Consider the following 140917-nt stretch of genomic DNA (forward strand, 5'->3'; position numbering starts at 1 on the left):
ATAGTTCTCTTAGACTGGACCCACTAAGATTTCTTCTTCGTTGATCGATAATGTATGAAATATCTTTTTATAAAAAATCCTACCGATATCTGCCCTCAAATATTTGGCTATCTGGAGGGTTGTCAGACCCTCCAGATAGATTGGCAGAAGGCTGAGTAGAGAGGAAAGTTTGAGAAGAGATCTGGTTTGAGTTAAATTGAAGTAATCTTCTCCCCATCTGAACGTGGGTTGGGCATCCGGATACTTATTGCAAGACAACGTCAGCAGAACAAGATGGGCCAGGTGACTTGGTGCAGCATTGGCAAGTTCGCCTATTCTTTTCAGTGAAATTTTTGTGAGAATGTTAAGACCTTGATATCAAATGGCAGCTATGTCTGATCCCTTTTCTGACCTTTTGTTTGCATTTAAAATAGGTCTGGATAACCTTGGGAGATTTGTCAGGTAAATTTCTGCCGAGAGGAAAAGGGAATCAAGATACTTTTTTTTTGTGTTTTTGACTTGCTGACCTCAAAAATTTAACAGTAACAGTGAACATTGGTGTTAAGGTGGACCAGTGTGGGGATGGGAAGGTTGTTGAAGTAATGTATTACCTCCAAGAACTTAAAATCCGCTGATGAAGAGTTGCTTGTGGCTTTGAGGTAGAACTTCTCCACTCAGCCAATTTCCTCGTGAAGATACGGGGGCATTGCAGATCGAATATCTTGTGATAATGACTCTTTTCAAGAATATCGGATTTTATTAACAGTTCTATGATAAATAAAATAATTAATTTCAAAGTTGGAGCCTTTATCAAGGATTTTGCTTTGTTCATTATTTTATCCGATGCTAATAACATCCGGACAACCTGTTTGGTTATAATCCTTGTTAATAAGTACTTTATTTGGCAAAAAAAAAAATAACCAACCCAGTCGTAAATATAATCGGCTTATGTTATTTAATTGATAAATGGAAAGGGATTTTTTTTTCCCTTTTTTGAAAGATTGAATCCATGGATTCGAATATTATGAGAGAAGTCACTGTAAAGCGGACCTCTAATTTGGCGAACTTCTTTAGCTCCTCAGATGACCAATTGTTCACGCATTTAATTTTTTTATTTAGGCGATCTAGACAAGGTTTAATATAATTTTAATTAACCTATTACAGCCAATAATGATGAAGAACAGTCACAACAATACAAAAGTTTAGTTTATCTATTTAAGGTTCAAATATGAGTCCGTATGAGATTGTGGAGCAAGAGACAAATTATAAATAAATAAATATGAACAAATTGGAAACAACTCTGTCCACACAATCTTTCTTGGCTCTTGTTGCATAATATATAACTTCCGTATAAATAACTACATGCAGGGTGACCCATAAATCTTTGGACGACTTCAACAGCCAAGAAAGTAAACAAATATTATTTCTCGAAACATCTTTATACACCATTCCAATAGTTTGAAATTTCCAGCAAAATGAGTGACAGTTAATTCGATTAGGCCAGCATTGGCGGCAACTACAGTTCTCAGACATGCTGTAACGAATATTTGTCTCATGTAGAGACTATGACGCTCTTGAAGTGGTCGACGCTGTGGTATGAAGTCACACTAACCTCGCTCCATTACGTTGTTATCTGTGGAAGAAGAATCCACATGTCTTTGTTTCAAAAGTGCACTCTTGCACATACTTTGCAGTATGTGAAAGTACTTCGTCCTGCAGGATGCAGTAAGACCGTGCTATTTCTGGATCAAGGGAAGCACTTAAGACTGTAACAAGTCTAGATAAATGAGTTGATTGTCCAAGTTCAACAGGTTGCTTCTCCAGTGGAACTGTTGGTTGGACAGTTCTGAGGAGCCTGCGGAGGTTGGTGGTTGAACCAACTCTTTATAAAATTTTAGTCTTGCATGGAATGTACTTTGCTTTGGAGCCATCAATATTATAGGGTGATGGAAAAGGGCAAGGAGAATTAAAACACTGTGCTCTGTTTGAGTGTTGGTGAAGAATTGATTTTATTTTCTCTTGTAGATCTTGAAGCAGAAGATCTACAAGGTAGTATATATAAGTAAATTATATAATATCTTAATAATATGTATAAGAGAGATATTAATTGGGAAGGAGAATTTTTAACATACACTACAAAACGATAGTAGCCTTGACTTTATGGAGACAACCAATTCCCTTCATAAAGTCCTCAGGTGTCCACAATCCTCAGGTTTCCCCGTGAGTAATAAGTTGATTTTTTCCTGTTAAAATTGATTTACTTAACCCGGATTTTTAAATGCTACCTTTTTATTAATACGAATTATGTATATATATATATTAAATGAAATAGTAACACAATACAAATTCTGAAGTAAATAAATATATATATTTCATACGTTCATGGATCCTCTCTTCCCAGTCGTGAACTCTATAGGCGTATAGTATCATGAAGAACAAAAGCTGTGGGGTCTTCTAGGAGAGGAGGGTCACGATATTGTGAAGGAAGAGGTACTAAATCAATTATATTGAGTTAATCGTTGTGGAAGGACATTATGAGTATATTATATACGAGTGTTTTTGTGCTTATAATTACACAATTATTTCAACAGCTAAACTGGTTATGGGTTATTTATCCATAAAATCATTTTAAAATCATAAAGTATCTTTCCTTTTGAGTAACTATTGTCCAAAAACGAGTCATGGACCGAGATAATATTTTTCTCTTACGTCAACTATAATAAATATTAAATATCCCATTCAAACGGGAAGGACACAGAAAAGATTGATATGTAGTATGACTTCTGCCCAATTATGATTTGAAAAAACTGTTAATTGTTTTAATATTTAAAAATTTATAAATAGTTATTGCAATATCTATAGTTAGCATCACCAATGCCCAATAACACAAAGGAATGAAACCCCTTAAAATTAAAATATTTGGATCCACAATTAATGGGCGCTTGTATCCGTGTATGCTTTCCATGTTTTGCACCTTATTAGTACCATTAGGAAAGTTCAACTGCTCAATACATTGTTTACTAATTTATAGGCAATCATCTTTTCTAGAAGGAACTTTAACATATTCATCCATACAAATAAAAATTACGTCAAGAGCTTCACAGATTGCGTTGGATGCATCATGTAAAATTTCATTAATAGATATTTTAAATTGTTTTCATAGCACAAACTCTACTATTCACACAATACATATATACCGGGTGTCCGGAAAGTCCTGACTGATTTCTAACTTCCAATTTCATTAAGATCTACAAGGACTAAAAGTAGAGATACTGTTGCGTCTTGACGAGAGTAGAGACACAAACTTATTTATAAAAGGAGAGATCCAGGATGACCGAGAGACAAATGAGAAGAAGAAATGGCTTGGAGGAATAAGACTACACTGTTTATAAGATCATATATATTCTTTATAATACAAAACCATACTCTATTTTATTTACACAATACGAAACTATTTATACTACGTAAAACACAGTACTTTAATACACTAAAGAACATACAAGAAAATAAGAACAAGAAAGGAAATATGAAATACATAACACCACTCCCCAAGCACCAAATCCATGACGGTGCTTACACAGGTTCCTCTCCATGAACAGCAGCCTATAGATCCACTCCATCCATGTTCAGGCGCCAAACCATTCTTTTTCTCTCAGCACGCGCACTGGAGATAGGAGGAAAATACTCCTCATAGAGGTTTTAAGGACCCGAGCACCCTGCTCGTCCCTGGGAGAAATAACCTTCACCCTTAACGAAGTTTTAGAGACACGAGCACCCCGCTCGTCCTTGAAAGAGATATTGCTCGATGTACCCTCATCCATAGGAGAGACTGTTGCACATCCATTAACCAATGATGTGAACGGGAGAGTAGGAACAGCAGAGAACCAAAATTGCGTATGACTAAATCCACTTTTAATTTTGTGTTCCCTGATCCGGACACACACTTCACTTCTTGAAAGTGACAAAGGTTATCTTCCTTCCTCCACGAGGCCCAAACTGAGGCACAGTCCATATTGATCCGCCTTCTGCAGACGAACGAGCGTTCTCCCTATCGACGAAAAAGGGCTACCCAAATCCAACAGGGCTAGCTTCGCCGACGGTCCCACAGCAGGGAGGTCACGTGATCCTGATCCCATCCTCGTCGCCAATGTTGCGTCTTGACGAACGAGAGAGTCAAACTTATTATAGTAGGAGAGATCCAGGATGACCGAGAGACAAATGAGAAGAGGAAATGGCGTGGAGGAATAAGACTACACTGTTTATATGTCATATGTATTCTTTATAATACAAAACCATACTCTATTTTATTTACACAATACGAGACTATTTATACTACGTAAAACACAGTATTTTAATACACTAAAAACATACAAGAAAATAAGAACAAGAAAGGAAATATGAAATACATAACAGATACAGAGAAATGTTTTTTAATAAAATAACTTCGCTTGGTTATAATCTATAATATGTTTTTAACAATTTGGCCTTTAGCTTCCATAACAGCCCTAACCCGGGGACGGAAGGAGGAGTAGGTGTTCTTGATGTAGGTGGGGTCCATCTTGGCCCAGGCCTTTGTGATACTGGCTTTGAGAGCTTTGGTACTGCTATGGCGTTTTTTGCAAGACTGCCTCTCAATGTGCGACCAGATGTTGAAATCCAAGGGGTTCAGGTAGGAGGATGACTTCTGGGTGTTCTTGGCTGTGTGTGCGGGTGCCCCATCCTGCTGGAAACACACCCTCTTGCCAGGATACTCCTTCCTGATACATGGGACCACCGTGGTCTTGAGCACCTTGATGTAGTTCTCCGAGGTGAGCCTGTAGCCCTCTCGGAAGAAGACTGGAGGCATGGCTTTACCATCTGAGCCAACAACTCCAGGCATCATGATGCTGGCTGGGTGCTTTGTCATGGACACATATTTCTCAGATCCCACATAACCATTAAGGCTAATGTAGCGATCATTTTTGCGGTTGAAGATTGGATCCACTTAAAAGTTTTCTCATCGGAAAAAATGAGAATTCTGTCCCCATTGCTATTCATGTTTTTCAAAATTTTCTTGCATCGGATGTTTCTGGCCTCCATATTGACCATGGACAACATGGGACGGGTGGTGCAGACCAAGGACTTGCCCCCAATGTCCTTGACAATGTTGGCAGCAGTAGTCTTACCCATGCTGTTCTTCTTGGAAATTGTTCTGATGCTCAGAAGAGGGTTTATCTTGATCTGGGCCCTGATCTTCTTCTTAGTAGCCTTGGTGGTCTTTAAGACAGGTCTCCTAATTCGAAGCTTGTCTTTAAGGCCTTCCCTGTGTCCAATCTCTGAATTAGCTGAAACTGCAGCAATTTAGCTTTGAATATTTATTCTGAGCTTTTTAACGTAACCAAGTCGTTTTTTTCGATTTGTAAATTGAATTTCCAGATTTCTATTTGATTGAGGACTGGCTCCTTTTTTATTTGGGGTCTTTCCTGGAAATATAAGTGCACTTGCAACTTTGGTTATAAATGTATGAAGATCATCTTGTCGATTGGAAGGAGTACTAAGCTTATCACAACCTCTTCTGTCTAGGAGCAAGCAGCTTATAATAGTCATGTCCATCAAATGAAAAACAATTTTAAAAATTTCTTCTTTGTTCTGTACAGACCTATAAGAGAATCCATCAAATCGACTTCCCCCATAAATGAATTGGAAGAGTTCGCAACTGTGCCAAGGATGGAGGGGCTTGGCGCAGTTGCAAACTTTTTGCGTTTTCTGATGTACCGGTTGACTTAGCTAATTGGTTGAGCTTAAGCTAGGGGGGAAATTATGTTCTCCCATCTATTGTTAAACTATTTTACATGCCTTGGTTCTGTTTTGCCTTAAAATTGAAGATAATTCCACATGGGATCATCTTTCTTTTTTCATTAGCTCTTTGTCAGATGGTAGAATTTCTGCTACACCTGGAACTCGATTGATTCTCATAGTTCCAAGAGAATATATATTTTTTTTTTGCTTGTTCTAAATAAAGGGGAACACATGTAAACCAATTATGGAAATACAAAAGGTGATTTAGTCCCCTTGGTATAGACTTGGGAAGCCAAAAGACAATCCTGGAGCTTGCTTCTAAGTCAGGTTCATCCTTAACCTTAAAGGATCCATCAAAATTTCAAAGTCGCATTGGATACCATCAGTTCTGCCTACAGGCAATTGAAATGTAAATCCCATTTATGCAGCTTTTACTTGGAAAGTACAGTCTTCATGACGTGTCTTCCTTTGAACGGAACCATTTCCTCATCCACAGAGAGGACGTTTGATTCATTTCAATATTTCAAAAAAACTGATCCGTTTTTGAACTACTTTGGATCTTGAATTGCACGTAGTTTATTAAGGTCTTATGAGAAAGAAATGGTTCTAATTTTAGTAAATCCTGTTGTAATCTAGGTGATTGTTTATTTCTCTTCATTATTCACTAGATAGAGACATCTCATTATTTATTTTCCAACTATCTGTAGAAAAAGTTTCTACTATCTTTTCCATCAGAGAAATCTGAGCTCCAATAGTTTCTTATTCTACATAGCTTTTGAAGACTCATGATCAGGAAGTATTGCAATCGAATTGGTTAGACTTATTTGTCGTTTATGAATAAGACCTTTTAACTCATTATTGTTTTTAATGAAAACGGGAGGAACGTCTTTACATATCTAGAGTTCTCAACCAATTTTTCTAATCTCCACTAAATGATCCTCTGCCCCAGTTGATGTATTAGCTGTCCTTCTCAAGATCCGTATTTTTAATTCCATTCATTGAACAAAGTGCAGGAGATGATTAAACACAAGTAAATTTTCATGATTGATTAGGAAAGAAGAAATATTTTGACCCTTTGAAGGCGAGCTTGCCTTTTTATGAATAATACAATATTAAATCCTATCATCAAATCATTTAAATCTTGGCTTCTAGGGCCCTGAATATTTTTGGATGCATAGTAAAAATTAACGTTCTTATATCCAATGATGTTTCCTTTTTTGGTTGAGCGGTTCTATAGGTCTTGTGAGCACTTGTGAAAGAGGATGTATCATTACATTGATGTATTTATTTTTTATATAGCTCCTTAGCACCACTTTTGCACAGACTTTGCAGTATGTGAAAATACTCTTCCGGCTGGATGCATTAATACCCTTTCCTGTGATGTTTCTGGATCCTGGGAAGAACTAAAGACTAAAAGCCTGTCTAGATAGATGAGTTGATTGACCTACAGACCCTCATGAATGAAGATTATATTGAGAATGTCTTCGATTCTCCAACCCAGAACCTGGTCATTGTGGCTGCTATAAGCCACCTCTACTGGACAGTCCAAATGGTTTTCTGTCATTGAAGGCCATATTTTGAATTGTGGATCAGGAATGTTGTTGTCCGATAGAACAGTGTTATATTCGATTCCATAACAGGTAGGGTATACATGACTGTTTCCATTAACTTCAGAATCCTTTTTGTGCATATGAAAGGTGAAATTCTAACATGTCACACAATCTTGTTGTATCTTCAGCTCAGAAAACACATTTGCTATCGTGCTGATTTGAGCCTGTGTGTGGCTGTTGTGCTCATGTGAAATAATTCCATTATTGCCTTGACTTTGTCCACAGTAGGTTTCATCAGCTTCAGAGTGTCTCTTACAATAAGGTTAATTGTCTGTGCAAGACATGGGTAGTGGATCCTTTCAGGGTTTTAACTTCTTTGGTTATGTTTGTTGTATTGTAAGTAACACAACCAAACACTTTGTTTTACTCATTCCACTCTTTTGTTACTCTTAGGAGGTCCTCTGTTAAGGTCTTAGATGCGTATCTGCCACTGAACTCAAAACAATCCAGAAGACATGATACCATTTTGTAGTCTTCAATAAAGTGACATGTAACTGACAAGAAGGATGTAGTGGGTCTGGATGTCCAGCTGTCTGTTGTTAGACATACTTATTAAACCTCCCTTATAGTGAATAGTGAAGCAAGTTCTGGGTGATACAGATGTGTGATTATTTTCTGAGAGAGGAATTTCCTGCTAAAAATGCCATACAATTGATTGAGTGCATGTATAAACTTTATGAAACCATTGTCATCCTCAACTGTAAATGGCTGAAAATCTGTTGCAATCATTTTATCCAGCTTTTCCTGCTTTTTTTTTTTTTTGGGGTTTGCAGGGTCAAAGACTACTCAAAAATTGTGTAATTGAGCTCTGGGATGATGTTTTAAGCAGTTGTGGTGGTGTGTTGCTGAATGATGCTGTTGACACTGCACCGTAGGAGGAGGGACAGCAACAATTACAGATGGCACATTGGTACCTTCATTAATTCCAAGTTCAACTTTTTTCTTCTCTAGGAGAACTTTTGGGTGGACAGTTCTCAGGTTGTTGATTGAGCCGACTCTATATAAAATTTTGGTCATGCAGGTAATGCACTCTGCTTTTGAGCTTGGAGAAAAAAGATCTACAAGTTGGTATATATTTCTATACCACGTGCACGTTTTACGAAGTCCAATCGTTGAACCCAATTTTTGACTACTTTTCCGCATAAATTAGCTGAAACTGCAGCAATTTAGCGTTGAATATTTATTCTGAGCTCTTCTAACGTGGACAAATTATTTGTGTAGACCAGAGCTTTCACGTAACCCCAAAGAAAATAGTTTAGAGTCGTAAAATCACACAAGCTAGGAGTGGTCCATTTCTGGAGATCAGACGCTGACCAAACTTACTCTTCAGTAAATCATTGTAACATTTACTGTGTGAAGTGTTGAAACCACATATCGTCCAAGTCCATATCTGCCAATTTAGGCCACAAAAAAAAATCGGTTATCATGGCGAGGTAACTATTTTCATTCAAAGTAACGTGGCGATTGTACTTTCTAAGTACATTATATCATATTAAACTGTTGCGTCTCACACGAGGTTGAGAACCATAATATATTTAATACCATGAGTTCAGGATGACCGTGAGAAACAAAGGGAAGACGTGGATGAATAATGCAAGGATTATGGTAATAGGAACACTAATACTACTCCGATACAAACATTCAACTCACGGCTATTTATACTTAAAATGACAAATGCAGTACTTTACATATGTGTGGCGATAACATAAAAGCAAGCTACTATACTTTTTTTTCAATATTGCGACAGTATGATAAACGTATTCGTTGATATAAGAACTATAATTCTATATTAATTCAAAAAGTGCATAAAAGTCCTAAGGAGCTGTGGTTTTTAAGGTTAATTGAACCTGGTAAGAATGGATTATATGTTAACACTGATAATAAAAGATACTTAGATGTCATGACGATTTTGTTCAATTTTGGTTACATACTATAAGCCCCATTCAAGAAATATTTATTTGAAAATATATTTTGATCTTCATATGAAGGATTTTCATTGGTGTCCTTTTAAAAGTACAATTCGATTGTAAAGAACATTTGTTGCTATTTCATTATATTTTGTAGGTGTTTTTATTGATTTGTGACACGGTACATTGTCTTGGTGAAAGAGCACCTTTTTCTTCTTCAAATGAGGTCTTTTCTGGGTAATTTCGTTTTTAGAACGATCCAACAAACCGATATAATAGTCCCTGTTGATTATTTTGCTATGTTCCAAGTAGTCAATGAATAAAATTCCTTCGGAATCTTAAAATATAGAGGCCATGACCTTCCCAGCAGATGTTTGAGTCTTAGGACGCTTTTGACGGCTTCCCCCCGTTTGCACACCACTCAGCAGACTGCCGTTTTGATTTTGGACTGAAGTGGTGACTCCATGTTTTTCCCATTATGATGTACTGGCTTGAAACCAATTTTTAAATATATAGCTACTCATTCAGCCTTTTTTGTTTGGTGCCAATTAACTAGAGGTTTATTTTTAATTTATCTTACTCATACGGGATTTGATAGCAAAACGTGGTCTGTTGTGTTATGTTAATTTTCTCAATAATATAAGAAGTTTTGGTTATTATTTTTGACATTCTGGTTCATCCATCCTTTGTGCATAAACAAACTATAATAGACATTTCGTCATCTTGTCATCATGAGTGAGGAAGAATCCAAAAGGCATCACATTTCAGATCTTCAAGATGCTGAAGTTGATGTGGTGAAGGTTATTGGGATTGTCAAGTTTTCAAGAAGCCTTGTTGTTTTCAAGATTGAGTCCTTCTACTATGACGGTTCCATCGGCATATTACTTCAAAAACTTTGAGAAATTGGGGTATTCCACTTTGAAAATTGATATAGTACAGGAAGCTAGCATCGTTAAGAGGTCGTTGTTTAAGTCGTCAGAATCATCATGAGTCAAATGTTGTTCATATACATTCATTTTCTTCATGAGGAACGAGGACATTAAGTGTCGTTTGACATTGAAGGGGAGGGGGGCTTTCAGAATACTTTTATCGGCATATTCGACGAAAATTTTTTGGTCGTACGGTACGTAGTTCCAAAGTTCATGTTCTCCATTAATTTCAATCCAGGTGTAGGGAGAGTTTTCTTTGTGGCATTTAACTAATTTTATTGTACATACTCAAATGTACTCGGCAAATAATAAATTATTTGTTAGAGACGTGAGCACATCAATAATTCGAGAAATAATAAATAAATAAGAAAAAAAGGAACTTTTTTTAACTTCATAACAGTTATTTTATTTTACCAAACAGCCCATCTTTAGTCATGGGTCAAGGCTGCCATGTACGTAACAATATTTTTTGAGGATATAAATAAAATTGTATGCGAATTTAATCAAAATGATGCCCTTGTCATTGAGAATTTCCAGCAAGCACTTGAAGATCCAGCCCTTAGAAGCAATTTGTCTTTCATCAAAGCTAATCATTCATTTTTACCTGAAGCTATTAATGAACTTGAAATAGATGGAATGTCCATTTAGGATTTTCTGACCATACTTTTTGATTCTGATACTAAGATTAAAACCATCCCTGGAAAAAAGGGAAATACTTCAGAGAAAAATAATCTCCGTCATTAACTGAAATCCGGATCTTTCATTTATAAAAAAGGTTGGACTTATAATCAGTGGTCATGGTAATGACTCTTGGAGATATTGCCTACTTTTAATATGCTCCAATTACTAATGTGGACCTTGAAGGGTCTTTTAGTATGTTTAAAACTACAAATACGGATAGATGACAAAAATTTAAGGAAGAAAATCTTTCAAAAATCTTAATTTGTCGTTATAATAGTGCAAAATTTATGAATAAATATAAAACAACACCGAAAGCCAAAAAAATCGCTTAAAAATTATAAGTCTAATAATGAGTTATCGATGTGCGAGTCAATTATTCCAAGGTAGTCCAACCAAATCTAACCCAGCATCTTATGAAGGCTCTGTGAGTCGCTTTAACTCATCACCTTGGTAAGTTATCAACATTTCGTGTGGAAGCATAAATAACTATTTTGGAACTCCTAACAATTTTTCATTCGAATATATTAAGTATGATTGGATGACATCGCGTTTTCGATGTTCACTTGACCAGATCCCAATTGTGTGTCAACTTAGTGGAAGAAGTGGTGATTATTATTACGCAAAAAATACTGAAGATACCAAAAGACTGTCTAATTTGTTGTGTTTGCATTTCAATATGCCGGCTCATTTTGATCTGATCAGCGATGATAAAATTGGCGCATATATAAAAGATGTGTCTGCATTATATGCTAAGTTTATTATCTTATTCTTCACCACTTATACCATGGATAAGCGAGAACGTCAATTTCCTTTGACTCCAAACAATGTATTAACGCACAGGAATGTCCAAACACCAGGCGATGCTCCTCAAATCACGATTGATTTCATGATGGATGCTCTAGAAGGCCTTCTAACTATGCCAACTACATGAATTACAAACTGATAAATTCTGTTTTTTTTTTGTTTTTTTTTGTGACGTCATAAATAACGTTTTACCTTTCTTAAATACTCAGATGCTAGCCAATATTCAGAGGGTAAGGACGTGCATATTTTTTATATTACAATATTTATTATGTATAATTATTACTGGTCTTAGGAAGCTTATAAGTTACAATATTATTCTAAAAGTGGACTAATTTCTAAGGGCGTGGAAGCTATATTAAGTGGTGAAGAGTCTTCTAGTGGATTAGAAGATCCTGTTGATGATGATGCAATGAATCTCTGGAAAACTATCTCCTATACAAGAGCTAGAACCGAAAATTCTTCTTTATTTTTGCCAATGGAAATATGAAAAATTAATTTTATTTATTGCCGATATATTAGTCGTTACTTTTAGTGTTTAAATTTTATAATGTTATATGAATAAATATAAAAATTTGTCGCCGTGTAATTGTTATTCACTATAAATAAGAGTAAAATATTCGATAATTTATAATTTATAAAAATGGTAGATATTTTATTAGACCGTTTCATGAGTCCACTAACACCATCAGGTGCTAAAAATATTCCACCTACATTCTTGCCTTAATGAAATGTTGTGTAGTGTCAACATATCTAAATACTATGAAAAGGCGAATTTCATAAAGGGAAAAAAGTAATGAGCTGATGAAAAATTTAACCTTTTCTTATTGAACACTTTTTGCTTACTTAAAAAAGTATTAGTGTATGTTGAAACAAAAGGGTAATGAATGAATTATTTTAGAGAAACATGTAATAACCGATGACCGTATACTGTATAGGGAAAGCCTATATTGTGCAAAAAAAATGTTTCCACATTATATAATATTAATATTTTTAAACCCTTTATTTGCTATTGAATTATCGCCAAGTTATAATAAAGTATATACATATAATAATATAATATTAGAAAGTATGAAATAAATACTATTTCAATATTTTATGGAAAGTTAGAGGACTGACAAAAGTCAATCTCAAGAACAGACAGTCCTAAGGAACGATCCACAGGACCGACCCCAAAGATTGACAGTCCTAAGGACCCATGGTCCTAAGAGTGGACCGGCCCCAATAAATTGTGACCGGCACAACACTAATCCAGTTGCACAACCAAGTATGAAATTGATTTATGGTACTGCTCTGGAATTAGCAATGCAAAGACATGAAGAATCGAGTTGGGTGTCAGGGTATTACATGTAAATAATGCTGATGTAGTATACAATACAATATCCCTGCGGATTATTACACAGCAAGTTACCAAATCATGACTTGCAGATGGCCTAAACAGGGGTCTACTAATTTACTTTTTATATTTGATGACGTAGTTACCGGAGTTATGGCGATCTAATGTTTCTTTGTCAAATTCAAAAACTTGTCGATACTCAATTCCGAGGAACTATGGAATGTTCTGTTTGTTGTAAGGACACTCTACAGTTTGAACGTAACGGGAGTAGATTTAATGTAACGCTTTTTGAACTCTCTTGCCCAACGTTAAGCCCTCCTTCTATATTCAATTTGATCTTCTACATCCGTCCCAGCTCAAGTTTGTGTGTTCCGTGGTTGTATGGTATAGTAGTTAAACAGATAGGCAAGATCTCAGAATTTCAACTGCGTGTCTTTAATTACGAAAATTGGTCACTGGCTATTCGTGGATGCAAGATTAGATCCGATAGAAAGATACTTATTCATTGTCTGGTGTCCACTAACTACCTTAACTGCCTGAATTCGGAGTAGCTCCTCTTTTGATGAAGTGACCGTGTGCTCGGGCCGTAACAGAACCAAGTTCAGCGATACCAAGTGTCAACAATTGCATAAGTGAAAAGGATAGCTGCAGGCTTGGATGGTTTGCAATACAGGTACCCAGTATGGTTGAAACGTATATTAAACACAGCTTTCCTAGCGTTATTAGATTGATGTTCTTGGACCACTTTTTGCTACTGGATTCAAGGCAATATCCCATCTTATGTAGCTCCAACGTTTCAATTGTTTTCAATCGATAATATGGAAGAACACTTTGCAAACTTGGGCCATCGTATACTTTGTATTTAGATGGGATATAGAAATACAATTACCCTAAGTTGGCACATATCTATCCTACAATTATGTCATATTGAAAGTACAAGTTCCGCTTATAAATGCTGGTGCATCAGCGAACAATCAGCGCATCATACATATGATCGATAGCACTTAAGGTAAACTACTGAAAAGCGGAGGATTGGCATAACCTACTTTTGAAAGAGCATCCATCGCAATAAGTCAAGAATTTGACGCCGATTTATTTATGGCAGATGACGATGCTTTTAAAATAAATTCATTTTTTTTATTCGAATGAAAGTTCTTATCCTTGCATATTTAAGTATGACTTCGGCTGGAAGCTTGTAGGTATTTTGTTTTGCATTTGAAGATTGTAAAATATCATTTAGTCTTTTAATTATATTTTTTCCCCTTCTTATGCCATCTCCGTAAAATAATTGAAATAATTTTTCACTATTTTTACAAGAATCCATTAATAGGTCGGAAGGATGCCTTGACCCGCCTTTGGAAACAACTTGTAGCCAAGGAGATACTTGAAACATTTCTAAATTAGCTGTTTTTTCCCCTAACTCCGGATACTTATCTTGAAATTTATGAGCAATCCATCCACAAACATAAATAAAACACTGACTTGCCATGTAATTTTGTTCCAAGTCTGAATCTAATACTTCCACACCTATTTCTTCAAGTTCTATTAAGGACTCATCTGGTCGAGTTGAAGGAAAAGATTCAGTATAGGATTCCCTTTCAAAAGTTAGAGCCATTGACAAAGAAATGCAATCCTCCGAGTTATGACGTTCATTTTCCTCTTCTTTTGAGATAGATGTATGTTCTAATTGATTCAAGGGAGGCATACCTTGAGTTTCTTCGATTGTGCTTCTACATTTAACAGGAGCATTGGGAACAGCGAATTCTGTTGCTTATCCAGCATTAAAAGTCGAATACGATTAAGAGCATCTACTGGACTAGGGTGCTCATTAGAACCACTTATTTGACCAAGCGAGGAAACAAATTTTCTAGCGAATCCTGATTGCATCGAGACGTTATTATAAATTCTACCTCATATTTATCTTTTAAGTTGGGAAACATACGAAGTAGAGCTTTAGAAGTAATGATCATCCCTCTCTGAAAGGGCCAACTATGCTTTTCAGTGGCACATTTTTTTACTTTCTTCATTACTTTTATTAATATTTTTGCTCAATGTAATGATATCCACCATAAGCGCACTTTAGTTTATCTGCATCATACTTTTTTCTCGATGTGAAAACACTGTACCAACTGGACATCAATTTGATAAAAACCTGTTGTTCATCAAGGTCTGCCCATTTAAGTCTTATGAAGCTGGAAACTTCATGACTTAGTAATTGAGTGTCCAAGTACACCCGCTGACGATCGTGACCTTTGCAATGAATATGTATAGGCTTAAGGAAATGTTATGGAGTCAAATTACATTGTGATTGATCTTTTAAAACATTTTGAAAAAGTTATTTCGTTAGGGTTCTATCTTTTGGAAGATCAAATCCACTTGTTAATAAATTATTCCTTACAAGTTTAATTAGATGCGGTGGATCAGCCATCAAAAATATTCTTCTTTCGAAGTCATCTGTAACATTAAAAAATATAGGTTAAGTCTGTCGTTTAAAAAAAAAAAAAAAAAATACCTGGATGAATAATAAAAGGTTTGTCTTTCGATATGCCCAATTCTTTCCATAGTTTTTAGTTTGAAGGACCCATGTCACTAACTGTCTGGATTACTTTGCTACCTCTGATATGCATTGAAATAAAATTTCTTTTTCCATGGGCTCATCAAATGCCAAGACAATGGGTTGCTTCCATTGATGCAAAAGACCACAAGCGAATACTACGTGCATTTGCTTAAATGGGCCGATGGATTGGTCCAAAGAATGACTATATTCAATTGTTTAAGCATTGTTAACCTCATCAAAAGATAACACGGTTAAATCGAAATTATTCATGCATTTATTCGCAGAAAAGTTTTTTCTCATTACATCAAGGCTGTTCCATAGGAATCTAATATCTACTTTCAAATAAAGAGTTTTTTTCTGTCGCAGAAACTTATAAGCCCACAGAGAAATCGTTCTAAGTAGAAGGCTGTCAATGATTTCATCTTGAGAAAAATTTCCTGACCGATTTGTCTTCCCCATCAAGAAATTAACTTGAGATCTACTATGGCCTTTTCCCATAAGGAAATCTTTTACCAATTTGTTTTGCTTATTTTTTCCCTCCGCATCAAAATTCTTTGAAGATTTCGAAGTTTTACTTTGTATCTTAGAATTTCCATCCGGTATTCATAATTTTCACAACTCTTTTTTTTTAGAAGTAGTCCTTGATAAACAAATAGATTTCTCAATTATAGATTCAATATTTTTTTTCTCCATTGGTTCATCAATTAACTCTATGATTGTCTCCGGTTCTTCCATGAATTCTATGTTTGGATAAGATTCCATCTCTTTGATGTTAATTGATTCTTCCACAGTGGGTAGTTTGGTATTGGAATATGGTACAGAGTCTTGAACAAATTATAATGGATCATTTTTAATAGATTTTTTAAGAAAATTAATTGATGGTACAGCATCTGGTTTTAGCCTCCTTTTCAATGATTTTTGTCAAATCAATTTATCTCTTAAACTTGAATAAGTAAAATTATCATCAATAAAATGCTTGCCACAAATTCTTGATGTCTTTGGTTTAAACGACTTTTTCAATTCGCACAAATCAATCAAAGTCTGTCTAAGGTGATGATTGGATGGGAACAAATGGTAGGAAGTATTAATTGGATTTAGACAATTAAGGATGGCACAAGATTTTGTCGAGTATTTAAGTCTTTCCGTAAATGGGTCAGATTTAGAATCATGAATAATATATTCAGTCTCCAGGACATTTTTTGATAAGTTTGAGGAACTCATTATCACAGTGTATACTTTACTATTTATTATGTTCGTATATTTAATATTATAAACAAAGAGTGAAATTTGCCACTATAAATTATATAAGTAAAGATGATTGTTTATGTTAATAGGATTTAAATATTTTATCTATATGACGTCACAGAATTGGGCGTGTGTATCAATAAAATTTTTATGAAAATAGCGTCTCTGACCTACCTTGTATCTAAGTATCTTGCGTGTTTCATGTCAAACGGTCACTTTGTTTTGATTGGCGCAACTGTTCACTCTCAGGGCCACTTGACAACTGAACGGATTACTCACTTTATCTGACCTAGAAAGGAAAAAAAAGAGACATAATACTTTGGTATCAACCGGTTTATGCTATAACAATTGTGTCCTACTTATTTTGGCAAATGACACATCAAAATGATGTGAAGCCTAAAACAATTGACTTAACCACTCGCCCCGTTAACCCTTTACATCACAAACACGCTTATTCATTTCAGTAACTCACATGGGGATCACAGCTCAAGAAAGAAACCAAGAAATTATATAGCATTTATAATCAAATTCGAGGTTGCGTTATACTACGATGCATCAAACAACTACCCACTTATTTCAGCAATTCGAATCCCTTTTCAAATTCAAAAAAAGGTTGACAAACCAGGGAGTTGAAGGACATTCCCCCAATTCGAAGTAGAGTGATACAAAAATGATCACACAGCTGCCTACTTATTTTAGTAATCCTATAACATTCCCTTAATCCTTTCATTGAAGTCTATTCAGCTTAAAATAGATATGCGTTTGGGGTAGATCCTACTCCCCACTTTTTTATATAGTAAAATTGACTAGAGAATTACACTTCTTTCGAACCCATGTGAAGGTCCAATTTCCAGCCTTCAGTTCCGGTCTTTTTTGCCAAAAAGGATATAAAAACGTCTTCATAGCATGAATAAAGTAATCCGAGACAACAGTTTGGCCTTTTGGTACAGAATGAGTGTATATCTAGCCATAGTAATCAAAGAATGGAATAATCATTACTTTTTTTGGTTGAATTAATGACCTTGGCTTTTTGGATAGGTACCCATTATTTTGATTGTTCTTTTGTTTCGGGTGTAGTGAAGGATGCCCAAGACTCGTCAGTTGTCAGAATTAATTTAATATAATCCGGACAAGCCCTCAAAAGTTCCTTTGCACATTGTATATCATTTTGTGCTCCTCTGTGAGAATTCGAAGTCCCCATCTTTCACAACGTTTTGAGAGAACAAGATCTTTGGTGGGGATTTGGTTGACGGTCCACAATGAAATATCATACTCCAAGGAAAGCTCCTTGGATACGTCGATTTTTCTAACAGCTAGTCGCACTGACTCAATCATTTTTTTTTTTTTTTTTTTCCACCACGGGTATCTGATGGGTCCTCTCCTGCTCGAACTTTGGTAATAATCCGATAAATTTGGGAATCTGAGATGGCAGAGACTCTATAGCAGTCATTCACCAACTTTTGGATCTCGAAAAACATTTTATTTCCACGAGCGATGTCGGAAACAAAATTATGAACTCTCGTCATTGTTATTATTTGGGAGAAGATAAGCCAACAAGGGATTTTGATTGTCAGTTTGGAAAAGTTATGCATATCCAGTTTATCTATATCAAAAGGATGAAGTGGTATGAATTATATTTTCATCTGCTTTTTAAATTTTTACAATATCTTTAAAAATGAAGAAGCTGTGAAGACATTCGCATATTCAACCAAACAGCCCTCGTAATTAGGGATGTGAAAATTGTCAAAATCAACGTCAGCATACATTTAAAAAATGTACCTAAACTGGAAATATGTTTTTATTAAGTAATTCTCCTTATTTTGAAAATTCAAATGTATTTGCGAGCTAGGGCCACTAGATTTTTGTATCTACTGATCAGTGGTCTATAAATCAGTGGTCTAGTAGAAAATTTTCACATCTGTACAAATACCGGTTGGTCCATTGAAATCTGAACACTTACTAAATTTAATAGTTAATGAAGGTTGAGTGATTGAAATTAATTCATATTTCGATATATTAAAGCATAAAAATTAATTAGAATATGAAACAAAACTGAGCTCTCTAACTTACGTACAATTGCAGAAAATGACACTTGAATGTGATCGATAAATTTTCATTCTCTCACTAATGGATTTTGGTGTCTACGGGACCACCGTCTACGCCATCAATAAGTCCGAAAAGTTGAAGAGGAAGGAGGGCTCTGTTAAAAAGTCCAAACTGGATCCGGATGAGTTTAAGAGCACAGCCCAGGCTATGCAAGAGATCTCAGGGTTTCCGATCAGACTTTCCGGAGAGCTATAAAAAAAGTGTATGTAAAGAGCCTTGTGAGGGTGGAAAGTTTACTTTTGATACCAGCAATGAAAGAACCCCATCTCCTCCTTTGCAAGACTCTTGATTTATTTTCAACTCTTTTTTGACACTTTGGGCTCCCTACGGCCCTGATGCCAACCCCCTTGACTACACCTTTTAGGTACATGTCGAGGAGAAGCCTGCAGTGCCTGTCATCGAAACACTCAAAGCCACTGTCAGTCAGCACTGGTACGCGTTGACAGAGGACTACATCTACAGGGGGCCAGGCCGCCTGGTAGCCATCATTGCCGCTAAGGGCGTCTACATTAATGATTGAGAGAGCTGCGACATACATCTATTTATTGTATTAATTTTGTTGAAATTCTATTGTTAATTAATAAATTATATCTTGTTCAAGTTTAAAAATGAAAGTCTTCAGATTTTAATGGACCACTCGGTTATACAAGCACAATCAAAATGTATTTTATTGGTCACCTATAGATTTTTTTTGTAATTTAAATAAGCTCTGCCTCTTGATCAAGCCAATTAACCTTTATGTCTCTGGATATACTACAATTTTTATCTATTTAAGATCAGTTATTGATTTTATATTGTATTGGTTGATGAACTCTAGTTTCTAGTCTTACATTTGAATTTTTCCTTCTGTTTTGAGCCATGGATAAAACGGTTGTCGTTGGACTTTTTATTGTCCTCTCCCTTTGGTATGTAACAATGGTGTAGTTGCTTTTTTTTAAATTCTTCATTTTAATGTGTCCTTACTCCATTGCGGCTTTGTTTCACAGTCTGATGATAAAAAATGTAGAGCTAACCAATCACTTAATAAAACGTTGATTTTCCTTCTGTAAATATAAAGTTGCTACGAGGTATAAAAATATACATATTAATATAATCTTTCAAATAAATATATACTATTAATTTTATTTTGATTTAACATGCCAAAAAAGTATGTAAATATTTGTATACAAATACAGGGTGTCCCCGCATAACGCAGTTTCAAACAACCTAGATTTCACGTAACGAGGTGTTTGTGATTATTCTGACTCCCCGTATCCTATATTGCGTTTTTTATATAATGATAATAAATTATAAAAAATATATATATACTGAGGGAATAGGATTGTTGTCTAAGTATTCATTGATTGAGGTAAAAAAAAATTGTAACTGTATATAAATCCCTGTACAACACGAATTTCATAAAGGGTTTTTTTTTTGTTCTCAAAAACCGCGATATGCGGGTATCCCCTGTAAATGTCTTAATAAAATAAAATAAATATGTATATTAGAGAGGGTATCACGGGAGCCCAAAATTGAGGCATCACGTATTCTGACCCCTCAAAAGTTGAGAATGGTAAATTACTATGAAAAATATCCCGATTAAAAAAATTTACCCCCCCCACCCCACTTTTTGTCCAGAATGGGGTCTGCATCAAGTAAAAAAAAAAATCATGAAATAAACTTTTTTTTTCTTATTTATAAAAAAGCTTTATGTGCTTAAAAAAATGATATTGGAGGATATGTAATTTTTTGTTTAAGTTAAATCCCTTACTTCTACAGCGAGAAAAACGTTGTGCGCCCCAGGATTTAGTGCGAAAATAGACGAAAAAGATAAAAATTACTTATGAAAAAGAGAAAATTCTTTCAATATCTATTTTTTTTAATTCTATATAAATTAGTATATAAGAATGTGGATGGCTCAATTGCTAAATGTTTGTAAAGTAAATTTACTTTGTCTATTGGGAACAAAGAAATCAAAATTTAACATTCTTTACTATTATTACCTCTTTGTATTTTGAAAAATATACTTATTTGTTTTATACAACCACTTCAAATCGAACCATTGTTCAAGAGTACTTAATTATAAATGCGATGCAAGTGATTTTTCACAATGTACATAGTATTCAATCAGAAACAACAATGTCTACAAGAAGTTTAGGGTGGGGAATTGTATCTTTCATGATTTGAAACTAAAAATTTAAAAAAATATATATTTCCACCGGATATATATTCCTTCGGGAGAGCAGCCTTCTAAATTCTTGAACGTCCGGATTTTAAGAAACTATGTGAAGAAGAATACAAAAAAAAAAAGACTACAGACTATAGGGAGTTAAATAAAGCTGAGATACTTTAATTTCTAATAATTTATGCATTATATTTGTGAATTTAAAAAATGAGCATCAATATAAAGAGGGATTTCTGAAAATGATTGGAATTAGTTGAAACATTAAATGAACATAAAACTTAAGTTCAGTAATCTCGGAAAAGTTTCTCAAATCCTCATTTCCAAAGTCACAACCAATTTCATCGGAATAATCGTATACTTCTATCAGAACTAATGAGTTCCATGCAAAGACAGAATGATCGACGGAAAGCCCAAGTGAGGAACAGGAAGAATTTTCATCCTCCATCCACTGCTCCTTCATTAAACTTCTGAAGTCATTTTCTTCTTATGTCAACTCCTCTGACATAAGAGTCCTTCAGCTTCAGTGATGTATAAATCGTATAAATAACTTATCTCAATCCTATTGATATTTATTCCATTTGTAAGGTGGAGTTTGTGATGTATAATCTATATGGATAATTATATAACCTGGACCGTTTGTTTCTTTATTACTTTTGTGCCTCTTTTTGTCATGGGGAAATAAGTGGTAGAGGATTCTATACTCAAGATAAATTATTTTTAGTTTGTCTGCAAAGCATATTATATTCTGCTAATTAATATATTTGTTCCTGTATAAAAATATCTTAGTTCATTTTGTATATCTATAAAAACTAACATTTGTCGCCAATATTTGGTTGAATCTTTTTTGTTTTATTTTATATTCATAACTTCTATATCGTTTCATTTGTCATTTTAAATTTGTTTGATTCTCTGGATATAACTTCTATTAAAGTTAATATATTTGTTTTTTAGTTGTATTTTTTTAATTTACACATACCAATAATATTCATTGCCCATACTTATAAAGTATGTTTGTAATAGTAAGTTAAATAATATTTTAATATATTATCTTAATAATGTTTACTATTTCAATCTAACCATTCAGACGTAAATAAAATTATATATTTATATATAAATTATAATATTATATATAATCAATTATTATCATTAATATCACATTATAATAACGTGCTTCGTACAAATTTAAATAAAGTAGATACTAATTATATTTGAAATATTGAAATTCTCTTTTCATCGTTAATGAATCTTTCCAATATTGTAATCTTGGAATCTCCTTTGCAAGGAAAGAGTCGACTCTGCTCTCTTGAGATGGATAATCTACAATAATATGGACAGGAACAATGAATTGTATCAAAGCTTTAAATGGTGTGCGAGGTGTTTGTCCAACATCAGATTCTTTGGGTAACGACTTGGGTATGTTCCATGGATTCGAACATGTTGATGTGGAATTTATTTAAGATAGGTATAAGTCGTTTTAAATATTGAACACAATAATTCACTTTTCTTTTATAGCTTTACAAATGACTATAAGGAAAAGAATGAGTATTCTACATGGAATTTGAAGTATGATAGTATAAAGACGGATTATTTATTTCTACTCATAAATAGTATATTTATTTCTGTATAGAAATGTCTTAATTAAATTTGGATATACAATATTTACATTTGTCGTTAATAATTTGTTAATCCATTTGTAATATTAATAACTTCTATATCCTATTATGTGTCATCAATAGTTTGTTTGAACTTCTAATAAAATTTATAATTAATATTTTTTATGTAAAAATATCTGTAGATTATGATTTTTTAAGTTTCAATCCTAAATATATGTTGTTTAGCCAAGAAATTTGAATTTGTGAGCAATTTCCCCCAAAAATGACAGTTTTTGCGTGACACAAACTTTGAAATCCCAATTTTGTAGACCTATAGAACCTACAATGTACATTAAAAACCATTATTTATGTTCATATGATAGAACTTATAATAAAACTGTTTGTTTAGTTATTTCTTCGATAAGTTTAGTGCAATGGTCGTTTAAAAAATATGTCTCGAGTGACAAACGGAACCGAAAATTTATACTTTAAGATAAATTCCTGGCTTTAGGCAGCCATATCTACTGATAGGAATGGAGTACAGGCTTGATTTACAAATCATTTTACTGGAAATTCAATCAGTTTTAAATTGATACCTAATTGATACTATTTCTTGTACGGGAAAATTATAAAAATGTTATATTTTTACGATTTACGCATTTAAAATTTTATGGAAAATTTTGCATTACAAGAGGCCAAAATACGGACTGAGCGAGATTTGTGAAAACTTACTCGATTATGCCCAGAATATACTTCTTTATGAAAAAGATATCCAATATGAGTAAAACTACGATTAATACTTCTGGATTTTTTTATGAAGCAACAGAAACTAGTTTTTGAGCAAAATATCCATATTTCGAACATATGATATTGCGCAATCATAAAAACAGTAGCTACTTGATATTTTATAAATCAAGGTCCAATTGGTTACGAAACAACTACAGGTTCTCAAAAACTACAGGTATTTGACTAATAGATTCATTTGTAGAACTTGAAAATGCTGAAGAGATATTTAAATTTCTGTCAGATTAGACATATCTTTATAAAAATGAGTATATCTAAAAAAATTTTTTGAACACATTTGGTAGTGAAACCAGGGTCAAATCTTCAACCATGTCATATTCATTTGATTAAAATTTTCATTTATTTCTTTGTTTAAACGAGGTCGATCAAGCTTTATGTAAATTTATTATAAGGAAGATACTGTGCCAAATATCTCCAAGTTTGTAATGTCATTTAAAAAAAAAAAATCTCGAGATGTAGAGCTGGGATCTTAGTGTTGGAATTGATTTAGAGTAATATTTCAAAACTGGGATGGAATTTCATCTTTTTTCAAATATGAGAAATAAAGTTGAGTGACGTCATCAAGCACCGAACTTAATTAACTTTAGGACTGAACTGGACCGACAAAAGCCACAACACCACTAGAAGACCACTGATATACTTCATATTGTTTTGTTGATCAGTTCTCAATGTAGTGGACTCCGAAATATCCCCTACACCCTCCCCCCTTCCTAAAAAATCTTTAAATCGACAACTTTTTATTAATGAAAATAGTAGACATTAACTTAGTCTACCGTATTAATGTTATATTTTATTAAAAGCGTAGCTATATACTTGTCTCATTTTATGATGTCTAGCTTAAGTTATTATTTATATTAAATACGAGACTTGGGTAGATAATTTATTAAGCATTTTTATGCAGTCGCTGAACTGAATTTCAGCTATTGAACGCAGAACAAAAGTAGGCCGGGATGGAGTTCCTCTCAACTCGGTGCGTTGTCCTTTTAGTTCTTCATTTAATTATATAATATTTTCCTTGGCTCTTTCATTTAAGGAATAGAAGCAGAAACATCGACAGTTGACATGAAAATACAGTGTATATTTTGGTTGTAGTTAAAGCTTTAATGGTAGTAGTGAGGTAAGACCGTGAGCTAATTAGAGAGAGAAAAAGAGAAGAAAGAAAGAAGAAGAAGAGAGAGAAAGAGAAAGAAGGGAAAAGAAGAAGAAGAAGAAGTAGAAGTAGAATTAAGAAGGTGAATTTGAGGATTGACTTGGATGTGAAGTAAGTAAAATACAGAGAAATATTCAGAAATAGAGCAAGTTTAACTTTAAAAAAGTGGAATTAAATTCCGTGAAAACAGTGTTCTTCTATTCACTTTTAAGAAAATTGATTTGGTTATTACGTGACTCTGTTTCCAGCCTTCGAATCAAGGTCATTCGACATAAGAGTCTCGTAGTGTAAGACTAAGAGAGGGGGATGATGGCATCTGGAATCTGGACCAAGAAAGTTCTTTGCAGGTAATCTCTTGCATCTCAGGATTCAGAGTCATTCCTCATGAGTATTTCTCGCCTTTCAGATATTTCATGAACGGGAACTGTGCCAATTCTCAAGATTGCACTTATTCACATGATCCAAACTTGTCCTTAAAAAAGACGGTTCCTTGTTCCTTTTATGGTCGTGGGACTTGTGCGTACGGAGACAATTGCAGGTTATTTTATTTTCATTCATTCACTTGGGGAAAGGTTACTTTAGTGCAGGTCCATGGTTTGAGGTTTACTTGAAGAGCTGTTGTTGAGTACATATTAAAAGGTGGAAGAGTACGAGGGTGTCAAAGCAGCAGTCCACACTTTCTCGTCTCATTTACGCTCAAATCTATTTCATAAATGTGAATAAGAAGGAAGTCAAATGAATTATGTATTTAGGCATTATAATCATTATTTGTAACATTTAAACTGATGCTATATTTCTTCTAGGTTTTTTTATTTCTCATGATGACTTGTAACAAAAAGTGCATGATATATCCATATGTTCATCTTCTTTTCTACTTATTCCTAGATTTAGTCATGGTGAAGAGCTTCCACTTCCAAATGAAACAAATACAAGAAGACGCACTCAAGACAAGCAAAAACATTGGGCAGAAGCACCGGAATTTGTACCCTCGTTCTTAACTCAGCGACCTAAATCTGATGAAGAAACGAGTGAGTTCTAGCCCATTAATTGAATATCATACTATTTATTGTAATTATGGTTGTCATAATTAAATTTTTGTATTCGTCAATGTAGCTAGTAACATTGAATCATCATCCTGGGCGGAAGCACCCGAGTTCAAGCCATCAAAGCCTCATGAAGACTCAACTAGTAATAATATATATTAGAAATAACAAATGTTTGTTCCATTGAAACATTTGAAACTTTTTTGTAGGGGATCCAAAAAGTTACGCGGATGCTTTGGGTCAAACTAGTACATCATCATCTGGATTATCTATAGAAGACGCGGAATTTCAAATATGCCCTTATGGTATGATTGGAGAGTGTCGTTATGGAGAACATTGCGCTTATATTCATGGTCACTTATGTGATTATTGCCAAAAATGTCAATTGCATCCTACTCATGAAGAACAGCGTCGACATCACAGGGAAAAATGCATCCAGAAACATGAGGCTGAAATGGAAATAGCCTTTGCAGTTGCAAGATCTAAAGAAAAGACATGTGGTATATGTATGGAAGTTGTTCTAGAAAAAGAAGAGGGAGATGCACGTTTTGGTATAATGCCAAACTGTAATCATTGTTTCTGCCTTCCTTGTCTTAGAACTTGGAGACAAGCTAAACAATTTGATAACAAGATTGTGAGGTAGGCATCAATTTTAAAATTTTAATTAGTTAGTAATGCTATTGATTTTGTACTTTCATTTCCAGGTCTTGTCCAGAATGCCGTCAAAAGTCAGACTATATTTGTCCTTCGCGTCTCTGGGTGGAGTCTAAAGAAGATAAAGATAAACTTTTTTCGAAATATAAAACTGCTTTAAACAAAAAAGAATGTAAATATTTCAAAAAAGGACAAGGAGAATGTCCATTTGGAAATAAGTGCTTTTATAAACATGCCTCCGCTGATGGTAAATCGGTGGATGTTGGGCCACCCCAAAGGCGCCAGAGGAGATTCAATGTTGAAGGTGATCTTAACTTCATTAGGAGATTCTTACTCTATGACTTTTTAGAACAAAATGGAAGGATTATCCTCCCTGTTGATTACTTTGATTTTATTGAGCTCCTGGGAAATAATGATGAAGATTATGACGGTATTTTTATTCATGAAGATTCAGATACAGATACTCTTAGTTAAGTGTGCGCTGCAGTGTTTTCCTACATGAAAAAAAAATATCACTCATTGTAGATTCTGTGTCCTCTTAAATTTCCTTTTCTGTTAAGCCCTAGTCATTACTCGAAGTGGGCCTCTTTTTATGCCTATGCTTTGAAGAAAGTATATTCTGCATTTAAACTATAGGGGAAAATGCTTCAAAACCGTTCTCTAAAAATTGTCATACCCCCTCTCAATTATTTTAAATGTCTTTTCAAAAATGTATTCATAAGTTATGGTTCATTAGATTGATTGCTCTTACACTTGACACTAAACTGCATGCAAGATATAACTAACTTAAAAAAGACTGAGGGATCTTGTTTTAATTTAAGTAACGTATTTTTTTCCTGAAAAACAAACCTAATTAAGTTAGGTTTATCATACTTTAGATTAGATAAAGGATTGGTGTGTATATATACGTAGATATATGTACATATAAATATATTCATAATGAATTAATTTTTTGGTTTGCGTTCGTCCCAACCTAATGAACCAATGAATATGTGTACTTCTTTGTGATAAAAATGTTATTATATTATCTCTTTATAATTTGTCTCAAAAGAGACACTTCTTCCTCGTTTGGAATTTATATTGGCCCTGTGAAAGAAACCAATCGATTTTTTTTTCTACTTCATAAATTCATTATTTTGTTTTCACGATATAACCTGTGATTCGTCAATTATTCGTCTAATTTTTTTGTTCCATATATCTCAAAAAAATTCATAAGTTAAAAAGCTAACATTTTTTATTGAATTGAATAGCAATTAAATTAAATTTAGTTATCAAATAAATGCAGCTTTTTATATTTCTACGTAATTTAATTGTTACTATATTGTGCTTAGCTATTAAATTAAGGTATTAAGAAAATGATGTTTTTAAACCTCTATGTGAAAATAAATTTAGCAATATATATATATATATATATAATGAGATTAATAGTTGTACTGATTGCCAATTAGTGTTATTTTTGATGGAGTTTTGTTGATTAGGTATTATTATTTAGTCAGTATATTTAAAATAGTATTGCTTTTTGCACTAAACCTATCTTAATGATCTGGATGCTATTAGTGAATCTTAACAAAATTAAATGTCCATTATCTTTATTTCAGGTTCCTATATCTATAAATATATAAGAGTTATCCCACAACAGAGTCTCGATTGATTTTAATTTTTTGATCAATTCTCAAACACCTAAGATTTCTCAAATATATATTGATGATTGAATTGTGATCTTATTACAAAATAAATCTGCATGAATATTATTTTTTTTAAATGACGTGGCACCTCATTTCATTGGGTGGGTGTATTAATAATATTGATAAGTTATGTATGTGGTGGGAGATTGTAACAAAATAGTAATGAAATCTACTGTAGTTCTTCATATTACCTACATATAAAAAATGAAATATACGTAAAATAATGTGTTGAATGTCTTAAATGAAGTAGATACAACAGTACGGTCGATCATCATCTTCTTTGTGAAGGGCAAACATATATTATGTATTGAGTTTTACTACATATAACGTAAAAGCTTAGGAATTTATTGTAAAAAAGAAAAGAAAGAAATTATCATGTTCGATTTTGGATTTGAGCCAATAGAAAGAAGCGTCATGTCTGTATATTTTTCATGAAATTATTCCCTCAAAATTTGTAAAGTACACTCAAATCCTTCTAGAATTATAATAAATTTAAATATTTGATCGATAAGTGACTTCACCTAATTAGACGACTACCCTTATCTTTATCACGAGCTCAAATGTATAATATACTCACATTAAAGTCGTGCTCTAAATTCTCTATAATATATACATTTATTAAGAAGTTACATGTTTCATGACGTTAGCAATCATCATCAGATGCAATTTTTAAAATGGAGGGGGACAACTATTTTAATGACTTTATAAAATAAACTAAAAATAGATTTGAATGACAAATAATTTTTATATTTAAAAAAATCCGAAATTCTTGAAGAGCAATATCACAAGTTATGTGAATCAATAAATAATATTGTTTTATACCCGTAAAAATACATTTGTAGACTATTGCAAATAGCTTTAAAGGTCAAAGACCCACAAATTGGAGATTATCGATTTAAAATTAATGTAATATGATTTATCAAAGGCGTCTGTAGGTGGTGGGGTTTTTCCAAGTTAAGGAACTTTTGCTTTTTACCAGAAATTTTTTGGTCAGGATGAAAAAATTTTAGGCGAAAATAGGAGTAATTTTTTTATCGATATATTTTCTTAAAAAAAGGTCATTCGGGCGAATTATGCAGCAAAGCAAAAAAATTTGTATTTTTTGTGAAAAACTATAGATTTTTGAAATTTTTTTCAAAAAAATTTCATATTTGTAATTTTTTCCAAAAAAAATTTAATTTTCTATTAATAGCTATGTTTTTTTGAAATGTCTTTTCAAAAAATTTAAATTTTTGGATTTTTTTTTCAAAAAAAAAAAAAAAACCCTCCCCACCCCAAATGTAATAGCACGGATGTCTCAGTTTACGCATCTATTAAGCGCTTTTTATGGAAGAATCCTTAAACATTTTCATTTTTTACTTTAAATCCAAGACACAAATATTACTTTAAAAGTGACATTGTGGGTTCTGGACATAGATATTATGTGTAAAGTTTCTTAAATTCAGTAAATCTGGGGTACAAATGAATAGGGAATAGAGAAAATCTGAGATGGGAATGCCTTCTTCGTGCCTACGACGCTCATACTCTAAATATATGTAAAGGGTTCCTACTTCTAATTGTCGCCTAACCAATAAAAATCACAAAAACTAACATATGTACCTTGGCAAAAAATCAATAAATTTCCATAGTTCAAAAACTGGCAACAATATATTATAGTGCAAATTACAATTCATTCGATGATGTAAGCGAGCAGTGGTGGCCTTCAACATTCTCCAGTCCAGCCGTACTCCCCCTTGATGGTGTTGATTAGGGTGGTCTTTATGTTGAGGGGAAATCTATTGGTACTTGATTCAATAACGCTCCAGAAAAAATGATCAATTGGATTTAAATTAGGGGGGGGGGGCATGTATCTTTAAAGTTTGAAGTCTTTTTCTCTCTGACAGCAACTGGCCAGTCTACAGCCTGTATGACCTGCAGCGTAAATCCTCTTTGATACACCTAGCCATTGTTTTCCATGACCAAGCTGGGGATTTACCTGCCGGGATCATTCAAAATGACAGCCTCCGTCGGAACTATGTCGTCCCCGGACTTCCTCTTTTACTTCTTCTTGATGATTGAGTCAGGGTGCTCCTTATCCTTCTCTAACCTCTTCCTGGTCCTTTGGATGAATCGTAATTGTAATCCAATTGTGTTAGCAATCTCCTTGTTTGTTATATTACCCTTTGAGTTTACCAAAGCCATCATAACAGCGCAACGTCTCTGCTCTACAAAAAATTCAAAATTATCTCATTGTCCGTATGCTAACACCATCGATTTTATACAAATAATTTGCTCTTGTTTTGAATATCAAACGAGATCAAACATATAAAAGAAATCTCAATTCCATCATTCTTTGTACGACGCTTTTCTATGACGACACTTGCAAGTAGGAGCTATAAGATGACATCTGGAAAAGGAATTAATATCATCGTTTGGATTATCCATTTCAATACTTGTAGCTTGTAAAGGTAAAAATGAAATCTGTGTTTTTTTTTATCAATTTCAAAATAATATTTAACTTTTGCAGGTGGGCTGAAGGGACGGTTGCCCCCCCCCAAAAAAAAAAAAAGTAAGTAATTTTTTTCTTTTTACAAGAAAATGTAATATTTGAAATTTTTTTAAAATATAGTCTTTGTAATTTTTTTTTCAAAAAGTGTAATACTTGAAATTTAATTTTTTAATTTTTTTGCCAAAAAATTAATTTTCTGTAGATAGCTATGGATTTTGGAATTATTCTCTCAAAAATGAAATATTTGAATTGTTTTTTGTTAACAGCTGTGGATTTTTGAAATTTTTTTTAGAAAAAATTAAATATTTGAACTTTTTAAAAAATTTAATTTTTTTTTGTGAACAGACGTGTATTTTTCAATTATTTTCCCATCAAATTTAAATGTTTGTGAAGAGATGTTGGTTTTTAAAATATTTTTCCAAAAAATAAATATCTGAAATTGAATTTTAAATTTTTTTTCCATATTTTTTTATTTTTAAGGGACAAGTAGTGATTAACTATTGATTAATAATAGTATTTATCAGTATAAATGAAACAAAATTTGATTCAACTATACATATACTTTTCAAATAATTTAATAAAACGATTTAATATATAGGTATATGTGGAAATTATAAAAAAATAACCTAATATATTTACAATTACGTACGCAGGATGGAAAGAGAGGGGGTTAAATAAATGCTCATCATAAATTGTGTACATACCTAGAACATGACCCTCTAATATAATTAAAGTGATATTACAAATTAGTAATTAGAATTATGGGAATTTTAAATATTTAAAGGCTCATGTTGTTTTGGGTATGTACCCAATTTATGATGAACATTAATATCCCACTGAATAATTAAACGTTTAGCTGCATTTAGCTATAATTATTAGTATATTTATACAAGTTTGTATATAGTAAAAACTAATGAAAAAATGTAATATAAATTCAGAAGATGAGTCACAGCTCAGAATTTGGGGTACTCAGCCCTTCAAAAAGTCGTATTTAATTCAACACTAATACGTGGTTATTCCAACTTCAAAAGTTCGTAGAAACTTTCAAGAAAATAAATAGCTTAAACCCTCGTACTCCAGGGTCGTCCGCAGGATTATATATATATATATTATTGAGTTGTTTTTTTTGGGAGGGGGGGTTTAGTTTTTTGAAAAAATTTAAAAAAATAAAATTTTTGGAAAAAAAAATTCAAAAATCCACAGCTTTTAATAATAAGTTAAATATTTAGGATAACAATTTGAAAATTTAGTTTAAAACTTTTTCAAAAATCCAAAGTTATTCTGAAAAAACAATTTTTTGGAAAAATATCACAAAAAAAATTTAATTATTTGGAAAAAAATTTTAAAAATTAAATTCAAATATTACATTGGCTCGTAAAAAATTTCAAAAAATTAAATTTTTGGTAAATAAATTCAGAGATTAAATTTTAAATATTTAGTTTTTTGGATAACAATTTCAAAAATAAATTTAAAATATGAATTTTTTTGAAAGGAATGTCAAAGTTTAATTTAATATTTTTTCATAAATCCGAGGCTATTCTTAAAAATTAAATTTTTTGAAAAAATTTTTCAAAAATCTACATCTGTTCCTTAGAAATTAATTTTTTTGAAAGTAAATTTAAAATATTAAATTTTCTAGTAAAAAGCAAATTATCCTTAATTTTGGGGGGAGGAGCGAGCTACATTCCCTCTAGCCCACGCCCTGCGCACACTTCTGAACTCTCGCCTATTGCATGTTCCTCGTATAACGTTAAATGTATATGTTTTTGCATTTTTAATAGGAAAGATAAAATTTTTAATGGAAAAGATAAATTTAATTCCTTATGGAATTTCAATCTTTGCATTATACTTTTAGAACAAAACAAAAAATTGCAATAACTCACTAGCCATTACATCAATTACTTTAATCTTACATATATAATTTTTCATCTCATTTTTGGGTTGCAGCTTGTACAATCTGTTTGTACAAATTACGACATATTAAGTAAATCATTTTCACTGACGTCATTAATTGCATCATACTTGAAGGAAAGATCATTTTGGGGATTAAAGTTGAAATTATTACTACATAAATCGACAAATTTCCAAAATTCATAGCTATTCATAGAGAATTACATTTTTGTGCAAAAAATTTGAAAAATGAAATTTTTTGGAAAATAAATTAAATTTCAAATTTTAAATTTTCTCGTGAAAAGCAAAAATTCCTTAATTTGGCGAGGGGCTCTCCAGCCCCTCTAGCCCCCCTCTGTGGACGCCCCTGTGATGTCTATAATAAACAGTGATACTTGAATTAAATTAATTTAATATGTTCTGAGAATCCCCAAAAATGGCTAGATTTGTACAATTAATTTTTGTTTGGATCGATTAGGGAAGATAACAGTTGGATTATTATCGAAAAATATTTTATTCTTTTAAGTTATAATAGTTAATTTTTGTCTACCACTGGAAATAAGATTGTATAAGGATGTAATAATGTATTTATAATACAGTTTAGGATCATATATTAAGTAAAACAAGGCAATAGATTGTTTATAACGAGTAAGATTTAAGTCCTTCAATTTGTTGACCCCCTTTTGACATCCAATTATTGGCTATTTTCCTTAATATTTTTGTGATACTATCATTTTCAGGATATCTTATTTTAAAATTAATGAGGCCCCCTCACTCCTTGTTTTAATGAACTATCATATTGAGAAAGTTGGAAAATAAAATGAATCATTTCGATAATTTTATTGCCTTTATCAGATAATGAATATCATAATTAATCGATGAACTTCTCGAAACAACTAACTAAAATCTTTGACCTACAAGAAGAAATTCCAAATCATTTCGAGACCTTAAAAATATTTGTAATAAACTTCGGCTTTTTCTTTCTAGAAAGCTGCCAAAAAGTACTACACACCTATAACACGCTTACCCTGATTAACTTGGAAAATAAATGAATTTGGGTGTGTAAGTTAGTTTTTATTTTTTTCATTATCACTATATAACTCGAGTTCTAAGGGTGTGTTAATTATACTCAATTAAAGTTGTAGTTGGATCTTCATACACAATAATACGAATTCTGTCATTGTATATCCCTTGTGTTGTCAAAATAATATTTATAATAGTTTAAAATGAGTGGAGAAATGAACAATATGCTTGTGTCTACAACAGTCAAAGACTCATTTTTCGACGATCCTTTTTTCAAGGACTGGTGGAACGACTTTGATGTACCCATGCAATCCTATAACAAAACATTCAATAGACAAATATCAGGTAAGGATTTGTATGTAAGTCTGGTACATAATAAGATAGATCTGTTAAAGCCCTTTTATAATTTCAAATAATACAATGATTGATCAATAATATCTTTAATATATCTGGAAAGTTGAAACGTTGCTACTTTTTCAAAGCGTAAAATATCAAAGCAAGGATTATGTATTAATGAAGTATTTGATTTGATAATTTATTTTCTGAATCTTTGTTTTCAACTAACAAACCTTAGTGTCAAAAACGTTTATTAAGGTGACATCTAAAATATGTAGCAACAATTTAATTAATTCTTAAATTTTTACAATGAGCCAAGTAATTTTATCAATGTGAAATAGCAATCCTTTAATGTATAATATAAGGTATGAATAGTCATGTTTCTTTTTTTCAAATTTTTGGCAATGAATAAAAAAAGAATGATTGATTTCCATTTTTGTCTGTAGAAACACCTCGTCGGTCGCTTTTAGATTCGTTTTTTGATCTTAAATCTGGAAAGAGTATCGGTACTGCTAGCTCATCAACTTCGACCAAAGCATCTGCACTTTCATTACAAAATGGAAAATTTACTATCCGTATTGATATTGGGGATTTTGATCCAGAGGACCTTGATATCAAAGTTGAGGAGGATGTTCTCTTTGTTATTGGTGAACGGGAAATAAAGAGAGGGAACTTTGTAGTTGCTAAAAGTTCCTTTAATCAAAAGTTTAATCTTCCGAAAGGGATTGATGTTGATAACATAACGTCAGAGTTACATTTTGGAGGAAAATTGGTCATAACTGCCCCTCAGCTTGTCCCACAAAAAGTTGACCCAGGAGAGGATCCAGATCAGGAAGTTTCAAAACAAGGAGAAAAGAAAACGACAGTCTCTGAAGCTGAAATCTTACTTGGAAAAGGTGGAAAAGGCAAGTCAAAGTCATCAGAAACTGAGGACAAACAGTCCAAAGTATCCACCGTGACTCGTACTTTACCTGATGGGTCAACTGTTGAAGAAACAATTGAAGAAGAAGAAGTGTTATACGAAACAAGCACTTCCACAGAAATGTCACTCTCTGGTGTTGGAGGGAAAAGGCCAAGCTTAATGGAGCTCCAAAACATGCTAAAGTCAGGTGCTGCATCTGGTGTGACGAGTACTACCATTGCAAACACCAATGAGAAACTCAAAGCACAGGGTGGAAATATAATCGAAATGACCAAGGAAGAAAATACAACAGATGACATAAAGGAAATGATTATTCCTATTTCCATTCAAGGATCAGGCAAAGCTGCAATTACTGGACCCAAAAGTCCAAAAATACCCAAACCTAGATTCATGCCCTTCTCGTTCCCTTCATCAATGAATATTCCTGATCCTAATGAAATGATGGCTAAGATGCATCAACAAGTACAATTGCAAATGGAGCAGATGCAAAAGGCCACAATGCAAAAACTTCAAGTTCCTAAACAAGGCTCAGGTCAAGTCTCTCAATCTACACCACAAAATGTAACAGAAGAGCTTGCAGATCAAGACTTTTTTGTTCCATTGAAAGATATTGGTAAAGTACAGAGGAATGCATTGGCCAATGCTGCTGCCATGGCCAAAATGAAGGATGAACATTTTGAACTGGTTGTCAATATTCAGAAGTTCACTCCTGAGGAAGTTCGTGTATATGTTGACACTCCTCAAAAGTTTGTGCTTGTCAAAGCAGTTCGAAAGACCTCAGATGGATTAATCACCGACTCTTTCGAAAGACAATTTGATTTGCCAGAAGATGTAGACCCAGAAAAATTAACTTCAGGGATTTCTAGGGACGGTATTCTCATGATTCGTGTTCCAAGACGTAAATCAATTAGTCAAGAAAGAGTCATACCCATCCAGTATGATGCTAAGTTAGATGCTGTACAACAAGGCGTTCTAAAAGCTGTCGAGAATTCTCAAACAGAAATGACCTCGGCTCAAGTTCAGGAAGAATTAGTTCGAGAAAAGATCACTCCATTAAAAATCGAAAAAGAAGAAGATAAGGTCAAAGCTGCCTCTGCTGAGGTTATTGAGGCATTAACTGTTGGTGTGGCTGAAGCGAGTGGAGCAGATGCTGGTGAGGAAGCAGGAACAAAGGCATCTTCTCTGGCTGCTCAAAAAGCTGTGGCAGAGATCGTGGCTAAGGCTGTTCATGAAGTTGCTGTTAGGTACGTCGTATATAAATATGTACATTGAATACAAATACGTATAATATTACACTTACTTAAAGTTTTTTTAAAGTTAAAATGTATTTTTAAATATGCTTTCTACTTTTTGTTTCTCAATTCTTTCTGATTAAACTAGAGCAAAACCCATCTTTTGATTCTAATTTTTCTTGAAATTTATCCATATATACTATACACATTGCAAATGCAATTTTTCGATATAATTTGTTTCATTATTTGTCTATTTACATTTGCATTCAAACATATACAAATGTATAACACATAATAGCTTTCAATTTATAAATGTACACATTTAATTTTTAATGATTTTAAGAAAGTTTTGCCAACTTTTCGGTCCTTTTTATTTTTTTTAACTGTCATAAATACAGAAAAATATCATATGTACGTAGAATGTTCAATATATAACTAAGTATATAAACATAGTAAAAAATAATTTCCATTAAAATACAAATATAAGAGATTTGCTACATAATTTTAAATTCTTAAGCCTCTCTTAAATCAAGTTTAATGATCTTTTACTGACATACATACATATGTCTATGTAACCTATGTTAAAATATATATACAGTATACTCAAGGCATCTGTAAAATTATATATATATATTTTTGAAAAGGCTTGGTTTTTGGAATTTTTTTTTTTTGGAAAAAATTTAAAAAACCATAGTTATTTAGAAAAAAATATTTTTTTTGGAAAAAAAATTTTAAAAATCATTTTTTTTTTTTCAAAAATCCATAGCTACTATTAGATAATTAAATTTTATTGAAATTCAAAAATGCACAAAAAATTTAATTTAGCAAAAAAAAATTCAGAAATTAGATTTCAAATATTAATTTTTTTCTATAAAAATTTTCAAAAATCTACAGCTATTGATGAAAAATTATATTTTTTGTAATCAAAATTAAAAGATTACGTTTCGAATATTATATTTTTGCTCTGGTACATAATATGCCCAAATGACAAAAAAAATTACATTAAACGGCAAAATTCCTTAAGTGGGGGGAGGAGGGGCGATATCCCCCTCTAGCCCACCCCCTTCGAACGCCCCTGATACATGGGTACATACTAATTAGATATGCATGCTCTTAATTCTTATTGATTTTTTTAATATTCTAGTGTTGGTACAGAGATTGCTGGAGAACTAGGAGCCAAGGCAGCTATTGAGGCTGCTATAACTATTGGCAAACATGTTGGTGAGCGCTCAGCAACTTATATCGGTGCTAATGTTGGTCGCGAAGTAGGTAGAATTTCTGGAGCTCAAGCAGCCTCAATTGCTGCTGCAGAAGAGCTTGCAAAAATGAACCTAGCTGAACTGACAGAAGAGAAAGCCATTACACTTAAATCAAAATTTGCAGAACTTGGTACAAAGATTGGAGCTGATGCTGGCACAAAGGCTGGAACCGAAGCTGGTAAGAACATCGATCCTGAAATCCCAGTTAAAGAAGCGAAAGAAGCTGCAGCAAAGGCCGCTGAAGATGCTGCAATGAGAGTCAAAGCTCTCATTGATTTGGCTAATGAGGAAGCAACCGCTATTGGAGAGGAGGCTGGTAAAATTGCTGGTAAAGCTGCAGGGGAAATTGCGGGTGAAAAGGTGGCTGTTGAAAGCATTGTATCAGTTGCTGTTGCTTCAGCAATTGAGGTAGCTAAAGCAATCATTGGGGAAACAGGGATCACCATAGGTCAATCTGTGGGCAAAAAGATTGGACAAGAAATTGCTGCAAAACTTGGAAAAGAGCTTGGTGCAGAAGTTGGTCAAATTGCTGGTAAAAATGTTGGAATTGATGAAGCAATTAAAATTGCAAAAGCATCAGTAATAGAACATGGAAGTACATCTTTGGACGAGTCTCAAATAAATGCACTAAAAATTAAGTTAGCAGAAACCGTGAAGGCTGCTGCCACTAAATCTGGTACCATTGCTGGAGAAAAAGCGGGAAAGAACATCAATCTGGAAGTTATTCTTGCTGAGGCTGTCGCTGCTGCTTCAAAAGCAGCTGAAGAGCAAGCATTAGAAGTCAAGGCATTTGAAGCCATGGGCTCTGAAATAGCTGAAGAGTCAGGGAAAAAAATCTGGAGAAGACGCGGGTGCCGTATCAGGATCAATTGCTGGAGAGAAAGTTGCTATCGAAGCTGTAATGAAACAATCTATTGAAGCAGCTACAAAAGCAGGAACACAAATTTTTGGAGAGGTTGGTGGAAAGATTGGAAGAGAAGCTGGAGAGATTGCTGCTAAAGAAGTGGCATCACGGCTTGGAAAAGAGCTAGGGGCAATTGCTGGAGCAGAAGCTGGAAAATTAGCAGGTGGTGAAGCTGCTTCGATTGCTGGGAAGGCAGAAGTTTTGAAATATAATGTACTGGATATGAAAAGCAAACAAATTGAAAAACTGAAGGTGACACTCCAGGAATTAGGAACTCAAACCGGTAAATCAGCGGGTGAAGCGGCTGGAACTGATGCTGGATCAAAAATTGATATCCCAAAAATATTAAAAGAGGCTTTAGCTTCAGCAATTAAAGGAGCTCAAGACGCAGCCACTATAGCTAAGGCTTCTAAAGAAGAAAGTGAAGCAAGTCAACTAATGAATATGATTGTGGTTGGTGCCAAAGAAGCTGGTGAGATCGCTGGAATTGCAGCAGCCAAGGAAAATATTGTTATAAAGGAAGAATTATTTAACGAAATTGTTATAGCGTGTGAAAAGGTAGGCAAAGAGAAAGGAATTGAAGTCTTTGGTGGAGAATTTGGAGGAACCATCGGAGCTCAGGCAGCTATTAAAGCTGCAAAAAAAAGCAGCAATTGAAAAGGCTCGTGAACTGGTTTTAGCTAAATCTGCTGAACTTGGGAAAAAGATTGGTGGAGAAGCAGGAGAAAAAGCAGGATTAGATGAGATTAAGAAAATATCCACTGAGTTAAAAAGTCCAATGTCACAGGAGATGGTGGCCAACTTGAGAGCCAAATTTGCTGAAATTGGCAAAAAAAGCTGGCCATTCTGCTGGTTTTGAGCTGGGAAATTCTGGTAGCATTATTTCTCAAATCGATTTTACTCAAGTCAAGGGATTCGCCATTGCAAGTGCTATAGCTGCTTCTGAGAAATATGCAATTAAAGCTAGAGAATTCCAAAAAATGGGGAGGAAAATAGCTGAAGAAGCAGGTGCCAAATTAGGATCTGAAAACGGCAAAGACTTTGGTGGTGAAGCAGGAGAAGATGCAGGTGGTAAAGCTGGAGAAAGAGTTGGCAAAGAAGCCGGTGAAAAAGCTGGTTTGGATATTGCTGGAGAGGAGGGTGCTAAAATTGGAGGAAAGGCTGGTGCGTTGGCTGGAAGGAAATTTGGGTTGAAAGTGGGTTTCGAGGCTGGACAAGAGGTTGGAGAAGAATCAGGAAGGGCTGCTGGAAAAGTAGCTGGTGGGGATGCAGGTGCTGCTGAGGCACTCAAGGCATTTGAAATAGGAATAACAAAGGAGCGAGTTGCGGCTCTAAAGAAATTATTTTACCAAGTGGGTGCAAAGGTTGGCGGAGATGTTGGTCGAGAGGTGAGTGGGCTTCATTGATATAATACTTGCAAACTGACTTTTCTCCTTCAAACTACATTTTTTTTGAGTTTTTGCCAGCTCCCCTAACAAGCTCAAAGTCTACTTTGTAACAGTAAAATTATATAATTACGTACCTACAACTCCAACACATTTAACAAATATCTTTCAGTATGCTGATGAGAGTTACATATACTTATTGATTTTGACAGGAAAATGTATATGTAGATATTTGAAAGGCTTAAAGAGACTGTAAATAACAAGGCTTATTGACAATTATCTAAATAGAGTAACTATCTAAAATTACTAATGCATTACTCCAATTAGTTATTTTCACATATGCATTGTTAACCTTTAAAAAAAAAAGTTATGTAAAACTATTCGTATTTGATGCGTTTCTCGTTAGACAGTATGAATAGTAGGTAGGTATGTGTTATTTTACCTATTATTACTACTGGTAATAAGTAATGATTAATACATATACTATACGTATGTGTATTCATATACCTAACTAAATGTACTTTTATGTACATATGAGGTATACAATGAAAAATTTAACATTTAGCATTCTTGTAAACCTATGTATGAGCTCAGCATTTTGAATATTTCTATTAGTTGCATTCTACACTTTTTTTACAATGAGATAGAATGATTGTATGCACGTCACCTAGTTTTAATTGGTATTATTGTAAATATGATGGAATATTCATAAATATCTCCCAATTTCTGTCGATAAACATAAAATATATTATTACAATTTTGTGATTACAGATTGGAAGAAAGGAAGGAGGAAGGGCTGGAGAAGAAGAGGGATCTAAATTTGCTTACGATGAAGGTATTAAAGCAGGAGCAGCTGCCGCAAGAAAATTTAGGGCCAAGGAATCCAAGGAATTGAAAGAAGAAGGAGCTTCCATTGGTGAACAAGAGGGTGCACTTGCTGGAGAGTCTGCTGGAGCAGAGGCTGGCGAATTGGCCGGTGCAGATGAAGCTGAAAGAATCGGTGCTGAGGAAGGTGAACGCATGGGTCGAGAAATTGCTGGAGAAGAAGGAGCTAAGATCGGTCGTGAAATTGGTGCTGAAATGGCACGTATAGCTGGAGGCAAATTGGGTAAAAAGGTTGGTAAAACTGCTGGAGCAAATTCTGGGCGCAAGGCTGGTAAGGCAGCTGGAGCCAAGGCTGGTGAAGAAGCTGCTAAAGAAATCTCGCGTGACAATGTCAATGCTCTGAGAAAACTATTTGGGAAAATTGCTGCAGAAGCTGCTAAGGAAGCTGGCTCCATTGCTGCGAGAAGAGAGGCAATTCGATCTGTTTCACAAATAGCATTGGAAACTGCAGCCAAGGCAGCTAAAGAGAAAATACTTGCTCTTGCCGCAAAGGGGAAAATTACTCTTTCTGCCACATGGAGACCAACTGCTCTCATTGCTATTATTGCCAACAGAACAGACCTAAGCGACATGGACAAAATCAAGCTTGCTGCCAAAGCTAAAATGGAAGGAAACCTTGGAGACTTATTACCTAAGAAATTTAGTAATAAATGGAATATAGGTGAAGATCCTCTAGCTGGTAAACTCAAATTCCAAGCCTCTGAGTCCACCAATCTTGAAGCATCGGAGGACGTAGACCTAAACAAGAAGTGGAAAACGGTCGTTTTCTCAGATCTATCTGACGAAAGAAAGAAGAGAGAACATTCTTCCACAAAAGAAAATGTAAATTCTCTTCGAGCAAAGTTTGAAACGAAGAACATGAAAAATAATGAGGCCTACGTCATTATGTAAAATTCAATTCCGCCAAATAGTTATAGAGAGACTCTTATATTTATCTGAGCATGTAGAATTTACTTATTTGTATTTATATATATAAATCCATAACACAATATAAATACCTATTTATTATTGTGGCTCGTACTTTTTGAGGCATTGATAATATCTCTATTTTTGTAATAAAAAATTCAACAACAAAAATAAACTTGGATGATAAATTAACAAAGTTTAATATACTCATATATACAATATATCTAATAATGTATTCTGTTGAAAATAAAAATAATTTGTAATCCTAACTAAGTAAATATATAATATAAATATCCATAGTTTGTAGACATTGAGTTCCAATTACTATATCTTAGTTTTTCAGAGTACATTACGTATTCCCTAATAAGTTATACAATCCTGCTAAATTAACTTTATATATAATACAATTATATGTAAGGTTGCGATATATTGTTTTTGAACTCTGGTTGCGTCGACACTAGATAAAAAAAAGAGTTTTGAATAATATAACAGTTCTGTTAAACATAATGGAAGTCAGGTGAGAGGCTATAATCAAGGAGTACCTGAAGGGCAAATCTCGACCAGCGCTCTTGAGAAACCTGAAGAGCCTTGACGACAACACCATGCTCATCAAGACAGCCCTGGAGAGGTACGAGGAGACTCAATTTGTCAAGGACAGACACAAATCAGTGTTTGGTTATATTAGAATTGTTCTAAAACTACGAACAATTATCAACAGTGATAGAATAATAATTCAATATTTGGGAAGAATTGCCTAACTGCTGCCAAAGGATTTTTTTTTTTTTGTTTCTTTTCTCCAGAAAAGTTAAGAAATTCAAAAAAGGGATACACTAAGAAAGGATGGAACATAAAAAAAAAGAAACAAATACATTAGTCGTCATATTAAACAGAGCTTCGTGTAATAAATAAATCATAGAATTTCCCCCAAATTAATGTATTTGGAAATTATCAATAATTTTGTCGATAATTATTAGTAACAAATAAACAAATAGAAATGACTGAAAAAAACTGGGAAAACAGCATATATAGAAAATATTTTATTTAATAACATCTGACTTATATTTAATATACAAAAATATTTATAATGTACCTTAACCATTGAATTTTGATATATTTCTTTAATCAGTAGAACAGTCTTTCTTATCAACGTTTTTCCGCTTATTAGTTTCCCGAACATGATCCCCATTTTCTGTAACAAAGTTGATCATGAATAAAGAGAACACCTTCCCAGCAATTATGTGTGATTTGTTTCTTTAACTATGATTAAGTCTTACACCTCCATTTCTTGAGCAGCAGCAAATAAAGATTGATTACTTTTGGAATTGAAAATTAATTTTCCGAGGATGTGGTTTTTCCAAATGTTTTTTTAAGAAATTGCATACAAATATAACTAATTCAGGGTTAATTTTATCTATTGGTACGCATTTTATTATTTTCAAGAGTAAAATTTAAACAAGTGGTTTTGTAAGGTCATTTATTTAACAAAATCATCTTAAATAGTGCTTGGTACACCATTTATTCAATATGTTAGCCTTTAGGTATAATAATTGCTTTAATACGAGGCCTAAATCCCTTGCAGACCTTGGTTATGTAGTCAGACTCGAACTTGGTCCACTCCTTCTTAATGGAAGCCTCTACAAACTGGACATTCCTGTTAGGAGTAGCACCCACCCCTCTCCTCCAGATACACCCGGCTAGAGTAGCCCAAGAGGGCTGCATCTTGAGAGAAGGAAGCCAACCTAATGAGGTCCCAAAATTCCGGAAAGTTGTCTCTAAGGAAGGCCTGGGTCTTAGCAACGCAACGACACAGAACTCTGTCTTGTGTTAAAACAAAGTCGTCCCCGAACTTTAGTCTGGTCCAGGATAACACTTTCTTATCCAGGGGTTCGATGTAAGCATCTACGTTGAGCCGCTCCTTCCTTTCCACAAAAATGGGAGGGCAGACTCCACAACGTCCAAGACCATGGTTCCGGCTGGATTTTTGTACTGAAGGTCTCACTGAAGCTGAGACATTGTCTGAAAGCTCTGTTATGATCTAGCAGCTGTTCTGCTTATTCACAGTGGCATCAACGGGGATATATGTTTAATCAGAAAAGAGAAAAAAATAATTCTTAATTTTTGTTCGCCTTGGGAAAATTTGCAAACTTCGTTGCTCTTTTCAACCGTCTCAGCTTGCTATGTTCAGAGATGAGATGTATTGTTATCCTCCTCCGTAATTTTGCACCAATATCATTACGGATTGAAAATAATATAATGTGTACCATCTACAATATATTAAATAAAATTTATGATGGTATAAAGAAGCCACTTTTATTATAAATTTGAAGGGATTCATGACAAGATTTTTCTTAGTATTTGATGGATAAGTTTAATTGTCCCTACCTTCTTTAATGCCTTTATCCATTTCATTATCGGTTCGAACTTTATTGTTGTATTTCGATCATATTAGTTATATAGCTAATAGGAGAAAATGACAATATTGATGAAATAATTAATAAATAATAATTAAAAGAAGAACTAGTCGATGAGTTCTAATACTATCTGGAGGAGTACAAGCTCCAATTGCACTACCTGTTGCGATAAAAAAATCATTTTTGAAAAGAAGTTTCTGTTGGTAAACTCATATCAACTTTCCACCATTATTATTTTATTTTTTTGCCTCAAGGTAGTACAACAATAAAGTTCAAAGCGATAATATAAGAGCACAAAAAGTCAGCGCATATACCATGCAGAAAAAGCTTCTCGAGGGAAAATTACCAGTGGCAAAGTTACCTAGAACCCAAGGTTAATAGTGACGTCTATTACTATTAATCATATAATTTTCTAGTATTACTATTTTATGCTGTTAATATACCGTTGTTATTCTCTATTACGTCAAAATCGGTCTGTCTTGCGCATCAGTCGGTACGATACATCAAATTGAAAATTGAAGCAAGCCCGATTACATGATGGTCTAACCTACAGAACTCTAGGGAAAGAGCGCTTACGGGAAAAATAAACAATAAAATCAAAAGACAAGGAAGACCAAGTTCCTAACACCGACCTATAATATCGTGTTATTGTTGTGATGTAGTCGTCCTTATTCTTCTCTTTTCACTAGGGGGGAGACGGCCTATTCAAACTGGCTGCATGTCTGGAAGAACATGTAGCAGATTCTAATTTCTAGCTAATAAGAATTGGAAACTACTGAATCCTACTATCCTTGCCTTGAGTGTCCACTCTTTGCCTAGAGTCCTTTAGTCTAACTAGTATTATTATTAACCTTGTTATAGCACGTCATTACTCTTATTATAAATTACAACCTTTCCATAGAAAGGAAACAGTAAAAAGTCTCAAAATGAGTTGATCCAATTATTATTTAATAATTATTGAGAATTGTTAACGGCTTAACAAGAGCTAACTCGAATTCAATCAATTCAAGTTCATTCGAGAACCCTGATAAGGTAAAATAAGCAGAAAGATCCACAGCTGACTACTAAATGTAGGGTAAATTTTCATAGGCATCGTCGTCTTATATTGTATTATTAATATTATACTCTGCTTATAACCAATTACACTCATGGAAATGTGATACTAAGTTCCTACTCACTTTATATAATTCAAGTTTATGTACAAGAAATTGCTCCATCAGACAACTTGTTTTTATTTAAGATTAAAAAAGAAAAAGAAGCTTCTCGGTATATTTGTTGTTGGACATGATTTTCACATGTGCTTATTTACTTTGAATGTATATATTATAATATATATGTGCATACCACATGTGAAATGTAAGGAAATGTTTCTTTCGACTTATTCTTCATTTTTTGTATAATTTTGTATCAATTCAAGTTCATGTAATTCAATTTTGATAACTGATACATTACACTGGGGAACACAAATTTTGTACAAATGAATTCAAGCCAAAAAATGAATTTATTTCTGAGCGCAGAATGCAAAACTAATCTCAGTTTTTCTCTCAATCATCTGAATTCTGAAATATTAGGAATGATAGTAATTAGGAACTATTATCGTTCAGAGTTATTTATACCCTTAAATAAATCACCAGATTAAAAATAACGTTAATAAAACTTATGTAAGTGTTTTTATTGATTCTGTATATTGTTCTGAGCTTGATATATTTATTTTTTTATGATGATTTTTTTTATTACTAATAAGTTATTTTTTATTATTTGTGTTGGATCAGTCCTAGGAATAATCCCCTTATCGGTCCAATCTTTTTTTACCATTCAACGGTCCTAAAGACTGATACATCGGCCTTTCAGTCCAACAGTCCCAGCTATCTGTATACTTTCTTCACTCATAGCTAGGATTAAAGAATATAAGAACTAAGAAAATAATGAATGTGTAACTAGAACGTATAATAATACACATTCTACAGGTATCTTGTCCCTTTGCAAAAGATTCTGAATTATGATGAAACTTCAGCGACTCAAATGACGTAGTTAGTAGTAACTACGTAATTTCAGCTGTTGTATTTTCTACAAAAGACCGATAAGGACCGGTCCTAGGACTGACAAATTTTATTATGCCCGGATTGATAGGACTACAGTCCTTTTAGACCGATCCAACAATAGTTATTATTATTTATTACGGGGCATGACGTCATGGAATTGACATGGAAATCGTAAACAATGTTATGGCAATGTTTGCTAGTACACATCCCTAAAAAATGGGATGACTTAAAAAATACAAAACCAAACAAAAATCCTTGGAGATATGTGTTTATTAAATAGATATGTTTGTAATTTAAAAGTTTAATATTTTTATATAGTATAAACTTTGATATTTCTTATCACTATGAATCATAATAAGTTATAAGAATCTAAAGGTGTCGTCTTTCATCATTTTTCACCATAAAAAAAAGGAAATTTATCAAGTTCAAAACAGAATACAGAATCAATAAAAACACTTTTATATCAGTTTTATTAATCCTACTTATAATTTGATGCTTTACTTAGGGGTATAAAGTACTCTGAAAGATAATAGTCCCAAATTACTATAATACCGGATATTTCAGAATTCAGACGACAGAAAAAAAAACTAAAATCAGTCTGTACACAAAAATAAATTAATTTTTTGGCTTGAATTTATTAGAGCAAAACTTCCTGCTCTAATTGTTCCCGTGTGAGTTATTCATTTAACTTCGTTTTTTATCATCTTAAATTGAAAATGAGTGACTCCAAAAATAATCCTAACTTAGTTTGTCGTTCAACTAATACATATAAAAAATTAAGATATTTGAAAGAAAAGAGTATTGATTGAACCATTAACACTTGTTATATTATATAATTAATTGTCAAACGATTTCAAGCTTCTAAATAATCAGAGCATATGTATGATAGATTATGTAAATATTTTAATTTTCTGTACATTGCTCATATTTCTATTTCAACAGCATGGAACGCCTTTGCCTCTAGCTTCCTTGGCTATCCTTCCCTGACCCTTAGCTAATATTTTCCTTCTTTCTTTTTATTGAGTATATTCCTCCTCCTCCTCGCCTGCCATACACATTGAAAAAACAAGAAATTCAATAAAGAATCAATTCACATTGAGTTTAAAAGTTTCTAATTTTACACTAAGACATTCATCTTCTAAATCACGAGCCATGAACAGGAATTTTATTTTTTTCTCCCTTGCTGTTTTGGCAATTTCCTTCATTGACTCTGGGTCTTCAATCCAATGTCATCAATGTTCAACATATGATGAAAAAGAGTGTGGGGATCCTTTTGTAAATGATGATGGATCTTTAAAATCAGACAAATTTCTGAGTGAGTGTCCAGAAGAGAAATATACTCTCTGTCGAAAAACCTATCAAAACGTACGTGGTGAAGTCTCCGTTATCCGTTCTTGTGGCTATGAAGAGTATAAAAACGAATGCTACAAGACAGTTTTAGAAGAATACAACACTCTGGTTTGTACTTGTAAGGAAGATGGATGCAACCCTGCCTCCGTAGCCTCTACCTCGACCTTTCTCTTAGGAAGTTCTCTTTTGTTAGCATTTATTATGCGCCAATAAACAGTTTAGACAAATATAATATATTCTTATATAACTCAATTTTCATTCATGACAAATAAAATGAATATTTATTTTAAAGTAAAATTTAGTTGCTACTAATAATAGCCAGGAAAAAACTGGGTGTTTATTTATTTTCTTCTCTATTCGCTAAGATAACTTGGATATAAGTGTATTGATGTAATACTTCTTTAAGTAATAACTTCTGTTTCTGTGAATGTACTCGGCACTTGTTCAAAAATAAGCAAATGTGATTTCTTAAGAAAATATCACTAAAAATTTAAACATTTTTTTCTGAAGATAAAATTATAATAGAGCATTGATAAAGAACATCATGGACTGCATTGTCTTCTATAATATTTTTATTCTAGTGTGTAAGCATCAAATACCATCTTCAAAACTTCCTTTGGTAATTATAATTGAACATTGATCATAAAATATATCAATGTAGAACACACTGTTTTTCTTTGAACATATCACTTTTCAAACTTTATTTTATGCATTTCAATGATTCATTATTCATCATTGGAATAAACTATCGACTACTCTGTTGGTATTTAATAGGTACTCAAATATAATTGAATCATCTTAAGAGATGCAAACTTTAAGGGAAACATGTAAGGCTCTTAGTACATGAACACTGTACAACCTTCTAAACTTCATATTATAATCTTAAAACCAATGAAGAAATGCTATTCTGAAAGTTAAATTATTATAAAACACCTCAAGTTATATAAAAGCTTAGTTATTAAATTTGATATAATTCATACAATAATGGTAGAAAATGACATATGAGTGATTTGACTTATCGATGTATGATGAACCTAGTAGCTCTTGTTGCCGTAATAGATGATTAAATTAAATGATTATTATTATTTACAAATTCACTCTTTAAATATTTTTAAAACGTATAAACAAGGAAATTAAGATATATGTATATTGTATATACAGTACAAAATCTGACAAAAGGGAGGACAGCTGTGGAAATCCTAAGAACGTTTCTTGAATGAAAAATCAATTTAGTTCGTGTATTTGCGTTTTTTTAGCGCTGACTCTTCTTATTACCCACATGTCCCAAGGTAAATGCATATAACCCTCTGTTAATTTACAAGCAGTTCTAAATCGTTTGTTTTTTGCCTATAGGTAAAATTAGAGATACAAAAAGACACAACCAAGTGGGAAGTCACTCCATACCTAATGGGGAGAAACTAACCGTCAGCTACAAATCTCTCAAGGATCAAGTTCGTATTATTGGAGGTAATACAGTCTTACCCAATTCTTATCCCAGCATCGTATCTATTTGGGTTGACTCCACGAACAGGGGTAACTTCCAGGTACAAGAATAAGGCAGAAATGCGAATTGATACATAAAAGTTTTTATTTTATTTTTGACATGAGTAGACGTGTGAGTGATTCTATAAAGATTTGTGTTAGATTTGAACACATACATACGAACGAGTATATTTAAATAATATATTTTTTGGGGTTCATTAAAATTGATTAATGACATTATGTTGAATACTACTAGGATTATGTAATATTGTACGAGTGAGACTTTAGACCTTAACTTTTAAAACGTCGTTACCTCTATTGTATTACGCAACCTTTCTTTTCAAAGGAAACATAAAAAAGGCCATAAATCATTTAGTAGTTTGACAAATAAGTCAATCATACCAAATACTATTAATCTCTTAAGTCTTCCCAGACTATAACTGTCCTATTATTTATTCACAATTTTTAAAAGGAATTACATATATATCGAAATATTAAAATCCAACATGATATTTTATTCGATACTCTATTATAATATTGCTAAGTAATATTTTATTAAAAGGGCATCCATACATTTTTATTATTATATGATTGCCAAAACTTCTTCATATAAATAATAAAAGGACGAATACAGAGTTGATCTTATCTAGTCCTACACATTTTCTTTTTCAATTTTTCAAGAGTAAAATTTAAACAAGATGTTTTGTTACGATATTTATTTAACAAAATCCCATGAAAATAGTGCTCGGTACAATTTTTATTCAATTCAATATGTGATCCCTCAGCTCTTATAATTGCCTCAATACGAGACATAAATCCCTTGCACACCTCGAATATGTAGTTAGACTCGAGCTTGGTCGACTCCTTCCTGATGGAAGCCTCTAAAGACTAGAAACCACTATTTCACACACCCTTTCCTCTAGACAGACCTACATAGAGAGGTCCAAGAGGGTCGCGTCTTGAGAGAAGGGCAACCACATATGGACTTTCCCAAAAGTCCAGAAAGTTGTCTCTCAAGGCCTGGGTCTTAACGGAGCTCCGTTTTGAAGGAAAACAAAGTTTTGCCCTAACATTTCTCCGGCCCAAAGTAGCACTTTCTTATCCAGAAGCTCGAGGTAAGCATCTGCATTGAACCGCTCCTTCCTCTCCACAAAAATGGGAGGCAGACTCAGCCTTTGCTAGCTTCTGTTTTTTTTTCTTGGTGACCTCCTCCGTGATTTTGCACCTATGCCATTCCGGTTTGAAAATAATAAAATGTGTACCACGAGATAAGACAAACCCTTATAGTTTATATATATATATATAATACCGGGCCGTGCAAAATTATTTACCGATGATGTAAATATACTTTTTAAGAGGTTTTGTGGCAACCAATCTGATTGTTTCGTATTTTTACTGTTAAAATAAACAAAAATCCTTCCTGTGAGAGCGTAACAACTTCCACACGTGAGACCATGTCCAATCAGGAAACAAAGAGAATCGAAATTGCAGCCCTCCTCCGAGCGGGAGTGCCTCATAACAACATTAAGGAACAGGTTGGGGCCTCGTTGAAGACAATTTACAAAGTTTCCAAGCGCTTGGAGGCTGGGGGTGATCTCAAGCATTCCTCTGGGGCTGGCAGTCTCAACAAGGCAAGTTATGGCAGTCTTCAAGAGGACTCCCAACAGGTCCATTGCCGACATGGCCAGAAAGATGGGAACGTCGAGATCAACTGTTTCAAGGGCATTGAAAAGGGCTGGAGGAAAGTCCCTGAGGCGTACTGAACGCCCTCTGCTAACTGAACGTCAGCGAGAAGTCAGACTTGAGCGTGCCAAGAAAATCTTGAATGATATCAAGAGCTCATCTGGACGCATCATCATTTTTTCAGATGAGAAAACTTTTACGGTCGATCCTGTTTTCAACAGGCAAAATAACCGTGTTGTGAGCTTTGGAGATGTTTGGAGATCCAACGGGAAGGCCATGAAGCCGGTATGGTTCCCCACTGGCTCAGATTAACAGTGGAGGATTATGTGAAGATTCTGGCGTCCAAGGTCCTTCCGTGGATCAAATCCATAGTCGGCAACTCTCCTTGGGGTTTTTAACAAGATGGAGCACCCGCCCACGCTTCCAAGAAAGCTCAGGAGTGGCTCAAGGACAAATTGAACTTTTGGCCAAGGACTACTGGCCCCCTCAGAGCCCAGATCTGAACCCACTAGACTTCTCTATTTAGGCGCACGTGGAGACCCAGGCCTGCAAAAAACGACACAAGAACATAAATGCCTTAAAGACTGCTGTCAACAAGGCTTGGGCCTCCATGGACGCCGATTACATCCAGCAAGTCTGTGGCAGCTTCAGACGTCGCCTGACCAGTGTGATTGAGTCAAATGGTGGCAACATTGATTAAAATTGATCACAAACTATTTGATTATTCTAAAAATGTTTTAATAAATTGTTTCTCAAGTCACTCGAAATGTCATTATTGTCCGCGATATGCTCTGAACAAAAATTGGTAAATAATTCTGCACGCCCCGGTATATATATATATTATATGACGAGAATCAATAGAAAATTGTATTCCTGTCCTTTTGGAAACGGAGCATAACCATAAAATAACTTATTACTTCGTTTATTTATCCAAAAATAATAAATTATGAAATATTCATTAAGTATGAAGTTAGACAAGGGAATCGACAGCTGACAACAAAATACATAAGGTATTTATTGTTTTAACGAGCTAACATCGTGTTAAGTGTGCTATGTAATTATCAATTGAAATGTATTTAAAGTAGAAAAATCGGTAAAAAAAAAAAGTGTATTTACGTTATTATTTTCTCAACATTTTACGTAGCATACCTGTGGGGGTACCATCCTTACAACAAGAGTGGTTTTGACAGCTGGACATTGCTTATACTTCAAAAAATCCTACAATTATTCTGCAAAACAAATACAAGTAATCTCTCTTGATTCTTTTATTCCTTCCAAAATAATTTTATAACATTTTACGCATATTTATTTGTGGACATCTTTAGGTGATTGTTGGTGAGCATGACCTGTCTCAAGAGTCGAATTTGGAACAAAAAAGACCTGTTTCTAAAATATTCATCCATGAGGCTTGGATAAAATCGCAGGAATCGGATTCCATGACGTAAGCGACTCACTCATTTATGGGAAGCTTTTTAATCTATTCATATTCTGTATCATGGAAAATAGACAGAGCTGAGAGGCAAGACCTTTAAATGGGGGCATGTGATACTATAGTTGGTCCCGTTTAAAAAAAAAATATATATTTAAGGGGAATTTTGGATCTTGCTTATTCCTCTTTTTATAATTTTTTTTTTCAGATCTTCCTTGGGGCTAAGTACAATGTACTTAGAAGGGTAGGGCGGATTTTGAAATGTGGAACATAAGCGAACCTACTTTATAAGGAGATGGGATTAAATAAATGTGTACCAAATGAGAACATGGGGGGAAAGTGAGAGTAAAAATGAAAAAAAATTTACGTCTATACATTGAACATGACCCTTTCATAAACCTAAAATTAGATGACCCTTCAAAATATATTTTACTACCATTACACTATACAGGATCTTGCAGATAAATTTAGACCAGTTTAAGGCCACCAAGATCCATAATGAATGGTTCTGGAGAATATTTTATTTAATAAAAAAGGAGCATTTTTTTAATTCTATATGTCATTACTCAGGTATATGGACAGCTCCATAGACGCTGCAGAGGTCTCAAAGTTCGTTAAAACATTCAGGTCCAGTGTGGAGACTGTCCTTGAAGCAGAAGGAGTTGCACAGGCCTCCCTTCAAACTTTCCCAAGAGATAAAAGCCACAAGGATTAAGATCAGGAGAGTTTGAGGGCCAGGTCCCGAAGTCCTAAAAATTAGGCACATCGTCATTCATCTATTCCTGCACAATCTTGCCCTTATCAGCGAGGGGGGTCCTGCTGGAAGTTATACCTTCTGCCTCTAGTCCCTTTCTCTATCCAGTGCTTGGCCATGTCCTTGAGCACGTTCAAGTATACCTCTTTGTTTATCTTCTGCATGGGTTTGAAGAAGTAGGGTGACCCTCACTGCTAATGACGCCGAGGAATATCACGGCGGCTGGGTTCTTCGTCTTGAAAACCATGGGGACTTCAGAAGGTTCTTTACAAAATCCATCTTTCATTCTAAATGTTTCTCTTCTTGTCAACAGTGAATATAATAACATCTGAGAAGAATCGCAAATGTCATCCAGTGTTCTTCAAGAAAGAAAGGATCTTCTTGCACCTAGCCTCTATGGTGAGCTTCATTGAATCTGTTAAAGGGCGTCTCACCCTTTAGACGTAGCTTTTGTGCCCTAAGCCCTCATTGATGGCCCTAGAGATGGTACTGTGCTGCAAGGAGCGTTTTTTTTTTTTTTTTTTTTGCAAGAATAGACATGGATTTTTCCGGGTCAGCTCTGATGGACCTCTTGAGCCCAGCCAGAAACCAAGAGGGTCTTATTTCTGTTACTCTTGGGACTGTACTGCAACCTGCTGGAATTACCCGTGTTTTTGGACCTATTTATGATGGTGTAAAAATTCTTTTTAGGTACATCTGGAGTCTGATAATGTCAAGGGCAGATTTTTTGGTGCTCCGCCTTCACGAATTGGAATTTTATTTTGTTTTTTCAAGGAAAGTTATAAGTACAATCTAACAAACCTCTCCAAATAAAAACCACTTGTATCTAACACTGCTGTTGACCTTGACGGCCATAAACGTGGTCCAAAATTATCTGCTCGTGTCTGTATATTTACAAAATAGTTGAAGAGATACCCATTCTGTTATGAACAACGCGGTCAAGCGAAAATATTCTCTTTGAATCAATGTGTGTGAGTTCGAATCCCGGTTGCTCCTTGAAAAGTAAATATAGATTTGTGTATATTGACTTGAAGATATTTGCTAGGTCAGATGGACTGATTGTAGTACTAAAATTTCTAATTATATAGGGATGGGATTTTTAGAGAGTGCGAGGATCAAGTGGGAGCGAGATGTATGGTATTACTAGATATGTTTTTTTTTTTTTTTGTAAGAGAGCGAAGAGAATTAAGACAATGGTTAATATCAGCTACCTTTTATTTGATTTTGGTGAAAGAAAATGTATTCAGGTTGAGATCAACAAAAAACTTGAGCACTGAAAATTTAGTATAATTTAGAATTCTAGATATGTAACAAACTTTAAAACTGTATAGATAACAATGTTACATCGAGTTCGTGCGTCATTTTTAAAAAGAAAAGAGTTGTACAAGAATTTTATGTTATTTTTTAATATAATGTGCACCAATTGTCATTTATTATATCTACGCAGTTCTTCGATAAACTCGTAAATGACTTTACGCCTTGCTTTATCAATATATATATAAAGCTCCGCAAGAATATGGATTAGTAACTGCTCTGAGATAAGTCAACGTGAAACGGTTGTTGCGTATGCTCTCAATTTTTTTATTCATTCTTTGACAAATCATTGTTGTGATAACATCTCCCTCTAATAATGAATCTATAGTTTCCCGCCAACCTTTGTGCAATATAGGTAATTAATATTATAAGTGTAATGCCTACAAAAAAAGAACTATTTTTAAATTAACTTTCCTGTAGTGTTGTTTGAAATATAAATGGTTTTATTTCTAGACCAGAAACACGTGATATTCTATCCTCCAAACCATAACATAATAGGTAACTGATAAAAAAAACCTTAACTCAGTAGTTCCGTATGTCTCGCTTACGCTCTCTCCGCGCACTCACCCATATGCCATGCCCTAGTGATGTGTTATAAAATGTCAATAAATATTTATTTATTTTTGATATGCTCCTTAGATCGGCAGGCGATATTGCTATTCTTCTCCTGGATTGGCCTTTCAAATTTAATCGTTATGTTCAAGCTGTTAAAATGTCGGATTTTTCAATCCAATCAGGCGGTAAACAATTGTTTCATTACAAGTTCAAAATGAATTATTACCACGTATAAATATAATGTATCCATTAGATCGATGCGTTGTTGCTGGATGGGGAATTCTGGAAAACAAATCTAAAGAGCCCAGTCAGTATCTAAAAGAGTTAATCGTAGAAGTTGTTCCGCTTGACCAATGCAGAAAAGCCTATGCAGAAGATTTGGGTAGTAATATTTTGGACACTAATATTTGTGCTGGGAAGGAGTTAAATAAAGACTCGTGTACTGGAGACTCTGGAGGTCCATTATACTGTTTAAACGATGAACATAAAGTATTCATTGGAGGAGTAGTTTCTTGGGGACTAGCAAGCTGTGGTACAGGAAAACCGGGAGTGTATACCAACGTAGGACTCTATATTGATTGGATCATGAATACGTTAAACAAATATTTTAAGAAAAGGAAAGAAGTTGGTAATGTCCTTTGAGTTATGTTTTGACTAAATTACATCACTCGTATAACGTAGAGGGTGGTCCAAATAAATTAGGAAAATCTTTAAAGGCTTATAACGAACTAACTACATAGATTGGTTAAACCCATAAATTTTTATTATTGAAAAGCTACATTTATTGATATTCAATTATTCATAATGAGATCCGCCTCTCTTGATAACCTCGACCACACTGTGTCGGAAACATTGGCAGGCCTGGGCGACCTCGTGCAGATCCAGCTTGGTGATTGTACTGGTTTTGCACTTTTAATTTACATTCCATTCCACCAATTATAAAAAATTGAATGTAGCTTTCAAAAAAAAAAAAAATGTTTCTATCCCATGTTGTGTGTTCATTATACCCCTTTAAATATTTTCCCAATTTATCTGGACCACCCTGTAAATAGTTTCAATTAATACACTTTTTAGAAACATGCACTAAGGTAATACTTGTTTATACCCATATGTAAATACAATCTTATTGAAATGGGATTGGAAACTTACATTTTTCTCTGCACTGAAAACTACCACTGAGTTGTAAAATCTAAGCACTTTCTGTAAGCAAAACTAACAAAAAAAAAAAACCCCGGAAAAATTAGATGTAACCCTTCAAAACTTTTCAATGATTAGCATCTATGAGAAGAATGAAATTTTTTACCTTAATCCCATTCAACATTTAGGGGCGTCCGTAGCGGATATTTTGGAGGGGTTGTAGCCCCCCTCCACACTCCCAAATTATTTTTTTTTACTTTTTATTGAAAAACTTAATATTAAAACTTTTGTCCAAATAATTTTATATTTAAAATTGAATTTTAAAAAAATATATATATTTGAAATATATTTTTAGTTCAAAAAATGTAATTTTCTGTGAAGAACTGTGAATTTTATTTCCAAAAATGTCATTTTTTTGAGTAGTTATGGATTTTTCATATTTTTTTTCAATTTTTGTATTACAAAAAAATATAACCCCCCTTTCAAAATATAATCCTGGAGACGCTCCTGCATAGATAGAATAAGGGCTTGTTTCACCAAGACAATGCACCATCACTTACTTGGGTCATTTTCATTGTGAAAATTAGGCTCGAGTGACTTTATATTTATTTTGTTCCAATTTTTTGCTCTTAATCTTTGAAAAATGAAGATTTTAAAGAAAAAGATTTGTGAACATCCTTTTTTGACGTAGTTAATCTACTGGGGTTAAACCAAACGTTTTAGTACATGATCCACATTTGACATTGACTCAAAATAACTCTAATTAATCTTGACAACATTAGATTTTCTAGAACAAAAAAAGTTGAATTTTATCTGAAGGATGTTTCAGAACCATAATACAAATCCATCTTTTCAGTACACTTTTTTTTTAAATGCATAAAATATCCAGTTTTTATAGATTAAAAAGAAGACATGAACATATATATCTATACGGAGTAGTCCATTAAAATATGAACAATTGGAATTTTAAACTTCAACAAGAATTAATTTATTCAACTTAATACTCTTAATCATTAATGTTGACGCATTTAGGGGCAATGATGGCTTCCAGATGGCGGCAGACGGCCTGGCACTTGCTGTGGATGTAGTCATCTGTCATGGCGTCGCAATACTGGCTGAAATTGGCTTTGAGACCCTCAGTGTTCGAATAACACACACTGCAGGCTTTATCTCAACATAGACCTAAAAGGTGTCGTCGAAGGGGATTGGCATCAGGGCTGTAGGGGGGCCAAAAGCTTCAAAAAAGAGTTCTAAAGGATTCATAAGACTCATTTAAAAGAGTCTTGTAACGGAGGGGCTTAGTTTTTTTCATTGCATGTGTCAAAAGCGACCTCTTTCCACCCACTTTTTTGATAGCTCTCTGGAAAGTCTACTGTGAAATCCCGAGCTCTCTTGCATGGGCTCTCATGGATTTGGGAGGGGGGATTTGCCTGGGTTTTTATCTTTAACTCTTCCGGGCCCAGTTTGACCTTTTCGACAGAGCTCTTCTTCCTTTCCAACGTTTAGGACTTGCTAACGCTGTAGACAGTTTGTGCTGGAGACTCATAACTGCTTGGAGTTTGCGAATTGAAATTCGTCGATCACATTCTATAGTGTCATTTATTGACTTCTAAGTAAGTTAGAGCGCTCAGATTTGTTTTGTTTTGTAACTGATTGCTTATGCTTTAATACATGTTCTGATTTAAACTCTGTTGACGAGGTCAGTACTAAATTTATTAACTGGAGTGTAACTTGGAGAATCCCTATAAATATTAATAAATGTGTCCTGCTTCCTTTCCCCAAAGAAGAGTTCATCCACCCAAGTCCTAATGTGCTGGATTATTACTTGGACTTAGGAATCTACATCTCTCGTGATTTGAAATTGAAGAGGCATATTCAATACATTATAAAAAAAGCCAATTGTAATCTGGAGTTATTAAAATAATTTTAAAAACTCGTGACCCTTTGTTTATGGTCAAACTATATAAAGTTTATGTAGTCCCAATTTTAATGTACGGATCTGAGATTTGGAATCCTTCAAGAAACATCTTTATAGATTCCTTAGAAAAGGTGCAAGCCAGGTTTATGTCGTTTTTTCCTTCATTGCGAGATAATGAGAAATACGAATGCAAAATCAAAAGACTTTGTCTCATAGACGTGCAATTAAAGATATGATTACACTAAACCGAATTTTAAGCAAAAAGGTTAGCCTATCTCCCCCAACCTAGATACTAAATAAAAGCTATCTGTTCCACAAAACGAGATTCTCCACTCAAAACACCATCTACCTACCAAAACCAAAGATTGACATTTTTAAGAATAGTTTCAATTACAGATCTAATATTCTTTGAACAAAATATATTTTTGCTTTCGCCAGGAAAGTAGGCCTTACCTCAAGCGATTTTTAGTAAAGTATTTTTTTGTGTGACAAAGGTTTTAGTCTTTTTTTTTCCTCTGCACTATCACGTTTTTTTATTTTATGTTTTTGTCTTTTATATTTTAATATTTGTATTATAAATGCATCACTATTGTTAAGACGATAATTTTTATATTTTATAAAATAAATCGACCATTAAAGGCCTTGTTTATCGTCGCTGGTTGAGAAAAAAAATCGAAATATGACTTAATTTTGATGACTCAACCTTCGAAAACAGTCCTTAGTAGGTCAAAAAACAAAACACATTAACATCGAATTGAGAAGTGTGGAAAATTAAAAAGAGGTTATGTGAATAAATACGTTTGAGGGGAAAAAATGAATAAATACGTTTGAGGGGAAAAAATATATAAAAACTTTTCAGAATACCCTCGAATCCAAACTTTTTGATGGCCATTTTTTAACATTGTTATATATTTATGTCTTTATTGTTTTTTGAATCAAAAGGCAACCTTCCAAACCCTTTGAAAAATCAGGAGTATCTCATGAGCAAGCCAGACCATGGCAAGTTTGGAAGTAGTCATAAAGATTCATCCACAAAAGTCCAATCAGATAATAATCACAGATCAAATCCAGAGTCGAAAGTTGTGAGTCATATAAATGAAGGTTCATTAGACAACTATAATAAAATGAAGGGAGATGAGTTGAACTTAAAGGAAATGTATATTGAATCTGAGGAAGGCTTTCGTTATTTGGAACTCATAAAAAAACATTGGAAGAATATACTAGAATTAGTAAATGCTCTCGGGAATTTAAAGGATAAGAAAATACGAGAAAATTTAAATGGAGACTCAGATAATGGTAGGAAGGAAAATTTAATAAATAATTTTACGTCTACGCGTAAATCTAGAAAATTGAAATTAAATTTAAAAAAGAAAAAGGAAGAAAAACTTCATCAGGAAAAGAAAAAAACTCCCAATCATTCAAAACATTTATATAAGGGAATGACATTTAAAAAAGGAATGTCATCGAAACATTTGCTCGGAAAAAATGTCAAAAATGAAGGAACACAAATATATGAGGAATAAGTGCTCAGTTGTTTTGTTTAAAATGGAAGATTAATGTTTTCTTTCCCTTGGAACCCATATCTTCAGCTAAAAATATGCTAATATTGATTAATTTGTCAAAATGTGATTTAATTAGTGTTTGTTAACTTTTTTTATTCATTTATAAATAAAAGAAAGAATTAAGAACAATTATTTGGTATATCCTCTGTTCAATATTCGCATTTTAATTGTCGAGTTAAATGTTCAATTAGAAGTTAAGTATATAGGCTGTAACTAAGGGGAGTATAACATGATAGTTGAAAAAGAGTAAATGCTGCATTTTTGATCATAAATTTATTTATGTAAAATAATATGAGCTTGGCAGAGTCTTACAACTATTAATTATTATATTTGTAGTAGTTGTAAGTTTATAACAACATCAATTGGTATATTAATCAACTTCTCCATTTTGAGGTAATATTTGAAAGTCCCAAAAATTGTTTTTGAGCAAAAAATGACTTCAAATCCAAGTAAATATCTGTTAATTGGTTTTCTAAAACAGGGGTTCCCAAACTTTTCAGCTTGCATCCCCCAAAATAACGGTGCCAGAGACCGGCGATCCCCCAACACACTGGAGGTAGCTTATAATATTGCACAAAGCCAAGCACATGCTCTATGCGTGCACGTGTACGTATGTGGCTGTTCTGCCCGACAGCGCGCGTACACACAGGCCAAGGTGCCCCACTCACTCGACCTATGTAAACAGTGAGATCAAAGCTCGTTCGCGTGAAGCAGCAAATTAGTGCTTCTTAATAGTTGAAACAGTTAAGACACAGAATATCTCTGGTCACAGCTACTCAGAGATCAGCGTAGCAGCTTTTTGAACAAAGCAGAAACTACTAGTGGCTTGTAGCGAGTTTCTGTGTCCCCCTCCAGTCCGACCTGCTCTCATATGTAGTGTTAATATTTTGTCAACTAAAATATGTCTTTTTAGGCTATTAGGCTGCAGCTATATAATATTATTTATTTGAAAATAGAGTACTTCTTATTTGATACATTTCAAACATATACATTCATGCATAGTTCTGTGTTTAATTTATTTTAAAGTAGGCTTATATTTCCACGTGTATTTGTTCTTTGGAATGAATTACTTTGAACCCCTGTTCTCAGAAAAAATTAAAATTTATTTGAACAGATAAATTTTCTCTCAAATATAAAGTATCAACTTCAGTTTGTGTTTGTGGAAGATTATACTGTAAAATCCATTCAAATAATATCAAATGTTCCTACATTAATATTTGAGTAATAGTGTGATTAATGCGTTAGGATGACTATTTATTTTAATGTTAAGTGCCGAATTGGAACCGATATGAAACTTTATCGATTTCCCATATCCCCATCTATGAGTTTGAAAAGATTAAAATAATGTAATTTTAAGTAATTAAATATAATTCTAATGCAGGAATAACTAGGGAGGATAAGAGCCCCGGGAGTCAGTAGAGTTGCATATACTTGACCCTGTTGAGTCTGTAGGACACTAAACTCTACACTCTATAGTAATAACAAAAGTTTTAACTTTGGTATTAAAGGATACTTTTTATATTGAATTTTATTCATCGTAACAGAAAAATAACATTCAATCGTCACAAAAAAAGGTTATTCATGGACGCTTTTTGATTTGAAAATCTGTAAAGTATCAAAAAAACATGATTTTTGTATGTTGTTCCTTCAAAATTATCGAGTTAAAGCGAGATACAGGATTTTTATAAAGTTACGTATTATAGATTATAAGTATATCTTTAGCAATGTTTCTTTAATTTTCCTTTCTTGATGAGTATTTTAGTTCTCAAAATGTCGCAAGTAAATAAATATTGTACACTTTTGGTACCTCGTGTTAAGCACATATATTTTGGTTTGTTTCTTCTCTTCTTTTGATACCAAACGTATTATCAAATATCTATTTATTACAAATAAGGAGCTCTATTATACCTATTTATGATTTGGCACTACAAAAACAGATCATTAAATTCTTACGACATTTCATAATATATTCAACATTGACGGTAGTTTTTAAATAATTCTTAATGATAATTTATTCATTTGAATAAATATGAAAATAAACATTATTCTTACATCATATCTGACATGATGTAAGAATGCTTGTATGCCTAAATAGGGGCACGGAATAAAATTGAGGAACTGGATGCAAATATCAATTTTAGATTACCCTTATAGAATATTAACGAGTATCAAACAAAAATAAAGACCACACGGTACCGAAAGAGAATATTACGTATTTACTTGCAACATCTATGGAAAATAAATACTCATAAAGCGAGGAAAATTAAAGCAATACCATTTAAATATTGTTGAAAGATTAACTTGTAATCTATAATACTTAATTTAATACAAAACCTATATTTCGATTCAACTCGATAATTTTACAAGAACTAAATGAAAAATTCATTTTTTTTAAATTGTACTAATTTTTAAAGAAAAACGCGTCCATAAAGTACATTTTTTTTGGGACGATTCAAGGATATTTTCCTGTTTAGATGAAAGAAACGCAAAATAAATAATATCCTACAGTAGCAAATTCAGACGTTTTGTCAATTCTATACAATCTAAGGGACATATATTTCCTAGGAGACATGTTGTGAAATCTTAAAGACCATTTTACTTGTAGAAAATGCATTTGGAAGGGACAATTCAGGGCTACAGCATTAGAAGTAGGCCGTGTATTTTCCCGATCCATGATGGGAATTATTTTTGTAAATAAAAAACGCCATTAGTTGAGCAATTCTCTATACGTGTGAATGTGAAAATCTGGTATATCTGAGGATTTGCCCACTTTGTGAAGTGATTATTTCTTTATGGATATGTAGTTTTTTTTTTCAAATTTTCCATTTTCCTTATTCTTACTCACAATGTAACACAGGGGCGTCTTATTTTTTAGTGTGCACTTAAAAATATATTAGAACTGACTACTTGATCTAAGAAAGAACAATCTAGCTACAAGCATATGTATATGAAAATAATACTATAAAGGTAGTTACTCCCTAAATATATGTTTTTATTTCTAAAGCTGTTCTCATTAATCTTTCATTCTTGAAGAAAGAACATATTATACGTATAAACTATAAAGTGTAACTATAAATATGTTTTCTCATGAATGACGAAACGTAATAAGTATGAGTCCTAATTGAACTCGGAGTAGAATTGAAGATCATCATCTGGGATCATTCCTGCCTATATCATTGTCAGATACGGGCTGGGGGCTGTGTTTATTTCCTTCATCTCATAACTGATTGCAGCTATTTTAATACAACGTCATGACAGCTAAGCTGCTATTCTCTAAAACATTCTTCAAATTGTTAGGGTGACCACGTTGATTTTTGGTTTCTGTTTATAACATACCGGTGAATGGTAATATTTTCAGTTATGGCTAGGAGCGTTTGTTGCTAAAGCTCAGCACGTCATATTAAAAAAGAAAAGTGGATATTGTATAATAATCTGTATGTATCTCAATAGAGACAAGTTCGTCTAACTGTTTGTCAACACTTAATAATCACGAATACTCCCGCTAGTAAACAAATACGTAAACCAGCTACTATTAAAAAAATGTGATATCCTTTATTTGGTTTCAATCTCTTAGCCGGCGCCACTAGTCTGGTATATCCAAACAAACTTCTAATATTTAAGTAAACTATGTATGTATCTCAATTTGTTCCTAAATTATGGTGGATCTTGACCTTTGACTCCGACCATACAACATCTTCGTGTAAAATTTGATCCACATCGATCCTTAACTTTGTCCGTAATCCTGGTGACTAACAAACAAACAGAGGAAGAAACATAAGCTCCGAATAACATCGTTACTGGACGTAACAACGCTCATGAGTCACGTCTTTTGATTTGAAATTTTAGGAAGAAAAAAGGATGTAACTAATTTGTTCTCAAGTCCTAATTTTGATTACTCCAATTTGTAATTAGGAGATATAGTATAAAATAAAAACAAATAGATTTGTTTCATTTAATTTGAGCCGAGTCTTTGTTTTATAAGTACGTGGAAGCATCCTGGAATAATGTAAGATAGTCGAAACAATGTAAGGAATAAATATGTACGATATTTAGTTAAGTTAAAACTCTATATTATCAAAAATAAGTATTGTCCTATGGTTGTCTTCTGGAAATGAATAAATATATAACAAATAAGCTTATATAAATACTGGCGTTATGCTATAAAGTGAATAATAAATTTGTTGTCCTGCAACGAGCAAAATCCAAGATATCCAATGCATGCGGGATGCACACTGTATTAAAGTAATTAATTAGTATCGTATTTTTAACAAAGCTTTTGGGTAAGAAATGTTTTTTTTGGCACAAGTGGAAATAATGATTGAGCTTTGATTTGCATTTCATCTGTGTTACGTATGATTTTATGAGAATGGATAAGAACCTATATTTTATGTACTTATCATAATTAGATTGAAAGTGTCTACAACTACATTTTGAAATGAAGAAAAAAATATGCATGGAGAGAATAAATACCCCATATGGGGCTTCAAACATACATAATGAAATAATGTGTTTGTTTTTTTTTACTTAAGAATTGCTAAAGTGATTATATGAAAAAAAGTTACAGTCTTTTCAAAAATAAGTATTATGCAATTTAATTAAAAAGCGTTTCTTTAGGAAGGAAAATAATATTTCGTCAATGGTGGTGTGAATTACATTAGTAAGGGTCCTTCTCTTTATAGCAGAGTTTGTTTCGGACTTTGAGACGGAAGATAGGCAAGATGAGAGTTGATTTGAGTAGGAAGATTAGTGGTTGTAGGAGACTCCTTAGATGTGAGCACAACTGAAGGAGGCCCAATGACATCAGAATATGTCGGGGATGCAATATCATTGTAGCGACAGGCTTCTGAAAGCGCAAAGAAGTACGTTGGATTCTCTATTAAATTTGAAGTGACAAGTGGAGGTGATCCTCCTGCCATTATGGCCTCACGAATAAATTCTTCTTCCTCTTCATCATTTACTTTTTGAGTTATTGGACCGAGTTTGGCTTTAAGATAAAGGGATCGGGGTCGACCTCCTCCCAATAGCTTTGCTCGATCGTCATCATGAGAATCTGTTGGCCCGTTGGGATGACACACGTTCATACCTCCATTAAGATCTACCCATCCGTTTCTACGTCGAGCTGTGACTCCACGGCAACGCTTAATACAATCATGGCAGAGATCATAGTTACAAGTGAAGCAATTGAAGCGATTATCTCCTGTATTAGGAAGGAGTAGTCCTGAGTTTGGACATTTGGAGCCACCATCACATTTGAAGGGAGTTACTAGCTTCTCAGGCCATTGTCGGAGGTATTTTCCACATTTAGGGCATGGGGCACGGTCAGATGTTGGAAGGCTACATCAAAATAAATAAATATTTATATCATGCACACATTGCTCTAAGCAGAAAAATTCATACCTATTAATAAATATTACATTTTTATCAGAGCAAGATTTTCTATGGGATCCGTTCTTCCAGTTGTATCCACCAATTTGCTTACAACAAAGATAGCACTTGACTTCTTCTCCAGATTCTGAGTTGCAACACATGGCGTAGACCACAAAATAAATAATAACACAACCCAAGAGAGTAACTAGCAACCAGGCCCACCACGGAATACTTCCACTCCCAGCCATAAGAGGTGCTTCTAAAAACGAAAAAAACAAAACATTAACTAATATACAATCAATAGATATATTGTGTATTTATTTTTAATAATATATTATAAGGTATATACATATTTGAATATAGGTATATCATACAATTTGATTCTCAATTGAATACATAATGTATAGGACTGAAAGAAAGCATCATCAAATGTACCGAAGAAGCTTTATGTAATACACAAAGTCTCATGACTTACATATCTATCTCGTTAAACGATGCACATATACAAGAGTGGACTGAAAAGTTTCTGACATCAACATAAAATGGCAGCACTCGTAAATAAAAGCTAGTCACATCTATTTAGCATCTGTTGACAGCTACTCACCAAAGTTTCAGCCATTTTGGAGGCGCAGTTGTTATGTAACAGTCGTTTGAGTGAGATGATGTAAGAGTTTAGGTGACAATGGACAAAATCGTGTATGTAAAAAAGCTGTCATTCCATATTTGTTTTTGAAAGTGTAGCCTTTAAATAGATTCAAAGAAGAGCAGGCATATAAAGCCTTGTTGGATTAAAATTTGACGGGTCTATGTTAATCCTACTCGGAGTGATTGATACAAAAAAACGAGTACTATTTTGCCGGGTTACAGGGATGGGAGCATCGTGTAGAATTATGTGGAGACTATATTGCAAAAAAAAAAAATCGGAAAAAACGACTTGTACCTTTATTAGGTCGGAAACTTTTGGACCACCCTTGCATTTATTGAAAAGAGTTCTCGAGAAAATAAAGAAGACAATTAATGAGTCAATAAGTATGTACATATAATTTGTAATTCTAAATCGATGATAGTAAACTGCATTTTCCTCGTGCGTATGTGCATAAGATAATATTTAAGTCTATTTAAGAAAAGCATTTATAGGATTCTTGTTCCAAAAAATTAAAAATGAAGGAGAAGAGAAAGCACTTTTCTAAAAAAACAAAACAAAGAGGATCCTTTTATTTTAATCTATATAACATGTAAATACATACTGTATATACATTGCTTATTGTATACATATATATATATATAATTGAGTTTGCGTGTGTATCTTTTATGGGTGCTGGACCTTCTAGGATGAAACTTTACATGGGCGCCTTCTTTTAATCGGGTCAGGCTAAGACGGAGGTGCCTTTTTTTTTTTTTACACAAAAACTGGTTTTTTTTAAGCTGAAGGAGACTAGATAAGGGTTTGATTTATAAATCAAAGAGTGAATGACCTCTAAAAAAAAGTATACGAATAAATACGTTTTCTAAGTTTATTCAAAATCAAAAAAGTTATGGGCAAAAAAAAAAAAATCGGTTAAAATTGTAGTTTCGTCTTTTTTTTCAGTTGCAAAAAAATGTGTTTCCAATAGAATATTAGATTCATATAAATTTGACACATATAAAGGGATTTTTAACAGACACATTTTCGTAATAATTTTTCAATCTTTCAAAATCCATTTTTTTTAGATGCAAAAACAGGGATTTTCAATGGAATATTAGATTCGTAGATAGAATAAAGTTTGTAGAAATTTATATGTCAATTCGTTTGCATATGAATTTGACCCATAAAAATTGATCTTTAACAGAAACATCATTCATTTTCTGAATAATTTTTGACTTTGTATCATTTTTTTTCTCACTTTATTTCATCTAACGTCAATTTTCAAATTTTAAGAAGAAATGCCAGAAAACAATGCATTTTTTGACATAAAAATATTGTCAGTTACTGGAAACTTTTATAACATAAATTTGGCAATTATCGAGGGTTATTTGGAAGATGACATTATTATCTATATTTACTCCGAATTACTAAGCAAGTACTAATTTTTTTTAGTAGTTTTGAGTTTCTCTTTACCATGCCAATAAATTCTATTTAGTTCTTTTTTTGCAATATTAGTGTAAACAGTTTTTTGCAATATTCTTCACATCTACAAAAATTGTGCATATATGTTGGTATATTATTTGAAGTTTATAACACAACTTTTATTGATTCATAATAATACATATATTATAATGTTTGTCCGCACTGAAGGGGTCTAGAGATTAAAAAGAAATAATATTAACCATTGGCCCGAGCAACGCTGGGTGATCATTTGCTAGTAAATCTATAAAACAAAGACAGTTTTTTGAAATAGCCATGACCCCAATTGTTTTATTTTTTATTTCCTATTCTTCAAAATGATTTTTAGAATTGACTTTATTTTTTTTTACAATACAATATGTCTCAATATCTTTGACTCTTTTTTGGACAACCAACAATCACTTCTTCTGGGCGTGTAAATGAAATCTGGACCTTTTATAAAAGAGGAGAATGATAAAAACAAATGTGAAAAATCGATAATTTCTCTCATCAACGGAAAATCTGTGTGTATTGACATCCCCCTCCAAAAAAAATTAACACAATCAATCGGAAAATTGCCTCACAAAGAGACAATAGACGAGATTGCGTCTCTACTTAGCGTGGAACACACATCAACAGAGATTTCGGATTCACAACGTCAAGAAGCCCATTAATTTTACTTCCTAGATGAGGTTGAAGAAGATGGTGGACCGGCACACACAGCATAGGTTACACAGTACTTTTTTTGGAGACCAAATAATGTGGTTACCATACTGGCCAGATGCCAACATGCTCCACTTTTCCTTCTGCCCACATTTTGAGGCAAGTGCCTGCCAGATAAGGCCACTGATGATAAACATTGAATCTCTATGAGCCCAAATTAGATTATTACTACCTGTGAAAGCATATAGCAGCGCATCAAGGGCATTATCAAAGTCGATGGAGGCTACACTAAAGAATAGAAATGAAAACAAAAATCTATAAAAAGTTTAGTTAATGTAGTTCATCTGACTTACGAAATTAAACTTCCTCAAATTTTAGATGCTACATGTCTAGTTCTCAATTACACACCTGCTATATTCTTTCATTTATTTACAATAAAACATTTAGAGATAATTGGTTGAGTGAAGAGCTGTTACAATTTGCTTTCATTGTTATTCCATGTCCGTAAAAATCAAATCTATCTTAAAATGTGCAATATTTATACAGGGAGCGGGGATAAAATTGTCGCCAAAATATTTTTCTACAAAAAACAACACAAAATATACATTTTTTAACTTTTTTATTGAAACTCAAAACTATGACAAGAATATAGGTATAGAGTAGCCATTCATTTGATATAATCACCGTTGGCATCAATAACGGTCTCAATACGGACTCTGAACCGGCCGCAGATTCTTCTGACCATCTCATTGTCCATGTTGCCGAATACCTCATTGATGGAGTCCATCAGACTGGTTTGGTGCTATGGGGATGTCTGTTGCTATGTCTCTCGACATACCCCCAGACAAAATAGTCCAAAGGATTAAGGTCGGGAGAGTTAGGAGGCTACAAATCCTTGGTTACGACGTAATAACAGTTCTCGGTTAACCACTGCATGGAGATTTTGGACACATTGCAGGGTGTTTAGTCCTATTGCTACACCCAGGGCCTGTCTCCGACCACCCTTTGGATCCAAGGCAGAACCACCTTCTCCATAAGATCCAGGTAGACCCCTGTATTGACCTTTAGACCCGTTTCAAACATGTGGGGGAGGGGATAACATGACCTTCACTGCTGACCACCCCGAACACCATGACCATTGCAGGGAACTTGGCATTCATTAACTTCCTCACATGGCTGGTACAGGTGGCTATTCACATGTTGTTCTGCTTGTTGACCTTCTGATCTTGACAGAAATTCATTTCATCAGAGAAAAACCTCAGCATCCCGGGCTGCTTTGGGTGCTTAAGCTTGTTGAGCAATTTTGTTGACTTCATCAGCCTGTTGTCCTTTGCCTTCTGGGTCAAGATCTGGGCCACCTACATCTTGTAGCTCCTGCACCTTAAATCCTCAGATACACAGTCCCTTATTGTTTTCTCATGGCAGCCCAGATCCCTCGCCATGGCCTTCATGGACCTGGTAGGGTCATCCTCAACCATCTTCTTCACCTTGTCGACAAAGTCGGTGTCCCTGACCTTCCTGTCGGCGCCCTCCTCCTTGGGTGCTCTCTTTATGGTAGTATCAACATCCTAGGTGTCCTCTAGCTTCTTACGGATACGCTGACCAGTCAGTAAATTCACTCCTAAGGTTGAAGCAATCGTTGAATTGGAGATTTCACCTCCATTATTAACCAATGCCATGACTACGGCGGACCTCGAAACCTCCTCGTTCCACTTATAGGTCTTTATCTCCTCATATGATGACGGCATGATGCTAACTGAACTACGTATCGTCAGCTGACGAGAATAGCTTTCCTATTTGGTGACCGGTTTTTTATTTGATAATGTCGTCTTCAAGTTATCAAGGTTTAAAGTAGGCGATAATTTGATCCCCGCTCCCTGTATATATATTTTTTTTTGTGTTTTTTTTGTTATTATTATAAATATATTTACTGTAGACTGTGTGAGTAATTACTGTAGCACTAGTTAAATTGACAGGAATCTAGAGGATGTGTTCCCAAGTTTTGTATACATAAAAAGTTCAAAGTATCTTCTATCTGCCATGATGTTGAGAGTAATTAAAAGGGGTGGAATAACCTTTATCCAGTCTGGATAATTGGCAAAATTGATAAGATCCAAAACAAAAGAATCTTGGTCCACAATATTTTCCCTGCTTTCAACAGTTTCTCTGGGGTTGGAAATTGTACATGGACATAAAATGGGGTTCCATGCCACACATTGAAGACATTATTTTTTTAAATATAGAGGCAGGGAGATTTTGGCCAAAATAATTTCTTCCTACTTCATCGTAAGAACTGAATCCCCTTGACTACTATGCCTGGAGCACCATTGAGAAAATTCATGTGCTACCTACCACCAAAACAAAGCCAACCAGAATACCTATATGGAAGAGTACTATCCCAAAATACCAGTGTCCACCGTTAAGTTATTGGGTAATAGGTGTAGGAAAAGTGAGGAATTTTGAAAAGTAACAACCCTATAAATGTGGTGTATCTTATTATCAAAAAAATTATGTGAAATTATTATGAAAGAAGTTGCGAACTTACATAATAAAAGTGCCCAATCAATATTGAGACATATTGCATATATATCATGTATAAGACAGGGCTCTCAAGCTTCCCACCTTTACAATCAATCTCTTGCACTCACGCCAATATTGAATTTCTCATGCATCACTAATATCAAAACAGTTCAAAATTCCTTATTTAGAACCACAATGTCTCCAATGGAAGTCACCCATCCCCGTCATAAAAGTCTCAAAACAAGTATCGATTGACACAGTTTAACGTCACGTACCAAAGATAAAAATATCATACCAAACTGCTTTCAAAACTTGAGTTCATGTGTGTCAAAACTGTTTTAACAGACATAAAATTTCTAAAAAAAAACAATCTTCATCCTTTTTATTTAGATTTATTGATTAATTTACCTTGGATTTGTCACTGGTGGTCCTTTAAGTTAAGCAACTTTGTGACCCCTATGGAAAATTTCTTCAGGCACCTCCAAATGTTGTAGTTCAATGACACTTCAAACTTATGATAATCATTGTATAAGAATAAAAGATTCATAAGATACTGTTACAAATACAAATGGCCTAATCCCGTGTACTAATTTTCTTTGGCGAACCCCAAACTAATCAGCTGCTTAAAAAACACTAAAACTACCCACAGTTAAAACATAATTTACACAGGAGATCCAATTTCTTTAAAACCCGAATATCAAAATCAAACATTGTGTTGCGACAAACACAATTATTAGTTTAGATGAAAATAATATTATAATGAAAGAAGGGTGCTGTTTTTTGTAGTTGCTACTTGAAAAGGTGTTTTTTTAATTTATCAAACCTTTCATCATTATTCTCTTATAGGTACAATCCACAGCTATTCACAGAAAATTAATTATTTTGGAAAAATATTCGACAAATTAAATTTCAAATTCTTTGAAAAAAAAAAATCCAATATGAAATTTTCTTGTAAAAATCAAAAATTCCTTCATTAGGAGGAGGGCCACAGCCCCTCCAGTCCACCCCCTGCAGACGCTCCTGAAATTCTTAGATATTTTTCATTACATATAAATGATATCTTGAATGCTATATTTACTCTAAATAAATACCTCATTGTTCAATAGTTTATTTATAACCAATGTTTATACTTATATATTTGGTTACATGATGTTGAATCTTTCTGAATATTGTATAATCATTTTCAATATTATATTACAAAAAAAATAATTCTAAATATACAACAGCATCAGTTATACTGATACATAATATATTATAAAGTATGATTATGTAGTTATATAATGTCAAAGAAAATGACGATAGTGTCAACAAATCACTCTATGAATCTTTTGTTATTCTTTTCTGTATTTTTTTGCTAACATAATACATTATCCAAGGACTTTTTTTTAAGAATGAGGTAATTTTATCAAAATGACGTTATATATTGATATTGTATTAATCCAGGTGTCGGGGAATAGGGGTAAATTACTCCAAATTGGGTAATTTAGAAAACTTGGGAGGTAATGGGAAGTCCCCAGCGGGAAAGGGGGCTGTACCACCCCACCCCGAAAAATTAAGGAGTTTTTACTTTTTACTAGATTTTTTTTTGGGCAGGATGAAAAATTTAAATAAAATAAGAAATTAAATGTTTCAAATGTTATTCAAAAATATTTAAAATAGGAAATTGAATATTTGTAATTTTTTTTCAAATTTTTTTTGTGAACAGCTGTTGATTTTTAAGATTTTTAGTGAATGCCTATGAATTCTGAAATTTTTAACAGCAATTTTACTATTTGAAATTTAATTTTTGAAATTTTTTTCCCATAATGGTTTTTTTTTGTGAACAGCTGTGGATTTTTTTGTTTTTTTGAATAGCTATGTATTTTTGAATTTTTTACTAAAATTTTAATATATGAAATTTAGTTTTTGTAATTTTTTTTTGTACTGCTCTGGGTTTTTTAAATTTTTTTATCTGAATAGCTATGAATTTTTAAAGTTTTCTTCAAATTGATTATTTAAAAAAAATCCAAAAACCAAGCCCCTCCCCTCAAAATATGATCCTGCAAACGCCCCTGCACTAGTTTTTTATAAATTAATTTTTGGGTTAACGCTAAAAAATCTAATCAGAAAAAATATTGTAATACATGACGGATATATTCGTCAAACTTGCAATTAAAAAAAAATACGAACAATCTAAATTTAATTGATGAATATATTTAGAAGACGAATATATTCGTCTTCTATATTGAAATAGACCAAATAAATATATGGTCGTTGGACGAAAGACGAATATATTTGGCAGCATAAAGCACAAATCAAAAACTATTAAAAACCTAGGCTATGAACCTAGAGAATAAGGTAAATGCTATGGCGTTCAGGACTCCAATAATAATCTCCGGCGGTTGGATGAACACAGCATAAAACAATTTTTTTTTATCATGAGGGGGGATATAGTTCTCCCCCCCACCCTCCCCCGTATTCGTCCCGGGTCAGGTTTCAATTAGAAAATAGATAACTATATATATATTTGTATGATAAAGTGAATTTGGCACATCCTTTTTTCTGAATGAGTCAGAGTAATTTCAGAAATGATTTTTAGTTTGTTATTGTCATAAAATGCCTAAATTGTTTTGAAAACATTGTAAAATTTTCTTAATTGATCATTTAAAAAAGTCCATACCATTACTTATGAAGTTATGAACGTACATTATATAATGGAATGAAGATTATAATCTTTTAAAGAGGGTGTAAGTGTACTTAAAGACAAATTTAATGGGCCTATACATATTTAAACATTGTTATCTATTAGCAAAATCATTTAATTTAACTTTTTTAAACCACAGTCACTATTTATTATTTTGATAGGTACTTATTTTTCTTAAAAATATAGGTTTTGATTATAAACACAATTTTTTTACCTTTTGCATCATAGATAAAAGTATATTAAGTAAGTTCTAAAAAGATGGCGTGGCTTTTTCTAGTTATCAATCTCGACGCCATTTTATTTTCCAAATATGCTATCATCATTATCAATGACGAAAACCCAATGTAGAATGCGCATGTTTAAAAAACAAAAACAAAATGAAATCAACATGGTAACCCTGGCAATTAGAAGAATGTTTTGGAGGAGAGAAAGAATAATGCTCATGACGTTTCATTAGATCCGCTACAATCCGCTGATACAAGAGAGGAAGGAGAAAAGGATATAAAAAAAGGGCATTTGCTTGTATTACTCCAAATTCGATCCCGAATTCAACTCTTGGTCTTACAATGATTAATCCGCAGCAAGTCCTCAGAGTCTTTTATGAGCATGAATAAGGTTTTGAATATAATTAAATCTATATAAGAAAGGAAGTTCACTATTCAGGAATTAAATAATAATGACAACTGCTAAGGAAAAGAAAATTTCATCTTTATATTACCAACGGGTCAGTTATAAAACTTACAGATTTACATGATTGATTATTATTTAATTCTTGAAGACAGAACATCAAAGTAATAATTATGGGTGTGCTCGGAAAAGATGTAGACAAATAATGAGGGTTTGCTCGGGAGTCATTTTTAAGGTTCATAATTTTGGTAAGAATACAAAAGCGTGCGAGGAGAAGGGAAGAAATACTTATGGCATCATTGATTAAATAACCTACATCTTCTTCTATGAAAAACGTTATCATTCCCGCCTTTATTATTCATTATTAATATAATATTATATACTGATAGTCGATAGAGAACTGAATAAAATACCTAAAATAACGTCGCCTTCTGTCCGGATTTCTGAAAATGGAGGCCCAGGAATTTGGAAAATATTTACGGGATGAGAAACAAATGGCTTGTCGGATTTGTTGATATAAATGTGCCTTTAGTCCCCATGTCTAGAATTACACGCCACTCATTATCCTCATCTCATATCAAGAGTATGGTTATTCATCTATAAAATCAAGTTAACTATGAATACTTCAAGTCTGACTTTAACTTTGATCTCACAAAGATGCTTATTGCATGTAATATAACCTTATCCATTGCTAATTATCCTACGTTCAAAAAAATTATTGAGAAATACACGGGTAAATTCTTCCCTTCCCGAGGAACCATCATTAAATTAATGGAGGATGTTGGTAATGATGTCATTTATAGAAATACCCACATTGTAAATTGTGAAGTTAAGATAATTTTCAGCATGTTTAGAGGCACCCACACCAAATTACGAAATAGAACTCTGAATTTTGTACCATCTAACAGTAAGTATTCATTTTTTTATAAATCTAATCATAAAATATGATTCTATTTTGGCTAAAATTATCAAGAATTATGATACACAACTCATTAAATGGCAAGAAAAAGTGCTTAAATGGTCACAACAACGGGGGTAGTAGCTTTGGATGGTTCGCAACTAGTTTGTCTGATACTATTTTCTTCACTTAAAGACTTGGGTATGATCATTAGGTTTTCCAATATTACATAGTCAATAAATATTACTTTTTTATCACTTAAGGATTAGCTATGGTTGATAAGCTCCAAGAAAAGGTGTTCAGAAAACTCATAAAAGGCAAAAACAACTGCTTAAATGGTCACAACAACGGGGGTAGTTACATTGGGTGTAGCATTATAATTAGCAATTGTGCGTATCCTTCCTGATAATAGTATACTGTCATACAAGCATAAATAACGGGGGAATCTTTTTGATGCCCTTAATAAGGAGTTATATCGCCGGACATTACTACATAATTATTATTTGCACTAAATTTTTACGATGGATTCAATTCTAACATTTTTATATTAGTATATATATTGTCTAATTTTATGATTTTGATATTTACTTTATGATTAATAATATTTAGAGCTCATCGATATCTATCTTGTGTACAATTGTATTTCCATATTAGGAAAAAAGGTTGAGGATCTTTTTGTTTAAACTCCACGTCTGGCTTGTGTTTAGCAACTTAAAGTTATGAAATATTTAACTGAATTCATGTCAGAACAAGAAAATATTCTTTGGATCAATCTATTATTTCAATATTCTGTATTTATAATTTATTGTTATTTTATATATGATTACAATTGTTTAATCTTGTATATTTAACATAAATGGATGATGGTTTATTTTTTAGTATGTAGATTATATTTAATTTAAGCCTTCTTTTTAAATTTGGAACTTCAAATATATTTCGAGATACTCTACTTTGTCGTTTCATTAGTTATTATTCTGAGAATATGGTTCATGATTAATTACAATTTCATGGAATGTGATTGTAATCAAATCTACTGTAACGGATAAAAAATGTCTAAGTACGTGGTATATCTTCATTAAACATTTTGCTAATAAATACTTTCGTTGTAACAATGATACCATAAAAGTATTTATCCCCCCCTCCCCCCTTCTCCTTGCACGAGTTTTTCTCTAGAGAATCATCAACTTAGTCATTTTTGGACTCGGAGCAGAATTGGGGATTGACTACAGAGTAATTCCTGCGTATGTTTTTCCTGTTTATTCCCTTCCTCTCACGACTGCTTGCAATTGATTTAATAAGACAAGCCTTCGAAACATTCTTCATATTGTTAGGATTACCACGTTCATTTTCGTTTCCTTATTGTTACATATCGACAGGACATATTTTATGCCTCATTGCTCATAGACCACATCCCCCTTTTATGTATATTGTATCTAATTAAGAAATAAAGACTTACTTAGATAAGTTTCCCAGAAAAGAAAATCGAAGAGAGAATTTAAGAACATAAGTTAATAATTATTCTAATACTATGGTAAATTATAATTAATCATAGTTGCATGCAGGGTCAGGAGTTGGAAAATTTGGACCCACTCTGGCTACAAAAATTATTATAATTTATGTAAACAAAACTTATTTTTAATCTAAGGCTTATATTGAGTATTGTAAAGTTATTTTCTAAATGGTTATAAATTATAAGTTAAGCATTAAGTACTATTAATTTATGACACTTATTATGTGAACTAATTTATAGTCCATGCAATCACAATTCCCAAACAATTCTAAAGTCCAAATTATTATATTTGGTAGAGCATAGCCACTGGCCGTGCTAGTTCATTAATTAGACATGTGAATAGGCAATTTCATATGAGAAAAGTGCAACATTGCAGTGAGATGCTGTGCTGTATTGTTGTTTATCGGCTATGAATACATCAATTATTTTTCAATACTTATTAATATATTCGCAATAGATAGATTTTGATCCATTTCATTTCTTTCTCATCTAGTTAAATAATTTATATTCCAAATATTAATTATATGTTGTAAATAATTGTGCTAGACAGAAATAGCACAATAATTTACTACCTATAACTATAAATTAAATCTGTATAAAAGGACACAAATGGCTCAATATGTCTTATATTGGCTATAAAACATATTATTTAAAAATAATAATGTGTGTTGAAGTCAGTGTCAGTGACAATCAAAGTACTGGAGTCCGCAGCCTTGGTTGCATGGCATAACAAACTTCATGCATCTCTCAACACTAATAAAATAAAAGACGAGATAAGTGGAATTTAAGGGTCTAACAAAATTATATGTATCATGGTGATACCTTCTCATCATCTAAACTTAATTGTATTTTTAAGTTTGTAGTCAATTTTTCATCTTTTTCCCCTCTTGTTAGCACGGGGTAAGGTCATTTGCATGGAGGGTTTGTAGCTTTAGGTCTATTAAGATTATTTATAAATAGGGAGAAATTTTTAATTTTTATTTATCTATTTTTTCTGTTACTTGTAATGATCCAATGATGGTTAGATATCTCATTCGAGGGATTAAAATCAGATAAAAATTTATTTTCGGCTGCAAGAACATCTTTATGCACTCTACAAAAAATGTTTTAATTTAATTTCCGGCCAATTCCCCCCTTCCTACACCAAAAATTACTAAAGTGTGTACTAGGTTGTCAATTCTTAGGGTAATCTGTAAGTTCGATCTTCTTTTGTATTTTATTGAAAAAAACTATGGTTGTAAAGTTTCAGTCTTCAAAGGGCGTTTTTGACCCCTATATCTATTTGAAAATGACTTTTGTTAGCAACATTCTCTATTTGTAAAGGGATTAAGAAGTTTCAATTGTAAAGTTATGTTGTTGAATTTCAGAAGTTTTATTAACGTTCCTTTTCTTAAATGATACATAAGAATATCATCCTTGTTTTTCGTTTTGAAAAAAAAAAATTAACTGTACTTTGCACTTTTAAAAACAAAATTCAGAAAAAATTGGCCTTTTCTGTGACCCCTTCACCTTTTATATGTCCTTAAAACTATACTTTATTAAAATAAAATGTTATATAAAGTTATTGTTGTAAGCATAAAAAGGCTTTAATGATCACGACATTCGCAAGTTTCTTTCTATCACTTTGAAAAGAAATTAAAAAAATACGAATTAAAGTCTGAAAAAGTAATTTTCGGGGTAAGGGAGGAGGGGTAGGCGGCCGATTTTAATTTTTTTTTTATCTAAGCACTACCAAGATATGTTGTCACCGGAAAAGTTGAGCTAAACTCATTTTCATAAAGAAACTCCCTACAACTAACCTACAATAATTATTGTTATTTAAGCCGTACAACACGAAAATGACCATTACAACTTTCAACCTTTATAGGTTTGTCCTTTAAAGCCTTTTTTTTTTTTAATCAAGTTTTAAGAGGGTAGCTATAATTCAGTTGCATATTTCGACATGAAAGAACTATATAGATGAAAATCAAATTGAATAACAAATTGATACAAATATTCAGCATTTGATTAATAAATTATTTATTATTTTATCTTGATTAAAATTAATCAAAAGTGTATATAACCACTAAAAAATCGAGTAAAATGAAGTACCTTGCTTGTAAGTGAATATATTTTTTCTTTACGTGGATTATATCTTAGTTGAATTTTAAAAAGTTTAATTTTGATTGATTTTCGGTCAATTTGGTTTATAATATTTATGAAGAAATTTAATAAATAAACTTGTTAGGTTGCATTAATATTTAGATATTTAAAAAAGTAAATCGTTTATATCTATCAATCACTCAATTATTTTGAATATGAAGCTTCTATAGACTTGTTTTAAGCCCCTTACATCTAAATTATTTTTTCCTATTTGTATATATTATGAATAGTTTATTTTTCCCGCAGAATATTTTTATAATCAGTATTCAATGCAATCTAACCAGCATTTTTTATGAAAAAGCAAATGAGGAGCAGACGGGCATTCTTGTCCACAATACTTTTCAATCAGATTGGATCTCTCGTCAGTCGTCACCCATCAATCGAAATTTATGATGTACCGTTGAACAAAAGTGCACATTGCGGATTTAAAAACTTTTTAGCATGAAGAATACAATAATGGAAAATAGAATCAAAACGTTTTTTGAAGTTGATCGCAATGATAGCACTAAACTTGTTCTTAGCTTTAACAGTATCAATTACAGCTTGAATAATTTCACGAAATACCTTAAATTATTTTGTGCTTTAAAAACCCTTGCTGTGCTTTTGCGGTTTTTGTATTCAAGAAGGACTGCATTCCTTCTGTCAAAATGCCAGTTACAACTTTATACATTTAATTAAGAACCGTTATTGGTCTCCAGTTCTAGGAATAAGTTCCATTACTTTATATATATATATATATAGAAATGAGGACTATTTTTCCATTGGTTAAAGATTTTGTCATTTTAACAAGCTTTTTCATAGATTTATGTACGTGTAAGACATCAGGTACACTTTCCTCGGAGAAAAGAGTAAAAAGTTCTCTAATAATACCATCTGCACCAGGTGCTTTTTTATATTTGATTTTTTTTGGGTAATGTAGACATTTCTCGTTCCTTGAAGAAAATTTGATTATTATCAAGAAGCCTTGAATGATATTTTCCGTGGAACATTCAACCTTTCAATGTCTACAATTTCTTGTAATTTTCTATAAAAATGATTCAGGATATCAACTGTACTTATTCCTTCCTCGTCACAATTGTTTGTAGCTATTCCTACGAAAAGTAATGAGAGATAAGCTGATCTCCTCCAAAACATTCTTCAAATTGTTGGGCTTACCGTGTAGATTTTCTGTTTCTTTTTTTAAATGCCCAAAATACACCCTGTTTTCAATTATATATGTAACATACACGAGAGTAGATTTGCACGGTATTTCCAAAGGTATTAAGAAATGAAAATTAATTAATAACTCTTTTGCTTAATATAAAACAAAAATAAAGGCCGTAAAATTTTAAGAATGATTCTGATGTTGGTTTTATGAGTATACTAATATATAGGTACTCCTCTTTTATAACATGAGGAATTGTTGCTTTATTCCGGGTCTGACGCCGAACTCGCTGTCATGCATCCGCTTCCCTTAGCATAAAGGAAACCTTTTAATATCCGAATATACAACCCAACTCTAAGCTTGTAGAGGTGAAATAATTGCCAAAAATACAGTTTAAACTCTACCGCTGCCACGTTTCTAGACACCTAGGAGCCCTTCTAACATTATATAGTACACCCCAACAACGGGTTGTTCAGGTAACCTCCAAATTTCCCAAAATATACCTCAGCTATCAAGTTATGCAGCTGAAGTACTGGGCCTCAAGGCCGTTGAAACTGCCTTGCCGCCGCATTTCTAATCACCAAAAACCTCTTACATTTTAATTAAATACACCCCTGCTGGGGCGAGGCAAGTTAAATTTCTCCGCCATCCCTTACATTCTGCTCACAGATTGTACAGATGAAGTGCTAAAAATACTATTTAAAAGCCTCTATGGCCTTGAAGCCAAAAAAAATAAAATGTCACCGTTTCTGGAGCCTTAAGAACCTGCATGAAAAGTGTCAGGAAAATCCATCCATTGTTTTGGCCGTGATTGAAGGACACGTACATACATTCACATTTAATATATAGATAAGAGTTATTCATGTTTTGCAGGGGATGCCACATTGTGCCACTTAACAAGAAACAAGATTGGTAGGAAGCCAAAAAGTAAATTGTCCCTATCAAAGGCCTAAAGTAGTGATGTCACATGTATTCCAATAATTGCCTTGTCATACTCCTATTCTGACACAGTCATCCATAAAAAACCACTCATTAAGTACATACATGGCAAGGATATTCATATAATGGAGGAAAGAGATATAAATAAAGAAGGAGCGAGAAAAGAAACGGACACACCCAAGTCTACTCCTCACACAACTTACATAATGTGCGTTCTTTGTATATAATATGATGTAGTTACGAACTATACGCAGTATTATGATAAAACCATTTAACGAAAATATATTTCTTAAGACATAGAAAAGAAAAGAGACAGTGAAAAGAAAGAGCAACTCTCCTCATTTTGCTCGGGGAAAAAAAAGGGGGAAAAAATTGGGGAACAATGCTTCTACGATCTAAGTAGTATCTACTACTACTGATATTATAATGTAAGAAACAGTTTTTCTCTGGATAAAGATAAGGGGAAGGAAGGATGGGGGGCAAGCAAGAAAGCTCCTTGGAGTAAGGAAGAGTAAACATCTTTAACAACCATTGAGGATACGTATTTAAACATACTTCCTAAGAGTAAAAATAAATCCATTATTTGTATGATTTTTTAATTTTTTTACCAGTCATATTTATATCCTTGGAAATCAAAACGGATCTTACAAGACGGTCGCAATCTACGATTTACATAATCCTCGAATCCAAAATATGGCTGTAATAGTATCAGGAACATAAACATTATTCAGATTTTTAGCTGCCTGCCTCGACTTTTCGCGCCTTGTTCTAAGAAAAACTGTCAAATATGGTTTCTTTTCTTTTTGCTGGTGTCCATCTTTGATGATCGCTCAAAGAACACCTTGGTCAAACAATTACAAAACGCACCACAAAGTTTTTGTAGTAAAAAATCTTAACTTTCACATGCTACCTAGCGTAAAACGATAGCACATATACAACACGAGATACACATTACTAAAGCCATATATTGAAAATATTATAAATTTCTTTTAACTACACCTACTATTATAATATCCAATTTGGCGTTGATAAACAAAGGAGGTATGTACGTCTATTCATAGATATAGAGGTACTATAATCCATCAATCTTATGTATCTTAGCTCAATTTTGTCATATAAAAAATGGCTGCAGATGAGGGTACCCTTCAAATTTTGGAAACTAAGAAACAAATTGTTCTTTATAAAAAGAATAGCATTCTTTTCAAAAAAAAAAGTCCTCTAATTTCTGAGCTGGCCTCCAGTCCAAATAACAATCCTGTGGGACCCTTGTAATTGCTCTCATAGGCGTAGCTGGAGGGTTAACTACCTGCTACAACTTTTCGTCAAATATGAATATTCACGGCATATTCAGCAATGTTAAATTCTTTTTTTTTTTTGAACAAATCATCAAGAATGTCTTTTTATTTTTTTCAAAGAAAGCGCAAAGAAATTTTTCAAATCTATAAAAATGCTAGTGACAAATATTCGGGAAAAATTCAATGATAAATGCAATTATAAGAAATCGACTTGGTAGGGTCTTTATCAACTCTACAAAAATAAGTGAACTAATCAACAAATTTGTGCTCTAGGAGAGTGATGGTATGTTTTTTATTGCTTTTATCTCAAGCTAGATAAAAATAAGATTTTTAGCCCCTTTTTTTTTACTTTGTTGCGTATATAAACAACATTTTATATACTATAAATAAACCTTGATAGTTTTTGTAAATATACAAAAATATTTTACAATCAATAAATCATCAATAACTTTTGTCATACTATTTTTTAAGGTGTTTATTATTAGGCACTTGTGTTTCTTCACTTAAAACATTTTTTGAATTTTTAAACATATTTACAATTTATATTTAATGTTTTATTTTTATTTTATTATGATCTTTCAAGGGGGAAAATAACATTAAGATATGTCTTAATAACAGATTGTTCAAAAAGCACTCTGCAGGTCACAAAAGCCAAAAAGATTCGAGTTATAAAGATCATTTTCATGCTTTTAGAGCTAAAAGCAATAAGGAACAAAAAAATGAAATTAATGTAACTAGTTTTACTTTTTTTAATTGTTTTTTTTTTTTGAAAAAGTCTAAAAGTTTGTTTAAAATATAAAAAGGACTTCTAGAACATTGAAAAAAAGACACACTAGGAGGCATGTTTTTTTTTTTCTTTCTAAGGTTTTCATAATTATTTAAATGTTTTGAGGAAATTTGATGCGTATTCATTCTACATTATGTGGAAGAAAACAGTTAAATAAAAAAGACTTGGCACTGCAGGGATTTCTTAATATCTACTGTACATACTTTTAAGAGATTCTAGTATGCTGTAAAATTACATACATATATACAATTTATGCTAATAAGGAAGTTCCGTTTGTGGATGGGTATAGGAATATGTCTATTAAATACATACATGCTAATGGAATCCTTTTCAAATTGAAACGTGTGCTAATATATTTTTTGTTTCTCACAGAACAATGATAGGAAAAAGGTAAAAATTTAACTTTTTATTTTTGACTCAATTACTGGTTGCTTGGTTTGACTTAGACTAGTGCTGCCTGTTACTACTGATATCAAAGCTTACAACTACTCCCTTTTGTCATTAAAAAAATTGACAGCAGATAACTGTATCCTTCAAATTTCTAGACCTAAAAAAACAAACTTGTCAGTTTTGTTTTAAAGTTCTAAAAATTTCCTAATTTAAAAAAGTTATTTAATTTCTGAACTAGCCCTCATTTAAATAACAATACTGCAGATATACCCTTTAAGTGCCCTCATAGGCACCAGAGACAGGAACTGGAATGTTATATTTGGGGGTAATATTTTACTCTTTCTTAAAAGAAACGTCGCCAAGAATATCTTTATTTTTTAAACGTCAAAAGAATGTTTAAATAAATGAAAATGCTAGTCGCAAATATTCTGGCAAAATTTGTTCTACAACTAATATAGTTATATATATTTAATCGAAATAGTATCAGAACGAAAATATTGATAGCGTGACAACGTTAACTTAGACACATCAAAATTTAGGATTACTTAATACGACAGTGTCGTATCAGGTAAAATGACCATGCACGTTCAGGATGACCAAAAACTGCACCATTTTATTAGAATACCTTTTTATTGTAGACTCGATAATTTCTGGGAGTCAAAGGGAAATAAAATATATGTGTGTGTACTAGTAATAGAACAAAGAAGCGTGAATTCCTTCTTCTCTTCAACAGTTGACTACAACGTGGATTTGATTATTCAAATCCCAGTAGAAAGAAAAAAGAAATTCAAGATGGGATAGTGAAAAATCCCTGGTAAACAGGAGATGCTGTTCCTTCATTTTACCTCAGTTTACCTAGTACCCAAAATTAATTCTTAAATCGATATATTTAAGCATAAACAATAAGTTACAAAAAAAAACAAGCCTGAGCTCTCTATCTTACTTAGAAGTCAAGAAAATTACGCTAGAATGTGATCAACGAATTTCCATTCTCTAACTCCAAGCAGATGGTTGTCTCTAGCACAAACCGTCTACGCCGTTAGTAAGTCCGAAATGTTGGAGAGTAAGAATGGCTCAGTCAAAAAGGTCAAATTGGACACTGAGGAGTTAAAGAAAAAATCTCAGGCCAATTCCTCATGTACATTAGGATCCATGCAAGAGATCTTGGTGTTTCATACCAGACTATCTAAAGATTCATTTAAAAAGTGGGTGGAGGAGCCTTGTGAGGGTAAAAATGCCACTTTTGAGACCCCCAATGAAAGAAACCCATCTCGTGAGTTGAAAAACTCTATTGAATGAGTCTTTAAAATTCTTTTTTGCCTCTACATCCCTGAATCCAACTCCCTCGACATCACCTTTTGGGTGCACGTCGAGGGGATGGCCTAAAAGTATCCTTCATCCTAACACCGAGGTTCTCAAAACCCTTGTCAGCCGGCACTAGGACCCCATGGCAGAAGACTACATTAATAATTAAGAGAGCTCAGGCATACATCTATTTCTAGTATTAATTTTGATGAAATTCTATTGTTAATTAATAAATGATATCTTGCTAATGTTTAAAATTTAAATCGATCGGATTTTAATGCACCACTCCGTTCATCCAAAAAACTTTTCTTATTCTTCTATAGAACTCATAACCTGCTTTAAAAAAAGTGTGCAAAAATACTTACCAACATGCAGTGAGAATGATTCTTGAAAATTTACATTCTGGATATTTTGTTTTATATGAAAGAGTTGTTTGTTAGTCAAAAATTTGTTTTTAGAAAAATGCTAATTAAAGACTGCCATGACCTGGAAGACCAAAAAAAAAAAATTGTTCCCAGAGGCATTTCTTGAGCCTTAAAGACCTACTTGTAAATTTCCTCAAAATATATTCATCAGTTTGGGCGTGATTCGTGGACAAACAGCCACCCACAGAGACATTCACATTTAATATAATGTATAGATAACTATTTAATTGTGCCTATGGAATCTTGGGTTCATATTACAAAATAGTAATATAAGAGCAGACTATACATATTTTCAATCATGACTCCCACTCTCATAGAACTCCTATCTTATCTGTTATATCATATCTTTCAGTTTTGTGGTGTATCAAAATAACATGTACTCATATGTCTTTGATGCAATGCTTCTTTCACAAATATAAAAAACATCTGACTAATGCAAGGGGTGTCCGCAGGGGGAGGCTCAAGGTGCTGTTTCTTTCCAAAAAAATTGAATTGTCTATGAACAGCAATGGACTCTTGAAATTTTTCTCCGGAAAATTAAATATTGAAGACCGATATGGATGGAACTTATTTGAAGGAGTGAATAAGTTCGGTTCACAGAAAATCACAACAGTATGAGTCCGTTCTAGGATTTTTAGACAGAAGCCCTACAATACCAATTGATTTTAGGCCTGTTTTGATTTCACAGAAAGGTACAATAAAGTTAACTACGTGAGGTGTAGGAAAATATTCAAAAGAATAATCTGCGTATTCCTGTATTAGGAACCAAATCAATATAAGATTTTGAGGAAAATATATCAAATAAAGAAAACATATTTGGATTTGATTTTCTGCATCATTAAGTTTTCCCTATATACATTATACAGTGTAATAATTATCGTATATTTGAAGGCATTGTATCAAATAAAAATAAAAGCAAATAAAGATACTGTTTCTAAGAGACCCAAAAGAATGATTCTTTTCTCATTAATATGAAGGAAAATAGTGTTTTTATCTAGTGGTGGGACGATTAATCGCAATCCGAGAATCGGGTGTTTTTTCTGTAATCGTAATCCGAGAATCGGGTGTTTTTTCTGTAATCGTAATCGGGGAAATAATGTTTAATTTGCAATTCTTATTTCTTAAAAGTGTTTAAATATTGCCTACTTTTTTTAAGTTAAGAAAAATAGTCCCCTTTCAAATTAAGGAATTTTTGTTTTTTTTAATTAGCAAATTTAAAATTTGAAAATTTTTTCCACAAAAATTTTATACTTGAATTTTATTTCTTAAAAAAGTTGTATTAAAATTTAATTTTTCAAATTTTTCACATAAAAATGTTATATTTGATTTTTTTTTTCAAAAAATGTTATACTAAAAATTAAATTTTTCAATTTTTTTTCCAAATAAATTATTTTTTTGAGAACAACTGTGGACTTTTTAAATTGTTTTCCAAAATAATATTATTTAAGCGAGAACAAATGTAGATTTTTGAAAAAAAATTTTTTTCCAAAAAATTATATTTTTTGTGAACAACTGAAGATTTTTTGAAATTTTTTTCGACAAAATTTATTTTTTTTGAGAACAGTTGTAGATTTTTTCTGAATATGTGGATTTTTGAAAAAATTGAAATATCAAATTATATATTTGAATTTGTTTTTAAAATATTTTAATCTTTGAATTTATCTTATTTTCTTTTTAAAGCAACCCCTTCCCCCAATATAATCCAATGTACACCCCTGATAGCAAAACAGCATCTGAATTTACATCGTTTTTTGTTTTTTTTTAATCGTTCCATCACTAGTTTTTTTTTTTTTTTTTTTTGATAATCGAACCCCTTTTCAAATAACATAATTATGACAATTAGAATCAACTTCACTAATTTCCCCGGACTGAAACTTCATTAAATATTTAAGGTACAATTTTCTCCATGTCTTGTGCATCTACCTAAATTAATTAATTTATATTTTGTATATATAAAATATAAATACTTATCCGTTCAACTTAAAAAAGCCTCAGTTATTGCATTTTGCAATGAAATTTTAAGTATTTACGCAATTAACTAATTTTTAACGAAAAATAAAGTGTCCAAGTTGCATAGTGAATACTTTTTTAATCGTATAATTCATATACATATACCTTAGAAGGGATCGGCAAAGTGTAGATAAAAGTAACAGTTTTAAGTTTACATCGAAAAGAAAAAACGATTTTTGTAATTGTGTTTTTCTTTTTAACTATGTTTATTCTTTCATAGATCATCGTAGTGATAACACAAAGTAAAGAAGAATTATCTCCTACCTTGGGTAATTTAAAAAAAAAAAATTTATAATAATCTACAGGGTGATTCATAAAAATTTTATAAAGTTAAAAAATAAAAATATATTATCATGATAATACAAATTTCTATAATTATTAATTATAATATATAGTAGACATTAACAGCAATGTACAACAACATAGCCATTTAATTATCATAGGGTGCACACCCCTTTTCCATACACAAATGCATTCGTCGGAAAGATCGATTGTTGATCGACTTAAGCCAGTCTTTTAGAAAATGGTCTCATTCCTGCTATGTCTTTTTTTGATTCATGATACCATACAGCTCAAAAACTTCGAAACTTTAAGGTGTAGCCACTCTGGTCAGTCATAAAGCAATAATATTATTTGAAATCTATGAATTTGTTTCTTTTGCGTGTTTTTAGTAGACTGGCTGTGTACTTTGGATTATCATCATCATATAATTTTATTTACTACTTTATAAGTATTCTAGATCGTAGGGACTTATGAATCACTCTGTATATAACTTGGACAATCCCGTATTATATATTTTATTTCGAACTATTTTATTAATGCTTTAAATAACTCCACAATTTAATCAAACTTCTCGATATACAACATAATAATTAGTCCTTCTTCAACCATAATGAAGATACATACATACTCAATAAGCCTCTTTTCCCCATTTTTTAATTCGTATTCAGGACTTTTTCCGTTAGTATAATAATTCATTTTTTAGATTTTCTGATGTATTTTCGATTCTACACCCCATACCTTAAAATAACTTTGAGACACGGGGAATCGATCTTGTTTTATGAAAAAATCGACTTTTTAATGGAAAAAAAAAACTTGCCCTGGAATCTGGTCTGATCAGAATGAAACTTAGCTTGGGGTACGTAACTCAAAATTCTGAACAACTTTATTAGCGGAGAAACAAACATATAAGTACGTGTCTGTCCGTCCGTCCATGGATTAGCAAGTTTGCCTTAGTATGTGCATAATGAAATAATTTAGTTTCATCGGCTTTACACAAACCAATATAAAATTCTTGCATAATACTGGATCTAATGGCACTAATTTTAACCCTCCAGTATCATTATATGTGGAGTTGTTTGCGTTGAAAGTGTTTTTCAAAATAGGTATATTAGAAATTGTACCAATTAAAACTCAGGAGCTTGATTTTATAAAATATTAGCCAACATATTTTTGACAATATTTATTTTCAACAACAAGCGGAGGATAGTGACTGACTGTATTTCTAATAAAACTTTAGAATCTCGCCTCTAAAATGAAACCACCCCTACCCTACTTTCTACAGTCTGATTACAACACATTATAGAAAGGAAGTTACGTTGTTGTATCCTGCATAATTATAATACTACATTAAAAGTATGAACCGGGTGGTCAATTGAATTCTGAACACTTACTAATATTCAATAATTAAGTAATGTTGAACGATTGAAATCAATTCATATTCGGGTATTAAAGCATAAACAATTAGTTACAAAATAAAACAAACCTGAGCTCTCTATCTTACGTACAAGTCAAGAAAATGACACTTGAACGTGATGGATGAATTTCCATTCGTGCACTCCTTGACACTGGAAAACCCCTGACGGAAGTCTCCAAACAGTTGGGCGTCTCCAGCTAGTCCAAAACGTTGGAGAGGAAGAAGGGCTCTGTCAAAAAGGCGAAACTGGATTCGGAGGAGTTAAAAAAATGGTCAAGTCCACGAGGGACCATGTAAACCAGACTGTCTAGAGAGCTATCAAAAAAGTGTGTGGAAAGAGCCTTGTGGAAAGGCCACTTTTGACATCAGCAAAGAAAGAAAACCATCTCCTCCATTGCAAAGACTTTTTTGAATGATTATTTTGAATTCTTTTTTAACACTTTTGGTTCCCCAACACCTCTGATGCCAACCCCCTCGACTGTAACTTTTGAGTACATGTCGAGGGGATGGTCTGTAGTGCCCTTCCTCCAAACACCGAGGCTCTCAAGGCTAATTTCAGGCAGCACTTGGACGCTATGACATAGAACTTAAGGGTGTTTCATTAACAGCGCTCACATTTTTTTTTTAAAATAAAACGAAAACGGTTTGAGATATCGACAATTTCTTTATTTGCCGTTAAAATACATTCAAGTTAATCTATGAATGTAATTCGATGTCGTTAGAATGACCACCACGTGCATGTTTTACAAAGTCCAATCGTTAAACCCAATTTTCGAGTACTTTTCCGCATAAATTGGCTGAAACTGCAGCAATTTCGCGTTGAATATTTGTTCTGAGCTCTTCTAACGTCGACGGATTATTGGTGTAGGCCAGGGCTTTCAGGTGACCCCAAAGAAAATAGTCTAGAGGCGTTAAATGGCAAGAGCGAGGCGGCCAATTGACAGGTCCATTTCTAGAGATAAGACGCTCACCAATTTACTCTTCAATAAATCGATTGTAACATTTACTGTGTGTGAAGTGGCACCGTCTTGTTGAAACCACATATCGTCCAAGTCCATATCTTCCAATTCAGGCCAAAACAAATCGGTTATCATGGCGCGGTAACGATTTCCATTCACAGTAACGTGGTCATTGTCATCGGGACGAAAAAGTACGACCCAATGACACCGCCAGCATGCAATCCACACCAAACAGTAATTTTTTGGGGATGTAATGGCGCCTCATGAATCATGTGTGGGGTTTTTCCGACCCAATAGCGCATATTTTGCTTGTTAACAAAGCCAGTGAGTCAAAAATGTGCCTCATCGCTGAAGATGATTTTACGTTGAAAATCAGGATCATTTTCGAATTTTCCTTCTGCCCATTTTACGAATTCCCGACGTTTGAAGTGGTCAAGCGGCTTCAGTTCTTGTGCCAACTTGCTTTTATATGGGTGTAGGCCAAGATCTTTTCGCAAAATTTGCCACAACGATCTATCTCACAGAGATGCCCAACGATTGAGAACGGCGCGTAAGAGACCAATTTGGGTCATCTTGAATTGATGCACTTGCGGCAGCAATATTTTTTACACTTCGTGCATTTCTTTGTCTCACTGGTACAGGAACATTATGGAGTGTGTATGTGGATTCAAATTTTTTCACCAAAGGTTGAATTGTTGATTTAGCAGGTCGATTACGTTTGACCAGAAATTGGTGTTAACGCTCTTAAAGTTTGGATCAAAGACTCACCACTTTTGTAATAAATTTTAATAATTTGCAAGCGTTGCTTGAGTGTGTACTATTCCATGATGAAACTAAAATTATTTCTGAGCACAGCTGTTAAAGAAACAATAACAAATATGACGTCTTTTTCGAAACCTATCAACGTAAAATGTGAGCGTCCCTATTGAAAAATCCTTTACATCTGCCCAGAGGGTACCATGCCTTCCGCCACAGCCTGGAAAACATCATTTCTACTAAGGGAGGCTATATTAATGATTAAGATAGGTCAGGATGATTATGTTATACAAAAAGATGGAAGTTATACTTAACAATAAGGATATTAGTTGTGAAAAAATATATTAAAAAAACTGCCGTATTAGACTGTAGACCAAGATTGAATTGTTTTTTTGAATCGTGAATCAATTGTTTTGAGTCTCACTTTATGTATCGATTTTTTTTTCTTTGCTCTCATTCGAAAAACCAAATTTTATATTTCTTAGATCCACCGTCTTACATGTTTTTATGTAACAAAGAGTCTATAAATATTAGAAATAGCTTGAAAATCTAAAAAGTAATTCATTATATGTAATTATATCAATGTTCACAATTTGTAGACGTCATCAATAGTTTATCGGTATAATTGTTCTAGAACGAATTTTTCTTCGGTACCGAATAATGCTGTTTTTTTGTATGCAACTGAACTAGATCAAATTATTTTAAAGGGCCATAGTTTAGTCCAACATAAAGTAAAGCAATCTTAGACACAACACTAATATTGTGTATATAACGATGTAAGTATGTATGTACATATTTAGCAGTATTAACAACATAAAAAGCGAAATAAAATTTCTTTATAAATTCTTCTTCTGCAGTAAGACGTTTAAAAGAATTGAGGGATTCGTTGTATGTATACTATAATTACATATAATAGGTTGGGGAAAAAGTATTTTCGTATTTTTGCTTTATTTCAATCCTGTATAAGAAATGTTACAGTCATCCAATTTAAGGCAAGTATGCCATACTCTGTCCAATAACTTGTTCCCAACGAGGATCCAACTTCATAATGTCCTTCACGTAGAAGCCCTTCTCCCTATTGGCACAAAAACACGGGAAAACAATTTTCACAAGCCTCTATTGAGGCCATATTTGTACCCCAAAGTGCATTGGCAGTAGATAGTCACTTGATGCCTGGTTCGGACTGTAGGATTGATCCATAAAAACTTCCCATCCTTGCTCGTCTACCTTTTGGCGCGTCACCCGAAATGTGTACGGCCTGACGTTGTCTTAATGATGTCTTGTTGTCTCCTATTCACCAATGCTGACAGCTTCTGTTCTATCGTCAGCTTCAAACGGTCGATTTGTTCACAGTAGAGGGAAGAATTGAGCGAAAATAAAAATTGCTCTAACATCTGTTGTGCAATACAAACTAAAAATAGTATCGGACCCGTATACACCGCAGATTATTTTGTTTGGTTTCGACTCGTTTTTCCCTTTCAGATAGTAAAACGTAAAGTATGGTGAATTTCTTCCTTTGAGACCTCCATACTCGACGCACGATAATTCACGACTGGCTTGACCAAGCGCAATAATCTCCGGAAAAGTGTTTGTAGTATACACTCACACCTTTAATAACACCTTATCGCATGCTCTGATGTGATCAATAGTGCACAAGATATATGTAGTGAAGAAAAAAAGTGGGAAATATGAAATTATTTTTCCCCAACCGATTGTTAATAGCGTTAAAATCAAAGCCTCATAATACTTATAAAAATAAATAATTGTATACATATTTTCGCAATAAGAATCAAGTGTCGGCTAATAGCTTATTAATGGTCCCTTCATTGAGTTGGATAACAAGGATGAAAAATATTATATATATTTGTTGTCAATGGATTTGCAGAAATATGTTTCCATTGTAGATTATCAAAATGGTCCTAATCTCTGTTGACATGGGGAGTGTCGATTATAGGAGGGACTAGAGATAAAGAAGAATTGCATTCTCCCAAATTTTAGCATCATCAACAAAGCGCCCCACTCCTCGTAATCCATTATGATTAATGAAAAATTCTCTAATGACTTTGGAAAAGAGGAAACTATGGATCCGTGCAACATTTTCACTGGAACCCAAGAGTTGCTTTAATCTAGATTTAAGCAACTACAGGTTTTTATTGACATAAGGCTTAATGTAATAACAAATGGTATAATATATCTTTAAATTTACAACATACTAAACATATTATTAACTCAATGGCATGAAACATTCGACTATTCCACCAGTACACATTTGTCAATGGTTAAAAATATATTAATCAATATCAGAGACTCAAGTGGTCCATCAAAATAAATTGAGTATTTTAAGGAAATGATAGAATGAAGATTACAAAGCAAAACTTTTTATTCTGGACTATGAGTATCCCTTATATAGACATCCATAAATTAGGACTTGATTACATGGATTATTATTTGAAGCTCCATGGACACAAGATGACTCGTTGCAGACCCGTAGTGACTGAGGGATTCCAAAGGGCAGACATTCAAGGGAGTCCTCGGAGCAAATTCTACTTGCCAGGGGCAGTTTAGGGGGAATTTCGTTGCTAGGGATTCCTTCCTGCAAATGCACTCTTCTCCATTGATGAACACCGAATTTGGGATTCTACTCTCAAGAGGTATTGTATTTCACATTTTTTAAATTGATCTTCCTCCTTTTTTTTTTTTTTTTTTTTAATCGAGCTCTTAAGATAAAGTCCATTATCTGATTTAAAATGAAAGAAATAAAAAATAATAAAAAAAAATTTCTATACTAAAAGAAAATAAAATATCTAAATTTTCTCTATCAACGCAATTACGTCTTTCCAAGAAATATCCCATTACAATTTCTATCGTATCTCTATAAACTATTATCCTTGATTTAGAATATAGAAAATAGTAAACTTCACAAATAATAAGTCACTTATGTAGACTCTAAAACTGTACTGGATGTGGGTGTTTGTCATTTCTTTAGGCTATGGTTGTATCACATTTATGAATTCCTTCAAATTATGAGGTACTTGAGTATCGAAAAAAACAATATAATTGATGTACATTAGAAGTGTTGATTTGGAGAACTTAATTAGTTGTATCCGTTCATCTCTGGCTTCATGCATTACCGTGGATTCCATTAAACATTATTAAAGTTATGCATGCGAGCTTTAAAAAAAATCTATATTCTAAGTGTCACTTGTGCAAAGCTTCTTTAATGAGCTGAATTAGGTTGAATATTTTTGATGTACACGGATGGGGATTACAAGTGATGATCGTCGCATGGAAAAACGTCTTGGAGCAAGGGACAATTTAATAGTACAAACTCTGAATGGACTATAAATATTCATCCTCCAAGTATTCTCCTTTTCAAAAGAAAGAAAGAGATTTTGTAAACACAAACGTTTCTTGTTTATAAAATAAAAACCGACATATTTTTAGAAAAAATATGTCACAGCATTTTCTCCTTCAACAAGGCAGAAAGGCTAAATAAAAAAATTCCTACAAAAAGGAGTAATATCCATGAAATATTACGAGTATAATACACTTATATCAAATTGGCAATAACGATATAGACACTTTTCGAAAGTGTTTTGAAGTGTTATACTTTCAGCTATGAAAAAATATATTATTACACTCTTTTGATTAATTTTCCTTAGAAGCTGGAGTTACGAGCTTCTCAACGAAAATAATTAATGTTATTACTCGAATTTGAAGCATGATAAATAAATAATAAAAATGATTCTTTAAACATTTCTCTTTGAAATATATACTTATACATTTTATCTCTAATTTCAACATCAAGTGGGAAAAAACCTTTTAATCTAACCAAAAAAACTGTATTTTTATCTCACATTTGAGCTTGATAAAGAAAAAGTCCGGGAATATCTGAAAATAAGGACCCAAATTTAAACTTAATTCTATCTAAGGACATTTCTTCTTTGAAATCTTACTATTTTTATTTACCTTTCAGCTTTGAAGGATGTAGCGAATGGGACACAAAAATGATAGTACCATTTAATTACATTTGAACTTAGTTCTTTTTAATTATGAGGTCTCGTTACGCAACCAAACGACAGCTGAAACAAAATTAACAAATTGTCTTTGTATTCCATGCTTGGAGTTCTAAAGATGTCGGAGAAACATCACACACACAACGCTTACAAAATCAAGAAGTTCATTATAGTACCCCACAGCCAAGAATAACCTAAAATTCTGTTGCGACAATATGAAACCAAGCAGTTGAGCGTCTCCAGAACATTGGAGAGGAAGAAGGGCTCTGTCAAAAAGGCTAAACTGGACCCGTAGGAGCTAAAGGAAACAGCCCAGTCCAATACCCTCAAGTCCAATAGGGTCAATGCAAGAGATCTTGGGGTTTCATACAAGACTCTCCAGAGAGTTATCAGAAAAGTGGGCGGAAAGAACCTTGTGAAGGTAGAGAGGCCATTTTCTACACGAGTAATAAACGAAACCCATATATTCCGTTGCAATACTTTTTTGCCCTCCGTACAGCCTTGATGCCGACTCCCTCAAGTACACCTTTTGAGTGCATATAGAGGGGAAGGTCTGCTGTGTCCGTCATTCAAGTACTGAGGCCCTCAAAGCCACTGCCAGCCAGTACTGGGACGCCATGTAAGAGGACTACATCTGCAGTGGATGTCCGGCCTTCCGCCACTGTCGGGAAGCAATCATTACCGCTAAGGATGGTTACATTTATGATTACGTGAGCTCAGACACACATCTATTCATAGGATTAATTTGTTTGAAATTATATCTTGTTAATGTCTAAAATCAAAGTGTTGAGATTTTAATGAACCATTATTTGTGAATATTTACTAGAGAAGATAATTAATACTGGATTATACAAATGTTATCAATTTTTGATTTGTCTTTCTGGCATGATAGACAATGTTTAAGCCTTCACATATATTTACAATGCATGTTTCATTTAGTTGTGCCAATGAATCTCATGGATTAATGAATTTTCTAAAGATCATTATGGTATAATGCACATTATACACTTATAAGTTCTATATACATGTATGTTAAAAATCTCGTGATTCTTTACTTAGGAAGAATAATCCTATTTATCGAAGGAGAAACAAGTATTTTTTTTTTATAAAACAGAAATGAAGAAATCACTGCAAGATTTTTGGCAAGCAGGAAGAGGCAGCAGATTATTGTACAAATATAGCTACATATAATTGTATATCCAAAACTAAGTACAAATGATATGATAATGTTATGTTTGTGAATGCTCAAATCAATGATACTCTAAGTATTTTATTAAAAAGGATTCAAAGACTGGTTGAGCAAGTTTAATATAATTAGTTATAATCATCATTATATTATGCACGTGTCTAAAGAGGGAAGCCTGCATCCATGATTATTCATTCAATTGAGATCAATTGATTGTTCTAACCACATTAATCTTTTAAGCATATTGATGTTGTCTAAACCCGTATTGTTCATATTCAAAAGTGTCCATATTTGATAGAAAAAAATAAGACAGGGGACAGCTGATTTTTTTTATTAAAAATGTACATTATGGGTCATGATTTTTTATAACAAAAAATGTATTCCTTTTTTATTTGAAAACGGTTATTGCCAACACCTGTTTATTTTTTATTTTTGTATACTTTACATGTAATTTGTAATATTCTTCAATGTAAGCAGTTCCTTACCTTTAGTTCCTTTCAACTCTGGGATGGAGATTCCATAAGAAATATCTAGGTAAAGAATGTACAAGCACCAACCACACTCAAATAACATTTTGATTTATTTAGTAATGTTGATGAAATTATTATATTTCGGCCATGTATTTTTTATATTTATCCAGGATAGGAGCAGGTTTTATGTAAGGGGGACCTCTTAGTTTTTTATTCTTTCATAACTTTTCATATATAAATCCTTCATTTGAGTAGGGAACAGGACACCAAATCCCTTTTTTGATGCTCTTGTTACCTTCCCTCTTTGTAGACTCTATTGGATGTAAAAGCAAAAAGCAACTAAAATGATATCATAACAAAATGGCCCGAAAAATACAAGTCCTTTATATTTCAATTTTTTGAGCGCGCCTCTCTTGCTTTTCAAATTACATTTATAAGAGAGAAAGAGAGATGGAGAGATACAAACTTACGAGAGGATCTTACTTAGCTATGACCTAAATACTCGTACATGAAGATTTGTAGAAATAATTTCCTTATTTAAATTTATCTATCGGTATAATCGACATTTTTGAATAAATGAATATCAATGTCAATGTGGAAACATTACAAAATGATGATTATAACTAATTATATGTATTAAACCATTGGAAAAGACGTTTACTCTTGCCCGTAAAAAAAATCATTTCTGGATTACCTTGATAATATTGCAGATCCCTAGATATGCATCATGGAGCCTCTGTTATGAATTACTGTTATAAGCATATGAAACCCATCTAATTTTTTTGAAAATCCTCTTGAAAATTCTACCTTCCCCTGCTTCCAATTTAAAAATATTAGTAGGAACGCCTTTCCATTTAAAAATTGCTTCTTTTCATCCTGCACATAAATTATACAGTAACTTATTAGTTGGGATGGCAATATTGTTTGAGCTCCTGTGTGCATAAAAACCTTGCCTAAAAAGAATATCATAAAAAATATGGTAACTTTGATAGGCGACATATTTACTAACAAAGATCAGTATACGCTAGAGTAATATAACTTAATGTTGCTCCATGTAATTTCTTAAAAATGTTTTACTTAATTAAAACATTTAAAGATTATATCATGTATATATATATATATATATGAAAGCACATAAATATTTAAATGCTCTCATTAGTTATAGTTTTTTTTTTTTTCTTGCCTCTTCGTATAATGGTATGCTCTTTAAAGTCTGCAATTAAACATGTACAAATTGCTAGAATCTCAGAGTGCGTAAAAACTAGGCTTGAGATGCTACCACGATACAAAACATACATGTAATGAAATTCGAAATATCTGCTAACTGAAAATACAAATGTGCAAAAAAAGTATTTCATGTCTGATTTGGGGGTCATATAGGTTTTTATTTGTACATACTTTTGAAATTTCAAAAGTAATCAAAAAACTTCATGTTCATTTGACACCATATACCTCTCCCCCTCTCTCTTCCAGTGCCGTCATTCTACCAGTTCCTTCAACAATATGTTATGTCCGTACTTATTTCTTATCTCCAGTCTAGTCTTTGAATTTTCAGTCCTTGGAATTTTTAATAAAATAGCGATAGTTTATCAAGCTAAATAAAATATATGAGATATGTATTAAGAGAATTGCACATATCTTGCAAAAAATATTTATGTTTTTATTATAATGCGATATAATATGAATAATGGAAAGATGTAGCTCAATGGACAACGCGTTCTGGAGAAATTATTTTCTTGAACTCAATGCACCTAAGTTTGCGCTCCGCTCGTTCCTTTAGAAGGAAATATACATTATGTATAAGTGTTACAGTTCAAGTAAGAAATCTGTTAATATTCAAAATAACTAGTTAATCTGCATAATAACTGAACAAGAACGTTAATGTGACTAATGACTGAAAAAGATAGTTGATGTGCAAAATCATTGAAATCATAAATTTCACATTAGCTTTCGAGACCCCTTCCAGAGACAATAGTTTTATGCTCGGCACATGGAATATGTAGCATGTCCAACAAGGCTTGATTAAGAGTAATTACCCTTCGTCAATTCATGTATTACAATCAGGGATGCCATCCACTCTAACCCCGATTGATATCCCAGTCCATGTTTTGTTTTGTTTTTACGTGCTAACGCGACTAACAAACGTGTTGGAACCCACTGCCAACTCATATAATATCATCAGGAACGCCATCAGCTGAAACACCGATTGATATCCCAGCCCACAGGTTGTCTTGCGTGCAAACGCGACTATAAAAACATGGATGGCGACCCTGATTGTAATACATGAATTAACGAAGGGTGTTTACTCTTAACCAAGCCTAGTTGGACATGCAATTACATGAACATTAAAAAAAACAATAATAAATTCGGCTGCTCCCCCCCAATCATTCTTCAAATTGTCGAGGTGACCACGTTCATTTTCCATTTTTTTTATTACAAGTGTTTCATATTATTTGAATATCTGTGTATGACCCCTTCAAACCATGAGTTCTATAAATGCATTTACAATGTTATCTGCCTTTTCTACTACAGACACAAGGGGAGTGGATAGATTTAACAAATATAAGGATCATTTAAATGATTGAACATATTATTTCAACATAGGAAATCAAAGAGAAGCATCCCAAGACTTAAATGCATACATATGTATCTCATATTCAGAGAGATGTCAGGATCAATGTTACCAGTATTGGGGTTTATAGTATCCTCTTGAGTTTTAGTAAAGAAAATGTATTGAATCTTGGGGTTTCGTATGTACTAAGCAAAAAAACAATTATTTTATTCCAAACCATATTGCATTTAGTTATTTGATTTAAGCGTATATAGTGGATACAGTCGTGTCCTTGCATTTTACATACACGTATGAAATCTCTTTTCAAATGTGTATGCTATAAAACGTTTTAAAACTCAATCAAAATATTATAAAGTATTGTGGGACTATGACCACAGTCCCGCTAGACGTTTCCAACATTTAGTGCTTGAATTTCTGTTAATACAAAACGTTTGTATAAAATAAAATCGCTAAATCAATTCATGATATATATAAATCACAGCTGATCTCCTCTAAAAAATTCCTCAAATTGTCAGGGTTACGATGTGGATTACCGGGTTATTTTTTATTAACATGTCCATTCTACAGCAGATTTTCATCACTGGTTATAAGTTTGTTGTGACATGACGAGTACGATACCATAGTATATGTAAACCTGGGCAAAAAGTATGGATGAATAACTATTTTGAGGAAAAAAGGTTGTTGCATACACTCTTTTTTTCTTTTATCATTATTTGCCAAATCATTGTAGTGATAACGTCTGTCTCTAATAGAGACCTTAATTGCTATGGCTTTATATTTTCCCACATCCCTTCTGTTCCTCTCTTTAACTTCTTATTTCATATTAGGTTCAAGAGATCACACCTCAATGCGCCTCACTCGGTGGATGTCCCTTCACATCAAGCTATATGATAGGGACTTCTGGAATATTGAATATTGCCTCTATGCTCAAAAATATATCATTCCTCCATATTTTCTACGGAATCATTGTATACTTCTATAAGAACTTCCATAAAAAGACAAAATAATCGACTGTATGAACCAGTGAGGAATAGATAAATTTCTCATCCTACATCCACAGCTCATTCATTGAAATTGTTCAGTCAATTCCTCTTTAAGTTAACTGTACTTCGTCTCCTACTCTAAGAATACTATTTCAATGATAATAGTGCTTCACTATCATTGATGTATATAGCGCAGAAATCACTTATCTCAATCTCACATTGATATCAATTCCAGTTTGTGATGCACAGTCTATGTGGATAATTATTATATAATCTGGACACTTCAATCCCGCAGCTTATTATTTCCTTATTATTTGTGAGTCCCAATTGCCATTGTAAAACAAGTGGAAAGTTATTATCGACTCTTGAAAATAATGTATTTTTCTTTTATGGGTATTTTTGTCTGCAAGGCATTCTATTCTGCTGATTAGTATATTTATTTCTGTATAAAAATGTCTCATTTAATTTAGTATAAGTATAATTTACATACTGCATTTGTTTAACTTTATACATACAACTTCTATTAAAATTTCGAAGGAATATTTTACATAGCAATCTTTTTTTAGTTGTGTTTTTTAATTTACCCACTATTATTTCACTAACAATCACAAATATACTTTATAATACTTGAATTTATCATTTTTCTAGTAATTTACTGCCCACAAGTAAAGGGATCATCATTAGTTTTTGATTTATCATCGTATATTATTTCATATTTACTTCTTTAATGGAAGAAATTGAAGAGATCTCTATGTTATTCTATATTAGTACATTTTGAAAATTTTGTCTGAATTAATTCATGTTTGAATGAAAAACAGTAAGTTTTTATTTGAGAAATAACAATGTAGTCATATTTATAAAAAAATGCAGGCTTTTTGCATGAAGCATCGAGCGTGTTTATAGGGTGCACTGTATATAGTTCTCTCTGATGTAGGGTTGTAAATTATATTCACTTACATATTTTTGATCTAATAAAGAACAATAAGGTTATAATTATGAAATGTAGCGGCCATTTTGCATGGGGCAAGGTATTTTTGGGTTAAACCATTAAGCCTAAGGATATTTTGCATTAAAGTCATTTTTCTTCAAGGATATTTTCGCATTAATATATAAATATATGGGGTTTACGTCGTTATTGATTATTTTTTGGAGTTGTTTAATCAAAATATGTAGTTTGTATTGCTATAAAACGCATTAAATGGTTGTTTTCGTACCCAAAAGTTTAAATATATACACCAACAAAATCCTACTATGTAATGAGTTCAAACCAGAGACAAAATAGGTAATAAAATTAGTATAATAAGAAACACAAAAATAAATAAACAGGGCAATTATTTGAATGAAAGAATTGTTAATCACTTCTCTGTTAGAAATTATTATTAGATCTGATGACCTCTTCATACTAAAAAAAACTCATGGATTGACGAACAAAGATAATATGAGGCAAGAATATAATTCCATATTATTTATAAAAAAAAAGAAGACCTTTGATAGTTATAAATATTACATATTTTGATTTAGACAATTCAATTTTTGTATTTTTAAGGTATTTGTGGCATTTTCAGACAAAAATATGCAATCAGGACGTATAAACCTAATTTATTTTATATTAAAGTAAAATTTCCTTAATGTAAAATAGTTTATTGCTAAATTACCTAGCGCCATGTAAAATGTCTACAGGATTTCATTTATATGAACGCATTGCATGTAGCATTGATATAGTCAGTTACCGAAGAAAACATTAAAAAGGCCAAAAATAGTTTTAAATTATTGTAAGTGAAATTCATTAACATCGCAGGGACTCTACATATATCAAAAGAACGTGTTGGATATATCGTGCATGAATATTTGGACATACAAAAACTGTATAGAAATGAACATGAGCTCACAATCGATCAAAAGCATGAATGTGTTCATGATTCGGAGCAATTTTTAGCGAAATTTAAAGGTAATGAATACAACCTTTCAAAAGATATGTGACTATGAAAGAAACATGGCTCCATCATCACTACAATCTAGTGTTCATTTGAATAAGTAATATACAAAATTGTACATTAATATGACTGGTTATCAATTATGTCAAAAAATAAATTTTAAAATAATATTACTTCCAGAGTAAAAGTTGTTCATGCATATTTTTTCTTGGCAAGACTCCTCTAAGTATAATAATATCCTCACTTATCTCCATTTACTTAGCTTTCTAATGAATATATATATATATAAGCCAATAATATAATTAATTGATAACTTCCTTTTTTCAAAAACATAGTATTAGTGAATACCCTAAGTCATTTCAACAGATTAATGAAAGTTGAGACATTGAAATTAATTCATATTTATATATACTAAAGGCTAAACAATTAGTTACAAAACGACGCAAATCTGAGCTTTTTAGCTTACGTAATTGACGAAAAAATGAAACTTGAATGTGATCGACGAATTTTCATTCATGCACTCCAAGCAGTAGGATGTCTCCAGGACCATGGCCCACGACGTCAGTAAGTCCAAAAGGTTGAAGAAGAAGGTATCTTTCAAAAAGGGCAAATACGACCTGTGGGAGTTAAAGAAAGCAGCCCAAGGCAATCCCTCAAGCACATGGAGATCTCGGGGTTTCCCACCAGTCTGTCCAGAGAGCATCGAAAAAGAGAGTGGAATGAAAATAGCCCATTTTTAAGCAAAATGCGAATTTTTTAATATTTTCTGTTTTGTATTTGTTTAAGCCTTATTGAAATTTAAAATCAGGAAAAAGATTTAACTTGTACTAAATAATTGTTATTGGAAAAAAAAACTAAATTAAGGGTGTACAGTGGGTTTTAAATTGTTAGACTTAAATTTTAAAAATTGGTCAACGAATAAAGGAAACCACCTTCTGACGATAAGCAAATGAAAACTGTTATATTTAACTGATGATGATTCATCCTGTGCCTAAGTCTAATTTTTTAACTTACTGTTTTATATATAAATATATATTTTTTTTTTGTAGAAATGTCTGATATAATTGTTCCGTAAAGGTTATCCCTGTCTACCTGAAATCATATACGATCTAGTTACATAATATGTACATTAAGATCTTAAAAGCATTCTTCAAATGTTTACAAATATTTATATGTATGAATAGTAACAAATTTAAAAAATTTGCAAAGTAACAATAAGGCCATTTAAAAGTTATAAATAAATCGTAGAAATAAATGGGCGATCCGAAAAAGTACCGGAGCTAACACAGAAAAAACACAACAATTTGAGGAAACAAAATTTATTTTTATTCATAATCTTCTTTCCGCTATATAGGAACACTTAAGAAAAATCCAAAGGAAAAAAAACAACTTGGAATTTTTTTTTTTTTTTTTTTTTTCATAAGTTTAAAAATTTTTAAAAATCTGTTTTGCTGCTCTGAAACTTCCCTCAACACTCAAATGAAACATTCTCTATTACACAGTTTTTTCTAAAATGCGAACAACGCGGCACCCATGTTCCACCCCGCTTTCTCATATCCAAATTTTCCGATAATATACAATGTGCCACACTTTTTGAAATGCCTACAATGTTTGCCATCTCGCACACTTTCAGTCGAAGATCCACCAGTATCGCTTTGTGGGTTAATCTTGCTTTATTGATTGTTTAATTTCTAATACAGTCACTTTTTTATAAACAACTATCACCATCTATTAGTCATGCCGGACACCTTTCATCTGGGCTTCTGAGGAAAGAAAAACAATCAATTGTGCGTTATCTTGTTCCTGGGTCTAAGGAATAAATAGAAAAAAATCATGACATCTTCCTAAATCTTTAATCTAAAAAAAATTATAATTAATGTTTCAATGTCATAAATGGAAACGTGCTAACTTTTATACTAAGTAAGCAATTTTGATAACTTTTTCATAGAATTACAGAACATTAATTTGTAGAAATGTTGATAGTGAGTAAATTATTTTTTTTTTTTTGTCAAAATCGCTCACAAAACTGTTAAATCTTGTTTAATATTCCTTGATGTCGATATTTATCGATTTTAACAGTTTAAAAAATTATCTGCCCGTTTTTGAGAAAGTCAATATTTTATTTCGAATTTGTCTTTTTTTATTGGCTCAAGAAAAAGAAATTTGAGTTACAATCAGTAGTGTACTGGACCGGTCCTTATTTATTTGGTCGAGTCCAGTCTTAGGACCGTTCCTATCAGTCCTTAAGACTACCGACTGTCGGTCGAAGGAATTTTTCATTAAAATATTGATGATATATTAAGACAAATAAGATATATGAAATATATATATTAGGATTATTTTGCACGTATCTTGCCAAGAAAAAAAATCATTATAATTCAATATACTACGAAAATATTGTATTGCTAATTAGTTACCTATATAATGTATTATATTATTTAACGGAATAATTAAAAAAAGGAAAAACACACTCATTGACATAATGAGGGATTGGTTTTACCTTCTTTAAGGACCGACAAATGGGACTTGACTGGACCGAACTTCCATACAAAATAACCTATAAATGTAAATGTGATTAAGATATTTGATGTATTTTCTTTGTGAAATGAGTTATTTTTGTTAAAAAGTAATTTTTTGTAAAATAGTAGATCGAGGTGGAATGACTTTATAGAATAATTTGTGCTTAGCATGTTGTATTTTATCTCTCAAAAATGGTTCCTTTCCATTAAAAAAGCATAATTTTCGAATGAGTGAAAAATATAAAAAAAGTTATTGCTCTAAAATAAAAGTTAACTCAATATTTTTAATCTCATATTCATTCCTTTTTTAAGCATGTTTTTACTTTATCTCTTGATTCTTGCAAATTGACAAATCAATTTCATATTTCTTATTTTCCACAGTTCTGTTGAAAAATGTTCTTTAAATTATATTATAGTAGGTCAAACTTTTTTTTCTTGAGTCGATAAAAAAATATATTAATTCGATACAAAATATCTATTTTCTTACAAACGGCCAAATATATATATATATTTTTTTTTTAATCTCAAAATCAATTAATATAGACATCAAACAGCCATAATTTTTTTTTTTGAAGGATTTCGACAAAAATCATTTTATTACATGATTGAATATTAAATTATATTTATATTTTTATTAAGATTTTGTTGTTATAGAGGAAATATACCGTGTGTATAAAGAGTACTGAGACCTGCTTCTAAGTAGCCATTAAAATACTCATAATTGATCAGAATGATGATGTATACAAAAAATTTTATTTTATAATGTATTTACTATAAAAATAAAAAATAATTATGAATTTGACCACCATCAGCCTCAAAGACAGCTTCCAACCCCCTCTGGAACCACTTCCATACATTAGCAGCGTGGTCCTTTTTCATGATCATCCACCGCTGGTTAATAGTGGTCTTCAGGGCATCTATATTCGAGTGGTAGTTGCAAGCCTTCTTTTCAATTTGCCACCAAATGGAGTAGTCCAGTGGATTTAGATCAGGGCTCTGAGGGGGCAAACTTCTTGAAATATAAGCTCATGTTGCTACCCATCCACTCTTGTACAATATTAGCAGTATGGACCAGAGCCCTGTCCGGCTGAAATACGTACGTGGCCTTGTTAGACTTCTTCATGGTCTTGGTGATCTATGGGATCATATTTTCCTTCAACCTCCATCAAGGAAACCAAATGGAGGCATTGGGCTGATACCAGAACCTCCAACATCATCACAGATGGCGGATGTTTGGTCTAGGTGACTTCCTGATGCTGTTGTCAGCCTTGCCAAAGCATAGCACCCAATCATTTTGCTTGTTGGAGACGACGTCAATGGTAAAGGTATTTTCATCAGAGAAAAAAATTACCAGGTTGCTGTTGTGCTTCAGATCATTCAAGAAATGTTGACATCGCTGAAGACGGAGTCCTTTTTGACGTGGGACAGGAGTGGTCTCTCAATTCTTCAAAGTGGCCTTTCTCCAGCCTTACGGATGGCCTTGCCCACAGTATACCAATGCACCTTCTTCTTATTGTCGTACTCTGACATCTTCATCGTTTGGTTGACTTTAAAGGCCACTTTGATCTCTGTAGGCATCATTTTGGTGGGGATTCCATTCTTGGGTATGCCCTTAAGGTTATCCCCGTCAGCCCAACGATTTCTGACCCAACAGAATGTGGCCTAGCTGACCTATAAGGCCTTCATGATGGTGGTCCTCCCGGCGTGGATTAATTTGCCTATGATGGCTCTTCTGGCCTCCATCGCGACATATACATAATTTATGTTTACAATATTTACATCAATCAAAGGCTTAGAATCTAAGCTATTCAAAATAATAGAAACTGCAAGGTTTAATGAACAACACCTATTGAAAACTGTATTTTTAGAAGGTCTCATACTTTGTCTACACCTGCTACATACTCACTTGCAAATCCATTTAAGCGCCGGAGACTGGGTTACTGAATAACTTAAAACGGTACTATACTAAATGAATATTGGAATCATTATCAGCTGTTTTACGTCATACAAAATTGAGCTATCAAGAACTTAATCTTTTAACTTTATACACTTCTACGTTGTAACGCCCATTCTGCACTACCGACCCAAACAAAATTGTTATTTATATATTTTAAAAAAAGAGCCAAGGAAATTTCCTCTTAAAAAAAACAACTTTATTGTCTAGCCCCCACCCAGAACAAAAATCCTGCAGACGTTCCTGTAATATTCAAAACGATTATGTCAAGATTTGTGAGTCGCATTATATGTATACAAAAAAATGAAACAAAACATTGCATAACGATATATTATCTTATAGACAACTTTTTTTTAGCACAATTTTAAAAACTGTTTTGTTTTTTTTTTTAAATTTTCTTCTCTTTTTAGAAAAAAAAACAAACTTTTTAATGTAAAATCCACATTTATTGGATCCTTTGTAACTAATCATACAAAAGAACCTCTTGTTTTTTGAAACACCCTTTTTTTTTGGTCATATCAACATTAAATTGAATCTACATGTATAGTTTAGTTCTAGGTTTTTTTTCATCAAATAAATATTCACTATTACAACGTAACAAAAAGAAAGAACAATATGAGGCCCATATCTTTTTCTTTGAAAGTTCCGACTTTGCATGTAAATACTATCGATAAATAGAAATATCATCTACATTTTAGTCTAACATGTTAAGAAGCTAAACATAAGCAATCACGATATATCTTAATAATAATATAAAAATAAAAATCGAAACACTATTAATTATTAGGTTTTAAACGGGTGAGTATCGTTCTAAAACTAGAATATTATGTAAAAACTAAAGTTACTTTTTCTTATTTGATAAAACTACGTGATGGTATAGAGAGATCCTTCTGTAATTGTATATATTTGTCTACATCAAGTCGAAATCGAATTATGGGAGGCGTTCTCTCAGAGTTCCCTCGTCGCTGACGTCACAAATCCTTTGTTTATACTCTTCTCCATCGCCGCACCTTTCTTTTATTGTATGGAAAAACTTGTAATTCAATTCCAGGTAATATTTTATACAAATATCTTTATAGAAAGAGTAGGTAGTGATGGGAATTCCGGGTCTTTTTAAAGAATCGGCGGCACTTTCAGCTCCCAAACAGTTCGTCAGGTTTTTTTTTTGTTGCTTTAATAGATATTCAAAATTACAGAGGGGTCCAAAGGGGGGAGCTGGAGGAGTTGTAGGCCCCTCTCAAATATCCAAACTTTCAAAAAATTCATTCTTCAAAAAATATTCCAAAATTGATTTTTTTTTTAATAGCTATGGATTTTTGATTTTTTTTTTTTCCAAAAACTTATAATATTTGAAATTTTTTTGTGGTCAGCTGTGAATATTCGAAATTTTTTACAAAAAATTAAATTTTATGTTTATAATTGTTGATTTTTATTTTTTTTTGCAAAAAAATCTAATATTTGCAATGTCACTTTTGAAAATTTTATTCAAAAATTTAGTTTTCTGTAAACAACTATAAATTTTGAATTATTTTAGAAATTTTTTGGATTTTTTTTTTAAATTCCAAAAACCAAGCCCCCCGTCCTTCCTGCGGACCCTCTGAGCCGGCTCCAGATGGGTGGGGAGCTAGCTTCTGATGTTCACTTTAAAAAGACGGTTCATAAAGCCGTTACGTTTGCAAACGACACATAACTACTTCAAAGTACTCCCTGTTTTGCTTCTGAATAGTAAAAAACATGCAGTGTCCGTATGTAAAACAAAAAAAAGAAAGCAAAATGATGTTATAAATACAAATTTACATAATAATGGCGTTTCTTTATTTCTTTATTTTTACACAAAGCAGTAGCTTATGACTAAAGAATATTGTGTTATGAATTTGGTTTTTTTTTAAAACTAAGTTTAGGGATTAAAAAAGTAAAAACAGTCGTTTGTTCATTATTTAATAAGTTGTCGTGATGTTAACTTATTCCTCTGAAGTAAGCATTCTCGCTTTTTTTTTTTTTTTTTTTTTTGATGTAATTGTTATTAAAAATGCATAATAAAATAAATATATATAAATTCAAACATAATAGCAATATAGCCTCTGCTCTAATGCTATTTTAAATGTTGAAGGTTCCCCAAAATATATTAGTAATTCATTTATTTTTTACTCCTAAAATCATATTAGATGCAGCAGATATTAACAAACATGGGTCTGAATTTAGCAATGCTATAAGTCGTGCTCCCCCCTTTTCCTTGCACTATTTTATTTTCACAATAATGAGTAATTACTATGTCATTTGTGACTAATGAATAATGATTTAAAACTTATGCAAAATGGTGGCTGTTATTTTTAGTATTATTTTATACTCATCCGTATGTAGTTTTTATATCCAGCTCTAGGTAAACAGAATATAATCTAGTCTTTAACAACAAATTTCTATCTATTTTTCTTTATTTAATGTAGTTCTTTTGCCAAATTTAAAGCAATTAGATTAATGATAAGGCACTGCGTAATTTGTTTTAAATTATATACCAGGTGCGTAGTTGAAATATGAACATTTATATAAAAGGGGAATAAGAAAAACTCATGGGAGGAATTGATCATTCTTCCCATCAGCCAACAAACTGTCTGTTTTGACACCTCCTCCAAAAAATTGTCACTATCAATTCAAAAATAGTCTCACAAAGAGACTAAAGAATGGAGATCGCTCCTTTGCTTCGTTCGGAACACAAAGCAACAGAGATTCAAAACTTGACTTAGGCTACTAGGTAGAGTATTTACAACGTCAAGAAGGCCTTTATCTTTGGTATTGAGAGAGCTTCAACAATATTGTACCGCGAAGCACACACATTAATGTTTACATAGTCCTTTTGGAGACCAACATTCCATTCTGGCATTAAAAAAAGTGGCCAACATACTTACCAAATACCAAACCCATCTATTTGGCCTTCTTGCCAAATGTTGGGGCCATGAAATGTCAAATAAGGACACCGAATATCGAAGCTCTCAAGGCTTCCATAGATTAGCATTGGAACTTCATGAGACCTAATTACATTATTACCACCTGTCAATGCATCCAGCAGTGCATCAAGGCATTGTTGATGGAGGCTAGATTAGAAATGGTAGCACATGTGCCAACATCTGTACAAAGTTTAGGCAATATAGCTACCCTAGTTTACGCAATTAAACTTATTAAAATTTCAGATTCAAAATGTAAACATATAAAATCAATCTGAACCAATCTGTGAGTATTTAGTTGTGTTTTTTTTATCTAGAGTACATTATGGATAAGAGTTGAAATTAAATCAACTCAGATCCTGCATCAAAGCTAGCTAAGTGTGAAAATATTTAAAGGCAAGCTTTAAGCTTAATAATTATATCTGCCTCCGCGAGATATTCTGCATTTTATCTCAAAATCCCAAACTTAGATGATAGCTCCTGGGTCTACGTGGGTCTTGAGGTGATTTGGTATCGTATTTCTGATTCCCTCTGAGACTGCTCGACGTTGAAAAGGATCGTCCGACGCTATGAACATTTAAAATAGAGGAATTATTAACCATTTTTACATTGCTTTATCTTTTTTATTTATATATTAGTTAGTCAATACTTGTATTGTTGTTAGGTCGTCTAATTTTAAGCTATAATGCTGTATTTTTAGTAACACAATTCTTCCTAACATTTTATATTCTTTGAATTCTGTATGTACATTATGCGTAATATAAAAAGACTTTATAAAAAAATATATAGATACATTCAAATATTTGATGTAAAGTAGAATATGGGTAATATTATTTATAAGTTTCTATAATGGATACAGATAGTATTTATAGTTAAAAAAGTCAGACCGTCTTCAACAGTTAATAGAATAGAACCCGTTGTGTTTGAATATCCTTTACATTTACCTGTTTTTGAATTGACTACTGTGAGAGAATGGTGTTAAGGGCCCCGAAATATCTGAGCCAAGATAAAGTAAATACATTTTGTGTCGATTAAATCTCATTGGCATTGTGCAAATATCATCTGTGAACAAATCAAAGAGATATACAATGTTGGGATTCCTATATCTTCTGCTGGAATAAGAATTGAGAGTATAAACGTAAAGGATGTAGAAAATTATTCTATTTATTGTGTTAAACATTAAACTCTCCATCAGATTAAAGTTGAAGAGAACATAATTTTTCTAAGTTGTGTTTCTCTTGGAGGAATAAAAGTTGAGAGATTATGGGATAATGATTCATTTATTTTCGCTTACTCTGTGATTTGTTTTTAAACAAAAACAAATATGTAATTAATATCACAAAATATTCCTATCAAATCAACCAAAACTAACAAAATATATGATGTTACACGTACAGTAAATTAGTGATGAGAATTCCAGCTCTTTCGGCTCGGCTCACAGAAGCGTTTGCAGGGGGTGGACCAAAGGAGCTGTAGCCTCCCCCCCTTCCCCCATATCCAAATTACCTAAAAATTAAGTTCTTCTAAAAAAAATTCCAAAAAAATTAATTCTTCTAAATAAAGTTCCAAAAAATTCAATTATCTGTGAAAAGTTATTGATTTTTCCAAAATAACTTCAAGAATCTAGCTCTTCATTGAGAGCTGGCTGACGTTCACTTCAAGAAACCGGCTTATAGAGCCGTTACGTTCGCGAACGACACATCACTACAGTAAATATCTATCAGAGTATGTCTGTGGATGAGTATGTATATACTGGGATGTTATTTTTGTAAGAGTGTTCCCCGCAATAGAGCAAGACTAAGGGTATTACTGAATTAGGATTCTTGATACCTCCGGAAGCGAAGTAGAATGCTGGTTAGGTTTTTTTCTGTTTTTTTTATCCTTGTTAGTTACCAGGATTGTGGTAAAAGTTACTAATCGATTTTGATTAAACTTAGTACAAAGGTTATATATGGTCACAGAAGGAGGGCATTAATTTATGTGACATCAACGTAGCACAAAACGTAAAAAATGTTTAATCCACCATAACTTTAGAACAAATTTAGATGGACAAATAAATTTGATTTTAAAATGATTTTTTGCGCTCTACTGAGTGTCCATTCTAGTAACGATTTGTTTAATAAGTCTAATAAGTATATTTCGAATAAAAAAACAATTTTAATACGGTTCAGCTCATTCTTTTCATGAAACAATTTGAGACATACTTCAATTTGAACTCCCCGAAATGAAAATAAAATATTCTCGTTCATCTCCAAGCCTATAAGTGAACCGAAAATACATTTGCTCTGTGCACAGAAAATTGCCCAGGACAAAAATATCTCTTCTGGAAAATTTCCCTTAATTTACTAACAAAATCATATTACCTCGACACAAAACTTGTTTTATGCAATGGCAGGAACATCAAGCAGGTAAAAAACCACCTTAATACTTCACTTAGTATGTAGGCCGCCTTCAGGTTGATAGTAGGTTAGATCAGACATACTGGTTTAACTCTGACTGTCCTATTTAAAAATACAATACCACATAAATAATTGTTTTTCATTGTTAGCTCCGTAGTTAATCTACTTTTGAATTTTTGAACCCATGGACTCAGTGTTCATTTTGAAGTATTCAATAAGGGTCTAAATGCTTTGTGAAGAGGCGGCAGTGGTTTTTGATACTACAAGTTGCAACTTCAACTAACATTGCAACTTGTTCACTGCATATTCAGTACCTTGCAAGGTATTTAGGATTTTATTTCTGAATTTTGCACAAAAAAATTACTTAACTGTGACTGATTGACTTTTCTCTTTGATATGAGACTTTTTTGTAGTCTTCCGTTCGTAAATAAAAATGGAGGAAGGAAACAAGTCAGTAATAGTTGATCTAGTTCGTGCTGTAAGGACTGAAAAGAAGATCATTGAGGCCACCAATCTCCCCAAGTTGACGGTCTATTGGGTTGCAATGGCCTTCTGTGAGAAAGGGCAACCCCTAAAGGAAGAAATGTTACCCAGAAGGGATTGCAAACGGAATTCTCGGTTCCTGGCAGGGTTGAGGAAGTCAATCAAGGCCAATCTTGTACTGCAGATGACGACTCTTAACACAAACAGGAATATGTATTTCTCCATGATCTCCAGGGCAGTCACAAAAGACCTCAAAATGAAATCATATGCCTGCAGAGCAAGGAAACTCCTCACAGTGAAGATCAAGGTCATAAGAACAGATTGCACAAGGAGGCTTCAAAAGTCATTGTGCACGTCAAGGAGAAATTAATTGGAAATGCTGTTCCATTTGACTCAGCTAATTCGATAGCCTCTTGAAGAGATTTAGAACATCGTTTGTATGATATTGTAATTTGAATGAATTCTATTATTTTGGCATTCAATTTTTAGACTCCATTGACTATGTACGAGGTTTTATTAGCTCTTTCCGAACAAATGGGTGGAATCTTGTACAAACATTTTTTTAATGTGACAAAATTATGAGTTTTGATTGACTACTGTTTTTGAAACCTACGAAAAAAACGACTCTCTCAAATTCAAAAATTGTCTAAACAATCCTTGCTCAATGTCTCAATTCTTTGATTTTTCTTTATTATCTCTCCAAATTGTAAAAACAGTGGCAATTTTAAATAACACCCAACTAATTAAATATATGAAATGACAGTTTTCATATAATATGTAATGGCTCTAAAATTCTCAGATATGAAGGACTTATGTCAAATCATTCCATAAAAATAAGGATGATATAGGTAAAGTAAATAATTAATAAAGTTTTCAGAACTTTCAAAGGAATGACAACAATTTCAAACGCAAATGAAAAACTATCAAATTTCCTGTCTTTGATGCATTGAATGCGATGCAGTATGCCACAAGGGAGTAATTCTCCCAATTATTTCCTTGGAGGGTTATTTTTTACTTATTTTTGATCTTTTTAAATACTATTGAGTTATGAATATGCCTTGAAAAATCAATCTCAATTTTTAAGCATAAATATAATATCCATGTCAATACATCTGCTGTAACTTGAGACATTAACAGTTTTATTAATACGTATATATATATATTGTATACATATTCATGACCTATTAAAAACGTTACTACTTAATGCATTGGAGGGGGGATCTGTATTTATGAATGTGTTTTGATATGAATAAATATTTTATTTAAAAAAAAATTATACAAACACAACTTTTGTTTTGTTTTGCAAAGTGCGTAATTAATAGTATTAAATATCCCTGTTTACAGAGTCGTTGGGGGTAAATCTGAATTAAAGGACTCTTGGGTAAGAACAGTCAAGGGAAAAATAAAGAATTGAATCTAAAAACAATGAAGACTATGTTCCTAGCATAGTCGCCCTTATTCTTCTCTTTTCACTAGGAGGGAGCCACCCTGTTCAAACTTCTACACTGGCTACATGCCTCGAGGAACATGTAACAGTTTCTAATTTTAAGCCAATCAGAATTGACAACTATCAAATCCTACCTCCTTTGCCTTGAGTTTCCACTCTTTGCTTAGAGTCCTTCAATCTGGACCATCTTGAACAGTAAGAAATATATTTAACACTGATATTTCAATTTTAAAGTGAGGCGTTGAGTGTTAGCTTTTACTTAGTTGCTCAAATTTTAATTCAGAACAAGTATTTACGATATAGGAGAACCGGAGGAACGCCATCAACGAATTGGCTTGTGCGGGACACATCCCATCATAGATCAAGAAGATGCTCGGGTATCCAAAGAGTACAGTCTATCAGGTCTACAAACCGCTGGAAGGAGGAGGGGGCATATAAGTGCAAAGTCCGCAAGTCCCGAACAGATTAAAAATGCACTCCCAGATTCCATGTAGGCCTGAAATGGTCCATGATAGCATCTCCTGCAACTTCAATTAACTTTCTTGTCAAAAAGTAAACAAGTAAGCTGTGTAATAGTCTCAAGGGGCATACACACTGACCTGAGGATGAAATTATTAAGGCATATCCTTAGAGACAAAATGAAGGCTACTCGGGCTGCCCACGGAATAAAATTGCTTAACGATTTGAAGCCCTATGGTACCCGAATCATATTTTATTTGGATGAGAAACAATGAACTGTCGACAGATCCTACAACATCCAAAATGACAGATGGTTGGACACAGAGAGAACGAATGTCTTGCACGTCTTTAAAACCAAGTTTGTGGGCACCATCATCACTTTTGGGTCATTGCTAGCAACAGCATTGTCATGCCCCCAATCTTCTTTGAGTCAAAGATAGGTACTATGAACTCCTGTCTGACCAAGTGTTACAAAAGCTGAGGACAATGGAGTCGAGTTTCAGTGTTTACTAGAATCGGCCCCATCTCACAAGGCCTGCAAGACCCAAAACTTGTTGAAGGAAGAGAAGGCGCCATTTTGGGACCCCGAGACCTGTCCTCTAACTCCCCAGATGTGAATTATATTGATTACTTATTTTAGGGGGAGTTAGAGAGGAAGGTCTTTGCGAGTTCACATAACAGCAAAATCTAGTAAATATGTAGATAAATACGCAGATCATAAAACAAAGAAAAGTACATTGAAGATATTTTTTATGTGAATGTTACAAACAATTTATTCATGGGCACAAATAAAGGGTTAATAATATATTTATCTAAATTGAAGCACAGTTTATTGGCTTTGATTTGTATTTTAGTCTATTTTTGTAATAATAACTTAGGAGAACGTCTGATAAGGCAGGGGAACAAATTTAAAAACAAGCATTTTTTTAATATCTGGGATAAAATTTACTCATGCCCACAAATAAAAAGTGAATAACATATTAATGCAAATTGAAGCACAGTTTATTGGCGTTGATTTGATACCCATATCAATGCTCTAATATAAGCCATTGCGAAGCTATAGTAAAAAGAAGACAAGAAGGTCACATTTTTTGCCCTTTTTCAGAGCCACCGACAATCAATTTTCAAGGCCCATGCAGCAGGCATAGCCGCGTTCCAAAGTCCAAATGAATCGTGTATTTAGTTTCTATAGACTTTGTAGAACGGGAAAAGTCAAATATTAAAAAGGTTTGAAAAAAAGTTAAAATATGAACAGGTCCATATTTTGATACTTACTTCTGATCTAATTAAACAGCTTATGACACACTATTGTATAATATTTTTCCCTAGGAGTGTTTTTGAACGACTATTAATTACGTTATTTTATTTTGCATTTCATAATTTGATCAATTGTGACCATAATTAGGATGCAAGCATTGAAAATGATTTTTCAAATTGTGTTCCTTTAAATAAAAAAACACTTTCATACAAATCAAACATATAGGGATTGAAATTAATTAATATTTCGATATATTAAAGCATAAACAATTAGTTACAAGACAAAAACAAACCTGAGCTCTCTGGCTTGAGTAGAAGTTGAGAAAATGACACTTGAACGTAATCGACGAATTTCCATTTCTCGCACTCCTTGACGCTGAGCGATCCAGGACAACTATCTACGCCCTTGACAAGCCCAAAATGTTGGAGAGGAAGAAGAAAACAACTCAGGCCAATCCTCTCAAGTCCATGAAATATATATTGGTGTTTCACACCAGACTGTCGAGTGAGCTATAAAAAATGGGTGAAAAAAGCCTTGTGAGCATTAAGAGATCACTTTTGACACAAGACACTCGAGCTTGGGTCACTCCTTCTTGATGGTAGCCTTTAGAGACTGGACACACCCTCTCCTACAGATCCGCCTAGATAGATAAGTTCATGAGGTTTGCGTCTAGAAAGAGGACCCAAAAGTCCAGAAATGTGTCACTCAGTAAGGCCTGGGTCATAGTGGCGCGATGACACGAAGATCCATCTTGAGTGAAAACAAAGTTCCCCAAGAACATTTCTGTGGCCCAAGGTAGCACTTTCTTATTCAGAATTTCGATTTAAGCATCTGCATTGAGCCACAAAAAGTGGAAGTCAGAATTTGCCTGTGCTGGCCACTGTATTTTTCTGAAGACATATCTCACTGGTGCTCAGATATTGTCTGGATGTTTGGTTGTGAGTTAGCCGCTGTTCCGTTTATTCAAAGTGAGACCAACGATGAAAATTTTTTCATCGGAAAAGAGAAAACTTTGCCTGAATTTTTGTTGGCTGAGAGAAAATTTATAATCTTCTTTTATCTTTCAAACAGCCTCAGCTTGCTCTGTCAGAGATAAGATGTCTTGTTGTTGTCCTCTGTAATTTTGCACTGATAGCATTTCAAATTGAAAATGTGTAACACTAGATAAAATCAACCCTGTAGATCAATTAGCATTAATATCTCTTCAATTTCTAGCATTAAAGTCGCAAAAATGAAAATATGTTATACGATGATAAATTAAAAAATAATGATTATCGCTTTACCCTCTCTAGTAGATTACTCGTCAATTGATAATTTTAAATATTATATAATACATATTTGTGATCGTAAACTTTATAAGTATGAGTAAATTTAAAAAAATACACACACACAAACAAAACTATTATTAAAAATAGAAATAGAAGTTATATGCAGAAAATCAGACAAATTAAAAATGACAAATGATAAAAGTTATTAATATTAAATAAAACAAATAGATTTGACAAATTTAAAATGACAAATGATAAACTTATTAATACTAAATAAAACAAATAGAGTTAAAATATTATTAGTGACAAAATATAAATTATATATAATATACAAAATTAAATGAGACATTTTTATACACATATAAATATATATACTAATCAGCAGAATATAGTGTACCTTGCAGACAAAAATATCAATAAAAGTGAAGCACTTATCGAAAGAGTCTGGAAACATCTTCCACTTGTTTTCAAATGAAAAAAGACACTCACAAGTGATATGTACATAATCAGTGAGATTGAAGTTAAGGGCGTCTGCAGTATTATATAAATCTTTTTTTTTATATTTTTTTAAGGGGCGGTTTTTGTGAGTTTTTTGAAATGTTATTTTATTAAAAAATTTTCTTTCACAATGTTAATTTTTCAAAAAAGAGCCCCCCCCTCCTCCTGCGGCCGTTCCTATAAGTGTTCAGGTGATATAGTTACCTAATTACTACATTCAAACTCCACCTAATAAATGGAATTAATATCAATGTGATTGAGATTAGATTTTTCTGCTTTAAATACATCAACAACTCTGGTGGACTCTTTTCACTGAAATAGTTTTTGATAACTTGTTGTCAACAAGAATCCAACTTCATAATGCCCTTCTCGTAGAAGCCCTTATTGACAAAAACTCGGACAAACCAATTTTCACAGCCCTCTATTAAGGAAAAATTTGTACCGTAAAGTGCGTTAACCATAGACAGGAACAGACGGTAATCACTTCCTGCCATCCCTCCACTGTAGGCTCGATACATAACAACTTCCCATCCGAGCTCCCAGAGCTTTTGGCGCGTCATCAAAGATGTGTGCAGCCTGGCGTTGTCTTTATGATGTCTTGTTGTCTCTTATTTACCAATGCAGACCGCTTCTGTTCAATCGCCAGGTTCCAACGAACGAATTGTTCACAGTAGAAGACAGAATTGAGCGGGAGAAAAAAATCGCTCGAACCACTGTTGTGCAAAACAACGGCGGCGCCGAATACATTGCAAATTTTTGGGATTCATTTTTTACGCATTTTTCCCTTTCAGGTTGTAAAAATGTAAGGTATGCCGAATTTCTTCCTTTGAGAGCTCCATACTCGACGCACGATAGTTCAAAACTAAGCCAGGCAGGTGCAATACTATCCGAAAAGTGTATGGAGTATGCAATCACACCTTTACAACGCTTTATTGTATAATCCGATATAACCAATAATGAACAAGATATACTTACGTATCAAGCTGCGATTATTATTCTAGGAGAGTTATATTAGTAAAGCAAATACTACATTAGTCTGTTCACCGACGCCTAATAACTCCAGACAATGCCAAGTATTACTGCCTAGTATAAAAATAAATTCTACTTTTCTTATTCTAGAATTTATTTTCAATAAATGTTAATAATGAAGTGATTGTTAATAAAAGCTTGAGTAGAAAATTAAGAGCATGAACAGAATCCGTATGAAATGTAGAGCCCCTCTATCTTCGGGAGTATTTTTCATTAAAGGGTGTGAGCATTTTATAAGTACAATTATTTTAATAATCACCTTTATGTATGTGCAATGTATAGGGTGTTGCATGGAAATTGGAACACTTTTCAATTATAATTTCAATAATATACACGCACAAACACGCTATCTTAAAGATATCCAATGAAAAATTAAAAAGATTTTATTTATATTTATCCTGTTTATGTTAAAATTCTAAGCTCAAACGATTTACTATAGACTATAATTATATAATGGGTACATTTCTATTGTAAAACCCCCCTTGTATAGAACATTCTTTGTTTTTTTCTGACAATTTGATGTAAATATAATCAAATCTGCACCCTGTTTGATACACTGTGAAAATGCAATATATAATTGACTAAGTGACAATACTGATTTTGGTAAATATATATAAAGCAATTTTTTCGAATGTTTGACCTTTGATTTATTTTTTGCATACTTGCCATTTTCCTTCTTCAATCATAATGAAGATTGAAGATACATACTAAGATTAACTCGTTCATCCTCTTCCCAATTCCCCTAGTTGATTTGTATTTAATATACGTTCTGTGATTTTTAATTTTTTTGGTGCATTTTGAAATCCACTTAATAGGAAAAAATCAAACTGGCCTTCCAGGGCCAAGGAACATGGTCTGATCATAATAAGCATAGCCTGGCTTTTGTTACTCCAAAATTCCAAACAACTTTTGTTTGATGTCTAAAGTCTATATTTCTCTCCGTTTTTAAATAAATGTGTTTTTATCATTGCTTTTCTAAGGGGGGATATTCATCAAAAATGTACGGTTAAACTTTGTTAAAAAAATTCAGATCGAAGATCTACGTACACATTATTATGAATCCTACAACTGGAGTCAAAAGTTTTTGTATTGATTTTAAAAACTGATTTCACAGTCGTTCCAAGAGTGTATGTATATATACATACAATATATCAATTCATGGTTCTCATATCCTAATACATTCAAATATTGAAGATGAACGCAATGCGGTATGTATATTGTACATATATATTGTATATGTTTGTCGTATCATAAAAATAATGTATAGTTATTACATATATCCATTTTTGACAGTGATAAAGACTTGAACTCCCAGGGGCGTCTGCAGGATTATATTATTTTGGAGAGGGCTGGGTTTTAGGAATTTTTTTGAAAAAAAAATCAAAAATTATAATTTTTGTAAAAACAAATTGAAGTTTTTGGTTTTTTTTTCATTTCAAAAATCCATAGCTATTCTCAATATATTCAATTTTCTAGTGAAAAGGAAAAAATCTTTTTTTGTTACAGCCCCTCCAGCCCGCCCCCTGCGGACGCTTCTTTCTCCTTTATATCAATTCCTAAACATCAACTTCCTGGAATCATGTTTAATAGAAATTGGCCTTTGAAGCAAATCTCGTGATACATGATTTTGAGAAATTCTGGCCTTTACGTAGGTTTCTGATAAAAATATCCATAAATACTTAATTAGGCTCACTCCCTCCCAAGATTAATAGAAATACAAGGTTAATTCATCATGAAATCGGGCTTGCTATAATTTTCAATTTGATGTACACTACCGACGGCCTGTCAAAACAGACAGATTTTGACGTCATAGTGTATAACAACCGTATATTAACGGCATATAATATTACTAGAAATTCTCTTTCACTTTGACGTCACGATTAAAAATCGTGGTGGAACTAAAACAAATCAAATATCCACTACCTCTTTACCGCTTCTTTATAAGACAAAAGAATGAGATATTCTGTGAGCTTTAACTATATATCTCAGGGTAGCTGTCAGGATAGCCTACACTCTGCCCACCTCCATAGGACAAGCTTTTCCATACTCAAACAGATTAATACAAGAGGAAAAAATCATTCTAAAAGAGCTGAAGGCATGAATTCATGATCCCAGACTAAATAATAATAAAGTATTAATAAATTTCCGTGGCAGGTGATGACGTCAAGAGAAGTCCGATACATCACTATTAGCTATGTCATTAAGATAAAGGAATTTTTTTTCAAAAATTCCTATATGGGGGTATTTAGTATGTGGATTCTACGCGTTTCAATAATATTGTGACAATTTTGCTAAAAAATACTACTTGAAGTGAGAAGGAGAACTGGGTCACACAAAAACATTAAGCGGGATGCAAGTTTGCCTGTAGGATACGGGTTGGACATCCCTGACTTATCCCTTGGATGTTCTGTCTTCAAGAATTAATTAATAATGACAACAGCTTTGGAAAATAAAAATAATCTTGTTCAGATTACCGAATAGAAAAAGACACTCCTCTTTCTAGGTCATGTTTAAATGTATACCTTTGTATTTGGGAGTTAAAAATTGAAGAAAAATAAACCTAGAAACATGTTTTTCTCTCAGTAATATTAAACTAGAGTATGAGGGTCGTTTGAAAAGTCCACGCAAAGTCGGAAAGATATCCCTACTGGTGTGTATCAAGATTATTTTTAGTTTGTGGCATCTCTTGTAGGAACACACACCAACTTTCAGCCAGATCCGCCAATCGGTGGGAAAGATTATGGTGACTACCTTTTGGATTACAGAGAAATAATCCTCATCGACTATCTGGAATAGGATAAAACTATTACAGGTGCAGCATATTATTCATCTTTATTGAGCCGTTTGAAAACTGAGCTGCAAGAAAAAATGATTGGCCCACAAAAAGTCATTTTCCATTACAACAATGCACCAGCTCATACCTCAGCAATTGTCGTCGCAAAATGAATAGAAATAGGGCTCCAAGTCGAGATGTCCACAGCACTAGCAATCTCACACACCTTCACTCTTCTATCATCGATCACTGTATGATGGATTTACTCAATGATTTCTGGAGTAGTAACCTCAACAGGGCGTCCAGAACGTTCAGCGTCACTTGTGCCCACATGGCCTCTACAATTTTTTTTGAAACCACTTATAAACTGTTCTAATTGAAGGTGCAGAGTCCCCATAATGCTTATCAAGCTTCTTTTTAGTCTCCTGAGGCGTTTTGTCTTTCATAAAATAATGTTTAATCAGTACACGAAATTATTTTTCGTACATTTTTTGAAAATCACTCCATTTCCTCGATTCAAAATCCCCAAATAATCCCGTAATTCATATGCATTTATTTTTGAATACATTTCTCGCGTAGAAACTCATATTTCAAAAAAATTCAAGAAACCTCCAAACCCCCCATAGTCATAATCTATTGCTGACCATCCCAACCGGTTTGGTTTTAGAACTCGACAACTGGTTATCATAAGTATAAGTCCCTGTTGGACTCAGAGTAGAATTGAGGATCGACATCGTTGTTGTGCCTGCCTAGCTTAGATTCGGAATGTGGTTAGTGTATGTTTCCTTCATCTATTTGCTACTTGGACACTCAAGAAAAGGAAGGTAGGGTTTAATAGTTCTCAATTCTGATTGGCTTAAAATTAGAAGCTGTTACATGTATGTTCCTAGGTACGGAGCCAAGTCTGGTGAAAAGAGAAGAATAAGGGTAACTGCGTTAGGAACATATTCTTCCTTGTTTTTAGATTGAATTGTTTATTTTTCCCTTGACTGCTCTTTTCCTAGAGTCTTTCACTTGCAGCTATATTTCATGACAGCTGATCTGTTCTCCTCCCAAACATTCTTAAAATTGTCAGGGTGACCATGTTAATGTAACATACCTCTGTATAATATTATTTTCATCTAAGGGGTATGTTCTTTAATAAATAATTCGGGGGTGGGGGAGAATATGGTCAGTTTCCAAAGGGGGCAGGCCAAAATTTGCCCACTTGTATAAATTTTAAACTCCGTTAATGACGACCATACAAAAATAATATTGTTTGTGATTTATTTATTGTGTTTACTCTATTCTAGGTGGACTGCTTTCCTGAATAGAAAAGTATAAACCCCCCTCCCCTGCAAATTTATCGTATGGGTGTAATGATTCTCTGGAAAATATCAAACATTTTGATAACTTTATTGAATTCTTTTTATTTTTCGAGGAAGAAGTTTGGTTAATCTTGTGTGCAAGCCCTGGATTTTTATTTACACAACTGCTACTAATTGTTGTGTAACATCTTCTTCAAATGGTAAATAATTTATTTAGCCCTTGGATCTTGTGTAGACTTTTACCAATGTGCGCAACGTATATTTCATTCAACTCTCCTACTTCAAAATGTTACTAAGCGTCCCTACTTGTCTCAGCAAACACCCTGTATGCTGAATGAGTATGGCTAAATAACTCTTCATGATTATTCAATCAACTATATATTCATCTATTAACGAACTAGCTAGACTACTTTACATTATTTTGAGAAGAGATGAATATATGTTCATAACAATTCCAAATCTTGATATGAGATAAACTAATAATAAAAGCTATATGTTATACTACATCATAATTGTTATTTTTAATTCTTAAAGCCATTCTATGAAGTTTCGTCAAGATTTATTCGAAATTCATTCATTTTTGTAATTAAAATATCAACTTTGAGCCCCCAAATAGCTGTTTCCTTCAATCATGGTGCAATTTATGAGGTCAATGAAACAAATGCATAAAATTAAATTATCTTTTTTTTAGTGTCAATACTAATTATTTAAGGGTTAAGAACCGTTAAACGTATAAAGTTTTTCTTTTCTTCTTCAAATTAACCTTCAAGATTCTAGTAAAAATAAAAATAATTATGTTACAAAATTCTTCACATTTTTGCCCACTGTACATTTTTCACTCGTCAGCGTAGCAAAGCAGATTTTCTAATAATCGGTAACTTGGGTCAATTAGCTATTAACCATTGTAAAACTGTTTAAAATTGTCCAAGGTATCGATCAAACTCAAACTAGTCTGTAACAAATTTATTTTTGTATCTTATCCGTATTCTGAGACCCCAAACTGTATTTTTTTTTTTCTAATTACATTTAATCCGGTGGATTTTTTTCCTATGCCTTTTTATAATATGTATATTTGAGCTAAATTTGCAATTTTCATTTAACTTATCGTAAGATAATTTGTTTATGACGGGTTTATATAATTCTATTTAACGTTTATTGACTAAGACGTAATGATAATATAAAAATAATTAAACGTAAAATGTCTGATTTTGTTCTACGTCACCCGGTCGTAACAGCTCTCCAAAAAATATATGGCCATATATGTAAATATTTATTTATTATGAAGATGACGTCATATACAATCTTAAAGTTCAGGATATTTTACTCCAGTCTCAATTTGAGATGGAAGTCGACAGCCAAGATGAGAAACCCTTACGATGCCCTTGGTCTGACTCCTCACTCAACACCGACCGAGGTTCGGGAGGCGTTTTATCGAATGGCCAAGCAACTTCATCCCGATATCAATCCTAATGATCCTGAGGCAAAGAGTAAATTCGAGGAGATCCGTGAGGCTTATCAAGTTCTCAAGAATGAGCCCTCGAGGATTAATTATGATTTAAAGAAGGAAGATGATCAAAAGACTGTCAAACGGTCCATGAAGGACTATGAAGTCTTTATGGAGTCAAAAAAGAGATTTTATCCGCATGTTCCATGGAGTGAAAGACGTATCAATAATTTCAGACAAGAGAAGGAAAGACAGTCATACAATTACCGTACTGATTATGTATTTAGACGAGGCAATGATAATTCATTCATGTTTAAACATTTTGGAGGACCGGCTCCTGATCCAAAAGAACTCAAATCCGTTATTGTAAGGCTCCTGATCCTTATATCTACTATTATAACTATTACCCTCGTTACAGACCTCTACGTTAGAGTAAATAATGGGGAAACTTAATTTTATATTCATATATATTCTGCCTTAGCCAACATTGTAACAAATTATATTATTATGTTAAAAATGCGATCTTTGAATATCATACAATCTTAAATTTTCTAAAAAAAAAAATCTAGTACATAATATCTACATTAAAAAATATTCTTTCGGAAACATTCGGGAGAGAATTAGAGAAGAATGCTTTAGTAAATATATATTTATATATCACACTATAAATGGACTGCAATATAAAAGTAGTTAAGATAACAATGTTCTATTGCGCACTCTATCAATATGTGGAAAAGATGCGTTCAACAGTCGGAACCCAAAGTATTGGAAGGAGTAAAGGCATAACGGAATCTACTGTCTTGTTTGCCTTCAGCATCACATATGTATTTGCCTGAAAAAAAAAAAAAATGAAATAAGTTTACAATAAACATCTACCAACTCATTACCTGAAACAAATCGCTTTTTGATCAGAGATAATCGATAGCCGGACCCGATCAGCTCAATATCTATTCCACTTAGAGTACTTCCCTCGCAGTTAAATTGCGCTGCAATTGTATTTTGAGAGCCAGGACCATTAGCAAGCTCGAATCGTCCTTTAATGACCTCAAGGCCCCCATTAGAGCTACTATTATTGTCTCTATCGTCAGCTCTGAGTTCTTTAAACGTCCACAATGCGCGATTATTTTCTGCAATCCACGTGCCGCTGGGCTTAGAAACCATATTTTTGACATTACCGTCGATAGGAACCGCTATAGAAAGATTAAGGAGTGAGGCAGGAGCAGCCATAGCAGAGGCATTGTACTTATAATTCAATTTAAGATCCGTATGTGATGAGTCGCACTTCCAATGGGCTACCAGTTGTAATGGACAGGATTTTGCACCTGACTGAGCACGTATCTAAAAAACATGAACCATGTTGAAAATAGAAATGGTGATAAATATATAGTAAACTAATCTACTTGGTATTTAAGAATGTCAATATTGAAGTATGATGCATTAGGATTCTGTAGTGCCTGTGATTTTAGAAGATCTTTCAAGTTTTTCATATTAAATTCGAATGCAGTTTCTCCATCGGAAGACAAGGCTGTAGCACTGCAAAAATAAAATAAAATAAACGCATGTCTGAAGAGTAGACTTGACAAAACGTACGTATTTATAAGTTGCTTGTTAGGTACGATTGATTCAAGCACAGAAGCATTTTTAATTCGAAATAAAAGAGGAGACGTCATGGGGTTGTGAGTGATCATTTGGATAATTCCAGCCGGAAAACTGATCATCATATCCCCAATGAGTCTAACCTGGCATTGAGATTCATCTGACCCGTGAAAACAGGCATGGACAACTTCTTGAAAGGCAACAGCGAGAGGAATGTTATCCGACATGCCCAAAGTAAGTGGACTAGGCCCCCTTGAAGACCCAAATTGAAACTTATTACTCATAGAATTAGAAAAGGGATGCGGTGACTCTGAATTGCCAAGACTAGAAGTAGATGAATTTTTACTCCGACCCATGGAAATATGGGAGTTTATGCTGTTGGTGAGTGTGCTACTGCTTCCAAGAGCAGAAGAAGTCTGTGGTAGTGGGTATTGAGGACCATGCCTAGATGGAGGGCGGGGTAACGCAATTAGAGAACTTGAAACCTTGTCTCTCTGATTATTGATAACTGTGGCGTTTCCTCCTACCGAACTAACAACAACTTCCTTAGTTGGAAGCGGAGAGCTGAATGCCAGAGACATAGAGTTTGCGCTCATATCAGCAGTTTCATTCAGAATATCTCCCACTTCTGAAATTTGACAACATGAATTTGTAGATTATGAATGACCTTGTTTTCAATTCTAGAACATACCTTTGCTTGCATTACCAGAACTACTACAAATGGAAATATCATGAATTTCCATTTTAAGCGTATCAGAAGTCTTGATATTATTATTAGACATTGGAGCTGTTGTTGACATTATCTTGGTAGTGTTATCAATATCCCCAATAGGGTGAAGAGATAGACCCAAGAGATCTTCACTGGGTTTATGTACCAAATAACTTTGGCTTTGTGAACGACGGATATCATGTTTATCATGCGTACCATTTTCAAAAATATCACGAGGCTAAAAAGATTAGTAACGTTGGATTAGAACCCAAAATAATATTATTATCACAAGACAATATGTATGTATAGAAAAAAGAAACAATATTAATATTAATGGAAAAAGAAAGGTAATGCAGTTATAAGTACCCGAATTATATGTAAACTAAGAATCAAAATAAATTATGTATAACAGCAATATTACTCTGATTAAAAAATTTGATTAGTGTTGTTAGTATGATTAACATTACAAATACCTGTTAGTGAAAATAAAATGAGATAAAAAGACCAGGAATTTTACAACAAATAATTTCAAGCTAATTTGGAATTGACAAAGGCACTCAACTATATACAGATGTCTATAGTATTTGAATTCAATTACCTCTACAATAATTAACAGTGACATATAATACAAGTCATTTGAATTAACTACATATTTTATTTTTTTCTAAAAACAAAAATCAGAATTTTCAATGATATACAAGTTTACCTTCTTGTGATTAACGGAAATTCTCTCATTAAGCGCTGAAGCTGGTCGCAATTTGAACTGTGATACCGAGGAAAAAATGAACAAGACATGACAAATGTTTCCATCATCGACAAGGAAGAAAATATAAGAAATTGATAGAAAGTTGTATAGAATATGATTAGTAGCTACAGATATCCCCAGACCGAAAAATGTTAAGCAAAATCACCCAATTTTTTTAGTGAAAAAGAAAAAAAGCATAACTCACGGGTGGTGGTGCTATATCTAGTGTGCCTATTGCGGATCGTAATTCGTCAACACTCGCAGATATTGGCGGATTAGAATTCGAAACTGGCTTGATTTCCACCTTGATTTTGTGCTTTGTCTCGTCATCTATTAAATCATTTTTTTTTGTGATTAGTCTTATATTCACACTCTCATTGAGTAATTACCTGATTCATCTGAAGAAGAATAAAAGTTGTTTTTGGACTCATTAAATTCAGCCCATGGGTCTAAATCAGCGCGTTTGTCATTGGACTTGGAGAATCTTTCCGTATCCACTTCAGGAGTAGGAGTATCAGACTTATGTTGATCCTCACCATCACTTCCCATTTTGTTGGAAGTCGTTTCAGGAGCAGAATCAGGAGCCTCTTTTTCATTTTTTCTTTTCTTGTCTCTTCGTCTCTTTAAAAACCCTTAATATCAAATAGCGAAAATGAGCATTTGTTTGAGTGAATAATGCATAGTATGTTAAATGGAATATAAAGTTTGAGTTGTTATGAAAATAAGAACGAATATAAATATTTATGCAAGTGTTTACAGTGAGATTAGAATGACATATTCTAAAGTTGAAGCTAAAGAAAGCCTTAGAACAAACATCAGGAATGAGCATCAATTACAAACAAATCAAGAATAAAATGATAAAACTTAAAAAATAACTTATTCCTCTAATTCAGGGATATTCATGTAGTAGTCGTGAGTAAAAAAACCTCTGGTTTGTTCAAAAGCTTTATTTTGAAGGAAAACAATGTAAATTTTATTTATTTCATAAAATAATCTTCCCAAAGCATAGCGCTATGATGAAATATATAATTTAATAGCTCTGCTCCAGGGATTCATATCGTTATTTAATAAAAATAATTTTAATAGAATACATATTCCAAAAATCTCTGTTGAATTAAATAAATAAATAAAAATGTTTTTCAACACCTGGCACAGTCCAACCGGTGTGACCGTGTTTGGATGTATCCTCAGTTTCATAATTGCTGGAGCCGTCAGCAGCATGAGCTGATAATTGATCATTATCAGCTGAAGATACAGAAGGAATCGGTGATGAAGAAAGATTACCACCTGATTAAGGAATTGACGAGAAATTGAAAGAGAAAGATGTGAAAATGAAAAAAAGAAAAGAAAAAATGTATCAGAAAATAGGGATTTAGAAAATTAAATGTGTACATTTTTAGCCCATCAAAAACATGAAAACTTAAGTAGAGTAATATAATACAATGCATAGGCTACATATTTATGTTATCTATCAATAGTGTGTTGTCAAGTTAATGGGCTAATAATGACTTACATACATAATATATAAATCTATCGTATACAACAATAGCTAAATAAAAATTGGGGAAGTATTCGAATTGATGTTGTCACGTAAAAAGGTCCTGAGATTTATTTTTTATTTTTCTAAGCTTAAAAAGATAATCGTGTTTCAATAACTGTCATTATAGGCCTTAGACTGAAATTTGAAAAGGGTAATTGAGGAGGAATAATTAAAAATATGCATTAAGATGAATAGAGTGAGAGAGGGAAAGTTAATTAGACAGCAACTTTTTTATAGTTGTTGATTAAGGTGAAAAAAATAGGGAAATGAAGATCACCAGCAACCTCAAGTTTGACTTTTGTTTTGTTTCGTTTTTTTTTAGTATTATAAATATAAAGATATTTTTTAAAAAATCCTACACTTGGATCCCCTGCTTTGCAAAAATCTCGAGAGATCAACATTTTCTGTAGGAGTAGAAGGGGCCGATGCAGTAGTGATTTCAACGCTTAAGCTGCCATTGGTGACGATAGGTTTCGAAGTTAAGCCTAGGGTGTTCAATAATGAGAAAATACAAGAAGAGATTGTGTATGAATGTGTGCATGTGAATTTGTGCGTCTTTCTAAGTAATGATAAATTGTGTCTTTTCTTTCTCCGGGAGAAATTATTTTTCTTCTTCGGACTACATATATCATTGATTTTGTTCAATGGGGTGAAAAAATTTGGAGGAAATAGAAGAAAAAAATAATTATCATCCCTTTTAGTTTGTATTTCTTACATTGAAAGATGATGAAGAAGAAAGAAAATGACATATTCTATCAAAGAGACTACAAAGAAATTGGATAAGAATCAAGATCATCACCGACCTGCATGTTTACGGTTATCATTATTGACTTTGATGCTATCAACAATGTTGTAAGTACAACTATTAGGTGGAAGTGGATTTGGTGGAGTGTGACATATATTTTTATCGTTATTTGGTAGGAAGAGATTCAGGAGGGACGTTGCTCTAGAGGTCTTGGTGGGGGCTTCGGTTGTATTATAGGTGGTAGTGGTGGATTCGGAGGAAGTGACTGACTTGCGAGCAATTCTGGCAACAGACCATGTTCTCAAACGTGGCATTTCAGTTGGATTTTTACCTGATCCCGTAGAAATATTTGGTGGTGGTTGCTGAGCTGAAGGTGTAACCACACTATTGGATCCAACAGAGAGATCTTGCTTCTTATTGAAACTATTGAGGGAAAGTTTGTCACTATTACCAGAACGATCCGATATATCTGAGCCGCCATGCTCTCCAGGAATAGACGCCACAGATAGCTTTTCTTCTTCGAATTCGATAGGACCTTTGAAGAAAAAAAAAGCGTAAATGAAAGAACTAATTAAGAAACCTCCCAAAGAGAAGAAAAAAACACTCATACATATAATAACATACACAAAAATAAAATAAATTATACGAAAATAATATTACTGGAAATACTATCATTTTTTTCTAATTTTAAACTCAAAGAATAACGCTGACTTATTTCATACAAATAAATAGAACATAAAAACCGTGATACCTATTACAACACGTAATTCAGTGAACCTAAAAAAATCAAGCCTATTTTTTTTTTTTTTTGTATTTGATTATATGTATTCATAATGCTTATATGATATAAAAAGCCATTGTGTTAAAAGGTTAATTTTCTGAAACCATTGTCTCTGTTGTTTTAGGATCCTGTTCCTTTATTAAGGACATAGTTATAAAAAATATATATTGACAAGCAATATGATACATATATTATCTTTAATGATCAATCAATCAATAGTTTCACTACAACAGAGAGCATAATTTAAATAAGCATGAACCAACACCGATTGTAGTAAGTTAACTAAAATATTTATATCGGAAGAAACATGTGGATACTCATATACATATGTATGTATATGATACCAATCTATAAAATTTCCCAATGTTAGTTTTTGATATAAATATCAGAAAGAAAGAAAGAAAAAATAGTAATACGATTATATAAACTCACATGACTCGGCCACTGTGATGGATTTGTCGTAAATGCAATAATAATTAGAAGGAAAGGAATGATTGCCATGAATTAAAAAAAATAAATACAAACTTTAATAAGAAGTAAATCAAACAATTACGAACTATTAGTAATAAAAAGAGTAATGATTCAAAAATTATTTTTAAACTATCTAAATTTGAATTAGGAGTACTATAATGAAAACTTTATCTTTAGAACTATAATTATAGTAATTAACTACATAAATGAATTCAATCTATGAATAAAATCATGCCATTTTTAATTACAAGAAGAAGAAAAAAGATATCATTTAATTTTTTTTTTTTTTTAAAGAAAATGAAGCCAAATAACTTGCACATCAAATAAAGATATGTAAAAGAAATAATAAAAGACTTGCAAAGACTTTTTCTCATTAATCCAGAAATAAACAAAATAACTCAATTAATATGTTATCTATACGATGACATAAGAGATGAATATGAGAAGAAATGAATGGTAGAAATATAACTCTAATGATGCCGACCTGGTTTATCGAGACCCGTATGATGATTCATTGTGAACTGTTCTAGGAGGTTAGTAACGGTCAGCTTATTTAATTGACTTTGAAAGTCTTCATTTGCTTGAGATATCTGTTGATTAAATTGCTGAACTTCAGTAAAGTAAATTTGAACAAATTCTCTCATTTGAATTAAATGATTTGTTTCAAGCTCTTGGCAATGCCTTGCATAGCTCGTCAACTTTGCTTCAAATGTCTCCCGAAGGGTGCAGTATTGTATGACAAGTGTTCTATAGTCCTCTTGGGCTTTTCTAAATTTGAGATCCGCTTTATCCTTATCCTTTTCACCGGACCGTTTCATTTTCTCCAACTCCAGACATTTTTGTTTATAGAGTTCTTTGGATTTATTCAATTGAAGCGTGATGTCTTGGAAGGATTTGACAATTTCAGAAGTGGAAGACGTTTCCTCTTTGATTGTTTTATGTTTTTTGGAGAGCTCTTCCGCATATTTTAAGGTTTTCTTTGAGAGGTCGTTCAATTTACTCATATGTTCATGATGAACCCCAGCGATTTTCTCAGTGAAGGGCTTGAAAAGAGACAAAAGCGGAGAAAAGGAGCCATTCGTGCTATTGCTACCGTTCAACTGCAAGTCAATAATACAAACAAGACACATACATTAGTGCAACACTCAAATCTCCATTCCTTCATACCTGCTTCAGGATCTTGAGTTGCGTTTTAGAATGATCCTCCTGCACCTTTCCACATTCTCGAAAATATTCTCCAAGCTCCTTTGCAGCGATGGGACTGGATTTAGAGCTTTGATATAAAGCGCTAAAGCCCTCATTTTTATCACCCTAAACACAAAAATAATCATATGAAAAATCAGAAGAAAATCATTCAAAATAACACTAAAAGAATATCGCTAATAATTAGTTTCAAAATTTACCCAAAAATAATCCGCAAAATCGACAGCCATTCTCATCAGATCTCCTAACTCATTTCAACCAAGGATAGTCCAGACGAGAATAACGAAAAAAAGAAATGAAGACTCCCCTAAACTGCTGTTTGCCTATTTAATTCTCTCCCTCTCTAGTTCGTCTCCTCCATAATATTAATGTAGTCAAAGATATCATTTATCAATGTTCATGTACAAACAGCTTCTTCTCTTACTACGACAGCAGCTACACTTCAAAAAAAAATAGTAGATTTTCTCTCCAAAGACAAGCAGAGACATATATAAACAGAGAGAAAGAGAGAGAGAGAACCTTAAATCATCCACTGCATCAGCTCATCAACGCAGTCCCCACCTCCATTCCTTTTGCTTCTGCTAGCCAGGGAACAACACTGAAATTAAATTCATATGGAAAGATATCTTCTTTTGGCGTGCGCTTATTTTGACTCGAGTACAAAAAAAAAAATTCCCATATTAATCATGTAAATTCTTTAAATAGAAACTTTAACAGCTCATAACCTACCCATTTCAAGGAATAATTAATTTTTTTTCTTGTAGAAATTTTAACCATTAAAAAACTATCATTTCAATCACATAGAAATATGTATTTTTAATTTAAAACAATTTTAGAATGAAAGAATTGAGAATGGGAGCATTTTCACTCACGTCTTAAATTACATCAAAAATGAAGGAGATGCCATCTTGGGGTCTCAAAGTTGATATTTTTATCAAATAAACTAGACAAATTCCCAATAAATCTTGATTAAACTCCATTAAATGACTATGAATTTAAAAAAAATACTTAACACTTCCTATGAATACTACTTCATGCGAATGATACAACGTGATATTTAATAAATAAAAGTAATATGTACTCTGAAAATCCGAAAAAATGTCTAGATTTGTACTTTTTTTTCTTCTTTTTTTTTAAATGATTAATTAGGGACGAAAAAAAGTACGATATTTAGAGAAAAATACCTTACTCTTTCTATTATAATTCTTAGTTTTGATCTACAATATGGAATTAAGAGTATATAACGATGTTATAACATATTTTTAATACATTTTGGGGTCATCTACATAATAAACTAGGCAATGGAGCGATGAAATTTTAAAGACAGTAAGGTTTAAGTCCTTCCATTTGTTGGTCCAATTTTGCCATCCAATAGTTTACTATTTTTCTTAATATTAATAAAAACTTCTTATACGACTTGGTTGATTGATCGCTGGTTTAGACCCTAATAAAATGGGATATGAGCGGTTACTTTATTATTTTAAGTAATATTATGATAAAATTATTTTGCATTCCCGTCGAGTCTAAAAAAGAGCGCGTTCCGTATTCATTTCATTTCAGTGTTTCCTGTACTACTTCTATTCTTTTTAAGATTCGATCTTCTCTTCTTTTTTTTTTCGTCCCATGACGTCACATTTTTCAACTTTTAAAAAAAGAAAATAAACCGGATACATTTTATAAAGTTGAATATGCAACCTCCTAAATTATTCCCCCGTTTGTAAATTAATTCAAAACTTTGTGGAAAAGAGGAATAATATTGATAAGTAAATGAGCATAAATACAAATATTGTTTTTAAACTATTAAAGCTCATTAGCAACTTAATAGATTGATAAATGTCCTTAAAATATTTGATTCTCATTGAAAATTTGCTAGCAAAACTGATGACGGCATTGGGATTTGAAATATAGTAATATATTAAAATAGTTAAAACTATGGGATAATACTTAAATTACTAGGCATTCAAAGTTTTTACCTATATTTATAAGTTTTTATTATTTGTATGAGCTCTGTAATAGTAGGATATAAAATTAGAAAATATTTCAGTTTCTATATACAAAGAATTTATCTGGTGTCCATGATTACATTTACTCAAGCTAAGAATCCTAATGACGTCACCAGAAAAAGAGTTATTTAATAAATCTCCTGTGTTTGTCCTGCGATTTTCTTGTTGCCTAATTAATGCCTATTAATAAGTTAAATGATTATTTAACTCATATATCGAATAGGAAAAAAACTGGGTGGGTACCTATACTTCAAACCTAGGTCTCTCTTCAAAGCGGGATTAATCTTGACTATTAATTAATTTTAACTATTATGATAAAAACCTTGGATATTGCATTAATTTTATTAAACCCTGCAGAGCACTCCAGCAACAAACAAAAGGGGACGTTCGTCGGTTGGTCACCAAGGGTGTCCGCAGGATTATATGTTTTTTGTTTTTTTTAAGAGGGTTATTAATGAAGTATTTCCAGATTCATAAATAAAATAACTCTTGAAAATGAACTAAAATACAAACATTAAAGCACTTTTTACATATAGTATGCTGTTTTATAAATACATATGTTATAGACCAAAGATGTCCAACCTTTTAATATAATGGGCCGCATTGGCAATTGAAATATTTTAATCTGCCACATAACCTATTCAATTAAACTTCATAAAACAGAACTATTAAATACATATTTATTTCAGATGTAGGCCATATATAAAAAAAAGGCAAAATCCAACTTTTCAACGCAAAACTGTTTCAAAAAGGGCTTGGTTTTTCAGAACTTTTGCTTTACTTTTTTTTTAGAAATCAAATTCTTAAAAAGAAATATTTTCTCATTAGAGTTTATTTTTCTCAGAGCTATACATTTAAGAAACGCCTTTATTTGGCGAGTATTATGCATTAATAAATACGTACTATGTGCGTTTTATGCGTCGGGATGATATTGTGATAATTTTGCTAAAACATTTTACTTGAAGCAAGAATGGGCGGCACTTAAACATTAAATGGGCCACACGTTGGACATCCCGGTTACAGACCATGGATTTATCTACTGAAATTCATGCATTCATACTATTATCAAGCATATTATAGTTACATAAGAATATTTGCTTCTCTACTGGTCTGGCCTTAACTACAAACGCAGATTTTGAAATTTGTTCCAAGGGGGCGAGTCAAATTGTATTTATTTACATTCTAACAATGGTTTTACTTTTTAAAAGTGTCTTTAATTGGGTTCCATAGCTAAGCTAAGTCCCTCTTGTATAGTCTCAAGTCCTAGTTGTCACCTCTGACAATTGTATCTTAAATTATGCGTTTTTGATCATAAAAACAATTAATAAATACTAAATATATAATTGAGAACTCATCTTTTTCGTGAGATATTAAAAAAAAGGAAAATCAAAGAATAAGATAATTTGTTCTTTCCCCACAGTAATTTTAGAGTGTGGGGCGTGCTTCAATCCCTCGTTATTACGTACCATTGTCCATTACTTACCAGTCTGTCTCAGATTGAAAAATAACTTAGTGACGTCATATGAAAAGCGACATCTTGCGAAAAAATATTTAAACGCTACTCCATTAAATCTCTTCACGCTAACGGTTGCGTTTAGTTACTTTATTTTAATGTTTTAGCTCTCCTCTACTTTATGATGTAAATAAATGCATAATTATATACCTAAAACTGAAAAGCAAGAAAAATAAAATATGTAGTCATAAATATAGCATAAATCCCTCAACAAAATCTAGCTTAAACTATTGAAAAAACTTTGTCGCTCTAGCTATATATTTTCCTTGTGCAGAAACTACTCCGTAATGTATGGTACAATGACGTCATAGTACGACTACAGGGCGCCGGCCTGATAAAAAAAAGAGAATCTATTTTATTCTAGAATAAGTTTCGATTCTTCTAGACTTGAGCGTTTAATCAAAGAATTGGTGTCCTCCATTGAAGGGAAACCCTGTGCTGAGGTAAGTTGAGGGCTTCGAATTCAAATAATTTATTTGTTGACTGATGTGGTTCATTATTTGTATGTAGTCATGTCCAAAGAAGCCGCATTGAAAGAAAAAGAATTGGGCAATGCCGCCTACAAGAAACGTGACTTTCCAACGGCAATTGTCCATTATAAGAAGGCCATTGAACTCATTCCCTCGGAAGTGACATTCCGAACGAATTTAGCTGCAGTGTACTTCGAGGAAAAGGAATACGATGAGTGCATCAAGATATGCGAAGAGGCCATTGAGATTGGAAGAGAGAATCGTGCGGATTTCAAGTTCATTGCCAAGGCCTATGCAAGGATTGGCAATGCTTACAAAAAGATGAAGGATTTAGAGAAGGCCAAAATGGCTTTCGAAAAGGCTTTAACAGAACACCGAACCCCGGACTATAGATCCAGTCTCTCCGAGGTACACTATTCTAATTCTTTTTTAATTCAAGATTGGTTTACTAAAGTATACGCGCATTATTCATGGGGATCTATCTCACTCCATCATAAGTTTCCCCTTGCCTAAGAATATCTTTTGTAATAGGTTCCAACTTGTACGCCGCACCATTGTACAAGTTGGAACCCAAAAATGAAATGAAGGATTTACTCTACTTGGGATGATGTGCCACAGGGATATATTACTCCTCCATACATAACAACAATGTCATTTTAATAGATTAAAAGAAAACATGTGACAACATATAATATATATATGTTGAGGAGATAATTACTACTTGAAGGATGAATGCTCTCTTGAAGTTCTTAATCTCTCCTTCTATAGGACACTGTTTTCTAATCGGATGATTATTGATTATGTTCATCGATTTATTAATTTGTTTTATTTTCTAGATCGAGTCTGCCATAAAAAAGGAAGTCGAAGAATCGTATAGAAATCCTGATTTGGCCGAAGAGGAAAAGAATAAAGGAAACGAATTGTTCAAAAAGGGGATTTCTCAACTGCTATCCAACATTATTCTGAAGCTATTCGTAGAAATCCTGATGAAAGCAAAATCTATTCAAACCGTGCTGCTTGCTACACCAAACTTATGTCCTTCGACTTAGCCTTAAAAGACTGTGAAAAGGCTCTTGAATTGGATCCTACATTTATTAAAGCTTATTTACGCAAGGCAAACGCATTAAAGGGAATGGGTAAAACCTCTCAGGCTACGGTTGCTTATGAAAAAGCTCTTGAAATTGATCCTACCTGTTCAGAGGCTTCAGAAGGGCGTAGAAATTGTATGATGCAAGCTAGTGCGGATCCTGAAGAGAGACGAAACAGGGCCATGAATGATCCAGAGATAACGAAAATTCTCTCTGATCCTGCCATGAGAATGATTCTGGAGCAAATGCAATCAGATCCAGCCTCTATTCAAGAGCATCTCAAGAATCCTGAAATTGCTCAAAAATTCATGAAACTTAAAGATTCCGGACTTATCTCAGTTGGTTATAAATAATTGCTTTAAATATCAGGGGTGGAACTATATAAGTGCTAATATTTTTTTTTCCCTCTCTCTTTTTATTTTTGTTTATGATATTTTTGTCATCCTGTATATATTATGGATTGAAGGGTATTTAAGCTTAAAGAAATGAAATACATAAACCTCTCTAACAAATCACTTGTCTTGTTAATTACTATTAAGTTAAAAATAACATCATTCAAATATAAAAGGTTTCCTTCGCTGAGGTCTCTTGTAGTAATGAATGTCCACTGTCTTGTCACTTTTTAAACATGTATTAAATCCGAGCTTGGTCTAAATAGATAAGTACAGTAGGTTTTACAATATGTCGACCACGGGGTCTGTTCTCTTTCTTGACTAGTAAGTAAGAACAATTCACATATTGTATAATGGACAGTAAGAAGTATCATATATAATAAAAAAAGTGAGATATGTCATACCTCTTTTCTCGAAAGTTGCATATTGATAAAAGGAACGCATGCAAATAAATGAAATTCTTCGAGTCCCCCCGTTTTTGCTTAAATGCTTCCGTATGAAGCAAATCTCTTTCTGTGTAAAGAAAATTTAAAAAAAAGTATTAGTCAATAATTCAATAACATTACTTATATCAAAATATTAAAAATGTATTTTATATATTTTTTTTGTTACTTTATTACCGTGGCTTCTATGGAGTAATATTGTTCCTCCCCCTCACTTCGTTGTTATAAATTAATTAGGCATGAAAAAGAGACTTACTTGAAGTTCGCAATATTAATTTATCCTTTGTCTTTTCACTACTTGTGGTAATTATTATGTTGTATGCGCTTTTTAATACATTTTAGGATAAGTATACTCTTGGTGAACGTTATGTTGATTCAAGTGCTCCGTTATTTTAATTTTTTTTCATTTAAATCATGCTTACAAGAAATTTAACAGATCATTTCATTTTTGGCCAACCCATAGACCTGCATCCTGCCATTTTTCCGTCCTCCGAACATGTGTTAAATGTTAGCTAAAAGTAATGCAAAGCCTTAATTAGAGTCGTCCAGGAAAATGGATGAGATCTGATGCATACAGTCAAACGGCGGATATCTGTTTGGGAAGGCTTCAGTCTACCGACAATGAACAAATGTAGTGTGACTAGAAAAATAGAATGTCTAGATTCTACTGTCAGTCGATTTTCAAAGGATGGTGCTACTAGAGAAAATGACAATAGGGAAAAGTTCCTAGAAGAATGTGATAAGCTGTTTGATATATATGCTTGCCAATGCTAAAAAACATTCCTAGGGAAAAGTGTCGCTGCCCAAAAAATATTCCGTGGAATAAGTGGGAAGCCTACATTAATCAGAAAAATAGAACTGGGATGTTAGGACCCATTGACAGGGCTGTAACCAAACAGATTTTTAAAAGTAACGAAAGAAGAAAAATATGACAGAAACGAGGAGCTTCAAGTCATTATTGATAACAATGAGTACATCATTCTCCTTCAATGCCGAGGATGAGAGCAATTATATAAATTATGAAGAAAAAACAAACATTTTTAGAACATTAAAACAAAAGCAAGCAAACTATCCCAATGTTGCTATAATGGCAGACAGATTCAAATTATTTGATACAGCAATGGCAGCACTTTGCAATTATTTGCTGGAGGATATGAAGTTGTTCACTCCGAAGAACACTCTTGATATACAAAAAATAAGACGAGGAAGACAGAGACTAAGGAAAATTTATGAAAAATCATCCTAAGACAGTTCCCTACAAATATCGGCTTTGATTCAAGGATTGATTCAACAAAAGTAATTAAATATATAGAAGTGTATTAAAAAGAAACAAGAGCCGTTCAAAGACCAATAAATATATTCTGTACTTTCGTTATTATTAAAGGTAGACTGACAGGATTTGTTCAAATATAATTTTTCTCTAAAGTTAAAAAAAGATGAAAGTTCGAAACCAATGAATATTAGTTTTATTTTATTATTTTAAAGCCAGTCTACTTTTTTAGAGCCCGACCATATATATATATGCCTTCTACATATGAACGAATTACCCCTTAGATAAATTTTTCAATGAACCAAGAACTTATGAGGGACCAATAGGAAAGGCTATCTACAATGACGTATCAAAAAAGACCAATAGTTGAATTAACTATTATTTCAGTTACAAATCTACTTTTGAATGCGTAATCAATGTCCCAGCCAACACATAACGTAATATTAACGAAAGAAAATGGTTAAGTAAAGGTTGGTTAGAACTTTACTAAAAACTAACGTTATATTTACGTGGACTCATGGTTATAAATATAACAAATAGATTCGTTATTTTGATAACCATGAGACAACTTAATAATAACATTCACCGATCATACTTAAGTTATTATGATGTTGTTTCACAGTTATGAAAATAACAAAAAAGCTAAGTTATTATAACTTTTTACCCTGCTTATTAAAGTACCCAACCCAAAATCGATGATATGATATAACGAACGATAATACAGGTATAAACTGCGCATTTGCTAAAAACTATTGTAATTTACTCATTTTTTGTGTTGACTCCAAATCTAGTATTCATTTTTCAATTTGAGTAGCCAATTTGGAGAAAATCCTAACTGCACAAATTTAGAAATTTGTCCTATTATTATATGATTATCTGTTTGGGTGAAAGATAGGGGAAACATTATTAAAATGATTTTTTTCTACACTAATTCCTGGGAAAAAATATCAGTTTTTAATCATTCCGTTAATTGAAATCAAGAATAATCCAAAGAAAGGACAAAAATGTCAAAAATGAAAATGTTTATGAAACACTCATAGTGTAGGATTAATAATAGTAAATAATATTTAGTTCTATATGATTATCAAAATAAACTTCAATCATCGTAATCGGTTTAATAAACTTCTGCACCCACCCCGGGTTGTAAGTTTATAATTATATACAGGTATGCGCGTCTAAAACTGAGCACACCTTTAAATTTTACGCCATGCACATATTCGTGATTTTAATGAGTTGAAACCGGTTTATACTTCGAGGCAAGGGTCTTGACTAGTTATAAACAAAACTCCAGCAAAATCTAAATAGCAACAGTGAAACAACAGTCGATAATATGGAGAGACGTCGAGTCGCAATTTTAGAACTTTCCGCTCGGGGGAAAAACTCCCACTGAATTTGCCAAGGCTCTGAACTGCAGCCGCACCACCGTTTACAGCGTGGTAGCCAAAGGGACTCCTGAGGCGACCACAAGATCTAAGTCGAGGCCTCGAAGGTCGGACGAAATGGTTGCTGCCGTGAAAAAGTCTGTCGAGGACAAGAGAGGCAAGGTCCCCGTCAGCGGCTTCTCAAGGGGGTTCAAGGTCAGCAGAAGGACCATGGACCGGCTAGTTATGAAAGATTTTGGCCTTAAGGTCTACAAGAGAACCCTCGTCAAGCCCTCAAGCCTGTTTACAAGGAAAAATGCCTCGCAAGGTCGAAGATTCTTCTCAACAAGCTTAAGAAAAAGGCCTCACTCGCCTGATTGTTCACCGCTTGACTTCGCAGTGTTTGGGCGTTTAAAGGGGATGCTGTCAGGAGTCCAAGGACCAGCTGAAGTCTGCCGTCAAGAATGCCTGAGCCAAACTTGACGAGAGCCTCATCGCCAAGTCATGCAGCAAGTTCCGATCCAGGCTGGAGTTGGTAGTGGAGAACATAGGCGGCCATATTGAATAGACACGTGTCTAAGACTCGACTCTCATCTTTCATGATAAATAAATTAATTCGTCGACCACTTTAAAAATTTCAGAGTGTTCAGTTTTAGACGCGCACACATGTATATTTTTGTATGTGTGCAGGATAGCTTAAACGGGTTAAACCCTTTTCCAACCAAACATGCTGTTCCCTAAATATATTATTTTCTTTGATTAAAACACACATACAAATAGAGGAACAAATGTATTTGGTGCACAAAAATTCTACGGGTGCTCTTTCCACCCAACGCCCTTACTATTTATTTGTTACTTTGAAGCCATTCTTATGAGATTATTGAAGATATAAATACTATTGAGTTCTCTAATGAGAGTAATGAGTAATGACTCAACCGTTGAGGATAGTGAAGTGCAGAACTCACTCAAGAACTTTTTACAACACTGGGCTTTGAAACAACACCATATTGAACACTCAACACTTGATTATCTTCTTGTTATTTCTTATTTATATCATATTAATATGTGTTATTCTTTTATGAATACTTAAGTTATTATTATTTCAGTCTTGGTGTTATATTACTTGTACATGATGTTAATATTTTTAATTTAACAAAATATATTCCTGTGGTACGTAATATTCAGTGCATTAGAAAGCGTTTTCATTACAATAGGGTTATTAAGGAGTTGAGCTCAGCCATTAAAACACTAAGTAATAACGTTAGATCAACGTTATTTGAAAGTTGATTTAAACCATTAGATAACGTTTAGTACAACGCTTGGACAACTCTCCTGCACAACCATGTATTAACTATAGAGCAACCAAAATTAACATTTACACGACGTTCAAACAACTTAAGGCTTACGTTAATACAACGTGAAATTGTTGCTTTGGGTAAGACAATGAGGTGGAAGGTGATGGGAAACCAATATTGTTCCGAAGAAGCCAGGGTAATAAAGTAACAAAAAAGCATAAATACATTTTTAATATTTTGATATGAGTAATAATCTTTTTTTAATTAACTCTGGTCAGTGTAAAAACCACTCCTGAGACATAAAAAATATGATAACTTCGAGTGATGACTGAAAATCCTTGATATGAGATAAGTAGTCCGATCTTTTTTAGCATGTATCGGTCCTAAGGATCAATGCATAGGTCTTTCAGTTCCACAGTACAAGCTATCTTTCTATTTTCTTCGCTCCTAACTAACAAATATTCAAGAATATAATTAAGAACTAAAAAAATAATGAATGATAGCCAGAATGTATAATAAATACCTTCTAGTTGTACACTTTGGTATTCTTCCTCTTTGAAAGAGGTCATGAATTATATTTGAACTTCAGCGACTCAAATGACGTACTTAATAGTAAAACAGTCATTTCAGCTGTTTTAGTTGCCATAAAATATAGGAACGGTCCTAGGACTGACAAATTTTATTACGACCAGACTGATAGAACTACAGTCGTTTTAGTTTTTTTAGACTGATCCAACATTAACACATTTTCATAACAAAAGACAACAACATCCTCGCACCTTCTTGAGGAGTCAAATTGTAGATATCAAAGGGTTAATTATGATAATATAATAATTAGCCACGACATATCTGCTGACAGAAGTCTCATATCACTATAAGCTAGTGATTCCCAATGTTATGTATTTTATCCATGTTATTAAGGAGACTTACGTACAACCGTAATAGTGCTGCTCAACCCGGACTTGCAGCAGGGAGCAAAGAGATGATTAACATTGTACTTGTGGTACTTCTTGCCATTTGCAGGGACAACATGCACGACAGGGCACATGTGAATACCCACAAACATTACAGGACTTTTTCGAAAGTTGGACATAACCTCAAGGTCGGTCTCGACGATAATTATTATTTATGGGACGACGTATCCCCTCGGGCCCTTCATGAGAACGGCTCTATCGGATTTTATCAGATGATAAATGGGTATCCGCATTCTTTAAAGCTCGTCCCAGCTGTATCACTTCCTCCAGCGTTACGATCTTTTTCTCAAACA

The 140917-nt window shown here is 33.0% G+C and overlaps 8 protein-coding genes and 4 long non-coding RNA genes across 30 annotated transcripts; 8 read left to right on the plus strand and 4 right to left on the minus strand.

The window, feature by feature from the left end:
* Positions 1–21145: 21145 nt before the first annotated feature.
* LOC139907117 (uncharacterized) lies at positions 21146–22864 on the plus strand. 2 transcript variants are annotated; one of them, XR_011783443.1, is made up of 3 exons: positions 21146–22112; positions 22376–22555; positions 22606–22864. It is a non-coding gene; the product is annotated as an uncharacterized lncRNA (long non-coding RNA). The 2 variants fall into 2 exon arrangements; XR_011783442.1 differs by lacking the exon at positions 21146–22112 and having other exon boundaries at positions 22257–22555.
* A 1554-nt stretch (positions 22865–24418) lies between these two features.
* Positions 24419–27761, plus strand: LOC121127683 (E3 ubiquitin-protein ligase makorin-1). 2 transcript variants are annotated; one of them, XM_040723112.2, is made up of 7 exons: positions 24419–24750; positions 24806–24986; positions 25046–25177; positions 25525–25667; positions 25753–25827; positions 25892–26321; positions 26387–27761. In XM_040723112.2, the coding sequence occupies exons 2-7, from the start codon at positions 24946–24948 to the stop codon at positions 26808–26810; spliced, it is 1245 nt and encodes a 414-aa protein (XP_040579046.1). In that variant the 5' UTR covers positions 24419–24750; positions 24806–24945; the 3' UTR covers positions 26811–27761. The 2 variants fall into 2 exon arrangements, with proteins under 2 accessions (XP_040579046.1, XP_040579047.1); XM_040723113.2 differs by having other exon boundaries at positions 24475–24750; positions 24888–24986.
* A 4240-nt stretch (positions 27762–32001) lies between these two features.
* Positions 32002–38642, plus strand: LOC121128435 (uncharacterized). The gene is made up of 3 exons (XM_040724011.2): positions 32002–33767; positions 34205–35924; positions 37057–38642. The coding sequence occupies exons 1-3, from the start codon at positions 33626–33628 to the stop codon at positions 38087–38089; spliced, it is 2895 nt and encodes a 964-aa protein (XP_040579945.2). The 5' UTR covers positions 32002–33625; the 3' UTR covers positions 38090–38642.
* LOC139907003 (uncharacterized) lies at positions 38295–41546 on the plus strand. Its single transcript, XM_071892926.1, has 2 exons — positions 38295–39463; positions 40232–41546. Exons 1-2 carry the CDS (start codon positions 39056–39058, stop codon positions 41234–41236), a joined length of 1413 nt encoding a protein of 470 aa, XP_071749027.1. The 5' UTR covers positions 38295–39055; the 3' UTR covers positions 41237–41546.
* A 5310-nt stretch (positions 41547–46856) lies between these two features.
* LOC121127950 (UPAR/Ly6 domain-containing protein crok) lies at positions 46857–47267 on the plus strand. Its single transcript, XM_040723535.2, has one exon. It carries the CDS (start codon positions 46857–46859, stop codon positions 47265–47267), a length of 411 nt encoding a protein of 136 aa, XP_040579469.1.
* A 920-nt stretch (positions 47268–48187) lies between these two features.
* LOC121127949 (acrosin) lies at positions 48188–59017 on the plus strand. Its single transcript, XM_040723534.2, has 7 exons — positions 48188–48343; positions 48408–48598; positions 51364–51465; positions 51545–51660; positions 54356–54456; positions 54525–54899; positions 58269–59017. Exons 1-7 carry the CDS (start codon positions 48271–48273, stop codon positions 58847–58849), a joined length of 1539 nt encoding a protein of 512 aa, XP_040579468.1. The 5' UTR covers positions 48188–48270; the 3' UTR covers positions 58850–59017.
* A 3919-nt stretch (positions 59018–62936) lies between these two features.
* On the minus strand, positions 62937–95100 carry LOC121128553 (uncharacterized). Of its 2 annotated transcripts, none has more exons than XM_040724145.2 (3): positions 94775–95100; positions 64286–64514; positions 62937–64222 (listed from the first exon to the last, which is right to left on the minus strand). In XM_040724145.2, the coding sequence occupies exons 1-3, from the start codon at positions 94860–94862 to the stop codon at positions 63562–63564; spliced, it is 978 nt and encodes a 325-aa protein (XP_040580079.1). In that variant the 5' UTR covers positions 94863–95100; the 3' UTR covers positions 62937–63561. The 2 variants fall into 2 exon arrangements, with proteins under 2 accessions (XP_040580079.1, XP_040580080.1); XM_040724146.2 differs by lacking the exon at positions 94775–95100 and adding an exon at positions 64605–64654.
* Positions 95101–100639: 5539 nt separating this feature from the next.
* LOC121128152 (uncharacterized) lies at positions 100640–105003 on the minus strand. The gene is made up of 3 exons (XR_005868061.2): positions 104674–105003; positions 102749–102805; positions 100640–102057 (listed from the first exon to the last, which is right to left on the minus strand). It is a non-coding gene; the product is annotated as an uncharacterized lncRNA (long non-coding RNA).
* Positions 105004–111890: 6887 nt separating this feature from the next.
* LOC139906962 (uncharacterized) lies at positions 111891–114918 on the minus strand. Its single transcript, XR_011783240.1, has 4 exons — positions 114329–114918; positions 113999–114215; positions 113724–113890; positions 111891–113641 (listed from the first exon to the last, which is right to left on the minus strand). It is a non-coding gene; the product is annotated as an uncharacterized lncRNA (long non-coding RNA).
* A 2582-nt stretch (positions 114919–117500) lies between these two features.
* LOC121128278 (uncharacterized) lies at positions 117501–121257 on the plus strand. Its single transcript, XR_005868122.2, has 2 exons — positions 117501–117709; positions 120567–121257. It is a non-coding gene; the product is annotated as an uncharacterized lncRNA (long non-coding RNA).
* A 1221-nt stretch (positions 121258–122478) lies between these two features.
* Positions 122479–130467, minus strand: LOC121128760 (F-BAR domain only protein 2). Of its 16 annotated transcripts, XM_040724365.2 has the most exons (15): positions 130016–130395; positions 129780–129923; positions 129097–129712; positions 128574–128585; positions 127419–127895; positions 126975–127100; positions 126222–126362; positions 125465–125707; positions 125281–125405; positions 125037–125093; positions 124313–124568; positions 123616–124249; positions 123426–123558; positions 122913–123363; positions 122479–122857 (listed from the first exon to the last, which is right to left on the minus strand). In XM_040724365.2, exons 1-15 carry the CDS (start codon positions 130049–130051, stop codon positions 122769–122771), a joined length of 3540 nt encoding a protein of 1179 aa, XP_040580299.1. In that variant the 5' UTR covers positions 130052–130395; the 3' UTR covers positions 122479–122768. The 16 variants fall into 16 exon arrangements, with proteins under 16 accessions (XP_040580299.1, XP_040580300.1, XP_040580304.1 ...); XM_040724366.2 differs by lacking the exon at positions 128574–128585; XM_040724370.2 differs by lacking the exon at positions 126975–127100 and having other exon boundaries at positions 127692–127895.
* Positions 130468–133634: 3167 nt separating this feature from the next.
* LOC121127786 (stress-induced-phosphoprotein 1-like) lies at positions 133635–135401 on the plus strand. The gene is given in 4 exon segments (XM_040723277.2): positions 133635–133774; positions 133842–134209; positions 134638–134728; positions 134731–135401. Coding segments are annotated over 3 exon segments (969 nt in total). The 5' UTR covers positions 133635–133774; positions 133842–133843; the 3' UTR covers positions 135243–135401.
* Positions 135402–140917: the final 5516 nt, after the last annotated feature.

Source organism: Lepeophtheirus salmonis, chromosome 13 (genome assembly GCF_016086655.4).
Source record: "Lepeophtheirus salmonis chromosome 13, UVic_Lsal_1.4, whole genome shotgun sequence".
NCBI classification, from domain to species: domain Eukaryota; kingdom Metazoa; phylum Arthropoda; class Copepoda; order Siphonostomatoida; family Caligidae; genus Lepeophtheirus; species Lepeophtheirus salmonis.

Excerpts from the sequence above, each read along its gene's own strand:
- LOC121127683 (XM_040723112.2), top strand. The coding sequence starts at position 24,946 with ATGATGGCATCTGGAATCTGGACCAAGAAAGTTCTTTGCAG. Across the intron at positions 25,178-25,524 it reads GCGTACGGAGACAATTGCAG|ATTTAGTCATGGTGAAGAGC; the intron begins GTTATTTTATTT and ends ACTTATTCCTAG. Across the intron at positions 25,668-25,752 it reads TAAATCTGATGAAGAAACGA|CTAGTAACATTGAATCATCA; the intron begins GTGAGTTCTAGC and ends TCGTCAATGTAG.
- LOC121128435 (XM_040724011.2), top strand. The coding sequence starts at position 33,626 with ATGAGTGGAGAAATGAACAATATGCTTGTGTCTACAACAGTCAAAGAC. Across the intron at positions 33,768-34,204 it reads ATTCAATAGACAAATATCAG|AAACACCTCGTCGGTCGCTT; the intron begins GTAAGGATTTGT and ends TTTTGTCTGTAG. Across the intron at positions 35,925-37,056 it reads GTTCATGAAGTTGCTGTTAG|TGTTGGTACAGAGATTGCTG; the intron begins GTACGTCGTATA and ends TTAATATTCTAG.
- LOC139907003 (XM_071892926.1), top strand. The coding sequence starts at position 39,056 with ATGGGGAGGAAAATAGCTGAAGAAGCAGGTGCCAAATTAGGATCTGAA. Across the intron at positions 39,464-40,231 it reads GCGGAGATGTTGGTCGAGAG|ATTGGAAGAAAGGAAGGAGG; the intron begins GTGAGTGGGCTT and ends TTGTGATTACAG.
- LOC121127950 (XM_040723535.2), top strand. The coding sequence starts at position 46,857 with ATGAACAGGAATTTTATTTTTTTCTCCCTTGCTGTTTTGGCAATTTCC.
- LOC121127949 (XM_040723534.2), top strand. The coding sequence starts at position 48,271 with ATGAAAAATCAATTTAGTTCGTGTATTTGCGTTTTTTTAGCGCTGACT. Across the intron at positions 48,344-48,407 it reads TATTACCCACATGTCCCAAG|GTAAAATTAGAGATACAAAA; the intron begins GTAAATGCATAT and ends TTTTGCCTATAG. Across the intron at positions 54,457-54,524 it reads TTTTTCAATCCAATCAGGCG|ATCGATGCGTTGTTGCTGGA; the intron begins GTAAACAATTGT and ends TGTATCCATTAG.
- LOC121128553 (XM_040724145.2), bottom strand. The coding sequence starts at position 94,862 with ATGTTATTTGAGTGTGGTTGGTGCTTGTACATTCTTTACCTAGATATT. Across the intron at positions 64,515-94,774 it reads AGAGTTGAAAGGAACTAAAG|AAGCACCTCTTATGGCTGGG; the intron begins GTAAGGAACTGC and ends TTTCGTTTTTAG. Across the intron at positions 64,223-64,285 it reads AATGTAATATTTATTAATAG|CCTTCCAACATCTGACCGTG; the intron begins GTATGAATTTTT and ends ATTTTGATGTAG.
- LOC121128760 (XM_040724365.2), bottom strand. The coding sequence starts at position 130,051 with ATGAGAATGGCTGTCGATTTTGCGGATTATTTTTGG. Across the intron at positions 126,363-126,974 it reads GCAAAGCAGGGGATCCAAGT|GTGGTAATCTTTCTTCATCA; the intron begins GTAGGATTTTTT and ends TTCCTTAATCAG. Across the intron at positions 125,708-126,221 it reads CACCGGTTGGACTGTGCCAG|GGTTTTTAAAGAGACGAAGA; the intron begins GTGTTGAAAAAC and ends TTTGATATTAAG.